Consider the following 111306-nt stretch of genomic DNA (forward strand, 5'->3'; position numbering starts at 1 on the left):
ACTCGAGCAGTGGAAAATATCTCTTGTTGAGCAGATGACTCTGACTGATTTCTTCCTCTGCCTCTACCTCTTCCCCTTTGGCCTGTAGAAATAGACCTCTCTGGCTGTGCAGATTCATCGACTACTCTAGGACAATCCCGAACAAAATGTCCGGTCTCCCCACATCTATAGCAAGCTCCAGAAATCATTCTACATATCCCAGAATGATTCTTTCCACAATATTGGCATTGTCTGTCTTGACTCTGGTTAAATCTCTCAGCTCCAGATCCTGCTGATTGAGTTTGTCTGCCTCTCATCGGATTTGATCCTCTAGTTGAGGATATCACTGACTCCGATCTAGCTTGAGGTCGAGAACCAGTATCTCTACCTCTTTTTGACGGTGCGGAACTCGAAGAAGCACCCGTTCTCTTAACTGTTTGAGTCCTTGAATTTTCAAATCTATCATTCTGAGCTCTTTCCAAAGCTTTGGCATGATTGACTACCTCTTGAAACGAGGATAGATTCAATACAATCAACATCTCCTTCAACCGAGGACGTAACCCCTCTACAAACCACTCACAAGCATCATTCTCAGTAGGAACAAGCTCGGCAGCAAAGCGACTCAACTTACTAAATTCACACTCGTACTCATATACAGTGTGATTCCATTGCTTCAGATTCATGAACTCTTGCTTCATTTGACGAACAAATTGATCTCCGATGTACTTATGTTTGAATTCTTCTAAAAACAATGACCAAGTTACTTGGGCGTTAGTCATCCTCAATGTAACATTGGTCCACCAGATCCTTGCTTATCCTCTTAACAAGGAAATTACTCTATCTAGCTTCTCAGCATCGGAACAATGAAGTCCCGTAAGCATGACCTTCACGTCATTAAGCCAAAGGTCCACAGTAACAGGACCTTCATCGGCTTCCCCTATAAACTCTGGAGCTCCTAATCCCTTTAACTCTTTCGTAACATTCATTTTTGGAGTTGAAGTAACAAGAGGTTGAAAACGCGTCAATACCACATCTAAAGTTCTAAAGAATACATCTTGATCATTCACATGCACTCCAGAGGGTGTCTGTTCTTCACTCTGCCTGGCCAGGGCAGGTGAATTACTACTTTCAGCGGGTATATCATCTCCCACTTCATTTCTTGAACTACCTTGTCCGGACATCTATAAAAATACAATCATATAGTTCTATTAGCACAACAGTATACTTACTATTTCATCAGATCAGAAGTTTTCACTATTTTGTTGGCATGTATACCTTATAAAACACTCAAGACTCCGGTTTATGCCGAGAATCGACTAAACCTGGCTCTGATGCCATTAAATATAACACCCCAACCCGTACCCGACCCGAATACGAGTCTGAGGTGTCACATTGACTTTTCAAACCTTTACACTTAAAGAAAAACCCCGGGGAATTTAAAACTTGTTTAAAACAAAATACTTTAATTTACATAAAAGAGACCACAAAATACAAACTTGATCAAGTACTCATAATTAACGACTTATTACATGCCAACACTCTATACACAACAAAATACATACTTTGTCGATTACTTCTGATATGATCTTCTAGTAATAATACTGTCCTTGCCACTTCTATTCTTGCTCTTCACGTTTCTTGGTACCTACGTGTAAATCACTTACACGTTAAGTCATAGACTTAGTGAGGCAATAAATAAACATGTAACAGTAAATTCATGAAAATGCATTCTTACCATTTGATCATGATATTTCAATATGCATGCATATACTTCCTATGACATATATAATCAAGTCATGCACACATGAAATTACCTTTTTGCATCACTTTCACTTTAATTTATATTTCAATTGTTGTTGTTGTTGCCCATGTATATTAATGAGAATAGAGGTATGTGAGTACATTGAGGTTGTGCACCAATGCTGTCACCACATCTCGTATAAATTCCCTCATGGGGCACCGAACATTTGTTCAGTATTCGTCCCGAAGGACTGCTATATATATCCCGTAGGACCACTACGTCCCGAAGGACTACAATACCCTCGACTCTTGGCATGCCAACTATACCTATAGCTCTCATATCATATACTATAGGCATTTATTATGAATATATTTCTCATCACTTGTTCTTTCTCTTCTGTCACATACCACATGTATGTGTAACCATATATTTCATATCATATCACATATTGCATATTCATATGTCATTTCATATATTCACATAGCTTATTTCATTTCACATTGGTCATATCTCATAGCATATATCACATATGCATATAATCATGTATATCATATCATTATGTTTATGCATATCATGTATTCATGTACATATAAGAATCACATATCAAATAACATTTTAGGAGTCACTTCTTACCATAGTAACTCCATCATTGGCTTATCGCAAGCCGATGTTCGTTCAATAATATAAGTACAATTAAAATTGCACTCACCTTAGCTTTGCTTTGATTCGATTATAATCCTTTGATTATTCCGGAACTTGTTTAGGCTCAATATCTACATAAATATATCATTTTAAAACAACTATCAGAAGCCTAAACTTTAAACTTGATGTTAATAACTTAAACCAGTTTAATGAATCAAATTCCATTTTTTCATTTAGGGGGGAATCGATACCCCCCAGGGAGAATCTGTTCCCGGGGAATCAATACCCCCAGGGGGAAATCTGTTCCCCCTGCACATACTGGAATTTTCGTCCAAGAGGGGGAATCGATTCCCTTCATAGGATATCGGTTCCCTCTACCCAGAAATTGTATTTTATCCCCGAAAATCATCAATTCTTCACTTAATTCTTCTATTTTAAACCCCTATTATGTCATTAAAATCATCTACCATTACTTAAACCAACTTATATCCATGAAATTCATCTATAACTTCAAAATCCTATCCTTCATATGTAATTCAAGAATCATACTCAAATTTCAGTATGTTCTAAATATCATTCTAACACTTCATATTCCTTAATTAGCATGATGACAAGTCAAATTTAACTTCAAATTCAACTTATCAACTCTTTTCCATGATTTCATATAAAAACTCATTTTCTTAAATCTCTTATAACTTTTTCATCTTTATGTTTTAGAACAAATTAAGCTTTCCTTAAGCTTAATTATCATCTAGTGATCATAACCCAACTTTTAAAAAAACAAATAACCAAGAAAATAGAAAACCCACATTTGCTGTGGCTTTCTCTCGTATGGAAGAACAAAGAGGAGAAGAAGAGATATTCTTCTTATCCCTTTCCCCCGTATATATCCTCAACATAATACAATTTAATCATTTAATGGTTAAATGACCATTTTGCCCTTTAATTCTTTTAATAATTACTAACAATCCTTCCAGATAAATCATTGAATTATCCAATTATTCTACTTTAATCACCAAATTCTGAAGTTTTACAATTTAGTCACTAACCCGTATTTTGGGATGTTACAAATATCTCCCCCTTAAGAAAATTCATCCTCGAATTTTCATTGTACAAAGAGATGGGGATATTGAATCTTCATGTCCTCTTCACGTTCCCACGTCGCTTCTTCCACCTTGTGATTTCTCCACAACACTTTGACTAATGGAATAGTCTTGTTCCTTAATTGCTTGACTTCGTGAGCCAATATTTGAACATGTTCTTTCTCATAAGTCAAATCTGATTGAACTTCGATATCTTCGGTAGTCACAATATGAGATGGATCGGATCGATATTTCCTAAGCATGGAGACATGAAAGACGTTGTGGATTTTCTCCATTTCAGGTGGCAAAGCCAATTGATATGCCACTGGTCCTACTCTCTTAACGATTTCATATGGTCCAATAAACCGAGGACTCAATTTTCCTTTACGTCCAAATCTCAATACTTTCTTCCACGGAGACACTTTAAAGAACACTTTATCTCCGATTTGAAACTCAATTTCTTTCCTTTTTAAATCAACATATGATTTCTGTCTATCAGCTGCAGCTTTCAGATTATTCTGAATGACTTGAACTTTCTCTTCCGTATCCTGAATCAACTCAGGACCAATAACTTCTCGATCCTTAAGTTCATACCAGTTCAAGGGTGTACGACATCTTCTTCCATATAAAGCTTCATATGGAGCCATTTTGATGCTTGAGTGATAACTATTGTTATACGTAAATTCAGCAAGTGGCAAATATTTTTCCCACGATCCTTAAATTTGATAACACAAGCTATTAACATATCCTCTAAAATTTGGATAGTTCGTTCAGACTGACCATCTGTCTGAGGATGAAACGCTGTGCTAAAATTCAGTCTTATGCCCAATGATCCATGTAAAGTCTTCCAAAATCGTGACGTGAATCTAGGATCCCGATCAGAAACTATGGAAACAGGTACACCATGTAACCGTATAATCTCTCTGATATACAACTCAACATATTTATCCATAGGGAAATTAGTTCGTACCGGAATAAAATGAGCTGACTTAGTCAACCTGTCTACAATCACCCATATTGAATCTCTTTTGTTCGGAGTTAAAGGCAACCCCGTCACAAAATCCATTGTTACATTCTCTCATTTCTATTGAGGAATTGAAATTGATTGTAACAGTCCCGACGGAACCTGATGCTCAGCCTTAACTTGCTGACAAATCAAACATTTTGATACAAATTCCGTAATGTCTTTCTTCATTCCCAGCCACCAATATCGACTCTTGAGGTCCATATACATTTTGTTTCCTCCTGGATGCATCGTCAATGGACTACAGTGAGCTTCCATTAATAAATCATTCTTTAATTCATTAACATCTGGAATCACTAGCCTCCCTTGATAATATAAGTTCCCATTAGTTTTCATCTCATAATTTGTACATTCTCCATTCTTTATTTGCTGCAACTTCTTTGAACACTTTTCATCTTTAGCTTGCAATTCTTTAACTCGATCTAACCATGATGGTTTGATAGTCAATTCCACACAAATTGCACCATCTCCACCTAATGATAGTTTAGCATCCATAGCTCGTAAGGCTGCAAACGTCTTTCGGCTTAAGGCATCCGCTACCACATTTGCCTTTCCGGGATAGAAATCAATCACAACATCATAATCCTTGAGAAATTCCACCCATCTTCTATGTCTTAAATTTAACTCTTTCTGAGTCATCAAGTACTTTAAACTTTTGTGATCCGTATACAAGTAGCATTTTTCACCATACAAGTAATGACACCAGATCTTTAAAGCAAAAACTACTGCACCATATCCAGATCGAGTGTCGGATAATTTTTCTCATGCGGTTTTAATTGTCTCGAAGCATAGGCCACCACCTTGCTTTCTTGCATTAATACGCACCCCAAGCCATTATGATACGCATCACTATACACTACAAAGTCCTTTCCAGACTCAGGTTGAACTAACACTGGAGCTTATGTCAAAATCTTCTTTAACTTTTCAAAACTCTCTTGACATTCTTGAGTCCAAACAAATTTTACTTCCTTTTTCAATAGTTTAGTTAGGGGTAATGCTATGATCGAAAAGTTTTTAACGAACCTTCGATAATAACCAGCTAACCCCAGAAAACTTCAAACTTCTGTCACATTCTTTGGAACTTCCCACTCCAGAATAGCTTTAATCTTTTGAGGATCCACTTGAACTCCTTCTGCAGAAATTACATGTCCAAGAAATGTCACTTCATTCAACCAGAATTCACATTTAGAGAATTTAGCATAAAGCTTCTTGTTTCGTAAATTCTGCAAGATAATCCTCAAATAAGAACTATGCTCTTCCTCTGACTTTGAATATATTAAAATATCATCAATGAAAACTACCACGAACTGATCCAAATAGGGTTGAAAAATTCTTTTCATTAGATCCATGAAAGCAGCTGGTGCATTCGTAACTCCAAATGGCATTACAATAAACTCATAGTGACCATATCTTGTTCTAAACGCCGTCTTTGGAACATCTTTCTCTTGAATCTTTAATTGATGATAACCCAAACGTAAATCAATTTTTGAGAACACTGAAGCTCTCTTTAATTGATCAAATAAATCGTCAATTCGGGGAGGTGGATACTTGTTCTTGATGGTCACTTTATTGAGTTGTCTGTAGTTAATACAGAGACGCATTGAACCGTCATTCTTCTTAACAAATAAAACTGGAGCTCCCCAAGGTGGTACACTTGGTATAATAAAACCTTTTTCCAATAATTCTTGTAATTGAATCTTTAATTCTTGTAATCTTTTGGAGCCATCCTGTATTTGCAATGGGCGCTGTTCCCGGCATTATCTCAATCTGAAATTCTACCTCTCTGTCCGGAGGTAAACCTGACAATTCTACAGGAAATACATCAGAGAACTCTCTAACGATAGGAATTTCTTCAATCTCTTTGTCTTTGGCTCTTCCATCCAATACACTAGCAATGAACCCTTGACATCCTTATAACAGTAACTTCTTTACCGTCATCACTGAGATCACATTTTCCAATGGATTCCACCTTTCACTAAACACCACGATTTCTATCTCTTATGGACTTCTCAACGTTACTCTTTTCAGTCTACAGTCGTCATTAGCATAATAATGATATAACCAATCCATTCCCAGTATCACTTCAAATTCTTCAAAAGGTAATTCCATCAAATTAGCAGGGAATTCAATTCCCTGAATTCGTATGGGACACCCTCGACTCACCATATTTACCCGAGCACTGTGTCCTAACGGATTCGTCACTATCACCTCATTGTTAGTAGCTTCTAATTGAATGTTCAATTCTCTCACTAACTTACTAGTAATGTATGAATATGTAGAACCCGTATCAATCAATACCATAACCCGTTTATCAAATAATAGAAAGGTACCTGTTATAATCTCTGGGTCATCCTGATCCTCATTGGTCCTGAGATTATAGACTCGAGCAATGGAAAGTATCTCTTTTTAAGCAGATGACTTTGACTGATTTCTTCCTCTGCCTCTACCTCTTCCCCTTTGGCCTATAGAAATAGACCTCTCTGGCTGTGCAGATTCATCGACTACTCTAGGACAATCCCGAACAAAATGTCCGGTCTCCCTACATCTATAGCAAGCTCCAGAAATCATTCTACATATCCCAGAATGATTCTTTCCACAATGTTGGCATTGTCTGTCTTGACTCTGGTTAAATCTCCCAGCTCCAGATCCTGCTGATTGAGTTTGTCTTCCTCTCATCGGATTTGATCCTCTAGCTGAGGATATCACTGACTCTGATCTAGCTTGAGGTCGAGAACCAGTATCTCTGCCTCTTTTTGACGGTGCAGAACTCGAAGAAGCACCCGTTCTCTTGACTTTTTGAGTCATTGAATTTTCAAATCTCTCATTCTGAGCTCTTTCCAAAGCTTTGGCATGATTGACTACCTCTTGAAACGAGGATAGATTCAATACAATCAATATCTCCTTCAACCGAGGACGTAACCCCTCTACGAACCACTCACAAGCATCATTCTCAGTAAGAACAAGCTCGGCAGCAAAGCGACTCAACTTACTAAATTCACACTCGTACTCATATACAGTGTGATTACATTGCTTCAGATTCATGAACTCTTGCTTCATTTGACGAACAAATTGATCTCCGATGTACTTATGTTTGAATTCTTCTAAAAACAATGACCAAGTTACTTGGGCGTTAGTCATCCTCAATGTAACATTGGTCCACCAGATCCTTGCTTGTCCTCTCAACAAGGAAATTACTCCATCTAGCTTCTCAGCATCGGAACAATGAAGTCCCGTAAGCATGACCTTCACGTCATTAAGCCAAAGGTCCGCAGTAACAGGACCTTCATCAGCTTCCCCTCTAAACTCTGGAGCTCCTAATCCCTTTAACTCTTTCGCAACATTCATTTTTAGAGTTGAAGTAACAGGAGGTTGAAAACGCGTCAATACCGCATCTAAAGTTCTAAAGAATACATCTTGATCATTCACATGCACTCCAGAGGGTGTCTGTTCTTCACTCTGCCTGGCCAGGGCAGGTGAATTACTACTTTCAGCGGGTATATCATCTCCCACTTCATTTCTTGAACTACCTTGTCCGGACATCTATAAAAATACAATCATATAGTTCTATTAGCACAACAATATACTTACTATTTCATCAGATCAGAAGTTTTCACTATTTTGTTGGTATGTATACCTTATAAAACACTCAAGACTCCGGTTTATGCCGAAAATCGACTAAACCTGGCTCTGATTCCATTGAATGTAACACCCCAACCCGTACCCGACCCGAATACGAGTCTGAGGTGTCACATTGACTTTTCAAACCTTTACACTTAAAGAAAAAACCCCGGGGAATTTAAAACTTGTTTAAAACAAAATAATTTAATTTACATAATAGAGACCACAAAATACAAACTTGATCAAAGTACTCATAATTAACGACTTATTACATGCCAACACTCTATACACAACAAAATACATACTTTGTCGATTACTTCTGATCTGATCTTCTAGTAATAATACTGTCCTTGCCACTTTTATTCTTGCTCTTCACGTTTCTTGGTACCTACGTGTAAATCACTTACACGCTAAGTCATAGACTTAGTGAGGCAATAAATAAACTTGTAACAGTAAATTCATGAAAATGCATTCTTACCATTTGATCATGATATTTCAATATGCATGAATATATTTCCTATGACATATATAATCAAGTCATGCACACATGAAACTTACCTTTTTGCATCACTTTCACTTTAATTTATATTTCAATTGTTGTTGTTGTTGCCCATGTATATTAATGAGAATAGAGGTATGTGGGTACATTGAGGTTGTGCACCAATGTTGTCACCACAGCTCGTATAAATTCCCTCATGGGGCATCGAACATTTGTTCAGTATTCATCCCGAAGGACTGCTATATATTTCCCGTAGGACCACTACGTCCCGAAGGACTACAATACCCTCGACTCTTGGCATGCCAACTATACCTATAGCTCTCATATCATATACTATGGGCATTTATTATGAATATATTTCTCATCACTTGTTCTTTCTCTTCTGTCACATACCACATGTATGTGTAACCATATATTTCATATCATATCACATATTGCATATTCATATGTCATTTCATATATTCACATAGCTTATTTCATTTCACATTGGTCATATCTCATAGCATATATCACATATGCATATAATCATGTATATCATATCATATATCTTATGTTTCATGCTCTTATGTTTATGCATATCATGTATTCATGTACATATAAGAATCACATATCAAATAACATTTTAGGAGTCACTTTTTACCATAGTAACTCCATCATTGGCTTATCGTAAGCCAATGTTCATTCAATAATATAAGTACAATTAAAATTGCACTCACCTTTGCTTTGCTTTGATTCGATTATAATCCTTTGATTATTCCGGAACTTGTTTAGGCTCAATATCTACATAAATATATCATTTCAAAACAACTATCAGAAGCCTAAACTTTAAACTTGATGTTAATAACTTAAACCAGTTTAATGAATCAAAATCCATTTTTTCATTTAGGGGGAATCGATACCCCCCAGGGGGAATATGTTCCCCCTGTACATACTGGAATTTTCATCTAAGAGGGGGAATCGATTCCCTTCATAGGGTATCGGTTCCCTCTACCCAGAAATTGTATTTTAATCCCGAAAATCATCAATTCTTCACTTAATTCTTCTATTTTAAACCCCTATATCATGTCATTAAACTCAACTACCATTACTTAAACCAACTTATATCCATGAAAATCATCTATAACTTCAAAATCTTATCCTTCATATGTAATTCAAGAATCATACTCAAATTTCAATATGTTCTAAATACCATTCTGACACTTCATATTCCTTAATTAGCATGATGACAAGTCAAATTTAACTTCAAATTCAACTTATCAACTCTTTTCCATGATTTCATATAAAAACTCGTTTTTTTAAATCTCTTATAACTTCTTCATCTTTTTGTTTTAGAACAAATTAAGCTTTCCTTAAGCTTAATTATCATCTAGTGATCATAACCCAACTTTTAAAACAACAAATAACCAAGAAAATAGAAAACTCACATTTGCTGTGGCTTTCTCTAGTATGGAAGAACAAAGAGGAGAAGAAGAGATATTCTTCTTATCCCTTTCCCCCGTATATATCCTCAACATAATACAATTTAATCATTTAATGATTAAATGACCATTTTGCCCTTTAATTCTTTTTATAATTACTAACAATCCTTCATATAAATCATTGAATTATCCAATTATTTTACTTTAATCACCAAATTCTGAAGTTTTACAATTTAGTCACTAACCCGTATTTTGGGATGTTACAAAAACAGTGATAATTCTCTCTTGATAAAAAAGAGAAAAAACTCTCAAGAAACCCTCTAAATTCTCTAGTATTGGGAGAAAGCTAGAATGATTTGGGATGGTTTTGAAGCTAAATGAGCTAGGGTATTTATAGTTGAAGCTTAAGGACTGATTTGTAAATACCCTAAATTACAATGACTAAAATTTAAGATTTTACCATTTTTTCAACAAAATTTGCACCTTTCGGTGTTCATTTTTTTAATTCATTTCCTTCTTTTGTTTTCTCATGCACTTTCGGTGCATGTACCTCAATTTTCAACAATCTCCCACTTGAAGATTTGATTTGAATAATCATATCTTCACACCATTCTTTATACCTTGTACCATCATGTTGCTTACATTTCTGACAGGCCACAAGAGGATCGACACCAAGTAAATTTATCAGCATTGATCGCCTTCGTCATGAAATTTGCTATATTTTCTTTGGTATGGATCTTCTGCATATCTACCGTCCCTTCTTACACATTTTCACGAATGAAATGGTACTGAACTCGTATGTATTTTTTCCTTGAATGAAATGTTGGATTCCTTTCTAAATGCAATGCGCTTTGACTGTCACAAAACAAAGAGACATACTTTTGATTGTGCCCAAGCTCCTCCAATAGCATCTTCAACCAAATTGCTTCTTTACTGGCTTGTGTAGCTGCTACATATTCTGCCTCTGTTGTGGATGTAGCCACAACTGACTATAATTTTGAAACTCATCTTACAGCTCCACCAGTAATTTTAAACACATATCCTGTAGTATATTTATTTTTATCCAAATCCCCTGCATAGTCAGAATCAACATACCCATTGATAAGTAAGTTTGATCCTCCGTAACATAATGCAACATTTAAGGTCTCTTTGATGTATCTCAGGATCCTATTTACTGTATTCCAATGCTCTTTGCCTGGATTCTCCATGTACCGACTAACCACTCACACTGCTTGTGCAATGTCTGGTCTTGTGCATATCATAGCAAACATTAAACTTCCCACTGCTGATGCATATGGTACTCGAGACATCTCCATCTTCTCTTCTTCACTGTTAGGACTCATACTGGAGGATATTTTGAAGTTAATAGGAAGAGAGGTAGAAATTGACTTACAATCTTGCATGCTGAATTGTGACAAGATCTTCTTCAAGCAATTCTTTTATGAAAGCCAAATCTTCCTATTACTTCTATCTCGGTGAATTTGCATCCCTAGAATCTTATTTGCTGATCCCAAGTCCTTCATTTCAAATTCCCTAAATAGTTATTTCTTCAATTCTTCAATATGATATTTGTTGGGTCCTGCAACCAACATGTCATCCACATACAACAACAATATAACAAAATCGTTATCACCAGGCCTCTTGAAATAGGCACAAGAGTCTGCATTAAGTATGTTGTATCCAAGGCACATAATGAAGGAATCAAATCTTTTATACCAACACATCGGTATATACTTTAGACTGTATAGAGATTTGTTCAACCTGCAAACCAAGTTCTTCTTTTCGTCTTCTTCAAAACCTTCAGGCTAGAGCATATAAATCTATTCTTCAAGATTTCCATGAAAAAAAGTTGTTTTAACATCTAGTTGCTCTAGATGTAAGTTCAATGTAACACATTGCCAAGACTACTCGAACCGTTGTTAGTCGAACCACATGAGAAAATATTTCATTGAAATCAATACCTTCTTTTTTAGCATATCCTTTTACCACCAGTCTTGCACGATACCTCTCCACTTGATCATCACCATTTCGCTTGATTTTGAAGACCCATTTGTTACCAATTAGCTTCCTTCCTTGTGGTAGTGGCACAAGGTCCCATGTATTAATTTTATAAAGGGCTTCAATTTCTTCTTGCATCGCCATCATCCACAGTGAAGCATCTGAGTTGTTTATTGCCTCCTGGTATGTTGATGGCTCACCGTCATTTGTTAAAATGCAGTATGCAATATTACCTTCTATAACATAATCTGAGTGCCAATTAGGATATTTTCTTACATGATCTGATTGACGAGTTATTGGAGCAGCTTTAGAACTCTCTAGTTCTTGTTCATCATGTGCTAGTTCTGCTTTAGAAGAATCTCCTTGTTCAAACTTCTTTTCCACATGTATCTGAGTAGTCTCTAACTTTTCAACGCTATCATCGTCTTCTTTTCTTTGTAGTTTATCTTCTACAAAGATAACATCCCTGCTAATGATCACTTTGCGGGCAGTGGGATCCCACAAGCGAAACCCCTTTACACCATCAACATACCCCAAAAATTTGCATTTCTTAGATTTTGGATCTAACTTTGAAATTTCTTGGGAGTTGTACATCACGTACACTATACTTTCAAATACATGGAGGTTTGAATAATCAGCTAGTTTACCAGTCCACATCTCTATTGGTGTCTTCAGCTCTATTGCAGTTGATGGAGCTCGATTCACCAAATAGCATGCGGTATTGACTGTTTCTGCCCAGAATGATTTTTCTAGGCCTGCATTCCTCAATATTGCTCTTGTTATTTCTAACAAGGTTATGTTCATCCGCTCTGCCACTCCATTTTGTTGATGAGTGTTCGCCACTGTGAACTGTCTTTTGATGCATTCTTTCCTGCAAAAGTCATCAAATTCTTCGCTTGTGTATTCTCCTCCATTATCTATTCTGAAACACTTGATCTTATTTCCAGAATCAAGTTCCACCCGCGCTTTGAAGTTTTTGAAAGTTGAAAACACGTCTGACTTCTTCTTAATAGGGTACACCCAACATCTCCTAGAGTAGTCATCAATAAATGAGACAAAGTATTTTTCTCCGCCTAGGGATGTAACTGGTGCTTGCCATACGTCAAAGTGAACCAATTCTAAAACACGTTTGCCTCTAGAATTTGACGTATTGAATTTCAACCGGTGCTGCTTACTTGTTATGCAATGTTCACACAAAAGAAGTGATATATTTGTTAAGCCTTGAAGTATCTTTTTCTCTACAAGGACTTTCATTCCTTGTTCTGACATGTGTCCAAGTTTCTGATGCCATAACATTGCAGAATCTGAACTACATGAGGCAACAGAGGCTTCAGCTTCTAGCAAAGTCTCTCCCTTTAGCATGTACAAGTTTGCTGCTATCTTTTCGCTTTTCAGCACCACAAGCACTTCATGGAACACCTTCATGATTCATTTCCATGTTTCAATCTTGTTTGCATTATTATCCAACAATCCGTAGGATAATAAATTTTTCTTCAGACCTTTAACGTGCCGCACATCTCGAACAATTTTAATTGTTCCATCATACATCTTCAATTTGATGGTTCTCACGCCAACGATCTCTAAGGCATGATCATTGTAACTATACACAGATCCTCATGAGATAGATTCATAATGATGGAACCATTCTCTTCTAGAGGTCATGTGATATGTTGCTCCCAAATCAATGAGTCATATATCTGCATATCTCTTTCTACCTTCCATGGTGGTTGATGCTTCACAACATAGAGCATCTCCATCATCTGAAGTGTTTGCGGTATTACCTTATGGATTGGATATTTTATTTAGACTCCAACAATCCTTCTTCAAGTGACCCTTCTTTCCATAGTTATAGCACTTTAAATTCTTCTTGCTTCTCGACTTTTATCTACAATGTTTGTGACTGCTGCTTTGGCCACGTTCTGTTGATTTTCCTCTCATCGTTGTCAACGTTTCTGCTTGTTGCAGATTTACTTGTATGTCTTCCTTATTCTTGCATCGATTTTCTTCTTGTAGAACAGCTGTTGCAACGTCATCGAAGACTAGACTGGTTACATTACTGTTTGTCAAGTTGATGATGAGCTGATCATACGAATCAGGTAGACTTTGAAGTAGAAGTTCAGCACGTTCTTGTTCTCCTATTGTACATCTTAAGGATGTAAGCTGAGAAAATAAAGTGTTCAGTGTGTTTAAGTGCTCTGTCACTTAAGTAGATTCTGGCATACAGAGAGTGTACAATTTCCTCTTAAATAAAATTTTATTGTGCAATGATGTGGCCTCGTACAATTTGGTGAGATGATCCCATATCTCCTTAGCTGTTTTCTTCTCCTCGATGGTTGACAATACTTCATCTGCTAATGCTAGATGAAAGTTTGCCATAACATTCCCGTCCATCTCGATCCATTTGTTGTAATCTGTGAAATCTACCGGCCTTTCACTAATAGCTGCTAGACAACCGTCTTTCCTCAGGATAACCTTCATCTTCAATTTCCACAATGAGAAATTTCTCCCATTGAATTTTTCAATATCAAATTTCGTTGCCATAGCTTCTATTACGGATAGCTCTCACTATTTCAGTATCGTGAATAGTTCTCTGGAACCTTCAAAGAATGGGTAATACCTTTTTACTTTCTTATATTGGAGGATCCACCTTTTGGTGGCAACCACAAAGACAATAAGCAGATATTACACACTCAAATCTGGCTCGGATACCAATTGTTGCGGAAGACGGCTATCAGATATAGCAAAATTGTAACTGATAATTTGAGAAAATAAAAATGAAGATAAAAGAGACACAAAATTTACATGGAAAATCCCTAAATAATATAGGGTAAAAACCACGGGCAACGGTAGAAAAATTTCACTATGAGAAAATAGGAATTACAACTTCTCTCGATCTACCAAGGAGAAAACAATGATAATTCTCTCTTGATAAAAAGGAGAAAACAACTCTCAAGAAACTCTCTAAGTTCTCTAGTAGTGGGAGAAAGCTAGAATGATTTGGGATGGTTTTGAAGCTAAATGAACTAGAGTATTTATAGTTGAAGCTTAAGGACTAATTTGTAAATACCTTAAATTACAATGACTAAAATTTAAGATTTTACCATTTTTTTCAACAAAATCTACACCGCCCTCTTTTTTTAATTCATTTCCTTATTTTGTTTTCTCATGCACTATCTGTGCACGTGCCTCAATTTTCAACAAGAATGACATGCTCATAACAATAAAGTTGTATATTAAAATTTAGATTAATTATTTATGACTCATTTGTGTGTTGTTTATTTATAAATTATAAATTCAATTATTAAATGTTCACATCACTAATATTTATAATATTTGAATTCTCGATCATAAGAAATAATAAATTCTTTACTACTAGATTAACTTGATTCGTGTATACTCATTATATAATATTAACTGTTTTTATTTTTGTAAAAAAAAACTATAAAAGAGGGAAATAAATTTGATTATTTGACCTTTTTGAATAATTAATTATCCCAAAAGATTGCTGAACTAATTACCGGAGAAATCTAAAATTTGATGTTTTAAATTATTTTGTATTTCAAAAAGCAATCATATATAATAAATTTCAGTAATACCCTTTGCCCTTCCCTTGCTAAATATATTGCTCCTTTGTCAGTTTGTCACACTCTTTTATATTAATATAATAATCCCACTTAGTTCTCTACCTTTGATCTTCCTTTCACTGTCCTTCCAAGGTACGCTACAGTCTACACTGCCCCCCTTCTTTTTTCTCTGTAAATAATTTCATTTTTTAAAGTTTCATGAAAGAACGTATGATCCTCGTTGCGTGGTTTATTTATTTGCTTTCGTTGTTTAATTTTTCCAGATCCAAACTAGCAATCGGAACTGGACACTAGATTATAAAAATCAATTGATAAAGTGATTTATTTTATTGTTTCTTTGCAGCGAAACCGAAAAATGGGGCAGATTCAATACTCAGAGAAGTACTTCGATGATACTTATGAGTACAGGTCGAACTTAATTTCATCTTGATTTTTGCTATGTTTAATCTTTCCTTCATTCTGTTTGAAGTTCCTGAATGTTGAGTTTTGTTTTGTTTTTTCCCCTTTTGTGGTGGTTTCTGTACAGGCATGTCGTTCTTCCTCCTGAAGTGGCCAAACTTCTTCCCAAGAATCGCCTCCTCTCTGAAGTATGTTTGTTTTGTTAGTTCTTTGCGCGTCTTTTTAAAGCATTCTTGTTTATCTTATTAAATTGGTTTTAATGGCTTCTTAATTTAAGAATTAATTTCTTGTCAGAAATAGTTTGCTTAGTTCGTCGTTCATTTATGAAATAGATTATTAATAACGATAATTTATGAGTTTTGAGTAGTGCTGTAAATGAGACCAGACAGATCGCTAGGGCGGTAAATGAGACGAGACAGATCGCGAGCTACTCGAGATTGACTCGGTCAAGGCTCGGTAAATACTCGGATCGAATGGACTCGACTTGAACTCGAGCTCGACTCGAATTCTTAACGAGCTGAAATGAGCTACTTGATACTCGACTCGAAAAGATCGTGAGCAGCTCGAAATAATATTAACATTTATGTGTTGATTCGTTTTTAAAAATACAATAAGACTTTCATGTATTTAAGGTTCAGGTTCGAGTTTGAGTTTGAGGATTCAATCCTGTTAAGTTTAAGAATTTTTTTTTATTTCGAGCTTTTTCGAGCTGCTTACGAGTTTCAGTTCAGGATTTCGAGTTCGAGTCGAGCTTAAAAATTTTAAGCTCGCGAGTTTTCGAGTCGAGTAGAGCTCGACTCGGCTCGTTTACACCCCTAGTTTTGAGTTTGTATGTGCATGATTTATGCCAATGTGAATAACTGCCTCGCAATGGAGCAACTCATCGCATTCACTAAGTTTTTTGTACCTATTTTCCATCTTATCTAAGTACTTGTTTCATGAACGTAAACTGTTGCCCTGAAGGCAGGGGCAAAGCCAGAAAACATTTTACTAGGGATCGATATTGAATTGTAAATTTTCTGGGGCAAAGCCAGTAAATCTTAACTTGTTTGTGACCATACTTGTTGAAATGCATAACTTCAGAGTTCTCGTCTTTCCAATTCTTGTTCTATTGGATATAGTATACTTCTGCCACTAGGTTTTTGAAGTATGAATTGGATGCTTGAACTACAAAGGCACACAAATTTGTGTTGTACTGGAGCATGAGTAGTTGACTTGTCCTGTCCATTGGCATGACTTTATATTTCTTGAATATATGAATCTTGTCTTATAGGACCAGATAGGTTTGTATCAATTGCCTTAGTTTTGAAGTATGATTCAATGAATAAACTAAGATTTTCAAGACATTATATATATGTATCTTGTTCACATGGGTCCATATTTCCTTTGTTTTGGGTCTAAAAGTATTGATGCTGTTTTGTCATCTGTTATAGTTGTTTTGGTTTTTCTAGGTTTGCATTAATTCTGATTTTGGTTCATTTTGCTCTGCCATTTTCATTTTGTAGAACGAATGGCGAGCTATTGGTGTACAGCAGAGTCGAGGTTGGGTCCATTATGCAATTCATCGCCCTGAACCACACATCATGCTCTTCAGGAGGCCTCTCAATTATCAGCAGCAACAGGAGAATCAGTCCCAGCAGAGCATTCTTGCTAAGTAATTATATAAGCATTTAGTATTCAAAAAATGGGTGAAAACCAAAAGTACTTTGTCAGTGTGTTTATTCCCTTCCTAAACAGTTTGAACAGTGAAGTGTTGTGGAATCACTGGATTGTTTTGTATTCTACTTTGGAGAATTCCAGGTCAGGCTTGGGTCTTGCTTTCTTTATCGACCTCCTAATGTCATTGGTACTCTGCTTCTTACTTTCTTGGCACGGATGAGTTTTATTTTCCTTGAATAAGGAATACTTTCTTAAAATATATTTTATAATTGTTTTACATTTCATATTTGAAGTTGGTAGTTGCTCTTCCAAATGATTTTGTTTTACAGCAGAATGAAGAACCCCAGTTTTTATCTATGATTCATCAACCTTGTGGTGAAGCTTGAAAGCTACAGCTGAGTCGGTTCTGATGTCCCATGATCCCATCTGTCCATGTTTCTTGCTCTTGGGCTTACATTGTCTGGTTAGTTGGTTGGATGAGGCTTATAAGTTTTGCTTGGTTCAACATAATTAAATTCTTCCAATAAGTTTTATATAAATATTTAATTTTTATGACTAGTACACTTTATTAACTTTTATTTATATATTTTATATTTTCCTATTCATTCTCCAAATAAGCTGGTTTTATTTAATCATAATAACAAGTTTAGATATTATTTGATAAAATGAAAAATTAAGTATTAAAAAAATCAAGTGTTGAATTTAAACTATACATTTATTTGATATTTGATAAAAATGTAAATATCTAATAGAATTATAATCTGTTAAACATAATTTTTTTAAAAAACACATAAAAAAAGAAATAAATAATAAAATAATAAATGTTGAAAGTATTTTATATTCGGGTAAAGTACATAAATGGTCTCCGATAATTGGTTATTATTTTATTGAGTCCATTGACTATTAAAATTTACAAAATGATCTATTGATTATAAGAATGTTTTTTTTAGTCAAATGACAATTAAAAGTTACAAAATGTTCACTCGACTGTTTAAAAGTTACAAAAGTTACAATATTATATTTTAATGATGTCTACTGGCATCGTCGTTGTTTTCAAGCACTGGCTTGACGACGTAATGTAAATGGAGATTCGATCCACAAAATACAACTAAAACGATTCTAAGAACATATTTTATAATAAACTGGTTAACAGATTAACGTTCATCTCAAATAACCGCCAATTTTTTAAAAGAAAAAGACGAGTTTAGAACATAGGAATAGTCGGGTAACCATTTTATAACTTTTAAGAATTACTCAATAAAGCAACTTCCTACAATCGGGGAATTATTTTATACATTTTAATAGTGAGATGACTCAACAAAGCAACATCTTATAGTCGAGGATCATTTGTGTACTTTACTTTTTAGAGAAAATAACCTCAGTGACCGAAAATGCCTTATAATATACAATTTTGACCAACTTTTTTTCGATTTGCCAAAATGACCAACAAAATCGCAATGCGATCTCTAAATTGCAACACGATCTCCAGTATCGCAAATCAGTTTCCAGATTCGCAACGCGATTTTGACTATCGCAACGCGAAAATACAAAATCGCAATGCAATTTTTCAAATTTACGTTAGTCAAAATTCGTTGCGATAGTCCAAGTCCGCGTTGCAATTTTCCAAATCGAAACGACTGGTGGTATTGCATTTGTTTATTAAGGATTTTCTCTAAAAAGATAGTATCCGCGCGGACGTGTCGAAGACACGTATTACCACGACCACGACCACGACCACGACCACGACCACGACCACGACCACGACACGACACGACACGACACGACACGACACGACACGACACGACACGACACGACCCGACCCGACCCGACCCGACCCGACCCGACCCGACCCGACCCGACCCGACCCGACCCGACCCGAGACGGGACGGCGGCGGCGGCGGTGCGCGAGAGTCCCCCTTGTTCTCTTCCACTCAACAAGAAAGTGGGAAATCCAAGCCTTAAATATCCATTCCCAATAGTGTTTCCAATACTATGTGGGATTGAGCATTGCAAACACTTGAGAATCTTTTACACTATCGCAACACATTCTTTATTGTTTCAAACTAAGATCTTACAAATGGCTTGGGAATCTTTTACACTATCGCAAACATTCTTTATTGTCAAACTCCACGTGAATTTGGAATAGTTAAAATGTAAACTTATTTTGGATTTTTCACTATCGCAACACTTTTTCACTATCGCAACAACACGTTTTTCAAACTCTCGCAACACATTTTAACTATCGCAACAACACATTTTAACTATCGTAACAACACATTTTTCAAACTCTCGCAACACATTTTAACTATCGCAACACATTTTAACTATCGCAACATATTTTTCAAAATCGCGTTGCGAATCTGGATATTCGCATTGCGAATTTGAAAACTGAGTTGAAAAATTAGAGTTCGCGTTGCGATTTTGTTGGTCATCTTGGCAAATCGAAAAAAATTGGTTAAAATCGTATATTATAAGGCATTTTCGGTCACTGAGGTTATTTTCTCTACTTTTTATATTAATTTATAAATAGATCTTTATCTATTTAATAACGACATGAACATTTTTTCCCTCTTACTTACTAGGTTTAGTGAAAATTTTTAATAAGATTATACAAATGTTTTTATCTGTGTATGATTTTCTTATATCAATCATACTATTACCTTTCAAAAAATAATAAGAGTCAAGTGAAAATCTAAATTAAATTTTAAGTGGAGATAATACATTTCGTAGATTAAATTAAATGGATTGAAAATCTGATCTAACTTAATCTATTCTATGACCACCTCTAATCGAGACAATAATGGGCTGAGTCGACTACTGTGTGATGCCGCCGTGCCGATGGATTTAGGAGTAATCAGTAATGAACGCAAACAATCGCGCGAAGGCCTTTTCTAAACATTTTCACTAAAATACACTACAATCAAAGACAAAAAAATCAAGCTTTGCTATAGGCTCAAATTTTCACAAAACATGCAACTACGTTTTTTTATTTCATCTAGTCTCTGACAAACGTTAATAATAAATCTTAACACTATAATTAAAAATATCATTTATTCATGATTATTCTAAATATATTGTATTATAAAATTTAGGAGCGGTTATATATAGTATTGATTGAACAAATATTCTAACAAGAGATTCATGAGATAAAATCTGTTCTTCATGGGACAGTGAGATAAATATAATTTTCAATTTGATTTCCTAAAAAATAAATATATCATATTATTTAACAATGAGAATTATTTAACTTTGAATGCAATTTGATTCATGCATATTGATGATACATCAAAAAAAAACGTAATGGAACATATCAATTAGATTGATTATACGATCGGGCCATGTTTATTGTTCGAAATATTGATGATACATATCCACAACAAAGACTAATTTACTGGGTTAAAGAGTCAACCCACACCTTTCCACGTAATGGAACTCGCGCGCCAGAGAAATAAAAATACAGTCGGAACTTTCGTTTTCCTTCCTCGCGGAATATCAAATTAAATCGCTCATTTCTTTATCTAATGCATTATGTAGGCCGAAGTCTCCGGGGCCCACGCTAACGCGCGAGTTTCATCTCCTTTTCCTCTTAAAGGGTAAAAACCGCGCAACAACTTTGGGCAGTCGCTTTTCTCTCCTTTAAAATAAACCCCCCCACGCTTCTCGGTCCTGCTTAGCATCTGAATCCAATTCAAACCAAGCCAACGCCGATTCCGTTGAGCTATGTCGACGCAGTCGGGGCAAGGAAATCTAAACAAATTGACACAGCAGCTGAACTTATCTAGTGCAGATCAGCAGTTGAGCTCTCAATCTCCAGCGCCTTACGTTGTAAATATGGACGCCAGTTCTGTGGCATCCGAGGAATGTTCCACTGAAAATTGGGGATTTAATTTGTCTACCGATTATATCCGCCAGTTGACTCTTTCCAAACTTTTTGACGACGACGACGCCGAGTTGATCCGGCTAGAATTTGGATCTATGGCGCAAACTAGAGGTATGAATCCGAATTGGGAATCATCTTCAACACCCACGCCGGCGCTGGAAGATGGAGAAGGTATTCCTAATGCTAACGTATTTCCACAGCGCTTCAATTCTCATCACAACTCTGAAGGAGACGTTGATGATGGTGCTCAGAGTTTCGAACCCGACCAGGATCTCACTGAAGAAGCTTCAAGGGTAACACCAATGGAAAATGTAGGAGCCATCTGGACAAAGCAGGGACACCATCTCAAGCTTGCATTGGAAAGAAGCGAAAGGCTAGCCAACGGATCATCCTCGGAAAAGAGCAAGAACTTGAAAGAATGCAGAAAAAAAGAGATGCGGATAAGAAGTATCGAGCGGACATTAGGGTAAATGAAATCTCTCTATTAAATATCTCCAATTTCCATACACAAGTACTAAACTTTTGTTTTCTTTTACTATTTACAAATGAAGAGGGAGTTAAACGAGCTTAGGAGGATGAAGCCTGAGTACGATAGAGTAATGGAAGTTGTTTCCAGATTTGAGGGGATTGATGAAATGGAGTGACAGATTAATCACATGAACTCTGAGTTACGTAGAATACAACAGAAAGAGGTGGATTATGATATATCTCGGCGTTTATTTGAAACCGAGATGAATCGATTAGAGCAAATGAAGTCAAAGTATGGGGGAATTGATGAAATGGAGTGTATGTTGGATAGATTCATGCGCATGGAAGCTGAGTCCCATAAACTAAATCAAATAAGATCAAAGTTGGGAATTGAGGAAACAGAATCCATAGTGCAAAAATTCAAGGAAATGGAGGAGGAGTTACGTAGATTCGACCAAATAAAGTCATTATTTGGCGGAATAGATGAAATTGAGGCCGGAGTCAATAGGCTAAAGAAAATGGAGTTAGAGTTGGAAAGGCATAAGCACATGGTGAACAAAAACCAACTTGAACCCTTTCATACATATACTGATGGTCCACAGGTATGTTTCTCTTCACTTGCATATATCCATCTCACACACATTCAATCTGTGTCATTATTCTACCACACATGTTTTAGAGGGAAAGCATGGTTCTTCTTTGACGCGTACTAGGGCTTAAACTTGTCTTCCGTTTTCATATTGGAAAACAAGTACGGCTTCTGAATTAATTTTGCATGCACTCCTATTTCGGTTGTCTGGATGTTTACTTCTTATATAAAACCTCCGAAATGCCATCTTACTGCTGCTACACTGCCAACAAACGCCTCCATATAACCTAAAAAAACCAAGTCATATACGATCAAAAAACGGGTTTCGTCAAAGGGAAACTAGAATATATATATATATATATATAGGAGAAGTGGGGCTGGGGACCATAATTTATTTATAGGCTAAATATATGTTGTATTGTTGTTTTTTATTACTATTATTGTTTTATTAGTTTTGTACTTAAAATTAAAAAAATGATTTATTATATGGTAAGAAAAAATTTTAAAATTCACACCTCATTCGTCTAAAAGTTTCTTATTTAGCAGCTTAAAAATATATGAGAAAGATCAAAATATTTGGAGCAACCAAAAACACATCCTGCGGTCAAATTTCAAAGTCGTCGTTCAATTTGTAATCACGTTCTCTATTCAATATGTATATTGTACTCGGATATTTTATGATCTAACATCATCTCCAACAAACATAAAATTCTCAACTGATAAAAATAAATAAATAAATAAACAAAAAACAAATACTAAATTTAGCATCTACTTATCACTCTCCTAGAAAAGCACTACAGATTGTTTTACTTTTACTTTTTATCACTTTTTTTTTGGATAATTACTTTTTATCACATTTTCAAGACAAAACCATGTAAACGTGTCAAATCACTTTGAATTCCCAAATTTTATACATCTTACTTCTTAGTTGAACTGTTCGCACGTAACAATATTAAATCGGAAGAATGGTCTTCTGCAAAAAGAATAAGTTTGATTAAAATACAAGTTAGATTTATCATTCAAGATGTAACAATGTTGAATTATTGAGGGTCCTAGGTAGTTAATAGGAAGTGTTCCCTCTTTAGATTTTGAGTTCAAATAATTGAGTCTATAGAGTGTCTAAGTATTATCAATAATTAAAAAAATTATAAATAAATAATACTTTGTAATCACCTTATATTATCAAAATCCTATGTAATAATATTGTGGTACACTTCCTATATTTATTATATTATTTTTGTTTTCTTTTAAACCATACAACTCTCTTGACTTGGCCTCCCATAAAATTTTGGTTGCATTTATCCGTTAATAGTTTGGAAAACGCAATATACAGGAAAGGCTCAGATCGCAGTTATTGGACTTGAATGGCGACTCTGACAATGTAAGGTTCATGCGTTACACCTCGTGGTTTTTCTTTTTTCTTTCTCTTGGATTCAACTAATTTGTTTTCTTTTCTGTCTTCCCCAACTTATATTAATGCTTCAGGTGTCATATCAGTGTGGGCTTAATCTAATTTCATTTGCCACTGAAAGCGGGGCCACACCTGACATGCAGTACCTGATATTCCTTTATATCAATTAGTCTATGACGTTTTTTCTTAAAAATCATCGGTAATTGATATATTTATCGATCTAACATCGATCAGATTATATTTCTCGATTTAACACTCGTAGCAGTAAAGTACGTCTATTGACTCGCGCTATACGCTGATTTGACACTACGTGGAGTATAGTGCGTCCCTGCTCCGCGTTATACATATTTATCCGACACATGGGGTCTAGCGCGATGCAGGGGTCGCGCTATAACTTTAATTACACGGTCGTTCACACCTCACACTTCTCTATAAATACCTCATTCTCAATCACTTTCATCACACCAAATTCTCTCAAATACTCTCTCGTTTAAGGTATATTTTATAATATTTTTAATATTATGTATTTAATTTATTTAAGTATTTTATTTTATTTAATATTTTACTAATATAAGTTTTTTTTGCAGATATATAATGGAAGGCGGTCTACTACGCTTAGATGGAAATCATATATCTCGACACTTTGCTGATACAGTAACATTTTAACGTTTTAATTTAATTTAATTTAATTTATTAGTAATAATTTGTTGATTTATTTAATGCATGATTATTAGATTAAGAATTAATTTTTGTAATTATTTATTTTTAGGAGAATGACCGTATATTAGATCATTTTATTAGTAATCTTAAGTTAGTGATACTTAGTCGTGTCTTACCGTATTTAGTAGAGGCTGGATTTGGTTACATAGGTAGATATCAGGGTCACTGTAAGATAGAACCAGACCTTATTTCTGCTATAGTAGATCGGTGGAGGCCGGAGACCCACACATTCCATCTTCCTTATGGAGAGTGCACGATCACGCTTGAGGATGTTTCTATGCACCTGGGGCTTCCGGTGGATGGAGATGTGATATCAGGGATAGCTTTCGGTTCTTGGACTACTTTGTGCCAGGAATATCTAGGACGTGTCCAGGAAAATTTTATCGGAGGTAGGATACCGTTAAATTGGTTAGATGCCAATTTTCGGGAGTTGAGCTCAGACGCCTCTGAGGATGAGGTTAAGATGTATGCACGGGCATTCATATTGCAGTTGATAGGAGGGTTGATGATGCCGGACAAATCGCGCAACCTAGTTCACTGCATGTGGTTGCGACATCTTAGCGACTTTCGTCTCGCCGAATCATTTAGTTTTCGCTCGGCAGTTTTGGCTTTGCTACAGGGAGATGTGTGGAGCCATTGACTATAGGCGTAATGCTATCGGCGGATGTCTCCTACTGCTGCAGTCTTGGGCATGGTATCGATTGCCTTTTTTGTGTCCCGTTCTGAAGAACTCATTCGTATTTCCACTACTTTTGAGGTAATTATAAAACTGATTTTGTATATTAATAATTTTATACAGCGTATAATAAATTTTTTTCCTTGAATAGGTGGTCTACTGATAGGAAAAATCATCAGGAGCTACCTGATGATTTAGAAAAAATTAGGGTGCTAATTGATTAGAAGGCTGGCACACAGGTATGAATTTTAATATTTAAAAATCGATTTTAGATTTTAGTTATATAATTAGATTATTATTTTGATAAAAAAATTATATATTATTTGTTTTAGTTTGAATGGGTGACATATTCTACTGATGATGTGAGGGCGGTGATCCCACCTGAGTTGAGGGGTCCATCAGATGTTTGGATGGCGACGGTCCCTCTGATCTGTTATGCGATCGTCGAGTGGCACTCCACTGATCGCGTGCTCCGATAGTTTGGTTGTTTTCAACCAATTCTGGATGCACCGTGCAATATGGACGAGTTGCATAGCACAGATAGATGCGGCAAGACAAATACAGATTGGTTGGTGAGGCATCATGCGTGGGTCGTGTTGTGGGAGGATCGACATCGGCGTCTTCCCCGTAGAGAGCCCATTTTTTATGACCTCTTGATGGTTGCTGAGGGTTATTACGAGTGGTTCAACAGTAACGGGAAACTGTTTCTGCTTCCCGAGGATGCACGAGGGCAGACCTTTCCGCGACGTCGACAGAGACGTGATCCGACACAGCACCATCGTCCCCTAACTCGTGGACGGAGAGCAGGTGCTTCCGGTTCATCTTCAGCTACACCAGCAGGACCTTCACAGCAGCCATCGCAGCCATATATAATGACGTCATCGCCTTTCCATTACTAGATGTCGCCGCCGCCTTCACCTGGTTTTATGACCCCGTCGCCGCCACCGTCACAGATGATCCCTCCTGGAGGCTATTATAGGTCTATGTTTGTAGATCAGATTTGGGGGGTTCAACCTCATTACCCATGGCCGTAGTACATACACCTCCTGTACAGTTTTCACACTCAGCGATGTCTGGGTTTTATGAGTTTTCCCAGTTTTCGCAGGCAGGTGGGATAGTCAGTCATACACCTCCAGAGTCCTTATTCTATGGAGGTGTTTCATCGTCATCAGCTCCTCATCAACCTAATGTACCTGCTCAGGACGACGACGACGACGATGATGGTGATGATGATGACAGCGAGGAGTCAAAACAAGTGATACGAATAAATCCTCCTCGAGACCGACAGTCACTGCCTTGTGGAACACATTCGCGTCGCAGGCATCGATAGATTTTGTTTTTTATTATATTTGTATTTACTTTATTTTTTTAAATTGTAATTTTTTATTATTTAATTTAATACTTAATTTATTTTGTTAAATTTGTTGGACTTTTTTTAATATATTTCAGTTTATTTTGTTTATTACAATTTAATATCGGTTATTGTAATTTGGTTATCATTTACCATTTAATACTTATTGTAAGTTTGTTGTATTTAAAATTATATTCAAATATCAAATTGTTATTAGTTTAATAAATTTAATTATTGTGTTCATTTTTTTAATCTTCATCATCGATTATCGAATGACATTAACTTGAAGTAAATGCAAATTAAAGTACAAGAATTATTATTTGATAAACAAATACATCATTTCCTCATCAATTGTTACTTAATGACAACAGAAGTGGATATGTTTTTCTAGTGTGTCTTGGGTTTTTACAATTCCCACATCTTCTGTCTTGTCTAGATCTTTCTCGAATATCCATATCGCAATGAATTCGATTGGATTTTGGACGACCACACTCCCTCAATAAACTCGGATTTGGTGCAATAGGAAGCCAATCTTGAACCTCATCAGGGTCTTTGTCATTACCTATAGGTGGAAACTCAAATTCGTATACCTTAAAAACTTCAGATAGTAGGTATATGGGATCCACAAAATGGTTATAGTCTTGACGTCTATGCGAGCAAGTTGCTATCACATGAGAGCATGGATACTTCAGAGCTTGAAAAACCCACAGTAGCACGTTCTGTCCCTTAGATTTACTCTTAACGACACAGCTTGAATCCCTTGAAGAGGTCGCGGTAACTCTGTGACACGAAACATTTCATGCCTTCTAGAGAAGCTTGTTACAGACATTCCATTTGATGCAACAATTTTTTTCTGTAGATCTGCAACTAATCTAGGGTGATAGACATGACCGTCTTGCATCCAGGTTTGAGCTTGTCCCTCGAGCTTTGCAAAAAAGCGCCCCCAAACAAAAATATGTAGTTTTTACCAAAGCCGCTACAGGTAAGTGACGTGCACCCTTTAAGGTTGAATTGATTGCCTCAGCCAAGTTGGTCGTCATGTGTTCATATCGATATCCACCATTATATGCGTTCATCCACATTTCTTTATCGATGACATTCTTCTACTACTTCCAACATGAATATTCCTCGAAATCTTCGTTATCAGCTCCTCAAGAGTTATGTTTCTCTTGAATGATATTTTAACATGCTCATTTGATACGAAAACAATGCCGGTTTCATCTTCTCGAATTTCACCATCATAATAAACAATAGCTGAAAGTCGCGTCATTCTTTGAGTTTAAAAGTGCGGCAATATTATATCTGCAAAAAAAATAACAAAAACAAATCTGATTAAATAAATTATATATGAACGAAAATATAACACAATAAATTTTTACACATCAACGTAAATAATTTAAATAATATAATTTTATATTATTACCTTCACCGTAAAACTATTTCGACGTATACTCTCGCTTTTCAATTTTACAAACATAAAAATTAATTGAAAATAATTAGTATAATATTTTTTCAAATAATCATAATAAATAATAAGTATAATAAAAAAATTTATAACAAAATTACCTTATAACGAAAAATCGCACGAACTTCTAAACTAAATATGAGAAGATTGTCAAAATTATTGAGTCGTTGACAGAATTATTGTATTAATTTATAAGTTGAGAGGAGAGATATGAGGAATATAACCGGGGGAGGAGGGTATATATAGCCATACAAGGCGCGATACCTGGACCGCGGTATATGTAATTATGGTATAGCACGGATCAAGGTCCGCGCTCAATATAATTGTGTAGATATAGCGCGGAGCAGGGGGCGCGCTATAGCCACGTGTAACCCAGTCAGCGTATAGCGCGGTACAGGGGGAGCGCTTTACTGCTATGGGTGTTAGATCGGGAAATATAATCTGACCGTGTTAGATCGATAAATATATCAATTACCGGTGATATTTCAGAAAAAACGCCTCTATCTCTACCTCTCATTTCTACTATGAAGAATTTTTATCTTTTTTTATGGTGAAGCAGTAATTTATCTGTAGTATTATCTTTACATTACCATCAATTCTACTTTATTCATAATATTTAACTATTAGTATATTTATTTATCTAATTTCAATATATTTTTATTTATCTTACAATTTAATCTACTTGAATATAAAATATTATGTTTAATTTTTATTTTATTAGATAAAAATTACAATAAAAAACATAAAATATATAATAAGAGAAAATAATATAACAAAAAAAAAGTAAAAAGAAAACCAAATATAATAAATAACAAAATATTAATAATAATAGTTCAACTACAGTATAATTTTATATATAGAACATCACTGTTATTTTTTTATATGAGAAAAAAGCGTCAGTGACCGAAAATGACTTATAATATACGATTTTAATCAACTTTTTTGTGATTTGCGAAAATGACCAACAAAATCGCAACGCGATATCAAAATCGCAACGCGATTTAGAAAATCGCAACGTTGAAAAGAAAATCGCAACGGTCAAAAGAAAATCGCAACGCGATATTCCAAGAATCGCAATGCGATTAAGAGAATCGCAACGCGATCTTCCAAGAATCGCAATGCGATTCAAAAAATCGCAACGCGATTCCAAGAATCGCAACGCGATTAAGAAAATCGCAATGCGATTCAGAAAATGAGTAAATTCTTTCAAAAGCTGTTGCATTTGTTTCTTTCTTAAGAATTTTCTCTAAAAAGATAGTATCCGCGCGGACGTGTCGAAGACACGTATTACCACGACCACGACCACGACCTGACCCGACCCGAGACGAGACGGCAGCGGCGGCGCGCGAGAGTCCCCCTTGTTCTCTTTCACTCAACAAGGAAATGGGAAATCCAAACCTTAAATACACTTCCCAATAGTGTTTCCAATACTATATGAGATTGAGCATTACTCAACACTTCAAAGAAAATATAGCAATTTTTGTAGTATTTTCCCACTTAATCCATCTAAAATATTAAAACATTTTATCAAGAGAATTAAAAGAGTTGTAGATATCTACATTTCAATTCAAACTTATACATATAGTTTTAATATGATAAAATGTTTTAATATTTTTAAATATGGATTAAGCGGGAAACATGCTACAAAAATTGCTATATTTTCTTTGAAGTGTTGAGTAATGCTCAATCCCACATAGTATTGGAAATACTATTGGGAAGTGTATTTAAGGCTTGGATTTCTTATTTCCTTGTTGAGTGAAAGAGAACAAGGGGGACTCTCGCGCGCCGCCGCCGCCGCCGTCTCGTCTCGGGTCGTGGTCGTGGTCGTGGTCGTGGTCGTGGTCGTGGTCGTGGTAATACGTGTCTTCGACACGTCCGCGCGGATACTATCTTTTTAGAGAAAATTCTTAAGAAAGAAACAAATGCAACAGCTTTTGAAAGAATTTACTCATTTTCTGAATCGCATTGCGATTCTTGGAATCGTATTGCGATTTTTTTTCTGAATCACGTTGCGATTTTCTTAATCGCGTTGCGATTCTTGGAATCGCGTTGCGATTTTCTTAATCGCGTTGCGATTCTTGGAAGATCGCGTTGCGATTCTTAGAATCGCGTTGCGATTTTCTGAATCGCGTTGCGATTTTTGGAAGATCGCGTTGCGATTTTATGAATCGCATTGCGATTCTTGGAAGATCGCGTTGCGATCTTCTTTTCAACGTTGCGCTTTTCTAAATCGCGTTGCGGTTTTGATATCGCGTTGCGGTTTTGTTGATCATTTTGGCAAATCAAAAAAAAGTTGATTAAAATCGTATATTATAAGACATTTTCGGTCACTGACGCTTTTTTCTCTTTTTTTTATTCTAACGTTGAAACTGGAGATAGACTAGAATTGAAATTCATCTCTGAATGGCTGAAGATGTCTAAACTCACTGATGAAAACGTTGCCAGCAACTTGGACACCAACAGCTTCAAAGACTTATTAGACGGTGCATGGGAAAACGTCAGCAAATACAAAATCCCATCATCTCTGGTCTCCACTGTTCATACGATCTTCCTTTTGCTTTGTGCTGCGATCAAAGAGATGGGTGATCTGACGCTTGACCAAGTTACAGAAGAGGTGCACGGAAGTTGAGAGACCCAATCATGGATGCTAAACGAAGTGAATTTGATGTCAATTTTGTCATGAAATATTTGAAGTTGCTTGTTCAAGGCTACTTTGGACTCAAAGCACGCAGGGATGACAATAGCTTGGAGAAGATTATTGAATGTTTAAAGGCCAATGAAGCTGCCTTGAGAACGGAGATTGAAAAGAAGTCAAAGGAGATAAAGGACATGGAAGACAAACAGAGGGAATTAACATCGGAGAAATGCAGGATTTGCCTGGACTCTGCTAACAAAATTTTGTGTAATACCGTCAGCATTTTTTAATTATTTCTGTAGGAGAAAAATATAACCCAAATTCAAAGAAAATCCAACACAAAGTAACCAAGGCAAATCCCAATTACAAGAAAAGAATGAAGAAACGAACATAAACAACTAATCGAACAGATATTTATATTTCAATTTAAGCTCTGAAAGTAGAGAAAATCCATCAACAAGAAAACATTAAATACTACTAATTTTACAAAGAAACCATACTTCCCGATCCTAAGAACTAGTAAACTTGGTGACAGCCTTAGTCCCTTCAGAAACAGCGTGCTTGGCCAACTCCCCCGGCAAAACCAACCTGACAGCCGTTTGAATCTCCCGAGATGTAATCGTCGGCTTCTTATTGTAACGAGCAAGCCTCGAAGATTCCTGAGCAAGCTTCTCGAAAATGTCATTGATGAAACTGTTCATAATCCCCATGGCCTTGCTCGAAATACCGATATCAGGGTGAACTTGCTTCAGAACCTTGAAGATGTAGATCTTGTAGGTTTCAACGCTCTTCTTGGATCGCTTCTTCTTCTTGTCGCCGGCTTCCTTGGGGAGTTTCTTCTCGGCTCTAGGCTTTTTCTCGGCCGGAGCCTTCTCAGCCTTTTTATCTTCTGCTGGCTTCTTCTCGGCGGGCTTCTTTTCTGCTTTTGGTGCCATTTCGGAATTTGATTCAAGATATATGATAATTCCAACAAAGAAAATACTAGAATAATTGGGGATCGAATGAGATTGATGAAGAAGTGGTATGTGAATTTAATATATATAGGGGAAAGAACGATATCTGATTGGAGGATCTTGATTTGCAAGGATCGTTGAGGTGTGAAGTAGGAACCGTTGGATTTAAGAGGATGGATTGGACGGAAAGGATTGGAATATTTCGTCGTCCAACTATTAAAATTTAAGCGGGGTTTTGTTTCATTTTCAACTTTTTTGCTGAATTGTAGCGTTTTCGCGGGTAAAGTGCTGATTGTTGAAATTTGAAAATGTGACAACCAATCGTGTTTCTCCACGTTACGATTGAAATTCAAGCCTCCCTTTTACTCACGTGATTATATTTTCCGACTCTACACAATTTTTAGACAAACCTAAACATACTTACGAAGTGTACCGCTCCGAGATAGATATGGAGAACGGATTCATAGTTAGAATCACGACTATTGTCGATCGAGGGTAAGGAAGTGTTGTTGCCATTTCTTATGAGTGTGTCGGAATTGTACTTAAGTTTTTTTTAGGATTTATTATTGGGATCGATCCAATTTAATTTTAAAAAATGTTGGGATTTAAAATAAAATAAATAAATATTTTCGGAATCGTCATCGATCTTTAGGTTAAGTAAGTTGAATACTTAAAAATACATTTTAAAAAAATAATTTTAAGAAAAAATAATTTTAAAAGATAAAAAAATGATCGGCGTTTAACCAGAAATTCATTTTGAAAAAATGGTTCGTGAGTCTATTACGTGTGAGGAAGGTTTAGTTCCCCACAACGCCCGAAATCGGTACCTAAGCGATTATACATCATCTAAAAATTGAAATTGACAAACTTTAATATACATTTAAATTGTGATCACTTTTAGAAAAATTAAAAGGAATATTATTTTGTACGAACAATCCTCGAGAATACATTTCTAGTCAAAAGGGGGTATTTTTATGGATTCCTTGTACAAAATTATATTACCCTAAATTTTAGATACAACAAATACATAAAATAGATAAAAACAAATTCATTTAAAAACATAAAATGTATTATTTTATTCGAGTAATTCTTAGAAACACACACCTTGTCAGTTAAGGGGACTTTTCATAAATTTCTCGTATAAAATAATATTTAAAAAATTTCAATTAGCAAAAAAAATTACGACTTCAATAGTAAAGAAACCAATAACACTATTCAGAATTAAAAATATAAAATTTAAGGATTGAACTGTAAAATAATTGAAAGTCCTAGCCATAAAAGAAAATAACACGCAAAAGAGGTACTAGAAAAGTAATTTAACCACTACTAAATTTCAGGACCAAAATGAAAAATGTTAAAATAGGGTACTCAAATTAAAATAAACATAAAAACAACATAACTAGTATAAAATGACTAAAACATAAACGGGGATAAACTTGAAGTTCATACCATAACAATTAAAACTTACATATATGGACTAAAATGAACAAATTACAAAGTATAAGGTTCACAGAGATGGTATTCCCACCACCCAAAAACACGAAACCCCTTTAAAACGACGTCTTATGAGGAGAGTATAAATACCCAGTAGCCGGCCAAAATGGCCTTTAACCCCCCATTTTCTCATTTACTTTCTCTCTCTAAAAGAGAGAACTCTCTCGCTTCTCTCTTCTTTTTCTCGCTAGGGTGAGGCTGACAGCCTCCGGTTACGGTCAATCGGAACTCTTCGTCGTCGCACACAGTGGCCGACGACCCCTAAGTTACCCAAAAAATGACTCTCGCCGTTTACTTAACCCAAAAATACACTCCACTCAACCTAAAGCCAACCTTAGCGTCCTAGATCTAAGGGAAACGAAGGGGTTACCTTTAGTTTTCGGTGGTTCCTCTTTTCTCTGGTGACGAGATGAGTGGCTTCGGGTGGTAAGTCCTCATTTTCTCTTTCTCGCTTATTTCTTTTTTCTTCGAAAAGGGCTCTTCCTTTTTTTATCTGTTACAGTATGGTTCCTTTTATAGGGACCTATGGTTATCCCTTCAGACCGGTTGGAGAGGAATAACCCTCTGAGTCACCAGGGCTATGGCTAACTAGGGGCAGCGTTGATTTTTAGAGATAAGGTTGGTTTGGGTCCGAAAACGATAGCGACGGTAGCTGGAATCTGAGGAGTTGGGAGTGTGTAACACACGCGCGGCAGGTGGACGGTCCAGATGGATTGGCGGTGTCGACTAGCTGCTGAGGGTTAAAAAACCCTAAATATAATACTTTATGGACTATTGGATCTAGATCAAATCCAACGGTTGAAAATGGAGGCAGATGTAGCTTTCAGTAGAAACCCTAGGCAGGTTTGGGTCAGTGACTTGGGACGGGTTGGAGGGCTGGTCCTAGGCCTAGATTTGTTGTAGTTGGGCTTGCTTAGGATGAAATGTAATTATTTAATAATAATAATAATAATAATATTGATATTATCGAGACGAAAACCACTGTCTACAGTTGCCCCTCTTTTCTTATTCTTGTGTCAATAAGAATAGGGCAAAGACGAAGAGACAATGAGTTTTTGCCCAGTCGACTTAATGCTTTGAAATCTGATGGGATCTGTGTCACTGTTTCTCCAGGGCAAATCATATCGACAAACGTTGACTCATTCCCCTGTTCTTCATGAAAACTTGAATCGAGGTTGATTTGTTTTACTACTCTTTAGGGGAGATCATACTCGAGAAGAATTTTTGATCCACTTTGCTACTCTTCAGGGAAAATTGAATCGAACTTGATTTGCTTCGCTGCTCTTCAGGAATACCAAATCTAAAAGATTGATTCCTCTTCGGGAGAAATTCAAGGAAGACAACACTGAAATATTGACTCCTCTACACGAGAAAGTCAAGAATAATAATACTGAGATATTGACTTCTCTTCACGAGGAAGTCGAGAATAACAAAGATTGACTTCTTTTCACGAGGAAGTCGAGAATAACAAGATTGACTCATCTTTGGAGGAGTCAGGAATAACAAAGATTGACTTCTCTTCACGAGGAAGTTAAGAATAAAAAATATTGACTTCTCTTCACGAGGAAGTCAAGAATAACAAAGATTGACTCATCTTCGCGAGGGAGTCAGGAATAACAAAGATTGACTCCTCTTCGCGAGGGAGTCAGGAATAACAAAGATTGACTTCTCTTCGCGAGGGAGTCATGAATAACAAAGATTGACTTCTCTTCACGAGGAAGTCATGAATAACAGAGATTGACTTCCTCGTGACAAAGACTAACTTCTCTTCACGAGGAAGTCAAGAATAACAGATTGAATCATTTTCGCGAGGGAGTCAGAATAACAAAGATTAACTCCTCTTCACGATGAGTCAGGAGTAACAAAGATTGACTTCTCTTCACGAGGAAGTCAAGAATAACAAAGATTGACTTCTCTTCACGAGGAAGTCGAGAATAACAAAGATTGACTCCTTTTTACGAGGGAGTCAGGAATAACAAAGATTAACTTCTCTTCACGAGGAAGTCAAGAATAACAAAGACTGACTTCTCTCACGAGGAAGTCATGAATAACAAATATTGACTTCTCTTCATGAGTAAGTTAAGAATAACAAAGATTGACTTCTCTTCACGAGGAAGTCAAGTTGAAGTTTCAAGGGAAATGATTTTTAATAAGACAAGATTGAGTTTCTTAGTAGACATGTTTTAAGAAAGCCACGATTGAAGTTTCTAGGGAAACCAACTTAAGAGAGACAAAAATTTCTCAAAATAAATTTTAACAGACATCCTCATGAGGGAGATCAACATTTACCATGTATGTATGAACTGATGTACGGTGCAATGACACAAATTCATATATGTATAAATACATATTTTTTTTTAATCCATGAGGGGACGGCTGCAAGAGCGATCTTCATTCTTTTCCTGATTAAGTTATCTTTACTTTTGTTTGCACCAGCGTGCTCTCTTGCAAGTCTTGAGTTGTGTCAATTTCTTCTTATCCCCAAAAAAAATTTGCCCTCGATAAGATGGCTTTATTCGCCGAACCTGTGTAGAAATTCAATAGAGCTCTCATTTTTGAAAGGAGAATCTACCATCTTTGGATACTATGTATATGACTATGCCAAACTAGGCAAATATCAATGGGAAAACATGGTCTATTCTAATTTGACTCTTGAAACACATCAAAGGGATGGTCTATCCTAATTCCTTTCACGTCTCACATCTAATCTGATCTTGAACAAGGCTATTTGTACCACATCATGTCGATACAACATCTCATCGTTCAATCTTAATTGGATCCACTAATTTATTATCGTTAAAATTTCATCACATTCTAAAGAAATATTCACTATTCCTCACTTTTAACCTTGGGGTTGTAAAAGACAACCTTCATCTTGGGTAAAAAATGGAAACACTATATGATCGCAGCATGATCAACACCATAGTTATTGGTTCGTAAAACATTCGACAACACATTCATCATTTCATGTGGCTTTTGTCTAGATTTTTCAACCAAGAGATCTTTGCATAGTGTTCAGAGCTTTTGTATAGCATTACAATGACACCAAAACTCAGTGGGAATATAAGTGAGACGCTTCGGCTCACCAACATTAATGCATGTGAAATCACCAGAATAATGCAACTGTGTGATGGACAAATGATCATATATGGTAAGCTCCATGTTTCTATTTCACCATTTTCATTCATCACACCCTTATGTCTCAATAAATGTCTGCTTAAATCATGATCTTGTATTCCGAATAATTATGGGCCTTCAAAAAAGAATGTCTCAACATTTATTATTTCTTGTCAATATGGGCCTATAAAATGCACAATCAATTTCCTAACCGAATAGCCTTATGCGGAGTGGAACATTCCATATACATATTAAGGTCATGTAGTTGGATTCTTATGGATTCTTTTTTTTTTTATTAAAAATCTCAATCGAATATGTTTTAAAATGTTATCAAAAAATAGAAAAATTTAATGAATTGTTTTTTTCAATAAGGTGTTACATAAGGTCGTAACTTTTTTTTCTGAATGGATAAAATACTTACAGAAAATCCTAAAAGCGAGAAATTTTTAGAAAAAAATATTGTGCAACAAATGCAGCTTGAACAATAAGCTTAAAAATACTGTAACAATTCAATTAAAATGAATTATTCAAAATAAAAAGAATGCTAATAACCCATTTGAAATGAGATAATATCATAATACAACCGCAAGAAATTTCGATATACCAGATTGTTTCAAAACGACCCGAACAAAGATAAAACAGACTGAGCATTTTCTAGGCGGGCGGCAATGGCAAGCGCTACGTCACAGCATCATCTGCCTCTCATGGTTTCACAGCTTTGGGGGAACCCAAAATGAAGCTACGAAAGTAGTAGACAGAAACAGGGTTTTCGTGGTTTTTGCCTAGAAGAAAGCAAAAAAAGACTCGAAAGGTAAAGCATATTGTTTCTTATCTAGTTGAATTTTTGTTTCTTTTTGTTCTTTTTATTTATAATTTGGTTGAGTGATTGTTGTTAATGATGGGTTTCAGATAATATTGAAGGAAGATGTGGAATACCTGGGGAAAAAAGGGCAGCTTTTGGACGTGAAAGCCGGGTATTTCAGGAATTATCTTTTAGCTATGGGAAAAGCCCAGATTATCACTTCTTCTTTGCTTAAGTAAATTTTAATCTCAATCTCTCTTCATTCTTTAATCTTTAATTTTATTTTCAATTTGTATTGCCTTTTCTTGCTTTTACAATAGTATTCAATTAAGAAATAGAAGGAAACCTACATTTGATATTTTGATTTGGGAGTAAAACTTATAAGCATACACGATTGGGGAAATAATTAGTGGTTTTTCTCCGCAGGGAAATGAAAATGGAGGAGGAAAGAATTGAAGCAGAGAAGCAACGGGTAATTTCAGTGACTTATGTTTTGAATTTTCGATGTTAGCAAATATTATTGTGGTCATTTATTCCTATTAGGCCACTGAACATCTGAGTGATTTGAAACTGAAAGAAAGATTGCTATGTCAAATTGAATCTTCCTTTATTGAAGTGAACCTTGTCTTAGCTTGTTTGTGTTTCTGTATATGTGTCTGTTCTGACAGTATGGAGTAATATTGGGAAGTTTTTTTTATGGTGTTGAGTGTTCAGTTTGAACGAACACTTGCTTCATTTGCTCCAAACTGGTATTCAATGAAGAAATTATGCTAATGTCTTTTCCGCATGGTGTTTTATGGCCGTTTCCTAGCTTGCTGTTTGTGGTTTTACCAGGGTAATATGTTATATCCATGCCTGTGAACTCATAGTCTTGTTATGATCTTGTTTTACTCCAGGTTAAAGAAGAAGCACAAACAACTTGATATTCGAAACTGTTGGAGTTTTTAAGGTGAAGCGAAAAGGTGGAAAAGGAAAGCAAATTTTTGGAAGGTGTGTAGGATCATGAAAGCATTCATATTTTAGTTTTTATCTTATCATATTTGACTCTGACATTCACTTGTTTTTGTCAGTGTTACTGCACAAGATCTTGTAGACATTATCAAGGCACAACTTCATAGGTACCAACCGTAAAATCTTTGTGGGATTTAATTGTTAACAAGCAGCATAACTCTGCAATTTATTCACAAAATGAATTTGCATGATTGCATCAAATAAGAATTCAAGCTTTTTGCCTTAGTTTATGTATAGCCCCTCTGTCGTTCTTAATGAAATATGCATCTGCAGTTACAGTGAACAAATGAAGCTGACAGATTGATGCTTATATTAGTTTGATTCTGTTAACAGTTATGCAATCATGAATCATTTGCTTTTTGTTAGTGAACTGATATTCTGTAAGTATTGGTATCACCCCTCTAGTAATGATGTTAAATTTGGTTTCTATATGTTTTTAGCTGGATGAATAGCCTTCCAAATATGGACTCCCATATCCAACGGATATTGCTATTTAAATTTGGATTGATATTTAAAGAATTGCAGATGTCCGATCAGCCTTCATCTTTAGCCATGGTTGCTTAATTTTTCAACTACTTTCGTGTTGGATCTGTAGGGATGCGGACAAGAGAATTATTTCCAGATATCAGGGAAACAGGAGAATATATTGCAGAGCTGAAGCTCCACCCTGAAGTTACTGCCCGGGTCAGAGTTATTGGTTGTGCCAATTGAAGACAAGTTCTTCTCTGAAAATGGGCATGCGGCTTTGGTGGCCATTTTCATCAGTCTAGTTATGTGAGCATCTGAATCTGATCATAACATTAATTGTAAACGTAGTAGTCTTTTCTTGAAGCTAGTCAGTGAAAATCATTCTTGACCTTGGTTTCTTACAAAATTTTGCTATTGGTAGCTTTCCCGGACAAGTAACTTAGACCGAGACTTGAAGGATATTAATTTTTGTTCCCAAATGTTGAAAGCTATGTTACTCTGATTTTGAAATATTCTACAAATTCATGAAAAAGAAAATAAAACTCTGAAAGAATTAAAACATTCCTGTGTCAAGTATATATCTGTATAGTAGTGGAGCATAGAAAGAGAAGGCACTTCTCTTCTCGACACCATGTCTGGATCAGTTAAGCACTCATATGATAATGTCTGATCCATGATACCAAATGCAGTCAAAAGTTTCACAACCTTCAATTTTTCTGATTCCAGGAGGTACAGGATCCGGGGATACTTCAAAATGGTGCCTGTTAAAGTGTGTGGCAACCTGTGATTATTTTTTTGGGGAGGGGTTGAACATGTATTACATTTATTTGTATTTCCATTTCATTATTGTCTTTAGAACGTACTGAGACATTGAAATAATTCATATAGATTGCTTAATTTTATTTCAAAAAACTATTCTCTATGGCTCTATATTGTTCTAACATGGGATAGTATTTCCGTTTACCATCCGTATTTGAACTGCATGAGAAAATATCTGGGATTCGTATTTGAACTTTCTGGACACAAAAAAGTAAAAGATGTTGCTGCCCAGGATCGAACTGGAGACCTTCAGTGTGTAAGACTGACGTGATAACCACTACACCACAGCAACTTTCTGTTTCCATGATTTATCAAAGTTACATATTTAAAGCTTTAATATATGTTGCAGTCTCAAATTTACTAAAGGGGAGGGGGACCTGATCATATGGACCAAAAATTTTAAGTTTCTCGTGGAATGTATTGAAATACTTGGTCCTTGATAAACCAAAATTTTAACTCCAAACAATTTAATTACATGCCTTCATCCGCATGCATGATAAAACTACAAGTAGATGATTGATATTCCATTCACACATACTTTTCATTTGGTAACTACCATAACCATTCTAGAAACCTAACTTAACCAAAACAAATCAGGTAGGCAACATCTCACCAAAAGAGAAACACTAACCTCACCACCTAGTTGTTTGGATTATTTTGCTAACCGGTGGAAAATATTGTTACTAATTTATTCGTGTCCTTTTAGCATCAAGCTTATGTAAATCGAGTCGTTGTTTTCGACTCAAAAATCTATTTCTTGAAAGTTGAGTGAGCAAGAGGATTGCTAGAAGTTTGTATTGTGTATAATTTATTTATTTAATCCATATACTTTAATTTGGTCAATTTTAATCACTATACACTTATTCAAATTTTAGAATTTTTGTTCTCACTCAAATAGTAAATGTAGTCTAGCTAAATTTCAAGTATAGAAATGTTTTAAAAAATAAAATTAAAATACAATGACTAAATTCAGTAGAAAACTTTAACCTTTCTTGAGGGTTATTATTACTAAAAAAGCACACCAAAACATATTCTATAATATTATTGGCTTATATGGTTGTCAAAGTTAGCAAAAACCTTGAAGCTTTGGTCACTTTCATGATAACATGACCCTAAAAAAACAAGAGAGAAGCACAAAAGCTGAAAGCCAAGAGATTTGGATAGCCGTCCAGCGGTGAAGTTAAAGGCCACGCTGTATTTTAAGAGATGTATAACATCATCTACGGTCCACAAGTCACTTTGTTGGACAATACTCTAAAAAAATACCCTTTATGTGATGTGTGTGGTGTAGATATACAATATTCTATTGCCGTAGGTCATGGGCTACTGTTAGTCGGTTCCAATGGGATGCGAAAACCCTTTTTTAGTAGTTTAGGTTTCAAATTTTGAGTGCTATTTAGAAATACTTGGCTGATAATAATCAGTGGTTAATAATTATTGATGTAATAATGACATTTTCTCCACACACAAAAAAAAAAAAACTGATTTAGGTAATAAGTTTGAGGCCTTTGTTTATTATATTTTATATGTAAAATAATTTGATGAGAATAATTGGGAGCTGGTTATATATACGACAAGGCAGCAACATGTGTAGATGTCAAAGATGATGATCTTGACATCTGTTTCTCTTTTATATTTGGACATGATCTCACGCAAAGTGTCCACATGATTTGCTTACCAACATTTACTCTCTTTTTTTTTTTAACAATTTCTACTAAAGGTAGAGGAAGGAGATTTTTTATTTTAACATTTACCTAAACGTGCACTTAACAAACTCCATTTATACACCAAGTGAAGTGAGTAAATTCATTAAGGCCATGCTTCATATTACGAGAATTCATTTGATTAAATAATGAGTAAATGGACTAATGTCAATTCAGTTAAGTGACTTGCAAACTAAGGGATATTGTAGGTAGTTAATTAGGTGTGTGGTACTTCATTTTCATTTGCTTTTTTAACACTTTTTTTCTAATTATTATTTTTACTGATAATCAATGAACCCTTCATATTTTCAACAATAATGATAAATATATTAATAGAAAAAATATAAATGGGATCTAGCTTAACCTGCAGAAACTTTAAAGCAGGAGGAAAAAATATAGAATAATGAAGGATAATAAATGTAGTGATCCATAAGTTGGGCAGTTAACAACTGATCAGCTTTTTCATCCATTTATTCTCTGTCATTTGATGAAACAGACTGTGGCATGTTGTGTGTGAGAGAGAGCGACTGTGAGAGTGAAGGAAAGAATATATTTTAAAGAGTATTTTTAGCTTTATTAATCGAACTCAAAGGAAAGATAACCTAATCCACGACTTTAGGTTGTGGTGCTGCTGCTGCCAAAAGATAATGAATAATCCGAATTTTAATTTGTATTCTATTTTCAGAATTTGAGATAAAAGAAAATTAAAGGAAATTGGTCCATCAAATAAATATGCTTCCATCACTCACTTTTCGTGAATGGAAGGCAACCATGAACACTAACCACTTACTAGCTCAAAGTACTCAGCTTCAACAAGTAGATCATCAAAATTAAGAACTTAAAAAAATTATTAAAGAAGTCAAAGAATACAGTTGATAATTGCAGATAGTATTGAATTGAAATAATACTAATTATATTGATTCATGATTTCTTCTTTTGTTCTTTTTTTTTTTGGGGGGGGGGGGTTAGTAATGACAATCTACCAAAGCTGGTGTGGAGAAAACAATAGCTTGTTTGGGTGCTCCGAATTGGAACTTGGATTCCCTGGGATCATCTTCTGGTGCAGGGAGATTAAGATCCAATGATAGAATACTTCTAGGCTTGATTCCATCGCCACTGTTGGACTCAATTGGACTGCTAGTAGAATCAACACTCACGGCAGCTTGATTGCTTGCTGTAGCAGCTGCGGCCGCCGCCCTGTGCCGTCTCATGTGGCCTCCAAGAGCTTGACCCGACGAGAATTCAGAGCCACAGATTGAACACTCGTGAATCTTATTACCCTTGTTCGCATAGCAATTAGCCTTTTTGCTGTTGTTGCTTACTTGTGAAGCAAAAACTGCAGGATTTCTCTGTTGAATTGATCAGTGTCTTCAACAGTCTGATCTTTGACTGCCGAAACAAGTGGTTTATTCTCATCCGCCATGCCTCCCTTGGGCTTCTTGTGGTCGCCCTATGCCCTCCTAGTGCTTGGAACGATGGGAATGATCGGTTACAGGTTACACTCGTACGCATAAGCTCCAGCCTTGCTTGTCATCGCAGTAACCATCTCGAATTTCTCATCAATATTCTTCCTTTTCGGACCATCACTTTGTGCTAACATGATCAAGCAATTAGCCATGTCTTCTTCTTCTTCAGTGCTCATAAATCTCACCGGAAGTAACCGGAGACGATATTGAATTGTATTCCTCCGCCACTCCACCACCAGCATCACCGCCACAAGCACTCGAGGAACTAGAAGTGACGGTGATACCAAAGAGGGACGATGACCTTTGCGCTTGGTACGTTGGCTTTGATGACCAAGGCTTGATGATCAAATTCCTGATCTTGAGCTTGCATATCCACCCCTCCCTCAAAGATAAAGAAAAGGAAATCGAAATAAGGCAGGTGACCTAACAAAGTAACAGTCTAGGAGTTACAGAAAACAAATGAATGAAGCAAAGATGGAGAGAGTAGTGGGAGTTTATTAGCGAACAGGTGATAAGAGTAGTTGGTATTGAAAACTTTTCTAGTATTAAGAGAGCCACCCCGTGAATAGTTACCATCACCATATGTTTTAGTTTCCAACTTTCAAAGCTGTTATTACCAGTAGGATGAAAAGCCTTATTTTCACTTTTTATTTTTTAGAGCATTCATCATTAATAAACCCATAATAAAAATTAATTAATTCCCACTTCTTTTATTCCTTAATTCAGTGATTTTTTAATTATAAATTTCATTTTAATAAATAAGTATATTTAAAATTAGGGATGAAAGATAAGTGTAGGTAAAGATTAGAGTTGAGAATTAGGCGTATACAGGGTGCTGAAAAAAGTGGCAAAAGCTTGAGTTAGCGTCAACAACGATTTAAAGATATTATATTATGAGATAAATTTATTAAATTTAACTGAAAAAATATTTTAAATAAAAATATTAAAAATATATTTAAATAAATATGATAATTTAAATTTTGAGAGAATAATTTTTCCTGCCCGTCCCTGTTGTTATCCCTGATTAATACACAGTTGAATTCAGTTGGTGTTAACTTTCTCGCAGACAGTTTGGCAGCCGAGCTAATATATATATGCCCTAATAATTAAAAATAAATAAATAAGCCATTAAAATCAAATTGGGGAATTGCAATTTAAGAGCATAGCAAGCTACCCTCATTTCTCATGGAAAGCTCGCGGGAAAAGGCTGCAACTAGGGTTACCCAATCCAACAAGAAAAGAAAGGGAGACAACTCATCAACTGTCAAACCCTAAAGGTTGCATATTTGGATATGGTGATGTCAAGTGGGCTTTTGTTGAACAGAGGATGCTTACTTCATAAACCATAAAAGGCATGTCAACATGGCTTCTGTGACTATTTTTATTAACTCCTGAATAATTACATATTTTTCGCCCACCACATGTATAATATAATTAAAACAATTTCCTCCCACCACCTTTCATTATAAATTTAATACAGTTTGCTTAAATTTTAACTTATAGATCTAAGATACCACGGTCTATTAATAGATAGTGATGACCTTTAATTAATTCGGGTTTAGGGTTTAATTTACACTCAAAAAGTTAGTGCGATATCTAATTATATCCAAATTAAATATTAAAAATTTCCTGAAAAAAGTTAAAACATTCTCTTTTAAAAAAACTGATAAAATCAAAAACCCCAAATGAGTGTAAGTTGGGAGTAACGCCAAATTAAAACCCTAAACATGAATTAACGATGTTAGGAAGAAAAAAAGTGTAAGTGCAAAATTAGTAATGTCGCGTGTCTTCTGTTTGGGTCACGTTTGCTGTTCTTAGACGAATGCCTAATCCTCGTGCTTCTCGCCCAACAAAATTAATTTGCTTTAATTTGTCTTCATTATCATTTTTGTATCCCAACCCTAATTTGAGGGCCTTTGGGTGCGGATCAATTCTTCAGATAGATTCATTGTACAGTATTTCACTTTAAGTATTATACCCACAATTTTTATCATTCTTTTTTTAAGAAATATGAATTTTATTAGTTTTTTTTTGGAAATTGATAAAGTTAAAATTCATTTAAAGCAATGAAAGGGGGAAAAACAATTTTCCATAAAACTTTATTTATAAAATAAAAAACATAATTCAACAGAGATTCACTGTCCTAACACACAATAAAACAAAGTCATCTGCCCCTAATCATTTAGAAGTTTGTTAATTTTTTCATTATCTCTCAAGTCTTATTTAATTAATTTACATGAGAAAAAAAAATATATACATTGATAACCGTCTTGCTATCAAAATAATTCATGGCTTCTTAATAAATAAAAATGAAAATGTAATATAGAGAAGCAGAGTCAATCCACAGGGACTGTGGTGTTTTTGATTTAATAAAACTCTTTCTTGATTTTAGAAAAAGATAGAATTCCAGATGAAGCTGAAAAGATATATTAAAATAAAATAAAAAATATATATAATAAATATTATAGTAATAAATAGAAAGAGGGATTTTTTTAAAGTTGTGGTTAAAATAAAAAATAAGAATTAAATAAAAGAAAAAAAATAATAATTAAATAAACAAATTAAAGAGATTAAGATAAAGAGAAAGTTATTGTGAAAGCAGCCTCAGACTTCAGCTTCGCCTCAAATTCCTCGGATCATCGAAACAAATTTTTACTTCAAGATTCACGTAAGCTTACAAGAACAATTCTTCGCTGCCAACTCGGATTGTATCGTTTCAACAACAACTGATTCCGATCTCAGTTTCCTCTTAGCAAACAATTTGTTAAGTGTGTTCTCGGGAAGTTGAATATGCTTCAATAAAAACTTCTTCAAACATTAACCATAAACAATATCCGGACCAATGTCGAAATAGTTTTGATTTGAAAAGTAAGCTTCAGAAAACATAGAGAAAATCCGAAGCGATTTAAGTACCTTACAATTCTCATGTTTGGAATTGAGCCTTCGCTTTAGTCTTCGGCTTGAAAGAAAATTAGCTAAGCATAACCAAAGTCATACTTAGCATAATAGAAAAGTATGCGAAAAATAGAGAGAAAACTATAGAGAAAAGAAGATTATTCTCAAGTGAGAGAGATATGTTTCTAAGCTCACCCTTAGAGGGTATTTATAGCCTTCAAAATCCTAAAAACAAGCTAAAACATCTTAAATCCTAATTAAAACACTTAAAACTATTTAAACTAAAATACCTAAAAAAATAATAATATAATATTCTAAATCTTAATTAAAATACTAAAACCTATTTAAACTAAAATACAAAGATAAAATATAATGTTTAAAATATTATCCTAAATTTGAGTTTAATTCAAATCCGAATTCCAACTAACTTTGATTCTGAAAATAAAAATCTGCAGAATTATGTCTTTTTTGTGCAATTTTCATAATCTTACGTCTTGTACATAAAATAAATTAAAATGAACAAATAAATCACAAAATCAATAATTAAAGTAATTTAAAAAAAAAGTATTAACTAAATTAAACACTTATCATAGATCTTAGTTACTGTGTATTTATAACTTTTTTTATAAATAAACTCACTTCCGCACACCCGCATAAAACAAAATTAAGTGTAAACAGGGGTTTCAGGGTCAGCCACTTTAAATAGAAAATTATGCGAAAAATAGAGAGAAAACTATAGAGAAAAAGAAGATTTTATTCTCAAGTGAGAGAGATATGTTTCTAAGCTCACCCTTAGAGGGTATTTATAGCCTTCAAAATCCTAAAAACAAGCTAAAACATCTTAAATCCTAATTAAAACACTTAAAACTATTTAAACTAAAATACCTAAAAAAATAATAATATAATATTCTAAATCTTAATTAAAATACTAAAACCTATTAACTAAAATACAAAGATAAAATATAATGTTTAAAATATTATCCTAAATTTGAGTTTAATTCAAATCCGAATTCCAACTAACTTTGATTCTGAAAATAAAAATCTGCAGAATTATGTCTTTTTTGTGCAATTTTCATAATCTTACGTCTTGTACATAAAATAAATTAAAATGAACAAATAAATCACAAAAATCAATAATTAAAGAGTAATTTAAAAATAAAGTATTAACTAAATTAAACACTTATCATAGATCTTAGTTACTGTGTATTTATAACTTTTTTTATAAATAAACTCACTTCCGCACACCCGCATAAAACAAAATTAAGTGTAAACAGGGGTTTCAGGGTCAGACACTTTAAATAGTTAAATTGGGAGTTCAGTTCTCTTAATATTTTTAAATTAAAAAAATAGAATTATATTGTAACACTTTTTAATTAGTGTTGGGTTAAAGATGATAACCGTATTTTTTACTTTTTAGCATTAAAAGCATGGATATGGCTCATGCTAGTTTATAGGAAAGAAAAGGATGCCAGGTCTAAAAGGGGATATTTTTATTATTTATAATTTAAAAACTCTTCAATTTGACTTGTGCTAGCTAGAATAGATCTAACTTGTGATTGGATTTAAACTAATTTTGATTAATTTTCTGTTATTTCAACAAATTAACTTGATATTTCATTTCACTAATTTGTTTGCGTTGCTTTGATCTGTTTAAACTAGGCTCTAAAGCATTCTCGAATTTATTTTTTGCCTGAGTTAGTGTACTTATTGTGCAAAGCAACTTGTTTTTTTTTCCTCATCATCATTTATTAGTTTTTTATTTTTATATATAGTGAAGTGATGAAGTCAGATCCAACTAAGGCTATGGATGGCAAAAAAACAAAATCGAAAATCGAATTAAACGGGGATAGGGAAAAATTATTTATGCTAAACGGGGACGGGGATGGAGAAAAATCGTTTATATTAAACGGGAACGGGGACAAGTTTAGTAATTCCCGCCCCGATTACCTGATTACCCGGCCCGATACCCAGCCCTATAAATATTAAAAATAATTATTATATATATAATATTAATAAATTTAATTTAAATTAATATATATATATATATGTATCCAGCCTGATACCCGTTTAAATAACCGTTTATGCTAAACGGAATATCCGTTTCCCTGCGATTTTTTCCGATTACCCGATGAGTATCCCCTTTTAAATCCCCACAATTTTTTAAACATATACGGGTTTTTAAAACAAGAACGGGACGGAGGGATCAATACCCGCCCGAACTCAGCCCGTTACCATCCCTAACTAAGGCGGGAGATATAAGGATTTAGCTCGGCTGATTCAATACATAAAATATTATATTCATTTGTCAAGTCATCTTTTTCATAATTTATTAGTAAAAGCCAATAAAAGCCACTTGTATGGTAGTTTTGTTACTAAAGTTTAATATAAAGTTAAGAAAAAACGTTATTGAAAATATTAATATTTTTTAATATTTTCGGTAAAATATTATTTAAAATGTTATTTTTTTATATCGAAAATATTAATTTCGCTGCCTAAAATGAATATTTTCGATATTAATATTTCCGTTAGAAAAAATAACATTTTAGGTATCGCTAGATATTAATATTTTCAGTAGAAAAAATAACATTTTATGTAACACTCTACCGAAAATATTAAAAATTATTAACATTTCCGATAATGTATTTCTTAACTTATATTAGGCTACCTTTCTTTAAAAATCATAGGTGCAAGTATAAAAAGGCTAATTAATAAACATTAATAAATAAAGAATAAATCCAAGAGATATTGGTACACCGAGTTTACAAGCAAAAATAAAGCAAAAAGTTAAAAGAAAAGTTTAAATTGCATGCGAAATAACTCAAAAAGAATTGTGACATAATCTTCAACTCTTTTACGGAGAGTCCGGAACTTAGTTAAAACAGTATTTTAATAATTAAAGTTTAATTCTTAATATGTATAATTTTAAACTTTAAATTAAGATTAGAAAAAGAAAAAGAAAAAAATGATGATTTGGTAGGTTAATGGTAGTTGAGGGATGACTTAGTAGCAGATATGATGCTTTTGAGAAGTCATAACTACTGGGTGAAGAAGGAAGAGAAAAAAATAAGGGCAGCGGTAGCTATCAAATCAAAGTCCTTTACACTAAATGACTTTATGCCAACTCCATCCCTTAGATTAGGCTTCACACTTCTACTACTACTACTACTTTACACTCTTGTTCTTACTTGGAGCTCACATTGCCTTGTGATTTAAGCCTTAAATCTCCTCATTAAAGTTAACCCAACCATCTTTAACTCATTCGTATTAATTGCTGCTACCCACTTCAAATAAAATGTCACACCCTGAAGTTGAGGCAAAATTTGAGGACCAAGTTGTAAGATTCCCAAGAATTATGTTGATTTCGTTCTTCTGCAGTCGGGGTAAGTGTTTCAACCTTTTTCTTTTGGTTCCAATGAATTTGGCTTGCTTTTTAACGTTGATATGACTTGGTATTGATGTTTTAGAGATCTTCCAACCCCTGTTTCCGTCGCATGTGTCGCCACGCGCTGACAATTCGTGTGGGGCTCCTTACCGATACATGAGTTTTTTGGAACCAGTCCAGCCAGACTGAACTTGATCGAGTTGAGTCAACTCACTGAGCCAACTCGTTGAGTCAACCCTGTTGAATAACTCAAAAAGAGTCAACTTAATGACTTTGACTACCGATGACTTTGACCAAAGTTGAATTTGACTTTGACCGACTTTGAGATCGACCAAAAGTCATATTTTTGAAAAGTCATATTTTACGTTTTTCGACGTCCTGAGTCCGTTTTTAGGAATGTTTCACAAAATTCGAACCTGATAAGCTGTTTTTCACTGATTAACCTCCCGATTCAATCCGCTTTCACAATTAAGTTCCATTTTTTATGCAATTTCTGTTGATATGTATTTGAGATATTATTGGACATTGAATTCAAGTTTGAGAGTGATCGAATAGAGTGTGAATGTTTAACTGGTGTAGCTTGAGAATAGAGGTAATCTTTACTACCCTATGCATGCTTTACGATACATGTTGGTATTGCTAAGTGCATGGATGATATTTGTCTCATATATAGTTATTATTTCTAAACTAGATTCGAATGCGGTAAAAAAGTAATTGAATAAACTTTGATGGCACGTATAAGAATTAGAAGATTTATAAGGAACAATTCCAAGTTCCGTGATTAACCAGTGAAGCGTTTACCTGATAACCCTTAAAATTTGATTACTCTTGTTAAAAATTAAAACACCAAAATACCTAGATGAAAAATAAAATTACCCTTGAGGTAAAAATAACCAAAATTGACCCTGATTAAGAAATACCCTGAGAATTCGTATCTAATCCGATAAATTACTGAATTAATTGTTAAGTTCCTATTTTGTTCGGAAGACTTATGATAAACAGTTCGTAACCTCTGAGAAGGCACTAGATCTAGAATTTCTGATTTATGAGCATACACCCGAAGACTAACTTATCAAAAGTACTCTTATTGTCAGAATTGTTTGAAGTGACTTAATAATGACAAGTTTGAACTAAATGGAAAGACTGAACGGAAAGAAAGGATTGAAGCACCCTTGAACTGTAAAAGACCAAAATCCCTGAAGTGTGAAATAACCTAAAATACCCCAAGCCTTGGAATGATTGAATACCCTTAAGCTCAGCATGATAAGTCTACCTCGAATACCAAATGATCTAAATACCCTCATGACTTGGATTAAGTAAATGCCTTTAGATAACTTCTGAAGATAATGGTGAAACTTTAAATGTTGTGACGCCCTTGAGGTTTATAAGTATGACCAAGTAGGTTGATCATTCCTAATACTATTACAATACAGAAAGTAAATAAATACCTCTTAAATACATGTTTGTCTCCTCATGATCCTCCAAAGATGGTTGAAGGTTATTAGTTCATTCTGCTGTGCAACGAGTTTTAAGAAATGAATATTCGTGAAGTTTCTCTACCTACATATTGATAAGTGTTGTCTTTGATGAGAATTATACAGTGCGATTGGAATTGAAAACCTGTTAAATGCTTGAAATCTGGAATTATGTAAATCGTTGTATACCCTTATTAAATTGATTTATCAAACTTCTCAAGAATTAAATGACTAAAATGCCCTTTTAAGCCTGATTGATGGATCACTTAGAAATGTCTAATCCTAAATAAAAATTGATGCAATAATTCATGAATACCTTGTTGATATATATGAATACTATGATCTTGATAAATCACTTCCTAATGACTGATGAATTCGTTATCTATCAAACCTTTTTTTATGGTGACCTCGTTTATGAATTCAATCAGTTTGCAGAAGTTTCATGTTTTCCCCGCTTGATAATTGTCAAGTACCTCCGAAAAATAACTATATCCTTTAGTGTGTTCCCTATGTGCTATATGATTATTTTATCTGTCCTGAATATGATTTACCGAAGTTACTGATTTGTTGAATCTTTTAACTGTTCGATATTATGATTTATTGAAGTATTGATTTATTGTTTATGACAATGGTTAGTTACATGTTTTCACTATAAATCGTTCTTGATTTATGGATATGGAATCTACTATTTACTATATGAACCAATTATTGGGATATTGTCTAGGTAGGATTTTGGAGTATGGAGGTTCATTCTGATCAAGCTGGTAATTCTTTACGGACCTAAGGTGACCTTGGTAAGCTTTGAGGCCCAAGGATTTTCTTGGTTAGGCCCTAAGGTACTTCCTTAGGTAGACTCTTAGGCCCTAAGGTATTCCCTTGGGCAGGCTCTCAAGCCCCAAGATATTCCCTTAGGTTGGCACCTATGCCCAATGGGCCTAAGGTAAGTCCTTATGGATGTAGTTATGAGGTATTTTGTTTAGGGTTTAGTGTTTAGAGTTTAGGATTTAGGGTGTGTTCCAACAAAGAGAAATGTGTACAGATCTTTTAAAAACATTAATAGTTTAAAACATATTTTAAAACCATAATAATAGCCTCCAACCAAACATCGAACCCATTGGCACACATTTTTAAACATATTTTAACTGTGGTTTTAAATATGTTTTAAACTACTAATGTTTTTAAAAGATCTGTACACATTTCTCTGTTTTGTTGGAACACACTAGACTTCCCACTTCAATATTTTGAATCTGTCTCTCTAAATACTTCCTTCAGACTATAGATTCATGTTTGTAACTAAAGACTTAGCTAATGGAATCTAAATTCACCGCTAGAATCTATTGATGTTTGTCCCGCTAAGGAAGTTACGCTTTACCATATACCTGATGACCTATTGCATTCTTCTGGTAGTTTTGTATTACTGAGCTTTCCAAAGCTCACTCTGTTACTTACGATTTCAAGTTTAAAGGAAATGTCATTGTGCTTTTATCGACATCAGTAAAAGAGTTCCTCCGACGTTGCTTGCGGAGTACACTGCATGTAATTAGGGAGTATGTAGGTTGAATTTTATTCTATTATATATATATATATATATATATATATATATATATATATATACGTGTGTGTGTGTATGTGTGTGTGATTTTTCGAACTTGTATTTTATCTATAAATTATTTTATAGATTTAAAGGATTACAAAAATTAAATTTCCCAGATTTTCAATAAGGGTCGCTCTGGTGACCCTAATATGACACCCCGGATCGGATCACCCGTATCGGTCTGAGGATGTTACATTTAGTGGTATCAAGCTTAGGTTGAGTCGTGTCTTCTTGGTAGATCGGTCGATCGATTGTTATAGGATGTTTGATCAGTACATGTCCCTAATTTATAACCGTATCCTCTTATCCGAAACTTTGATGCCAAGTTATCCTTCTTTAATAAGTGTACTCGTGTATTCTGATTGTTAAGGTTCGATCTTTGAGGGAAAGAATGTCATTAACATTCGCTCAGGTTCTGGAAGTCGCCTCACGAGTATTGAACAAGTTATTTGTTCGAAATTATGATCCTACACCAATCTAAATTTGAGTTTTGGTTATCTCTAAATGTTCTGAGCTGATAAGCTCGTGACTAAACTTTATAAATAAATTTTTGAGATTAAGATCTGCTACCCAAGTAGATTGAAGAACAAGGTATTTGGTCCAAGTTTAGACAAGGTGTTTTCCCTCAAAAAGTTTTGTACTGATGTACTGGATTGAAGAATTATTTTTTGGAATCATTCTTGTTCCAATTTACGAGTTTGAAACCCAAAATATAAGTGATGACCTAAACCCATTTGTGTATTTTACCCTAAAATTTTATGCTTCATTTATATTTTAGATTGTTTATTACGCTGATGCAAAAATAGTAGAACGATTGTCTCTGAGTCAGGATCTCAACGCCAAGATTATTAAAACTTTAAGAAACATAAATTATCGTTTCAATATTCTATCGCTAAAGAGTGTTAAGCTCTTAGCTTTGGGATCATGTTCGATAAGCCTCATGTATTGAAGAAAATATAATTGGCATGCTAACAGTTATGGAACACCTTGTTGATGATGAACAAGTATCAGTAACAGTTACAGGCTATACATATAGGATAATAAGGTTTTACGAACTCAAATCCTTGGTTCAGAAGAGCCCCACTGACCCATAACTTCAGGCTTGGCAAGTTCACCGACTGCTCACAGTCTCTGACCTGCAATTTTGTATAACAAGACCAGCTTATGAGTTTGTAAAATTTGCAAAGTAAAACTCCAATATCTATTCACACCCGAATCGAATAGCTTACATTTAGAGTAAACGTTAGCACAAAACAATCGGAGGCAATGGCCAAATTGGAGTTCTGACTTTGAAGTTAGTGAGGGACTCGAGGGTTTTGTAAAGTGATATTGCAACACCTTCACCTTTGTTGCATATCAATCTAACGTAAAACCCTCTTTCTTCACTTGAAACATATTCACTGCATTGACGTTGTGTGAAAACCATTATCTTATTGTAAGAAAATGAGCCTGTAAATAACGTCTCGATTATTAAAAACAAAGGGATTGTTTTTGTTTATCTTTACGATGTTACCTGCATTATCTTCTTGCAAATTGGACTGTTGTTGGATCTTGTAACTTGAATCTTAACAGGGTTATCAACCAATTCTTGGTACCTTTCGGACCCTGCCAATGTTGCTTCGAGTCCAGCTATCTCCGCTTTTAGGTTTTACGAACTCAAATCCTTGGTCAGAAGAGCCCCACTGACCCATAACTTCAGGCTTGGCAAGTTCACCGACTGCTCACAGTCTCTGACCTGCAATTTTGTATAATAAGACGCTTATGAGTTTGTAAAATTGCAAAGTAAAACTCCAATATCTATTCACACCCGAATCGAATAGCTTACATTTAGAGTAACGTTAGCACAAAACAATCGGAGGCAATGGCCAAATTGGAGTTCTGAACTTTGAAGTTAGTGAGGGACTCAAGGGTCTTGTAAAGTGATATTGCAACACCTTCACCTTTGTTGAATATCAATCTAACGTAAAACCCTCTTTCTTCCACTTGAACATATCAACTGCATTAACGTTGTGTGAAAACCATATTTATTGTAGGAAAATGAGCCTGTAAATAACGTCTCGATTATTAAAAACAAAGGGATGTTTTTTGTTTATCTTACGACGTTACCTGCATTATCTTCTTGCAAATTGGACTGTTGTGGATCTTGTAACTTGAATCTTAACAGGGTTATCAACCGATTCTTGGTACCTTCGGACCCTGCCAATGTTGCTTCGAGTCCAGCTATCTCCGCTTTTAGCTTCTTAGCCTGCGTTTGAAGGTCTTGCACATACAGTACAGCATCTCCAATAATGGAAGCCTTATCCATCTGCAGTAATCAAATGAAATTAATGCCTTATCCATCGCATCTCAAAATAATAAAAAGCCTTGACACGTACCTTTGTTATGTTAGGAACCAGGGAACGCAATGCATAGAGCTTCTCCTTCATCCGACCCCTCCTCCGCCGCTCTTATATCAAAGTTCTCGACCGATCAACCTTTTCCTTTATTTGTTGTCGTAGTTAGTGGTTGTCCCGGAAGACTGCTCCTCATCGTTATCCTCCACACCATCTTTCATCCTTCTCCAAAAAACTTGCAATGGATCGAAAACAGAGTTAGGATTCGGGACAATGGTGCTTGAAGCATCAAACCTAAAGCATCCCCAGGTGTCGAACTAATCTGCTTATCATCACAAAAACGCCTTCGATAAGATCATAATCATATCCGCCGATGGCATCCTCAGTTCTCCAAGTATTAGATCGATGAACTGATCGAAATTCGGATCATCGACGAAATCATACAGTTCAAATTGGTTTGAGAACTGCTGAGGGTATTTCTTGATGCATCCATTGGTTCCTTTTGCACTGCCTGATCGTGAGAGGTGTAGCTCTATATATCTATAAAGTTTTAAATTAAAATATGGACCTCCTTCACGTCATTTCATTGTGTGAAAGGAATCGATTGAAGAATCTGAAGCCGCCAGCCATTTTAATTCATTATTTCATATACTACTAGTAACATAGCGACATCAGCCAATTAATATAATATTCAATCCCATTAAACAAACACTATATTCAACTGGAGTTGAGTTTTTATGATTGACGTTGTCTTGGGTAGGATGACTTGCTACTTAGAGGAAGATGGATCTGAAATCTGGTTTATCCAGTTCCTGGAAAAACTTTATTCAAAGGTGAGGGATGAGTTTATCAGTTTGGTGAATCAACTCATGAATGAAAAGTTCCTGCTATTAAATGACCAAATTTATATTTGCTTACCATTTCTCCAAACTTACCCCTTTTAAATGATAATTAAATGAATCAAATTATATGTAACGATATCCAGAGTTATCTCAGATATTTTCAAGGTTTAAATTTTTTTTAAAAATAAATTCTCATAAAATGAAAATATATTTTATTACTTTTAAAAAATATTATATTAATAAACAATAAAAAATAATTAAATTTTGTGAAACATATATTTTTTTTTTGTTAATAAAACTTCTTAAATACAACTAATAGAAATTAAATAAAAGAATTTGAATGTGAGTATAATATATGAAGCTTGATTTGAAAAATAAATAAAAAATAAGAATGTTGCATTATTTTATTGTTAGACTGAGATTGCATAAAATTAAGAGTTAAAGAATATTTGATAAATTGAAGAACACAAAATTGAAAAAACAAACAAACATATGGTTAAATTTAATTCAAAATTGAATGGATTAATGAGAGTGGTGAAAGAATAGATGTGAAATTGAAAACTTTATGAAGTTGAATAAAATTAGGGACTCTATATTATAAAAGTAAAAAATGGAGGCCTAAATTATAAAGATCGAAAGTGAGGCGGTAAACAATAATTAGGGTGCTTACTCTTATAGTCGGCTCTACAAACCCATGCTATCGAAATTTTCAGGTAAGAAATGTAAATCAATTTACAAAGGTTAATCCTACATGGGATAGGAAAAGAAATGATAATAATTGTATATTATTTTCTTGCCCCTTCTTTGTTGAATATTGGTGAATATATATCTTGTACGCGCATCGTCAACCTGTTTGTGGTTCAAACTATTTTTTTTTAATAAATTCAAATGACTTTTTGAAAGGTTTAGATAAATGAAAAAAAAAACCCTTCTATATGCATGTGAACATTTCATTATTTGTTACTAAAATTACGAGTGCCCGTTGACTGCTGATTTTCAGTCGTTGTGAGGTTAAGTATTGTTATTGATTGGCTGTCAATTAGTTGATTGGCACTGATTAGAGACAATCCCTTATCATAATTAATGAGATGTTTTATCTCATTAATTAGATGTTTTCTGGTCGTTTTAGTTCTCTCTCTCAGCCTATAAATAAAGAACATTTATACTCATTTCAAGTTATCTAAAAATAATTTTCTCTGTCACGAATCAAGTGATCTTTATAATAAAATAATAATTATTATTTTTTGAGGACTTAAGTTCGAGCACAATAGATGACAGTGGTATCAAGTGATCTTTATAATAAAGAATTGTTATTATTTTTTGAGGACTTAAGTTCGAGCACAATAGATGACAGGGGTATGAGCGTTCAATGTCGAGAGTTTAAGAGTTATCTTTGAATAGATATTATCTTATAATTACCCTAGATTAATAAAAAAAATAGTTGTCTCTACAATGTTTTCTCTAAAGATCTTAATATATATATTTTTCTTCGAAAGTTCAAGAAGAACAATCCCACCATTTTCCACTTTGTTGAAGTATGCTGCAGTTTGGTTCATGTGCTTGATTGTTCTAGATGCAAGGGTAACAAATGTCTGTTAAGCTGCCAGTTAGTTAAGTTGTTTGTTAGGTTGAGTGTCTGTTATAATAGGCAGTTAGTATAGTTAGTGTTCTTGATAACTAGCGTACAATCTTGTTGGTTATATAAGCATTGTAAGGGAAGTTAAAAGGAAGAAAATGCATTGCTTTTACACATTTCTTTGAGTGAAAAATCGAGCCTTCAGTATTTCTCAATATGGTATCAGAGCCATCACGTCCTAGGGTGCGTTTTCGCTATTTGATCGTTCGATGGATCAAAGTCATTCTTCCACAGCCACATCAATGGAGTTCTCATCCAGAAACACCAAAGGGTTCACCAACAAGAGAGTGAACGTAGTTCTCGATGAAACCAATTTCCTGTTTTGGAAGCAACAAGTGCTTCTCACCGTTAGAAGCCACCGTCTCGAACGAATGCTGAATGGCACAATGCTGTCACCTCCAGAAACGATTGTTGGTGAAGAAGGAACTGCAGCTGTGAATGAAGAATATGAAGAATTCTTGGCTCAAGACAGTGCGTTGGCTTCTTGGCTACTGTCAACTGTCAGTTCTCACTTGCTTCCTCAGTTTGTTGGTGCAGAAACGTCTGCTCAGGTATGGAGCAAAGTCTTGTAATTTTTTGCTAATCGTTCTGCTACTGCCATCATGAGTTTACACTACAAGCTTCAATCTCTCAAGAAAGGAGGAGATAGCATGCGAACTTACCTCACTAAGGTAAAGGAGGTTATTGATGCGCTGAACTCATGTGATAGTCCTGTGCCAGTAGCTGAACATATTGCAAGCATTCTCAAAGGGCTCACAAGGGAATATCAACCCTTCATAGCAGTTATATCTGCTATGCGCGATACATTGTCCGTTGACAGCATTTGCACAATGCTTGTTGATGCCGAGACTCAACTAGAATGATTTGATTGTCAATCTGATTCTCTGCCTATCAGTGCAAATCTTGCACAAGGTAAGGCTGCAACCGAGTCTCACAAGAACCATGAAAGGCAACAGTTTCGGTCTAACAATTCATCTTACACGCGTGGGAGATCCCGTGGCAGAGGAAGAGCTCGGCCTAAAGTCCAGTGCCAGCTGTACGGCAAGAATGGACATCTTGTTAGTCAATGCTGGCACAGGTTTGATGAAGACTTCTTAGGCTTAACGATTGATGATCACAACTCTGGGCTTGAGACTTCAAAGGCCTATTATACTGCAAGTGAGAACAATGAAAGCACGTGCATGTATTGCAATCATAGTGGCACACGTCAGGATGACAACAGAAGTGCTGGGAAAGGTCAAGCACATGTAATGTCCGCTGGCCAAGATCAGTGGGTAATTGATTCTGGTGCAACGCACCATGTCACTTCCAATGCATCCTCAATCGCACATCACTCAAACACTACCAATCCTGGTAAGTTGGTGGTAGGAAATGGTGAATTTCTACCTGTTCATTTGGTCGGTAAGGCTAGTTTGCCTACGCTATCTCGAACTCTATCGTTAAGCAACATCCTACACGTTCCTTCAATAACAAAAAATCTACTTTCTGTCTCTAAGCTTGCTAGGGATAACTCGCATTTGCCTCGCCGCAACCTTCTCGCGTACGAAATATATATCGAGATCAATATGCTTGGTGTGAGCATGATATACCGGGTTCGTGCTCATCGCCACGGCACTGGTGTTGTCGCACCATATGACAGGCTCTTCTCTCAGAGATATTCCAAGCTCAGTAAGCAATGCTTCAATCCAAACTACATCTGTTGCTGTGTCAGCAACGCTTTTGTATTCTGCTTCCATTGTGGAGCGTGATACAGATTTATGCTTCTTTGAACTCCAGGCAACCAAATTGTTTCCAATAAACACGCTGTGGCCAGACACCGACCTTCTATCATCAAGGTTTCCACCCCAGTCCGCATCTGCGAAGGCAGCTACCTTAACACTAGCTCCAGCAGCTGTGAATACTAGCCCATAGTTAACTGTACCAACTAGATAACGTAGGATTCTTTTAACTGCAGCCATATGTGATTATTGTGGGGAGTGCATGAACTGAGCAACTTTGTTTACACAGAACGAGATGTCAGGTCTGGTATGGCACACATACAACAACCCTCCAACGATGTTGCGATAATAACGAGCATCAGCGACAGGATCTCCATCATCACAGCGCAACTTGGTGGCTGCTACCATAGGTGTTGGTGTTGCAGTTGCTTTCAACATGTTTGCTTTGTCAAGGAGCTCCATGATGAATTTCTTCTGTGATAGTGCTAAATATTCACTAGTTCGTTTGACCTCGATCCCTAAGAAAAATGAGAGTTGTCCTAAGTCCTTTAGTGAGAATTCGTTGCTTAGCAGCCGAACTGTCTCATCCACCTCAGCACTCGAGTGTCCCGTGATGATGATATCGTCAACATATACAAGCAAGTATATGTAGTGCAACCCTTCCTTCTTGTTATAATAGGCAGTTAGTATAGTTAGTGTTCTTGATAACTAGCGTACAATCTTGTTGGTTATATAAGCATTGTAAGGGAAGTTAAAAGGAAGAAAATGCATTGCTTTTACACATTTCTTTGAGTGAAAAATCGAGCCTTCAGTATTTCTCAATACACTTCAGTCTTTGGGTGTATAATTTTTGAAGGAATGTATTAGCCTCATAAACAACGTCCATTTTCTAGAATTACTCTAATCTAGATAATTTTACTTTTAAAACACTAATTTCATCTATGATGTGATCAACGTTGAATATTTTTTTAATTAATGCTTAATTTAAAAAAGTGCCCTAAGTATACCCTAAGTTAATTTTATGTGCTTAAAGATTTTTTTCGTTAAAAATAGATGTCTCACGTTTTCTTCATTACATTTTAGGTGTCTAAATCATAACAACTATTAAATTCGATCGTTTCTAGCACCTGTGAGACATATAAAATTTTAATTTTTTTTATTTTAAAAACTATTTAAAATTTTATTTAAAAAAAACTCCCCAAATCCCAAAAACAATCCTAATTTCAATCAATTTACCACTGTCGATCGCCACTAACCGGTCAAAATTCCGATGGCGCATGATCATCTGAACACTCAATGATCGAACCCCCATGCTTCAAGCGACGATTGCAACGACTAAGTGATTCTAGAAAAGGGTGACGATTCCTTCCGTCGTGCATTGGAATTCAGTTAGATGAAGTGGACGACAATAATGAGCGACAACCAAGACAACATCGACGACGATCAATGTGAGTAAAGGAGTTTGAAATTATGATTTTTAGAGTTTTGTTTTTCATTCTTTTTTGAGATTTAATAAATTTTAGGTTTTTATAAAAAAATATTTTTTATTTTTTAATTTTAAAATAAATTTTTTAAATTTTTATAAGCCTGACACATATCAAATTATGGTCAAATTTAATGACCGCTACAATCTAGGCCTCTAATAGTGTAACATCCAAAGACGTGCGCATAATTTTATATTAAAGGGATGAACTTCTAAACTTTTAGAAAGGGAACCATATAAAATTTCAGGGGTGAAAATATATTTTTAATAAAAAATACATAAAATTTTTAAATATATAATAAATTTAAATTTTTTGTAGACGACTGCCCACAGTCCCCTCGATTCATCCATGCTAGCGTAAAAAATATAAGATATTTTTAATGAAATATTATTAAAATACTTAAAATTAATTTAAAACATAGTTTGAGCGATTATTTTTAGGATAATCGTTTAAATAATACTAACATTTGGATTTTATAATATTACTTCCATGTTGCCAACATTCCATACTCCATAAATTTTACTTTTTTTCTTTGAACTTGCGGGGCAGGGCATCTATCTCAATGCTGCAGTATTCACATTTTGAGGTGACATTTAGGTTTGTTTAATAAAAACATCAGTTTATTAACATTTCGTGCGTATGGATGGAATCAAACAGAGGTTTTAAAGATATTAAATAATCTTCAAATGCAAACATTTACTGGATATATCCACCGGAGAAACAACAAAACCACATTATTATTATTATTTTAATCTTTTTTATTTTTTGAGGTGGGCTCTTTGCTTGCATCTCAGCCGACAACATAATGTCTAATCTTTCGCTCAAAGCACGCTTAATCGAACCGATCATTTAATTTATACTAATTGAGTAATACCATCGTTATCTGTACCTAATATTAAAGTAAAATAATTAGAGCTAAAATATGTAGATAATCATTAATTTATTCCTTTTTTTAAGTTCAAAATCGAATAATTATACATGCAATGCATTATTATATTAATAAATAGTATGCTCAAATTTTTAAATTTTATAATCTAATCTAATTTTTTTATTTTAATTATTCTTTATATTAAAAATTAATTTTATATTTTTTTGTGTATTCATTCGTGTTACAAATTAATTATTCTTGAAATTTTATTTCTGACTATTTTTTTATAATTGATTAACACTATTCCGATTTAATTTAAACAGAATTATTAACTTCAAAATAAATAATTACTCATATTAACATAAAATATTATATTTAGATCATTAATTTAATTCTTCATAGTAAATGAATTATTTTAATAATATAAATAAAAGAATTACAATTTAAAACGTTCTAATTTAAACTTAATTTTTTACTAATTAATTAAGTAAATTTAAAAAAAAAACAGAAAAACTCTTAAGTGAGGACTGAGGAATTGGGTGGTGCTACACGTGGGGGAACGTGCCCCTGTATGACCTCGAGGTGTTCGTTGGTTGCAACAACAATAAATTAATGAAACTACATTTGTTCTCCACGGCCTTACCTAACGTCTTAAATTAAATGTCTTTTATATTTTAACTAATTTTCCTTTTCATGTCATACACAAAATTATTAACTAAAAGATATTAAATAATATTTTTAAATATAATTATAATATTTTATTTTTTATAAAAATAATTTTTAATAATTCAAGTGAAGTAACGTTTGTCAAAATTTTAAAAATTATTGTTTGAGTACCTATATATTATATGTGATTTAATATATAATAATTTTTATTTAATATAAAATAATCACATCACATAAAATTTTTAATCTACTTACATCATATAATTGTTATTGTTCTTTGAGGTCCTGAGTTCTAGCACCATGAATATCAAATAATTGAGAGTTATCTTTAAACTAATATTGTTTTGTATTTAGCACAATTTAATCATGAAAAATAATTATAGGTCTCATTTTATTTTGTATGCATTTAAGAATTAATTTTAAAAAAATATATGCATATTCCTCCGAAGAAATACATATCTTGCATTTCTTAAAATAAATTAAAAACTTTAAATTATAGATATTATCTTTTAAAAATATTTTTTAATAATTCAATTGAGGTACTATTTGTTAAATTTTACTTGAATACCCTGTTATATTATTATATTATATATGATGGTTAATATTCAGCTTTCAGGCTAGGGTTGGCAATGGATCAGAGATGGGTCGGGTGGAGCTTCATCCGCCCTATCACCCGCGGTCCAAATCTCTATCCACACCATCCATCAACCACAAAAAATTTCATCCATATATGCTCCATCCATCATCCGCGGGTGGAGTGGATGAGAAATAGATGATACTATGAACAAAACATATTTTTACATCCTAAGTTCAAATTCTTCCAACATTCATAGAAACCAAACATTGATACTCAAACATTCATAGAAACCTAAACATGAGAAATAAATTTTCATCAAATTCAAACAAAAACAAAATAGAACACAGTTTATATAGTCTTGTGCATTATGTTTGTGATACATTTTTCAGGTGAATAGATGCATCATGTATAGTCTTGTACACCAAATATAATCTTCAAATCTTCATCAACAAATTATCACTTCTCAAAAATCCTCTCCATCCTAATATTAATAGGGATAAACCAATATTAAAAAATTAGACATATTTTCAATGGGATAAAAGTTGGAATTAAGAGAATAAGAATATTTACAATCATCCGTTTGTTTTTTAAATATATATATATATATATATGGATGGATATATTAATGGGTGGATGGATGCTGCGGGTGATGGGTCAAAAAAATTTCATCCATATCCGACCCAACCCATCACCTGATCCATCCAACACCCGCCAATCATCCGTTTCACAACGGATTTTCATCCATTTATTCGGGACGGGTGGGTGGATAATCCACTCACCCATGGATAATTGCCAGCCCTATTTCAGGCAATATACATTGGTTTGGCTGTGGCCTGTGGGACTTGGAACACAACTAAATTGGGCCCTTTTTACAATGATACGGTTGGCATGGACAATAAGGGTTAGCTTGGGCTTGATATTTGTCTTAAATCTGTTGATTTTATGATGGAATCCACTAATTTGGCCATAAATTTAATATACACTTATTAAATCTGATTTAATTTTACATAAAAAGTTTAGGTTAAGAGTTGCTCCCCAGTTCAAGGTATGGGTATACCTAAGACCCAATTAGGATTTATATATTGTTCATCAAGAGTACCGATGGTAGAATTCAAACTTAACCTTAACATTTCAACCATTCAAACTTAACCTTAGAATTTCAACCATTTGTGCCAATACTTATTAAATTTGAATATTAAACTAACAAGTAACACATACTTAGAAAAATTACCTTATAATACAATGAAAATAGTTAATGATTTATACAAAAACAAACAATTAAATAATTTGTTCTCAATGTATATTAAATTATTTTATATTTTAGTAACTGTAAATTAAATTTAATATATAAGCGTAATTTTAATGCATGAGATAATTATGTGCTAAAATATTCAATTAAAATAATTATTAATCTAATTGAAATTCTGGTTGAAAGTTTTAGGATTATTATAATTAGAAATTAGAACAATTCAATAAAAGAATTTTTTTAATAGTTTAGGGTCATTATAAGGTAATATATGTTTATAATATTTTTTTAGTTATTGACAACGCATGTACTCCCTACTATGATACGTGCATGGTTGCCTGAACTCAAGATATAAAGAGAATAACATTTCATTTTATCATCGATAAAATAATAATAATAATAATTTATCAATGTTGCCATGTCTGTGGAACCTGAATCAAAGATGGCACGCAAAAATGTAATTATAGTGAAAAAGGATAAGCATGTTGATTGTTCCTGGAATTGCTTTGTTCATTCATCCATGGTTGAGATTTACAGATTGATCAAAGAATGATTCTCGATTTTATGAATCAGATAAAAAAAATGAAGGCCGCGTCCAGAAGTGGGGTTTTAGAAAGGTCTTTGATGATGAAAAGCACATCCATATCCATGCTGCTCAACATGTGAAAAACCTTTAATTCACTTCCTTTTGCTTATAATTTGATACATATTTCTCATTTCCATTTGCATATCGAGTTGTCAGATTTCTGATAGGGTCGATCAATTCCGACCATATACTCTAGGATGACGGATAAGATGATACTTAATGTTTCATATATTTTTCCTCACAACACTCTGACGACAAAAGAAAGCATACTATTTGATGATGATCTTTTCAAAAACCTTTTTGATTTGTTCATCAGAAATAAATTTGCCAAATCAATAAAAAAATTTAAAAAAGAAATATAATACTAATAGTGCAAAAATATTATTGAAGAGTGACTAAAACTCCGTATAACTGATGATAAACCAATCATAAAATAAATTTATGTCTATAAGAAACTAATCTTGTATATCCTCGTTGAAAGAATGAAGATATCCAAGGATATCTAAGACTAATTTTTCATAGGCGTTAATTTGTTTCTAGGAATGGATGTAGAATTTTATGTTAGAAGATGACAAAATTATAAAATTTTAAGTAGACGAGAACTTATAAAATTTTAGGATGACGAAAACATATTTCCAATAGAAAATAAAAAAAAATCTAAATATATAAAAATTTAAAATTTTTAGTGGGCAACCGCCCCTCTATGTCCATTCGTACTTGTTTCATGGTTGGCTTGTGAACAATCATCTAAAATTTCAGTCATTTTCCAATGATATATTTCTTAACTCTTGCATTGTCAGTACCATATTTCGCGTTGACATCATTTGGATGAAAATAATAACTTTTTTTTTATAGGCGTGTGATAAGAATACATTGTCTAAAAGAAGAATAAAAAAATCTTAACATTTCTTTTGGTTTAACCTCAATTACACGTTTACAATTAAAATATTAAATAATATTTTAAATTATTAATTTCCTTTAATCAGTTAAAATTAAAAAGATATTGTAATCACCATTTTTTCAGATTATTATTATTATTATTATTATTATATTATTATTATAAATTAATTACAGAACCTAGGCCCAACATTCAAACCCAAAACCAAATCAACCTAACAACTCGGGCCCAAAACCAAACAAACCCAAACCCTAATCAAACCTAACCTTAACCTTAAAAAAATCTTCAGCTGTCGCCGTTGTCAGAGTGGAGATTCCAGCTTCCGCCGCCGCCGCCTTTCATCCAAGAAGCCTGCCACCTTCACTGTTCCACATTATCACCTCAGCAACATAACAAAAGGAAAAGTCAGAACAAATCCAACATAAACCCCAAAAATTCAGAGCATTTAAGGAGCAAAATCATCACAACAGTGACCCAGCAAATAGATTAGGTTTCTGTTGTAATTTTTTATTTGGCTCTGTAAGGATTTCGAGTATATAAACCCAAAAAAACATGTAAAAGAAAATTTTTCCACTATTTCGAGAAAAATAAAAAAACCATAAAAGTTTCAAGGAATTTTTTAGTTTTCGAATACAAAATAATAATAATACCTATTTACATTAAAGAGAACAGAGAGAAGATATCGAGTGGTTACCGACGAGTGGAGTTTAACTGGGGTCGTTTCGTCTTCTTAGTCGCCGAAGCCGAGGGGTTTTCCCTAGATCTACGTACGGTGATAGGAGGGGTTCTAGATCGATCCAAGTCCGAATTTGTACTCAGGGTGTGAAGAGGCTTCGAAAGGTGGTTGCATCTTATCTTTTCATCGACGGCGAGCGGCGGTTGCCGGCGATCAGTGGCGGCTCTCACGGTGGAACTCTCCACCGACTTCTAGAGAGGTGAAGAGAGAAGGGAGAGAATTCGCGTGAAGATAGAGAGTGAAGATAAAAAAAAGAGAAAACAGAGAGGAAATGGGTATATATAACCTAGACCAAACGACGTAGTTTGGGCTCCTGTATGCGCGTATTGACCATAAGTGTCTAATCTCTTCCACAATCCTCGACTTTTTCTTCGTTTATAATTTGATCACTAATTTTAGGATTAATTTCTTATTTATTTAGAATGTTTTTCCTTATTTTAATATTTTTTCATTTTATGTTCTTATATTAACTTTTGGTTTATTTCTTTTTAGGTCCCTTTACATTTCCCGTATTTTACAAAATAGTCACATGTTCGTCCTGTTTTATTATTCTGTTTAAATGCATGTACTTAGGTTGTAAATTTAGATTTATATGATTAATTAATTATGTTGGTTGAAATTTATGGGTTATTCATGTTAAGATCCCCCTAATTTGGGAGTGAATTTGTAGTTTGGTCACTAATTTCCTCCTTTTTTATTATTTTGAATTGGGCATATTAATTTCATTTTCTTTTGTTTTAGTCACTTATTTACATTTTTTTATTTCAATATTAGGCATGTCTTTTTGTTTGATTTCTATTTAGTTACTAGTATGCTTTTATGTTTGTTTTAAATTAGCTATTTTTTATTTTTATTTTTATTTTATTTTGGTCCTGATTGTTGAAATACAAATGTTAAACATTTAATATGACCTTGTGGTAACCCGCCCTAGGGAATGATTCTCGATATTAATGGTTTGAGTAGCAATTAAAATTTAATCTCTAACTTATAATTTTATTCGTTTAATTTATTTTCTGTTATTTATATTTTTGTTCTTTAAATTTCAGTTATTTTAATTTGTGCATTTACTTTTCAGTATTTATGTTACATTCCTTTAAATTTCAGCTTTTAATTTTCTGTATTGATTTTATTTAATCCTAATATTCTGATTTCTTACATTGTGATCCTTTTGCTTTAGGCTTTGATTTCAACTTTGTATTTTTAATTTATTGCAATTTAGTCCATTTACTTGGTAACTATTTTTAATTGTTATCTTTAGTTTTAATTTCTCTAATTTAGTCCTATAATTTTAGATTTTAATTATTAAACCCTTTTGATTTAGATTTTTAATATTTTAATCTCAACCTAGATTATTTTTATTTTAAGTTTAGTCCTTAAATTAAGAGAATTCTTAATTTGGTCATCGCTTTTTCTCGAGATTCCAATTTAATTCCTCGAATTAAATAGGTTATTAATTAGAGCTTTAATATTAACATAATTAAATAGGTTAAATAGAGCCTCCACTTTTAGTTAGATTTCAAACTAGTCTTTTAATTTAGGGAATAATTCGAGGTGGCCCTCGTTCAAATGCTCGAGGAACCATCTCGGTTATTCGATTCAATAATTGATTAAAATCAAATAGGATTAATATTAGAGCCTATATTTTAGGTTTGAGCTTCTAGGTTCCTTTAATTTCATAATTTCACACCTTAACCTAGAAAAAAACCTTAATCTATCCTTAATTTAATTAGGATTAATAAAAATTTATTTGATTGCATTTTATTTTAAAATCTAAAGCAATGTTCACTTATTAGGGAATTAACGGTATATCTCCCGCAAGTATGCTCAAGGGGCGACTACTAGTGATTCTCGAAATAGGTCGACATCCTTTTCAAATACCGCATCATGATTTTTAAAATCGAGGTAATAAACGGTCATTAGGCACAATAGTTGATCTCCCGCCTTTATGCTAGGGGGCGAATGCTATCGGTCTTAATAAACGGATACCCTTTTCAACTTTGCATCCGTAATGATTTTCAAATTAAATAAAGATTAAACTCAAAATTTCCGATTTTAAATATAAGGTAATTAACTAGGTACCAATTTTTTCGCGCTTGTGGGGTGTTAATCTTTCCCCACGCGTAACTGATTCCCGAATTTGATTTCTGGATTTTCGCATACCTTAAAACTAGGTATTTTGATAAAAATAAAATGTTTTATTAAAATCACCCAGTTTTCATGGTGTCACAATCTCACCTTATATGATTGTGGTGACTTCTCACATTTCGAAAATTCCTTTTAAAGAGAAAATCCCCTAGTCGGTATAGGTCTTTCTCCACCCGGGCAAAAAATGGTGTCGATAGATATATATTAGAAATAAATTTAGTAATATTATAAAAAAGTTAAACGTAATATTATAAAAAAAAGTTGAACGAAGAGTCTCTAAAAAGATAAATGTATAATACATATTTTCACACAAATCATCAGAAATATACACACACACTGAACAAACGACACATACTATATATGTGGACTAAGTTATGATCTTAACCACACCATTCAATATTAGAAATTAAGTAAAACACTATATTAAATTTTATCAAAACAAATACTTAACCAATGTGAAATATATTACATTTGTATTACTCACAGTCGTCGTACATTTACAGTTGTTAACTTTGTCAATTACCGATGTGATTATCCTTATTTGCTCGGTTTAACAGAACTCAGCTAGGTTGTCTGTTCCCGGAGGAGCTAGTGTTGCATGCAGCACTGGTTACCGATGCCGCCTGCCGCCTGGAACAGTACTAATATCCACAAAGAAATCAAGCAAGCAGGCACCTCCTCCAGGCATGCAGCTCTATTTGGCCTTTTGCTAAAAATAAACACCCCGTTATTTTTCATGCATATTACTATTTCCAAAAAACTCAAAATTTATATATCAAAATTTATATATAGATATTGTTTTTTCACTGGGATGGTGGCTTTGAAAAATTTCAGTGATAATTAAAAGAAGTTTTTTGTGGAAGTGGGAAGGGGATGACTCAAGCTAGGAATTGAAATCATTGGGTTTGTGTTTTTTACACCCGAAAGAAATCAGTGGTCTTGGGTTGGGAGTTGGGACCAAGCTGAATCGACAAGGTTTGGAATTGGACCCTCTAATCCCTAAAGCTGAACAGGCTGAGTAAGCAAAGCAATTAACCCTGGAAACTAGTTGAACAGTAATAAAGCAACAGTAAGACCAACTACTGTCGGCCCACGTGGCTAACAAGAAATAGATGGATGGTTGGTTGTGCTGTTCTATATGTAATGGGATAAAGAGGAAGTAAGATAGTGCCCAACACCAGGTTGAAAATAACTTTCGTAGAAGACCTTCAAATTATGAAATGTCTTCCATGAGACTCGATCCCACAACCTCAAGTTAAAAACCTTGTGTTCCACCGACTGAACTGGATGATCATTTCTACAAGAAATAGATAGATGAATCTGAAAATTCACAACTATAAATACGTGGCAGTTGATGAACTTCAATACACAGATACGTGTTGTCTTCCCTTATTGACACACCCACTTGCATTGCATGTTTCATCTCCGGCAAAAATCGTCCTCTTCTTCTCAATTATAGTTTCCTCTTTATCCTTTGTTTTCCTCAAGGTATTTGGAAGTGATAATTATTGAAAGAAAATGTGTGGGATTTTAGCAGTTTTGGGTTGTTCTGATGATTCTCTGACTAGAAGGGCTCGAGTGCTGGAGCTTTCCCGCAGGCAAATAGTCCTTTTTCTTACCCACTTTTCTTTGTTCTGTTCTTTTAGCCTATTTCGACGTTTGTGACTTTGAAAAGCTTGAATAATCATTTGCCAAATAGGTTTAAATTGTGACCAGTTTTTGTTCTTTGCTTGCAAAGACCGGAAAAAATAAAACAGGGTTACTACTTTAAATAGATCCTCTCCTAACACCTTTGAAAAAAAGAAAATACACGGGACTGAATGATTTGGATAAACTAGTAGTGGTAAGATATTAAATAATATGAAGAGAAATAATGAGCTGAAATAGCTATAATTGGATGGTTTATGTTTGAACAGACTGAAGCACCGTGGTCCTGACTGGAGTGGGCTCTACCAACACGGTGACTGCTATTCAGCCCATCAACGCCTTGCCATCGTTGATCCTGATTCCGGTGACCAACCTCTCTTTAACGAAGACAAGAGTGTTGCAGTCACTGTAAGCCTCTCTTTTGTCTTAGTACTCGTCCATTTTTGCATTATCACTCTTAACTTTTTCAAACATTAAAGGGTTAATTATGTGTTGTAAATGGCCCATTATATGTTTAAAACTAGGTGAACGGAGAGATTTACAACCATGAAGAACTGAGGAAGAAGTTGGTAAACCACACGTTCAGGACTGGCAGTGATTGTGATGTTATTGCCCATCTGGTACCAAAAAATTTAGGGCTACAGCTGATTTTGGGTCTAAATTTTTAGTTTGTTTTGTGAATTCCTGCTCTAATCAATGTAAAATCGTTGCTTAAAATTTTTCTACATTATAGTATGAGGATTATGGGGAAGACTTTGTGGACATGTTGGATGGAATCTTCTCATTTGTGCTGCTATATGCCTGTGACAACAGCTTCATTGTTGCTCGTGATGCTATTGGCGTCACTTCCCTCTACATTGGCTGGGGACTTGATGGTATCATATCTTGCTTTCTCGATTTTAATTAACTATATATATTGCCTTTATTTGTAGTTGTCTGTCATTTTGCTGTTTTGACTCTCCAATACATATATTTATCGTGAATGACTACCCACGATGTTTGAGATTCATTCTGCCAAGTAATTTCCCCTAATGTGTGTATACAGGTGCGGTTTGGATATCGTCAGAATTGAAAGCATTCAATGATGATTGTGAACATTTTGAGATCTTTCCTCCTGGTCACTTGCACAAGAGCAAATCAAGAGGATTTAGGAGGTGGTACAACCCACCTTGGTTTTCCGAGTCCATTCCATCGGTTAAATATGATCCGCTTTTCCTCAGGCATGCATTTGAGAATGCAAGTTTGATGAATTGCAGCCTAGCAAACATTCAGCACTTGTTATTTTAAACGAAGTAATAGTTTATTTTTCTTTCCTTTTCTGTAATATTTATCTTGAGGGCTATTTCTAATATATTTGTATGCTGTGATCAAAAGGTTGATGAGTGATTTCCCTTTTGGAGTTTTATTATCCGGAGGCCTTGATTCATCATTGATTGCTTCTGTTACCACTCGGTACTTAGCAGGTACCAGCGCTGAAAAAAACTGGGGAGATCAGCTCCATTCTTTCTGTATTGGCCTAGAGGTAAGTCCGATAGTATAAGATGAAACCTTGAAGGATAGCTTTAAACAATTCAATCGTCTTAGAATTTGTTTATTGTATTTTATGCAGGGTTCGCCTGATTTGAAGGCTGCAAGGGAGGTTGCAGACTATTTGGGCACTGTCCATCACGAGTTTCACTTCACTGTTCAAGTACCGACTGAAGTTTTAGTAATACTTTTGATTCAAGCCCTGGGATATAAATTTTGCTAATTTTTGCCCTAATGCGGTAGGATGGAATTGATGTGATCGAAGATGTTATCTACCACATAGAAACCTATGATGTGACCACAATCAGGGCAAGCACCCCTATGTTTCTGTTGTCACGGAAGATCAAGTCACTAGGAGTGAAGGTGCTTATTTCTGTTGAAGGATCCGACGAGATATTTGGTGGATATTTGTACTTCCACAAGGCACCTAATAAGGATGAATTCCACCGTGAGCCTTGCCGCAAGGTAATTGATCATCTTACGTGGCAGTTGCCGCTTCATATACCACCACCAGAATAGGAATACAAGGCTATAACGTAATTGAGTCTTTGATTGATACATGTGTGCAGATCAAGGCTCTTCATCAGTATGATTGCCTGAGGGCTAACAAAGCAACATCAGCATGGGAATTGGAAGCTCGAGTACCCTTCTTAGACAAAGAATTTCTCAATGTTGCCATGTCTATCGACCCTGAATCAAAGATGGTATGTAAACATGTATTTTTCTTGTAAAAACAAGAAGTGTATTGTTCCTGGAATTACTTGGCTTATTCATCCATGGTCTAGATTTACAGACTGATTAAGAATGGTTCCCTCTATTATGAACCAGATAAAAAAGGAGGAAGGACGTATCGAGAAATGGGTTCTTAGAAAGGCCTTTGACGATGAAGAGCGACCTTATCTGCCAAAGGTATTATAAATATCGTTTTGTTTTCTTTGGTATTGGTTAATTTTAGAGTTTGACTAATCTAACAAGTCATATTTGATGTTCTGAAGCACATCCTCTATAGGCAGAAAGAACAATTCAGCGATGGTGTTGGTTATAGTTGGATTGATGGTCTCAAAGCACATGCTGCCGAACATGTAAAAACCTTCCTAATTAGCACCATTTTGCTTATAATTTGATAATTTATTTGGTTATAGTTAGAATTTGATCAATTTCGACCATGTACTTTCAGGTGACTGATAAGATGATGCTTAATGCTTCTTTCATATTTCCTTACAACACACCAACAACAAAAGAAGCATACTACTACAGGACGATTTTTGAGAGGTTCTTCCCTCAGGTGATTTCTGAAGTGATCATACATTTACGCCATTTAAATTTGCCAATAACATCGATTACTGAAGTGGTCGTCCTTATTTGTTCGGTTCAACAGAACTCGGCTAGATTGACTGTCCCTGGAGGAGCTAGTGTGGCATGCAGCACTGCTAAAGCTGTTGAGTGGGATGTTGCCTGGAAGAACAACCTTGATCCTTCAGGGAGGGCTGCCCTGGGAGTCCATCTATCACCTCACAACGTATAGACTCCTCATAGCAACATACCTTCCAAGGTTATCGATAGTATACCACGAATGATGGATGTTCCAGGGGTAGGATATTAACAATATTACGACCCAGATGAATTGGTTGTATTGGTGGATTGGTCTCCATACGTGGAGAGTGGAAGCGGCCTTGAGAAATCCTAATCCTGGTAATGAGAGAATAACTGAAAAACGAAGGTAAAATTCAGGATTCCCATTTACATAGTTTTATATTTTTAGAATGTAATGGTATCTTAATAAATTCCTTTATGGATATATAGGCTATGTTTGCAATCAGTAAAATATTTTATGATGGTTAGGATCATATTTTCTCGTCATCTTATGATGGAACGTGTGCAATCAAATATTTTTCTATTGAAGTGATCATGGATGAAAGAATGTTCACCTACTAGTGACCAGACTGTAATTCCCAATTAGCTCGGACATGAACCTTGAATTATCCGACAAGGAACATGAAACATGTCTCTGCTAGTTTAATGTAGCATTAACAAGTCTAGATGATATTAATAATGGACTAGAATCTAGTCTGGCTAAGGAAATATACACGCATGTTAAGTTTCTTGTGGAAAGGGGGATGGTTCAAGCTTGGAACCAAAATCAGTGGTCTTGGGTTGGGACTAAGTTGAGTAACAAGACCTTTAACTTCCAGAAATGCCAACCTAATAAAATTTAGAAGAAAAAAAAAACCAACTCTCTATTTATTTATAAAACCACAAATGATTATAACCTGCAAATATGCAAGGAACTCAAGCAAAATATATATGTGAATATTATGTAGTCGCAAATAGTATTTAAGAATAGGGTTTACATTTAAGTTGTCCAAGCCGCTAATTAACTGTTGATTATTTCATGAAGAAATTTCTCAAAAATGTAAGACCTTTGTCAGGAAGTAATGGATGGTTTTTCCAAAGGCTTTTGTTTAAAATCATTGTGACATAAAGGGAGCCAAAAAAATCAGGCGCAATTCCCGTGGGTTTTATCAAATAAGAATCAAGTTTTGGTCGTCTCCAAACTTCATCAAATTTCAAAAAGAAAAAATAATTTGAGTAAGGATATTTGATCGATTAATTAAATTGTTTATCTTTATTACCTCATATTTTTTTAAATTATTGGTTATAAAACTATTAAGATTAAATTTAGAAACATACTTCCTTAATTTATGGGTTATAAATATACTAGGATTAGATTTACAAATTGTAAAAAAGAAACAAAATTAATTTAATTAAGTAAAAAATTAATATGGAAAAAAATGATTTTTTAGGTTTTCATGACTCGTCAATTAACCAACAAGCAAGGAATTACTAGAAGAAATCAAGTACAACAAAATAAGAGCTAGCGTACATAATTGATAACAGGTTCTTATTATATTAAAGCGGTGCATTAAGCTTGAATCTGTCGAGACCAACTTTATAACCTAGAGTCTTGGTGTCGTTTTGCACTTGTTCCTGGAAATCGGTGTAAGTAAAAGGTTTGTATTTGGAGCTGCGGATGACGCTGCATTTTGCTGGGAACACAAAGTAGCATATTGAGACCCGTTCCTCTTGCTTGTTCACCCTCACTCTGTGCTTCACACTCATGTATTGGTCATCGCTTATAGCCTATATATATATATATGCCACGAAAACATTCATTAATAAACAAGAAAAGGGTCAAATGAACTTCATAGATTTATATAAACAGGACTGAGTATTGATTTTATAGACGATAACCTGCATCATGTCGCCAATATGGACTAGAAGGGTGCCTGAAATTGGGCTAACCAGGAGCCATTTATTGTCCTTGAGAATTTCGAGTCCCCCAACTTGGTCTTGGTTCACAATGGAAAGCACTGAGCTATCGGTGTGTTCCATCATGCCGCAAGCCTCATCAGTCACGGACCTTGGTGGGTATCGGTAAAGACGTACGAATCCAGTGGATTCATCTAAGCTAGACTCGGATTGTTTAGGACACAGATTCAGACTCTTCACCATTGCTTCAAACAAGGCTGTTGCAATTCTCGAAAGGTGTCTTCCATATTCTTCTAGAGAATGCCTAGAGCAATACATTATCATGAGAGAAGTTGACCATGAAGGGAGAGACATTTCCAATTATCCAGAAAAAGCAGTAAGCAAAACATTAGAATGAGAATAACAATTAATTGAAGTCCCCACCTCTTCACTAATCTCCCCCTTTAGGATATTCTGCCACATTGGTTACTTTTGTATATATTTTGAATAATGCAAATTGGGTAGTTGATATATATATATATATATATATATATATATATATATATATATATATATATATATATATATGTTTCGACATTGATGAAATGAACTAAAATTGGGACAGAACTCGTACCGTGATTAGCATTCTACCACTAATTTCAGAAAACAAACAAACAGTGCTCGTGATAAGTTAGCCATAGAAATATGGGTGTCACACTTTGGGGTTCTTGGTAAATATTTGTTACAAAGAGGAAAGGATAAGAACTTTATAATTGAATTCATTTGATTTATGTTCTATAATTCTCCCAATTCCTAGTTTCAGAAATGGGGTATGGAAAATTAAAGGAAAGAAAAGGAGGTGATTGATGGGTCTATAATTGGTTTTGGATACTGCAAGGCAGGGGTCCAAAAGTTACTGACGCTGACCTTGCAGTCTTCTTTTCTCGCAAAAAAATCTGGGACAGTCCAATCAGCTGGTCATTTCATTGGGGGGTATGATTGCCCACCCAGAAGAGATACAAATCTGAAGAAACGCCCCCCGAAACAGTAAACAAGAAGCAAAAATACCTGAAATCTTCAAGCCTAGGATCCTCAGACTGAAACTGCGGGAGTTGACTGAGCGGAACATTTATGCCTTCCAGCCAATTGATATTCAAGGCACCCCTCAGGGCAGCTCCGGATGGGGTTAAGACAGGAGTGCCCCAAAAGTAGAAGAAAGGGTTAGTCAGTAGGGCTTGCTTGGACTCGAAGGGTAGAGCAAACAACATCTTCACGTACTCCTCCAGTTTGCTCAAAAGGCTGGGAGGAATCCCATGGTTAACCAAACGAAAAAGACCCCATTCTTTACAAGCTTGGCCTAGCTTTTCTAGGCTAAGGCACTGGAGATCCACCACGGGAATAGAAACTGATAATGAAGATGAATCTTCCATGGAGTGGTTGTTGAGTTGAGGTAGCAGGGGAGCAGGAGAACCGTTGAGATGGTGAAAGTCTGGAGGGTAGGATTCAAGGTTGCTCATTTTAAGCGTATCTTTGTTTATTTCATGTGTAATTTAACAGCGGCCAATGGTGAGGAGGAGAGGGTGTGAGATGCATCTGTTTTGTCTTCTTGGAAACATTAATTTATTCGAGGTACGTGCGTAGGGGCCGTTTCGATTTTTCATGAAACGTGTCCTTCCTGTCTAATAAAAAATCATTTATGAAATTGTGGACCCTAATTTATTTTGAATAAAAAATATTTTTTATTCAAAATTTATTCGATAGTTTCCCAATTCCTAATTATTTTGAATTTTTCTTTTTTAAGAAAAAAGCCTCTCCATCAAACATGGTAATGGCCGAGTCGTTTCTCCTTCTCCATCTTGGTCCGAGAGTAGGAGATTCAAATTTTCGAACTAATTAGGTTAATCGATCGAATTGAATTAATTTGGTTAATTCGGTCGGTCATCGAATTAGTTCGGTCGGTTAACGGTTAAGAAAATTTTTAAAATTCGGTTAACAGTTAATTCAGTTCGAAATCGGTTAATTAACCGAAATATTTTTTATTATTTTTTCACCCCATATGCTGCTCCTCACTTCCTGCTACTCGGTTACCAATTATTTTATGCCTTGATTTGTGTAAGGTATAGACACAAGCATGGGCAGGTGGAGCACGCGTTTAACATCATAGAACTTGCAGCCATTTCTTGAATGTATAATTCATTAATCTAAACTTTCTGATCTTCTCACATGCATAGTAGATATATTTGCCTATAATTTCCCTAATGCATCCAAAAGATCAAATAGTGAATGATAGTAGTTCTTAGCATTTCTCAGAAGTAAGAAAGATAAAAGATACAATGCTACAAACATTTCCAACTAACAACATAGTGAACCTTCCTCACCAACCTTGCCACTGCATTAGCCCAATCTCGATCGCCACCCAGGTTTATGCCATCTCCGATCACAACTTTCTTGCCTTCATCATCCACTTCATGTTCAAGAGGCTTGTGCATTAAGTCATGCACAAAGGAGCTAACTATCTTCCTGATTGTAGCATCAGAAAAATCAAGTATTTCACCTAGCAATACTGCAATAGTAGCTGTCGAGTTGCAGTTAGCACAACCTTCATGCACCATTTATTTTGTAGAATTTCAAATTTGTTGGTTTGTTTGAACTAAATTTATAGATACAAGTATATTATTTTAATATAATGTTTGAATCAAATTAATTAGATATTGTAAACTGTTTTTTTAATTAAAAAAAATATTAAATTCAAAAATTCTAAAAAAATTCGGTTAATTCGAAAATTAACTGAATTAACCGAAATTTATTCGGTTCGATTAATATTTTCGAAAAAAAGTTCGGTTCGGTTAAAGGTTAAAGAAAAAAAAAGTTTGATTGATTCAGTTAATGGTAGTTCGGTCGATTCGGCCACTGAATTAACCGAATGAACAACCCTACTCGAGAGATGGGAAAATGGGTTAACGGAAAAGGTTGTCCTTATTAAGTTTGACTAACGAAATGTAGATTAATATACGGTTAAGAAACGGCGTAACTGTAAATTTAATAAGATAATTAACAAATTCGGTAAAGCGCTACTGAAAAATGTTGACAAACTCATAATGTTGTAGGTGAAAAACATAAAAAATTATTAAAAAATTTGGTAATATGTAAACTTTAGTTATCGGTGTGTATCGATACATATATAATTATTCATACTTAGTTTACTGTGAAAAACATTAATTTAGGAATACATTTAGAGTGATTTTTAATATACTAATTTAGTAATTATAAACGTCTAATTGCTTATTTTTATGTTACGGTATATATTATTATTAAATTAAAAATAATAAACATAGATATTACATATTTATTGTTACATTTAGCTAAAATTGTTAAATTTAAATTCTAAATAATATTTTATAAAAAAATATAAATAATAAAATAATTTTTTGTATAACTGAAATTATTAAATTAATATTGTAGGTGGAAAACATGAAAACTATTAAAAAAATTTAAAACAAAAATTGCATAGCTTCTGTATACATACTTACTCTAGAAGTATGAATATTGTTTCAACAGTAAGTTATGTCCAACTATTGTCCTGAAAATATATTTCTACCTATATTGTATGTATTAATACTTATATTTAAAACTTAATCGGTTAAAATAAAATAGGCGCTACCTATTATATTAAACTACCTACTGATTTGTTTGAAGGTTACTAATAATGTAAACGTTAAAACATAATAGGTGCTAATTACGTTAAAATATCTATCGGTTTGTTTAAAGGTTACTAATAATGTAAACGGTAAAATAAAATAGGCACTACCTATTACGTTAAACTACCTACCGGTTTGTTTAAAGGTTACTAATAATGTAAACAGTAAAATAAAATAGGCGCTACCTATTGTTGAAAACATTTCGATGTTTCGATAAAACAAATTAAATTAAAAGAATTTTAATTTTGAAAATGATTTTTCTAAGTATATTCGATATATTAAATCGAATATCAAAATAGTACTCAAAGTATTTCAAAGTTCATTTTAAATCCTTACTCAAGTGTAAAATTAAGTTTTAATCTTAAAATAATTTCAAAACGATTTTACAAAATATTTTGAACCATTTCAAAGCCAAAAATTCCAGATTGCTCAGAGGGAACCAATTCCCCCCTGAATGGTTTGGCTCCGAGAATTTCAGTATGCTCGGAGGGAACCGATTCCCTCAGGGGTACCGATTCCCCCCACTGTTCAACGGTTGAAATATTTGAATTTTACACTTAGGGAACCGATTCCCCATGAGGGGTACCGATTCCCCCCACGCTCCAAGCAGAAATATTAATTATTTTCACACTTAAACGGCTCCAATAACTTCATTAATGATCCCCAACGTTCAGAAGTAATTCAAGGTGTATTTAAGCAAGCTTAGAAGCCATTGATCAATAACAAGAAACATCAAACAACTAGAATCAAGAGAGAATCAAAGAGAAAACATCAAACCTCAAGTTTGAGCATTTCAAGCCAATTTTTCATTCAATATTCATTTTGCTTTCAAGAACACTTATTGTGCTCGATTGTATTATTCTTGAGTGTTCTTTTCTTTATTCTATAATTGTGCAAACAATCTACCTTGTGATGATTTCCTTGTAAGTTTACAAATTTGTATTGTTCTCTTTGGGAGAGAGTGTTCTCAAGAATTTGGGGTATAAATCTTGAGGGTTTGTAAGGTTACTCTTTGTCCTCAAAAGAAAGACATATTAGTGAATTTGTGGAAAATCCTTAGTGTGGATAACTAAGGTAGTGGACGTAGACTTTGGTTGAGAAAGTCGAACCACTCTAAATCGCTGTGCAATTACTTTCAATTTTCTGCAAAAGCTTCCACCAAAATTTTAATTGCCAATTCACCCCCTCTTGGCCATATTCGTCGATCGATTAACTCAACAATTGGCATCAGAGCCTAACTCATTTGAAGGTTTAATCGCCTCTTGAGTTTGATTCGGGAAGAGTTATATCGATAATCAAAGTCATCAATGGCCTCCGCTTCAAACTTCGACTCCGGTCTCGATTCGATGCCCGTCAACAAGCCTCATTTCTTTAATGGGGCTAACTATGCCTATTGGAAAAATAGGATGATGTACTTCATTCAAGCAAGTGACATGGGAGCATGGAATGTCGTAGAAGAAGGATACATCAAGCCTCTCACTCATCCAAGATTGTGGAGTGAATGAGAGACAAAAATATTCCAGCTCAACTCCAAAGCCATCCATATCATATTTTTTGGCTCTTGGACCAGATGAATACGGAAGAGTTTCATCTTGTACAACCGCCAAAGAAATATGGGACAAACTTCAAGTCACTCATGAAGGTACCGATGAGGTAAAGAAATTTAAAATTAGTATTCTAACGCATAACTATGAAAATTTCAGAATGAAACCAAATGAAGATATCAAAGCTATGAGGGATAGATTCTCAATGATTGTAATGGTCTCAAATCATATGGAGAGATCATTTCAAATGAAAAGCTTGTGAGGAAGTTAGTTTACTCTCTTCCAAAATTATGACAATCAAAGAAGACGTCAATCATCGAGTCTAAGGACCTAACGTCCTTAACTCTTGAAGAACTAATCGGTTACCTCCTCACTCATAGAATGATGCTTGAAGATGAGGTGGATCTCGATAAGATTGATGAGACACCAAAGGAGAATGAGAAGAAGAAAAACATTGGAGTTGCTCTCAAATCCACAAAAGATGAGAGTGATTCTAATGAAGATGACGATGATGAGGAAATAACATTGTTTGTCAAATGGTTCAGAAAAATGATGAGACCTTACCAAGGAAGAAAATTCAAACGAAGTGAAGGCCTCAAAAATAAACCAAAAGAAAAGGACTCGATCATTTGCTATGAATGCAAAAAACTGGGGTATGTCAAATATGATTGCCCACAATTGAAGAGAAAGGGTCAATCAAATAATAAGCACAAGGCTCATGTGGCTACATGGAGCGATGAAGAAGGTTCCGATGAAGAGGAACAAGAAGTAGCAAACTTGTGCTTGATGACATTTGGGGAAGATTCTATGGTAATCTCTAACTCATCTGATTTTGATTATTTATCCTATGATGAGTTATTAAAGGAATATAATGGGTTGGCTTCAGATTATGAGAAATTGTTTTTAAAATATAAAAATGATGTTTCAAAATTGAAAAATGAAAATGAACTCATATCCAAAACCAACAACGATCTTGAAAGTAAAATCAAAGATTTGCAAATCAAACTAGAAGAGTTTGAAAAGAAAATTTTGGATTTGCAAAATTTACTTTCAAAGGTCAATGATGATCATAAAAAGAAAATTGAAGATCTTAAAGCTTCTTTTGATAAAGTTGGAACAAAACGTTTTGAAAATGGAGAAAATTCAAAATCCAATTTTGTTAGAAAAAGTTTTAAAAACTACAATCATAGAGGTCCCCGAAAAACCTTTAATGGAAAAATCATTAGAAGTATATGGGTTCCCAAAGAACTCATTACTACTAAAAATAAGGATATCCTACATCAATGGATACTTAAGGGGACAAGGATTTTGGAAACTAATGAATATGTACCCAAAAGAATTTGGGTACCAAAAATTAGAAATTAATCTATGTTTCTAGGAAAAGGAGCATTGCTACAAGGCACGAGAAACAAATTCAAATTTATGGTACCTTGATAGTGGATGCTCGAGACACATGACCGGAGATAAAAGCTTGTTCATAGAGCTTAACGCCAAAAATGGAGGAGAAGTGACTTTTGGTGATAATTCAAAAGGTCACATTGAAGGTATAGGTATAATAGGTAATACCTCTTCCACACAAATTAAAAATGTGTTATATGTGAATGGATTAAAGCATAATCTCTTGAGTATTAGTCAATTATGTGATAAGGGATTCAATGTCATATTTGAAACTAATGGTTGTAAAGTCATTAACATTGCATTTAATAAGATTATACTTGTTGGTCATAGAATATGAAACATATACATGGTGCATTTAGACTCTATAGAAATGACTAATTTATGCCTAGTTGCAAAGGATGAGCATGATAGTTGGTTATGGCATAGGAGACTAGGACATGCTAGCATGAGTGTTTTGCAACGGTTAGTTCAAGGAAAATTGGTTCGAGGGCTGCCTAAACTAAAATTTGATAATGATAAAATCTGTGATGCTTGTGCTAAAGGAAAACAAAAGCGAGTTTCTTTTAAATCCATTAATGATGTGTCAACTAGTAGAGTATTACAATTGATCCATATAGATCTTTTTGGGCCAACTAGGACTACTAGCTTGGGTGGAAAACAATATGCATTTTTCTTGGTAGATGACTATTCTAGATATACTTGGGTTCTATTCTTAAGTACTAAAGATGAAGCATTAGAAAATTTCATCACATTTTCAAAAGTAATCCAAAACAAAAAAGGTTACTCTATCACTAGTGTTAGAAGTGATCATGGCACTGAATTTGAAAATCTTGGATTTAATAAGTTTTTTAATTCTAATGGTATTAGCCATAATTTTTCAGCACCTAGAACCCCTCAACAAAATGGATTTGTTGAGAGGAAAAATCGAACTTTAGAAGAAATGGCTAGAACCATGCTTTGTGAAAATAATTTGCCAAAATATTTTTGGGCGGAAGCCACAAATATCGCTTGTTATGTTGCAAATCGAGTAATGATTAGGCCAATTTTAAAGAAAACTCCATATGAAATTTTCAAAAATAAAAAGCCTAACATTAGCTATTTTCATCCTTTTGGATGTAAATGTTTTGTTTTAAACAATGGTAAAGAAAACCTTGGCAAATTTGATGCTAAAAGTGATGAAGGAATTTTTCTGGGTTATTCCTTAAATTCTAAAGCTTATCGAGTATTTAATAAAAGAACTTTAGTTGTAGAAGAGTCTATACATGTTGTTTTCGATGATAATCTCCTTCCGAGGAAGGATTCTTGTGTGAATGATGATGTAGGCATTATAAATGACATTAGACATGACATTGAATAACCATCATCAAAGGAAGAAATAAAAGATGAGGAAGCTCATGATCCTTTTAAGAATCCAACCATTGAAGAAAGGGAAGTATCTTATCCAAGAGAGTACAACTATGACGAGAATGGTGAGATTATAGGTGATCCATCCAAAGGGGTAACAACTCGATCTTCTCTTAGAAATATTTGTAATTATGTTGCATTTATTTCATGCATAGAGCCTAAGAATATTAAAGAAGCATTAAATGATGAACATTGGATTATGGCTATGCAAGAAGAATTAAATCAATTTGAGAGAAGTAAAGTATGAACATTAGTTGAAAGGCCTAGTAATAAATCTATTGTAGGTACTAGATGGGTATTTAGGAATAAGCTTGATGAGAGTGGTAATATAGTGAGAAACAAGGCTAGACTTGTTGCTCAAGGGTATACTCAAGAAGAGGGCATAAACTATGATGAAACATACGCTCCCGTAGCTAGGATGAAAACAATTAGAATGTTATTAGCATTTGTATGTTTTCATGAATTTAAACTATATCAAATGGATGTTAAAAGTGTATTTTTAAATGGTTTTATAAAAGAAGAAGTGTATGTGGAACAACCTCCAGGTTTTGAAGGTTCAAAATTTCTGGATCGTGTTCTTAAATTGACAAAAGCACTTTATGGTTTAAAAGAAGCTCCTAGAGCTTGGTATGAAAGATTGTCAATTTTTTTAATTGAAAAGGGTTTTTCAAAAGGGAAGGTTGACACTACATTGCTTTTAAAGCATAAAGGTAAAGATTTATTAGTAGTTCAAATCTATGTTGATGATATAATTTTTGGTTCTACTAATGATGTTCTTTGCCAAGAATTTTCTAAGCTAATGCAAAGCGAATTCGAAATAAGCATGATGGGGGAGCTCTCATTTTTCTTGGGACTCCAAATCAAGCAAATAAAAGATGGCATCTTCATCAATCAAGCTAAGTACGTCAAAGATATGCTCAAGAAGTTTGGACTGGAAAATGGAAAACCTCATGACACTCCAATGAGCTCTTAACAAAGCTTGACTTAGATGAATGAGGTAAATGTGTAGATGTTAATTATATAGGTCAATGATTGGATCTATACTTTATCTAACTACAAGTAGACCGGACCTTATGTTTAGTGTTTACTTATGTGCTAGATTTCAATCATGCCCTAAGGAATCACATTTACTAGTTGTTTAGAGAATCTTTAGATACCTTAAGGACACTCCTAGTTTAGGACTTTGGTATCCTAGAGACTCTAGCTTTAACTTGCATGCCTTTTCTGATGCGGATTATGGAGGATGCAAATTAGATAGGAAAAGCACCTTCGGTACTTGCCAATTCCTTGGAAATATGTTGATTTCTTGGTTTCCAAAGAAACAAAATTGTGTTGCATTATCTACCACTGAAGCCGAATACATTTCAGTTGGTAGTTGTTGTGCACAAGTTTTATGGATGAAACAACAACTTTTTGATTATGGAATTGAAGTAGGTATCATTCCTATCAAGTGTGACAATACTAGTGCTATTTGTCTCACTAAAAATCCCATCCAACACTCTAGAACTAAGCACATTGAAATAATACATCACTTCATTAGAGATCATGTCACTAAGGAAGATGTAGTTCTAGAATTTGTTGATACTTTGCATAAATTAGCGGATATCTTTACAAAACCTTTAGACAAGGAACGTTTTTGGACACTTAGGAGAGAATTAGGTTTAACTGACCTATCTTCACTTAGTGTTTAAAATAATTTTAGCACATTTAAGACTAAATGAAAAATGCTTCTAACAGTAATTTCTGATTACATTCATTGCTATTAGTTAGGGGGAGTTTATGATTCTTGATGAAAAATTAACTTTATGTTCAAATGTAGTTTAAGGATTAATTTGATTGATTGAACATAATTAATTTTTGATATATGAGTTGCCAATACCACTAGAGAAGATTAATTTAGCATTTTGAGTGTTTAAAATACAGATTTTTGAATTATAGGGCAGAGGGAATCGATACCCCCTTAGGGTTCTGGTTATATCACGCCCAGAACTCTTTCTTTGCCTCAAACTCTTTTCTCTCCTTCATCACACTGTTCCCCTCTCTACTCTCTCCCTATCTCTATTTTTGCCTCAAATCAACGTTTCTTATCGGAATTCTTCAAATATCATCTTCTAAACCTGCTAGCATCATTAAAATCGTGCAAACAATATTAAAATCGTGCAAACAACATCAAAATCCACTCAATCTCATCTTTCAAGGTAAATTTTTCTAAACTCTCTATTTCATTGATTTTGAACATATGACTAGTTTCAATTAGTTCTAAATAGAAATAGTGATCGGGCATTGCTTATTAGTGTTTAGAAACTAAATTTTTACAAACTAATTTCATCAAAAACACAAGATTTTTTCCAATTTTTTTGAAATTTTCGAAATAAAAAAAATATTATTATGTTTTGATTGAATTATGTTGTTGTTATGAAAACTATACATATATTGATTTTCAAAATCTCATTTTTCAATAAGTTTTTCAAAAACTTTGCCCATTAGGATTAGTTTAAGAGAACCTTGAAATATTGAGAACTCAATTGAGTTTTGGGATTGATTGAATTGCATACATGTGTTTTCTAAATTGCATGTTATCCATTCTATTCTGATTTCCTAAACCATGTCCAATCTTAAACGTGCTAGGTCATCATCTAGTCGCTCAAACCGTCAATCCAACCCACCTCCAAATCCTCCTCTTATTCCTGAAATTCCTATTCCAAATCCCGTTGATCCTAATATGACTATCCAAAACTCGTGCTTCAATCATCCTGGTCCTAGAAATCATCGTTTTTAGTATTATCAATATTTTGACTCTTACAAAATTAGAGAAGAACGTATCCCTTCTCGTCAAGCTATGATAGATATCGATTTTAGATATCTTCCTCTTTTACAAGAGTAGAAATTTGATAAACTTTGTGACCTTGAACCTATAGTTTACCATCAACCTGTTCGCATATTCTATTCTAATGCCGTTTGTATTAAAAACCGAGCTCAAACCAAAACCATAGTAGTTCGTTCCTATCTCCTAGGACAATTCATCCATCTTGACTCGGCTTACATAGCTAATGAATTAGGATTAGATGATGATGGTATATCAAATGAAAAACAGTTTTTAGGTTCTCGTTATAAAAGAAGGATAATGTGAGTGTCTTAGATCTTCATGATCGTTTTCTTTATCTAATGATTTCTTGGTGGTTTTGACCATCCGGAGGTCGTTAGTCTACTCTTCATGCTTTAGATCTTTGGTGGTTACACTATTTCCAAAACAATATTAAAATAAACCTACCTCGGATTATTTTTGCTGAAATTGTTGAAACCGTAAATCTTGTTCCTAATAAGAAACTCTGTTCATCTCTAGTTTACGATTGCATTCTGAGTAATCTATTTTCTAAAGCCGGACTTAGGGTAGGTCTAGATGTCGTCTTTCCTCTTAAGAAACAAATTAATATTTTTTCCTTAACGAGAGCGGGATGGATAAAGAATAAGGACACCGGTGAATGGGTTCGATCTTCTGAAAATACTCCAGGAGCTAGCTCTTCTCAAGCTCCACCAGAAAGCTGACGACGATCCCGAGCTTGAACAATTAATGCAAGATATTGACGAAGCCGACAATGAGCCTGAACAACAAGAGGAACAAGCTCAGTAAGAAGATCACGTGCCTTCATATTTTTAATCATTTATGGAGACATTTGATTTCCGTTATGCATCCTTGGATTCTCGCTTCACTTCCATAGAATCTCACTTCTCGACTATGGAAGCTCAACATTTGGAAATTCTCAAGGAGATGCGTGCAAACAATGAAGCAACCAACGCTCGTATTAATGAACTCACTCATGAAATGGCAGCGATGCGAGCTCATTTCCCTCATCCCGATCCTCCTACGGATGCTTGAACTTGGATAATTGCATTATTATTAAAACATTTTGAATGCTTTTGGATTGTTTATTTTTGGTTGTTCGAACTTATGTTTAATATATTTGATTTGGATTTCGTGTTTATTTTGCATCTTTAGATATATATGACCAATTATACATTACATGTGTATGAATATTGACTAAAACTAATGGCTAACCTCTCTTTTGATTGTGTTCTTAGCAGTTTAAGTTATATATATATATATAATCAATTGGCTAAATAATTTCAAAACCTTATTTAAAAATTTTTACAAGTCTTTTTGATTTAACAAAAAGGGGGAGATAAAAGTGTTTTTGTAGAGGAGTAGTGTTAAAGTAAGGGGGAGTAGTATTTTTCAAAATCAAAATTCATTTTGAAATTAGAAAATCTTAAAATGTTTTGTTATATCAAAAAGGGGAGATTGTTGAAAACATTTTGATGTTTCGATTAACAAATTAAATTAAAAGAATTTTAATTTTGAAAATGATTTTTCTAAGCATATTCGATATATTAAATAGAATATCAAAATATTACTCAAAGTATTTCAAAGTTCATTTTAAATCCTTACTCAAGTGTAAAATTAAGTTTTAATCTTAAAATAATTTCAAAACGATTTTACAAAATATTTCGAACCATTTCAAAGCCAAAAATTCAGATTGCTCAGAGGGAACCGATTCCCCCCAAGGGGGTACCGATTCCCCCTGAATGGTTTGGCTCCGAGAATTCTAGTATGCTCGGAGGGAACCGATTTCCCCCAGGGGTATCGATTTCCCCCACAGTTAAACAGTCAAAATATTTGAATTTTACACTTAGGGAACCGATTCCCCATGAGGGGTACCGATTCCCCCCACGCTCCAAGCAGAAATATTAATTATTTTTACACTTAAACGGCTCCAATAACTTCATTAATGATCCCCAACGTTCAGAAGTAATTCAAGGTGTATTTAAGCAAGCTTAGAAGCCATTGATCAATAACAAGAAACATCAAGCAACTAGAATCAAGAGAGAATCAAAGAGAAAGCATCAAACCTCAAGTTTGAGCATTTCAAGCCAATTTTTCATTCAATATTCATTTTGCTTTCAAGAACACTTATTGTGCTCAATTTTATTATTCTTGAGTGTTCTTTTCTTTATTCTATAATTGTGCAAACAATCTACCTTGTGAGGATTTCCTTGTAAGTTTGAAAATTTGTATTGTTCTCTTTGGGAGAGAGTGTTCTCAAGAATTTGGATATAATTTTGAGGGTTTGTAAGGTTACTCTTTGTCCTCAAAAGAAAGACAAATTAGTGAATTTATTGAAAATCCTTAGTGTGGATAGCTAAGGTAGTGGACGTAGACTTTGGTTGAGAAAGTCGAACCACTCTAAATCGCTGTGCAATTACTTTCAATTTTCTGCAAAAGCTTCCACCAAAATTTTAATTGTCAATTCACCCCCCTTTTGGCCATATTCGTCCATCGATTAACTCAACACCTATTACTTTAAACTAGCTACTGGTTTGTTTAAAGGTTAATAATAATGTAAACGGTAAAATAAAATAGGTGTTATCTATTATGTTAAATATGATCTTCCTATTACGTTAAATAAGCTCTACTTATAGTGTTAAACTAGCTATCGGTTTGTTTAAAGGTTAATAATAATGTAAACGGTAAAATATATACAATTTGATCGTTTGAAATAATTTTTTAAAATTCGAAAGTATGGATACTTACTCTAAAAGTATGGATACTCTAAAGTTTGATAATAATGTATCCATACTTACTCTAAAAGTATGGATATTGTTTCGACAGTAATGTAAACGGTAAAATATATACAACTTAATAGTTTGAAATATTTTTTTTAAAATTCGAAAGTATGGATATTTACTCTAAAAGTATGAATACTTTAAAATTTAATAATAATGTATCTATACTTACTCTAAAAGTATGAATATTGTTTCGACAGTAATTTTAAACGGTAAAATATATACAAGTTAACCATTTGAAATCTTTTTTTTTTTAAATTCGAAAGTATGGATACTTACTCTAAAAGTATGGATACTCTAAAGGTTAATAATAATGTATTCATACTTACTCCAAAAGTATGAATAATGTTTCGACAGTAAGTTATGTCCAACTATTGTTCTGAAAATAAAATAGACGCTACCTATTATGTTAAATAAGTGTTACCTATTACGTTAAACTAGCTACCGATTTGTTTAAAGGTTAATAATAATGTAAAAGGCTCATAATGTACACGGTAATGTATTGTTAATATTGAAAAAAATCAAGTAATTAACCTATTTTGTTATCGTCGGCTTTCTAAGGCCCCATCAACTTTAAACATGCGCTATCTATTACATTAAATAAGTATTACTTGTTATGTTATTATGGTTAATAATGTTTCCAGTAATTAACCTATTTTGTTATCGTCGAATTTATAATGCTCCATCAGCTTTAAAAATGCACTACTTATTACGTTACATAAGCGCTACCTGTTATGTTATTATGGTTGATAATGTTTCCAATAATTAATCGGTTATGTTAAAGTCCATATCTTTTTGGCGCATTTTACATACGATGATAATATTTTTCGGTTATTATCATTATTATTACCAACACAAATAACATTTTTTGGTGAAAACATATAACATTTCTGGCAGCACTTTTAATCGATCACCTTTTTAACCAGTCACATCATTTTTTAGCCGTATATTAATATGTTTCACAACAAAACCTCCCTGATTATTTTGAATTTTTCTTTTTAAGAAAAAAGCCTCTCCATTAAGCATGGTAATGGCTGAGCTGTTTCTCCATCCTGGTCCCGAGAGATGGGAAAATGGGTAAACGGAAAAGGCTGCCCCTATTTGGTTGTCGAGTTGCCAAATTTACAAATTTTACACATCAAGGGTATATGTTGCAGTAGACAAACAAGGATGGAAAAAGTTGGAACGAACAAACCATGAAAACAGTTAATATTCTTACCAAATCAAATACAAACAAGGAATGTTGAAAATGGTGATGGACATTGCTTCCTTTTTTATGGTTATCATCCATGTCAATTCGAACTCCTTATATATGCCATTTTCTTCTTGGAACTTCGTCGTTTATATACACACAAGTCATATTAATCCTTCCTCACTTGTTACACATTTTCGACCTCTACACTTTGTTGTGAAAATCATATAATTTATTAGTTTTTGTAAGTACATAAATAAGATTTATGAGTTTAGGGCTGAATATCTTTTTAGGGTGGATATTGACCGTACATGTAACATATATGTTATATAATTATTTAATTTCTAACATAAAGTTTAAGGACGTGGAATGTTATTTTTTGTATTTTATAAGATGTTATTCATGTTTTAATTCCTCAATATTTAATTTTATCTAAATTTATCGAAGTTAGAAATTATTACAATGACTGGGTATATTTTGCCTAAGGGTTTAAAAAATTATGATAAAAGCCCAGCTCAGTCACGGCGTTTTGGGCATAAAAACTGACGACATGTCATTGAATCGATATAACTCAAAGCTCATCAGACTTTCCCATTATTTGTTAGAATGGACTACCGGCCTGCAACTTGGAGCCCAGCTTAGTTCGATTCAAGCGTTAAGCTTCAAGTTTGTGCTACTGATTAAAAAAACCCGATGGTAATTTTTTCTTTAATAATTAGAAGGCCATAGGACGTTAATGGAATAAATTAACTACGTATAAAAGCCGGACCATGGAGGTCGCGAGAGAAGTGAAGGGTTATCTCCGGGAGTTCCGAGAAAATACGTAAAGAACCATCATCATTCACGGAGAGTTTAGTAAGAGAGTCAACAGCATCATATTAAAATAGAGATTGATTTCCTTATGGAAAGAATGACCTTTGGCGATTAACAATAAATGATAAATGGGTAGTAATGAATGTTAAAAAGCAGCAGGCAGCGTATCTCCATCTCCAATGGAAGAACATCCCAACCCACATCTAGCTTGCCTGAAGAACTTGCAGGCTACTTTACAAGGAATCTTGATCAAGAAGAGAGACTATTGGCGTGGCCAATGAGTATACTATCAACTGATGACCATTTTCCGTGTGCACCTCAGTTTTCCTGCTTACTAAAATCCAATTGCTGCAATCGAGGCACTTTCAACTCTTGTGATACGTACTTCTCATTGTTACAAAAGAGCCGTGACGAGCTCCAAAAGCAGCTCGTTATAGCAGCTGTTATCTAACTTTTTAAAAAATAATTCACAGGCATATTTGAGATAGTGATAATTGTTCTTAGAATATAATTAAAATTTTTAAAATATTTTTAAAACAAAAATTAAACTAATGTTGGTCATTGCCATGAATGTGCTATTATCAGAATTATTAGCTTATGGGGGAATTTACATTTACACTATCTTGAATGTTTGTTCAGCCTGGAAGAATTTCGAAACAAACGGATCCCATTTTCATTACTTAAACCAAATATTAGCTAGTGCGGAAGGGTTCTCTCTGTCTGTGGCATTGCTTAATTGCAGGCTGCCATGCATGGGAGACCAATGCAGATCATGTGATGCTCTATTTTGCCTAATGTTCCAACACAGTTGGTTGCCTCTCGCCTGGCTGACTTAAGAACATAGCTTTTGATACAGTGAATCGGTCTCGTTACAGTTGAAGCTTTTGACTTAAGAATATAGATAATCATTGGTCTAGTAGAATGAAACATTGGACTGTTGAGTAAATTTCGTGATTCGAACTCTGATGTTGTTTCAAAAGATTAATCGTTCAAAAGATTATATACTAATAATTAATTCAAAAATGAAATTTAGAATATAATTGAAAAAAAACAAACACTTTCACTTGTTTCATCATTAAAATATCGATGTTTCATATGATATATGATAATATGTCATTATATCGTAGATAAAATAAAACTCAGTTGATTTCTTAGAAACTTAATTGGTTAATCATTAGAAATATAAAAGTAGGAGCTTTTCTTCTTCTTTTATTTGAAAAAAATGACCTCAAATATTAAAGAGTGTCCAATCACATCTTAATATTCAAAAATAAAATTTCAGGTTGAAACCCACGAGAAAAAATAGATTAATAGAAACATCAAATATGGCAACAGATTTCGGTCGGGGGATGGCAGTGCATTACCCTCTGGTTTGAAACCAATGTTGGCAGTTCTTAGCTAATGTCCAAAGGCGATGTTTTGAAAAGGAGACTTTAAAGACGAGCAATGTCAGCATCTTAGGCTCCAAACCCCAAAGAATTTCCACAGTGGCTGGACTTGTCTTTCCCTCTGACTCATTGTCTCACTCTCACTTACCCAAATTTCTCCTTCCTAGGCATCCCTTCTAACTCCAAACATTGATTAATGTTTCTAAATAACATGTTTTGCTTTGCTATTTTTATGCACTTTGCAAGCTGCCGATCAAGTGATCTTATGTCTTCGTTTTTGAGCCCATTGATGCAAAAGACAACAAAATCGCCGGAACAATAATGGACTTTTGTCATTCGGCCATGCAAGAGCAACCATTTTATTAAAAATTTTAAATTATTATATATTTTAATTTTTTGTATTTATTAATAATAATATAATTGTATCCTTTAAAATTTTATAAATTGAACTTTCTTTGATATAAAATCTATGTCGGTGTCATATGAAGCAAAGCTATTCTTGATATTGTAGATCAACTGAGTTTCAAATGCCAAATCCCGCCTTCCTACTTTCCCTTTTGCCCCACCCGCACTCACCTCACATTCAAATTTTGCTCCTTTTTGAGGGCCCTTTTGATTTTATTTCCTTTTTGTAGAGTTGTGAAAAGCTAAAGTTACTCGAACAAAAACCCATAATTCGTTCTGTGTTGTGTTCTTTTTCTCCTTTCAATCTTCTCTTTCCCTAGTTGTTCACTTCACTTTTAAACAACATGAAGTTGTTATCTTCGTCTCCTTCCATTTCTTCTTCTTCTTCAACTGCTTCTTTTGATCCAAAACTGTGCACTCCGAAAAGTGCAACCACTGGTTGCCTTTCAGGGATCTTACGTAGAATTCTTTGCTCCAGGACTCTCCCCACGCACCCTTCTGATCACAGTCACACTACTGAGGAGGCTAATTCAGTAGCTAGTTTGAACAAACAAGAACAGTTGGATGATGCTTCTTCCAAGGTCACTCCAGGGATTGTTGCGAGGCTAATGGGGTTGGATTCCTTGCCTGAAACAAGCTTGCTTCAGTCACAATTACATCCGAATTCGATTACGAGAAGCAGGTCGATGAATTCAGCGGGTTACAAGCAAGACAGTGATTCAATCCATGGGAAGCATAGACGAGTGAACTCCACATTGTCTTTCAGAGATATTCCTACATACTTTGAGCTGGAAAATGAAGAGTTTTTTGTTCTCAGCTTTGAGAAGAGAAGTGAAAGGAAAGAACAGAGATCCAAGGAAGGGACAAGCAAAGGAGGCAGTGGAGAATTGAAGCAAAGGAAAGAAAACAAGGAAAATCGAGGCGGGAAAGTTCCTGAGAAAAAGATAAAAGAAGACGATGAACAAGCTAGCCAAAGGGTTTTGGATGTGCTGTATGAGGAAAAGATGAACAGAAGAATCGTTGAGATGCCTAACCAGGAAATGGCCAAATGCAGGGAAGCCAACGATTTGTGCTTGGAGAAGAAAGTACCAGTGCCTGATGGAATGAAACTGAAGAAGAAAAAGAAGAAAATACATCACCCTGGGACTCCAAATGTAGAGCCTGAATGCAGCTCAGAAGATTCAAGCCCGGTTTCTGTTCTGGTTTTTGATCAATTCATCAAAGATCACGATGTTCCTACATCAGGTTGGTCCTACTCGATTCTGTATACCTATACATGTATTTGATTCTGTTCGTGTTCCTTTGTTAAACTGAATTTGTATTGCTTGTAACAGAGGAAGATTCAAAAGCAGCACAAGGATTAAACCCAAGAAGGAAATTATCACCAGACCTGGAAAATTTTGAATGCAAGCCTCCTTGTAATGATGGTAATTTGATGGAAGATGGTGGATGGGAAAACAAAATTGAAGTGAAAAATTTGGAGTCAGTGAGAAAAGATTGCCACGGTGATAGAAACTTGCAAGGTTGGGATGCAATTTGCAGGGTGATTGAAGCAGAGGTAACCAAATCAAGTTGGTTATGCTCCAAGTCCAACAATGAAGAACTAGAAGATATTACTGCAGACTTTGGATCAAAAATTTTAGACCAATTGTTTGATGAGCTTGTCATTCAATTTTCCCTCGTGGAATCTGAAGTCTGAACCTGTGAAAGTACAGTAGTGATAATGTAAAGTCTTACAACTGCAAAATTTTATGGTCAAAGATATACAGCATGCTTAGTACCTATTTTCAAAGCTTTCTGTGAAGTCTTGCTTCAGTTTCTCAACTAAACGTAGTTCGAATCTAAATTCCTTGACATGAAATACGTGACTGACAGCAAAATAAAACCCATTAGAAATTTGCTGGAAGAAATTGTGCATGACAATTAATACTATTAATTAAGAAGTTGGTCAAAATCCTTGAACTAGACTTTGAGAACGGATAAAGTAATAGTACTTATTAGTAACCAGCAATTTAATTACAAATTAATCAATGCGATTAAGAAATGCACACCATGATTAAATAATCGCATTGCAGCCAGAGGCGGCCGCAGGAGTCAAGGATTGACCTGTTCTGTAGTGGAATCTGATATATAATATTAACAATACATCCTTTTATAATGCGGTTTCAGGATCTGCAAGAAACCTTGCGTTTTTCTTTGAAATAAGAAACGAATTATCTTAATGGATTTTTTTATAAAATCTAAATTTCAAATCCGAATATCTATAACCCATTTGTTCGAAATAGCTGTTGTTCATACTCCTAGGCTTGTAGTACCCGTTCCACGACCAAGATTACCCAATACACAAGTAGGAGTGCCTTCTTTTTTGTTAGTACACAAACAATTACACCCACTTTGGATCATGTAATATGCTAACCCACTTCTTGAATGCCAAAAAGTAAGATTTCACATTTCAAAAAGTCTGATAGCTGAATGACATTGTAAAGATAGAATTATTACAGTGGGGGAATCAGAACAAAATATCCATTTATTATGTTGGTAAAGAACTGGAACTCTTCAAGTTAATGGTATTTTAATAAAGCAGAAGCTGGATGACATCAGTTTTTTGGTTCTGCATTATGATTCAACACTATCAAAACATGGAACAGGACAAGCAAGTTTTAGCAGAAAAATAGATATAGTAATTGAATAATGCTTTAGATTTTTTGGTACATAAAATGTGAACAAGAACAAGCTCCCCACCATCTTAGAATATACTTGAATAAAGGATCAGTGCACTTGCTTCCATTTGCAGATTGAAATGAATGTAACCCTGAAACTTGTCTAGTTCAGGAGTTGAACCCTGGCCTAACTCTACCCTTCGGCTTCGGGGACGAAATACAGACCCATACCAAGAAGCGAACCAATTTTTTGTGACTAAAAAGAATAGCAGATAATTATTCTTGAGAACCTAAGAGCAGTTACCTTTTGTTCTCTGCTCACCTTGTATTCTCTCCTGCTCCATTTCATTCCAATTATAAACGCTGAATATTGATAAAAATTCAAGAAATATGAAAGGTTAACTTGGGAGATAAGGTTAACTTAGGCCACCATCTGTTTCTGCTCCATGTACAACTGCTCCATCCAGGCAGGGAGCATTTCAGTACCTCCGTTGTTATGATGACACTGCTGCTCGTCGTCAAAACTTAATTGCCCGGCAGGAGGGTCCACTACCAAAGACTGCACCCAAGACACATCAGGAGTTGAGGATATAGAGCGCGCTGCGTTTCCCAATTTTCTGTCATTGCTTCGGAAACCGAAGGAAGCGGATTTTCTTAGTTTATTTAGCTCTCCTCCTTGTATGCCCCAGTCCAGTATGCCATCGGGGGAGCCCCAATCTGATAGGTTCGAGGGCATTGCACTTACTGAAGAAGCCGGTGAAGAAAACCCTGAACGACAATTTACAGCAGTGCACTCGACAAAGCTCTGGCTCCGCTTTGCAAAGGCAGCTGACCTTGAACTTAAAACTGCACCCGCAGATGGATCAATCCCAAAGAATGGAGATGCCCTCACAGGAGAGGATGGTAGATTTGTAGGGTAGCTTGCGCAGAGCTGTTGGTTAATATTCTGGCGCGCATAAACTCCAGTGGGAGATTGCAGCTGAGATGCTGCAGCATCAAGGGATCCAAAAATATCTTCAAGGTTAGTCGGCTTCACCCCTCCAAACCTGTTCAGTTCACCAGTTCTATCACCAGAGGCAGAAAATGTTGTAGAATTGCTCCAGCACGTTGGGGAGGAAAGGCCAGACATCTCATCAATTACCTGCTGCTGCTGGAGGTGACGATGACTTTCCATCCCCAACAGTTCCATGTCGAAATCCATATACCGAGCACTAATTGCAGTTCTCAGCCTACTACCAGGAAGCTGCAAGGTAGGAGGCATGATGTTGGACTGATTTGGCCACATCGATCCTCCCATAAGAGAAGAGGTACCAGTAGGGGTCAAGGGTGGAGTTGGTGTTGGAGGTATCATAACAGATGGGGAGCCGAGTGCAAGTGGGCTCATGGGACGCATGTCTAAGGAGGAACCAGTTACCGAGTATGATCTCGGGGAAGGCACTCCTGAACCTGTTGAAGCATACAAGGGACGAAGCTCTTCAGGCTTGTGAGCAAAGAAACAGACCCTCCTGGTACAGTTAGTCTCATCCTTGCATAAACGAGTTCGATATTGGGCAGGATGAAGCCAGCACTCGAAAATACCATGAGCATACTCGCAGTTATCACCTTGCCTACAGGATCCCTTCCGAAATTCAGGGCAAGGGACACAGCTATAGTGATATTTCCTAGGATCACGCCTCCTCGCATTCTCCCCGGGATGAATAAAGGGGCATTCGGTCCAATCATGGGAGTACGCCCTCGAACAAGGTTTGACCTTGAAGGTATACATCCTAAACTCATCTGTGCCGTATATCCCGTTCTTAATGTCCGGAAGAGTAATATCAACGGGATACTCTTTCTTCTCAGTCCCATCTTTCGAAGCCCGGGGCATAGTATTCTCCTGCTCCTCTATCCCTCCCATTTCATTTCCTAACTGAGCAGGCAAGCTGTCCATCTCACCAACACTACCACTTCCTTTAAACAAAGACTCCAGCATCTTCTTCCTCAAGCCGAAAGCCGAGTTACAAAACGAAGCAATCAAATCACGTGGCCGGTTTCCGTTAGCATCGAGAGAATCAGTATCAGCAGAAGCATCAAGCAAGGTCTTGACAACCTCAGTTGAATCAAAGGAACCACCAGCAGCAGTACAGTGGAGAGCCGTGGCCCCATCCGAACCACATACCCTGTTAACATCAACACGTCCACTTTCAATGATATAATTCACCACATCCTTGCTCCCAAACAAGGAAGCAATCAAAAGAGGTGTCCTTTCTTCAAACCCCATCTTCTTAGAACCCAACCGCCTTCCGTACCACAAGCTTGGCTCATCAATATCACGACCCTCTTCTTCAACAGCAGTTTTAAAGGCGATCAAATCATTTGAAGCCGACAACTCCAGCAAAACCGATAACTTTTGAGGAACCCCATCTTCTTCACGAGATTCGCCCTCCATGATTAAACCACTTTGAGTTGGCTTCCTCTTTGGACCACTGCACATGGAAATTCCTCTTCTTCTCTGCAAAACCGAAAATTGACTTAAAAACAAGACAGAGAGAAAGAGAAAGAAGGCCGAAATCCCCCAGTCACAGTTTATGAAATCAACCAAAGACATCATAAATTTTTCCTAAAAGCAATCAACTTTTATATATAAGGATCTGATCATCAAACACCACAACCATCAACTACATAACAAAAGAACTTATCCGAGAATTAAAAAAAATCAAGACAAAGTTAAAAAAAAAAAACATAAAGCCAGTTACAAACACTTGATCAAAAATTAACGCACATATAAAAACACTCCAGTATAATCTCCAAACATGGTGTACTAACACACGAAAAACCAATAAAAACACTTCAAAGTTCATTCTTTATCACATGTTTTCTCACCAAGAAAACAGAGCGAGCATGAACATAAAGGCAAACAAAGAGAGATGGAGAAAAACATACCTTGAAACACAATTTTGAGAACAGGAACGAAACCCAGAATGCCTCTTTAAGGAACAAGAGGAAAAAAAAGCACCTCTGTGTTTTTAACTTGAAGGTTCAAACCGGGTTTAAAAAAGAGAAAAAGGGTGAGAGAAAGCGAGAAATTAAATAATAATAAAAAAGACAGAATTTTATTTTCATCTCAACCTTAAACTACATAATAAATTCAAAAAATTAATTAAAAATGAGATATAATAATCTTTAACAACCTTATGGAACTAAAGTTTTCAAAATTTAGACATTTCTTCATTTCTTAAATAGTTTAAAAAAATTCTTATAATAATATTAGTAAAAAATAACGAGCCTCGTCCCTCTAAATTCAAATCCAAATGCACATGAAATTGGAAATTAAACTCAAATTTCCTCTTTTTCTTATTATATCTTTGAGGGTAATGTTTACCTGAGGAGGGGTCCACGGAGGGAGCGCTCACTTGTTTGGATTTTTTATTTTTAGTGTGGAAACGGCCACCCAATTTTGAAGAATCCAAATTCGTCACGATTTCCGCATTCTTTTGGCCCAAATATATGACGTGGACTTACCTGCACCGTCAGCAAGGTTATTTTAAAGTCCTACTCGAAAGTGGTTTCTGATAAATTTAACCGACTGTGACTTTCTTAATTAACTGGCGAATGGGTTCCAGGGACGGAAGGCGTACGGCGTGGATCTTACTTGTCTGTCAACATGTGGGCTGTGACAAAATTATTTGATACAGTTTTAAGGTGCAAAATTAGGAAAATATAGTTAAAAGAAAAAAAATGAGTTATGTACATTAAATAATTTTTTTAATAATTATAGGTTAAGTGAGATTAATATTGTAGTTGAAAAAAATGGTGTGTATTAGAACTGATTAGGGTTTATTTGGGGATATAAGATATATTTTACAATGGCTCCAAAATTGCCGTGCAGTCATGATAACATACATATCCTAAAAGTCATTATTTTTTTAGACGAGTGTTTTCTCGACTGATTTAGCCCAATAAAGATAACGAATTTTTTATTTAATTCATTAGAGTAAGTTAAAATTTATTTTAGGATCTACGGTATTTTTTATAGTATTATTGGAAATCGTCACGTTAATATGAAGAGTTTAAATAAAAATATTTTTTTATTCGAATTCGTCACGTCGATATGATGAGTTTAAATAAAAATATTTTTTTATTCGAACTCGTCACGCTGAGGTGACGAGTTTGAATAGAATATAATGTTTTATTAAAATCTATCGAGGTAAAATTTTAGAATAATTTTTTTTTATTAGAACTCGTAACCTCGGCGTGACGAGTTCCGTGTCACTGTAGAAAAGATTATATATCCTAAAATAAATATTGACTTGCCCTTATGAGCTAAATAAAAAACTCATATACCTTACTGGGCTAATTTTGCCGTGCTTTCCCACCCTCAATTTTGGGCTGAAATAAAAAAAATTGAAAACTTTGCAGCCATAATGAGAAAAAAATGAAAAAACTGGGGCTGAAATGTAAAAATATTATTGCATTTTTTGTGCAAAAAGAAAATATATATATATATATATATGTATTGTACTTGTCAAAAATATATATTTGCACAAGCATGAGTTAAGTGACAACGCACGGGTATGGACCGTGCATTCAATCTGAATAAATCTATATTTAAAATATTATATTTAAACACTTAAAAAATATCTAAATAATAACTAAAATTGTTAATTTTGAGTCAATTACAAGTCCTAAACTTTGGTAAGACTCGTGTCAGTATAACAATTAAATGAATTTTGGATATTGTGAACATATAGTTTTCAACATGCAACAATCAACAGAGAAATCTACGTATCCAAATTTTTTTTTGTGCATATTGACATGGGTCAAACAAAATAATCATATTTTAATTTGATTCATAAATATTTTAACTAAAAATCAAGAAAATTAGATTTTATTAAGTACCTAATAAGAATACATGTATAATACAATCTTATTAAATGAAAATATAAAACAATTTTCATGGTTCAAGCTCCATTTTTGGAGATAAAGTCTTTAATTTTAAATTTCAAATATCAATAATTGAAGAGTCTCTGTAGGGGTAATCAGATGGAATCCAAGGGCTCTGGTTTTTTAGGAGGAATTTGACTAGTAAATATGAAATGAATAAGTAGAGCCAAGGGAGAAAATTTCATGGAGTGCTGCAATTAAAGGACACCCTACCTCTATCACCAATATTGTATATATAATAATAATTTAAAAGGCTACGAAGAATGGATGTCCCATTTAATATAGTAGGGCAAAGTGGAAAATGCCTTTATCATTTAAGGAGTGAGTGCATTGATATCAATTTTTGAAAATTTTAGGGTCCTTTTTTGTCCTGTTTATATTTTTTGCTTTTTTTCTCTACAGAAAATGGTTCTCATTTTTAATTTTTCGGAAACTGAAAAATATATTTCATTAATAAAAATGAAAACTTGAATTCAAAAATAAAAATATATTGATATCTAATTTTTAAAATAAAAAAATAAATAGTTATTAAATAATTAAATTAATCTATAATTATTAAATAAATTTAACATGTGAGTTATGCAAATATAAAACAATAAAGTTGATAAAAAAATTCATAACACAAAATCTTTCTTTTATGGTATAACCATCGTCTCTGATTTATTAATCGACTAATCCGAATTAGGTACCGTATGGGTGAGTGCGACCCTCCCAACCCTATTTACACAAAAAAATATTTTAGTTTATATTGAAAATATAATGTTTATGCATATTGGAAATTAATTAAATTTTAAATAAATAAACAAGAAATATTGTTGTATGCAAGAGCACACAAAAGTGTCATTAAAATAAATAAAAAATATGTTTTATGAGGAAAATAAAAAACATGTCTAGTGGTAATTGAGTCTATCAAACTTTGGGGAGAAGAACTAGTGCAGATACAAAACGTTTTTTACACTCAATGTGACCCTTAAACCGAGAAAAAAATCGATCTAACTCTTTGACCAATAGAATCAAACATTGACAGTTATGACACTTACATGACAATATGCAATATTTATGTTACAGTTCACGATATTATTATAGACTTATAGTAGTACACTATAGACGATTATGTAATAGATGAGCTTAATTGCTTAATTTAACTAAATTTAAGGGCATAATTGATATTTTAGAAAGCTTGAGGACTTATTTAATATTTTAAGAAAAATAATAAATTATTTAATTTTAAAATATAAAATACAAATAAAATTATTAAAATAATCAATACATTAAATAAAAAAATATTTAAAAAAATTAGTTTAAGGACCACATTAAGTGCAAAAAAAGTTCATTGACCATATTAATTTTTTGCAAAAATTTGAGGGTTTCTCATTAAATTAAAAAATTGTTAAAAGGACTTGAACTCATGTAAGCTAAGTTAAAAATTTATGTCCCATATTTTTATTTTCTAAAATTTCAAAATAATTTTAAGAAAACAGTGAAAACATCCATTTTTTATGTTTTCATATTTTTCATTTATTTTTATCTTTATTTTTTAGAAATCATTTTTTAATTTTATAACCGAACATGTTTTCTTTAATGTTTTCTATTTTCTAAAAAAAATAAAATTGAATAGTCTATACTTTTTAAAAAATTATCATTAAATTTCACAATTGCTTTTATATTGATTAGTAATCTTCAAACATACAGTCAAATTCCGCCACTGAATGTAAGAGTTGTTTATTAGTGACGACATCCTTGAAAGATGGATGATGATTGGAATTTGTTTGGGCTCTTTAAATTATTTTGTATTTTATATTTCTTCAATGAATTTGTTATAGAAAGAAGCTTAATGAATTTGTATTATAATTTCGAATGAATTTGTTATGAAAGGACGTTGCAGTTTCCATTTTCCAGCACCAAAAAAGCCAAAAGCAATCCAAGGAAAAGGTAAAGTCAGAATTGGCCTACAAAAGAAAAGAAAAAAACTGGCAATGTATTATAGAGGGAGGAGTGGACCACCGCCCATCCCCTCTGCCATATTTTATTTCCTGTAGAAGACTATGCCTTGTGGAAAAGATGATGTTGTAATTTTTAATTATTAGACTAAGCGGCTAATTGAGCGACTTTGTTGCTTCCGGTCATCATCACATCAAAAAGTAGGCTTTTTGTTTATTCATCTACATTTTATGAACTAAACTTGTGTCTTTTTTTCTCTCATTTCATCATTGTTAATTCGAGCCCACAATAACAAGCAAGCATGATATAAGATGCATTGGGCTGGAAAATAATTGGAGCTTTAACTTAAGGCAGGCACAGCCTTTGGACAAGGTGAACGTTATACATTCTTCGGCTTCGATTTTATACAACACAAAAATAGAATGCTCGACATACATACTACAAGGCTTCTAGATAAACTTGGAAGCTACATCATGCATTTAATTACATGGTCAAAAAGAGAAAGATCAGTTCATATTAATTTTTGCAGGCAAACGTATTCCAGGAGCTTCTTCCTTCACAAAATCACCTTCACATGCAACCAGTTTCACAATAGATTGAGGAGTGAGATTGTACTGTTGCCCAACCTCAGCCAAGCTTCCTCCAACCACTTTTGAAACCCAATCTTCTAAAGCTCCCTTCTTGTCTGAAAACCAGGCAGCAGCAAGTATTTGCGCCATTACTTCTTCATTAATCTCCACCGCAATCTCGGTTCCAACCGTCTTTTGACATATGGAGCTAATTTCCTCCAAAATTTTATTGGCAAGTCCATCGAAATCGAATGGCTTGAAATGTATCTTCTTATACACTTGGCTAAAGAATTCTTCCAACCAACTTTCTGAGCTTTCAGACAGTGACTCACTTCTTGACTGCCCTAAACCAGTGTCGTCATCATCTGCCTCCTCCACAGGAAAATTTAAGTCCAGATAAGATCTAGGCACTTTATGTTCCCGTTCTTCTGCGTCTGCTTTTTCTACCTCGAATAATTCAGCAGTGTAGATCACCTTTCTCTTATTGGCAGATATAGAAGTGGAAGCTTCTTTTATTGTTTTAACCCTGACGCCTGTATCGTTGCTTTTGTATGCATCATCAGAAACAGAGCCAACGAGGATCTGCATTTGCCAGTTTTTGGCTCCAAGTACTCTTTCCTCGGGGAATTTCATGTCTTTCTTCTCACATATAACGTTTCTATGACCTTTTGTGATGGCTAATGTTGTTATAAGAACCATATTGTTGATGCTTATTTCTCTTCCACACGAATCCAGAAATTTACCGGTTCTAATAGCCATGTCCAAACTATGTTGAACACCATAATCAGCCTTGTCAACATTCTCAAAGAAGACAACAGAATGGGGTTTCTTTCTTAGCTCCTCGGCAATCAAGTCCGACATTGTTTTCCCTCTAGACATCACATCATAACCATTCAACTCTCTGCATTCAAAGATTGTGTTTGAATGGCCAACTTTGTGTTGCGAGCTCAAATCCACAGAAACTAAGCATTCCTGGCTGCCAAATAGTACCTCAGCAAGGGCTGAAGCAATTCTTTTTTTTCCGACTCTGTCTGGCCCAAGGAAAGTAAGCCAATTATCCCCTTTACAATTCATGCCACGAGAACTTTGATTCCTATGCCTTAATTGGGATACAGCTTGGCTGACAGAATTGACAGCTTCATCTTGCCAGCCAACTTTTTCAGCAAGAGCTTTCCTAATGGACTTGTAATCTCCCAGATCAAACTGCTCTCCTGTTTTAGGACCGGAGCATGACAAAGATTGGTCAAACTGATATGAAGTAGTCTCACTATTTGCATCAAATTCAGCAGACACAAAACCTGAGAAGTGCTGAAGATGTTCTTTGTGATTTAGCCATTTAGTGGCATTTGATTCCTGATTGATTGATGCATATATTGATCCCAACTTTAAATCTGTGGTTACCAGAGGAACAAATGAAGATGGTGTGAGTCCAGAACAAGAGCTCAGACTTTGCTGAGGGTGATGGAACCAGGGCACACCGTTGTCAGTTTGCTGAGCTAAGCTTGGGACATCCACATGTAATCCGGAGTGAAAATTCATATTCCTACCTTCCAAAGTACATGATATTGATGCAGTACTTTTTGGTAGAAAAGATTTTTGCATGTGAACTTGTCTGCAGGGACTTTGATTGGGAAATAGACTTTCATTGATAGACGGGTCATCGCCACTTCTTTGCTTCTTGTCTGGAACACGAGATATGTAGGGGTTAAAACCAATTTGGGGAACGTCGGAGTGTGGTGGAGACATTGGCAAATATCATTCCATTTTTCCTGCAACCCCAAAACGTTAGCACTCAACATGGATTCACCAGCATTGGTCTGCACTGAAAAATGACACATTCTTAAAATACAATTATAATTTTATCAATGAAATACAACATATGACCAATGCTAACTGCAAACTCACTTTTGCCGCATCCTCTCCTCTTGTATCAACAGCTGCCATCGGTAACCAAGAAGGCAAGTTCCCTGAATACTGATCAGCCGCTGAAACTGTCGACCCTGCCTTCAGAACCGCATCAACTTCTTGTTCATACTTCTCATTGCAAAGGTTACATCGAGGAACAGATTGGTTTCTTCCACTTAAAGGACTCCTCAAATCTGATGGTGTAGGAAATAAGCCACCAAATGGAACAAATGACCTCAACAAGCTGTAAGAATATCATGAGCGTGGAACTGTGAGATCCAATAAGGGGAAAACTGCTAAAAGATCAAGTGCACAGGCAGTATATTGACACCTATGTTTTTTCCACTTCGGATAAATGAGAATTTCATTCATCCAATACGAAGCAGAACATAAATACAGTTTCTCCATTTCTTCAACTGATACCTGAAACTCCACGTTAAAAGCCCATAAAACATCCACCTGATACTTTGAATCTAATTGGCTCAAATATTTATTTTTGATAGCCTTTCTCTTAAAAGGTGCTACTACTTTATTAGTATTGCAAAAGACAAGAACATGAGACATTAAACCCTTTCTAACAGGTAGAAGTACATTACAATTATTTTATTGAATGCATGTACTCACGGGAATCACAAGAATATCACATGGGTAAAAGCAGCTGACAGGATAAGTTTTTTAATAACAAAAACATAGTCTCAAATCCATGTAAAAGACACTCGAAGCAAAATAAAATACCCACCTGGATTTGGGATAATCCCCGTGGAAATAACTCTTGGAAGAAGTAATAGGCAACAACTGCAAATCCCAATCTTTTTCTATATTGGGGAACTTATCAGAAAACTTGGTATATATTTCAACACTATCTACAGCTCCAATCAACCATAGTGTCCTTCTATAAACTTTCATTAAACCAGTTAATTTCAGAACCAAAGAACTAAAAAAATCACCTAAGACCTCATCTAAAATCAACCCTTTTAAGTCCCCAAAATGTAAAACCACTCCCCGTCCAGAACCATTACCCTTCTCCAAGATAGCTTCCACTTCTTTCAACTTTAACTCCGATTTTTCCTCATTTCCATCGTTAACAAACTCATGAATCTCCTTTTCAATCGATATCAAAATTAATCCAGCCAGATCACCATCCAAGATGCCAGATTTCCCCTTTTTTAAACTCTCTGTAAATGCCCTCAAAGCTTCCATAGCACAAACCCCAACAAGCAATGGACTTTTCCCGCTCTTTTTAGCCATGACTTCACTGATTCTCTTACAATTCTCATCAACCCCATCTTGCCCGGGTAACAGCAAGTTATACCCGACCCGACGAGAAACTGAATCTGCTAAGTTACAGAGAAATATAGGCGGGCAATGGGCACGCGAAAACCGAGAAGAAACTTGAGTTAGCGGAGGGCGAACTATTGCTAACTTTATGTCACAGCTACGAAACCCCGCTTCCCCGAAAACTCGACTAACAATCGGATCATCGAGAATCGATAAAATTAAGTATTTAAGCTCAACCTTCAGCGTTTGGGAGAGACCGGTGGCGTTATTATTATTGCTACTATGTAACTGTTGTAAACGGTAACTTTCTGGATTCCGCCGTTGACTGGCTTGCGACCTTTTGATTGCCGCCATCAGTGAGTTGGAGATCGGAGGGTCCTCGGCAGACTTCGATGAAAGTAAACGGTCGAGCGAAACTCCGACGCAAAGCTCCAACGCGCGGAACTGAAGTCGGGACGGGTACGCGCTGCTACGTGCTCGTGTACATGCGTCTCGGAGAGTGGATGAAGGTAAGGAAAGCAGCGCCGACACCGCATGGAGTGATGTCGTTTGTGCATGGCTCCTTCGACGAGCTACGTCCACGGCCTCGTCTAAAGAACGTGCCGCTTCTTCCGTCAAGAATTGCCGAGCTGCGTTTACCGACGTCGGCATCGCCGGCCAGCAAAAAGAAACTACACGAAGATAGAAAAATAATAGTTTAAAAAACCCCTAAACCAGACCCCATATCGAATGCAAAGACTAAAAAACAAATGAAATTTACACGTGAAAAAATTAGGCAATAAACTACGAGTCACTGCTTTGCTAATATCAAAATTAATGAAAACGAACTAAAGTAAATATAAACCGAGATTTTAATTTCCTACATAAATAAGACAATATTCAAAAGCTTTAAAAAATAATACCTTTATTGAAGGGTTCAAAGGGTCCTCACATGCCCAGCTAAAAAAACTATATTAAAAAGAAGAAGACATGGGGTTAGTGGTAGAAACACAAAACAAAAATATCTTTGATAATATCAGAAATGGAGTCCTTTTCCAAAAACGCAAGAGAATTTTCTCCGAATCAGAAGGAAATAGTGTAGAGAGGGGGAGACCTCAGGTTTTAATTCGAGTTGTTTTAGTGAGAGGCGGAAGAAAAGGGATGAGATGCCGCTGGAAACAGCGACGGCTATAGAAAAATGGATGGGATAATGAACGATTCCGGGATTTTAGCAGACGATTGAAGGAAAAAAAAAGGAGAAAATAAAAACAAGGATGAAAGAGGGTGAATAGGAAAGAAAGGGGTGAGTTAAGGAGAGAAGCCGATGAAGATGGAGGGCAACAAAAGGGTATAAATGATTACTCCTATTTCATTTGGACTTTAAACAAGTTTTAGACTTTGTAGCTAATGAACATTCATTTTTTACATAGCAACAACCAATAATTATTGTGTGTCCATAAGTCAGATTTGTAATTAACCCGATATATCTTTTGCAGAGAGTGTTTACTTCAAAAACTTTTTGAAATAATTAATGGCGGAAGCGTGGAACTTAGAATGAAGGAAGAGAAGAAGAGAAACGAAAGAAAGCGCTTTTGTTGGTTTAGTGTGTTTTTTGTGGGGTGAGAGTGAGTGGGGTCATGTCAGCGGAAATGGAACAGACAGATGGTGAGCATAGATTCTTCATCGCTCAAGAGAAATATATTCCGGTGAATTTCCTAAAAAAATACATTTATAATCATTTATTCTATGTCAGATATCATTTAGATTTTATTTTTGATTTAACATTCTATGCAAGAAGGTGCAGTCCTTGTACCGTAAGGGTAAGGTGTGGCTTTACACCGCGTCTTATGCTGACATGACAACACGTTGGATAAAATACGGTGTAGGAGTCACGTCTTCTGCCACATAGGTGTATAGCGTGGTGCATGAGCCACGCCTTTATTTTGATTCTGACACGCGTCAAAAAGGCGCGGTGCAAGTGTCACGCCTTTACTTTAATTTCAAACCGTTCACACCTCTTTCTCACCTCTATAAATATCTTTATTCTCAATAATTTTCATCACACCAAATCCTCTCAACTTCTCTCAAATCCTCTCAACTTAAGGTATATTTTATTTTATTTTACATTTTATTAATATTTTATTTAATTATTTAATTATTTTAATATTTTTTTACAGTTATAAAATGAAAGGTGTCATGCTTCGTTTGGATGAAAATCATATATTGAGTCATTATGTTGATACACTAACATTTTTACATCTTAATTTAATTTAAATTATTAGTAATAATTTATTTATTTAATGCGTGATTATTAATTTATAAATTAATTTTTGTAATTATTATTATTTTAGGAGAGCGACTGTATATTATATCCTTTTATTAGGAGCCTTAAGTTAGCGATATCTACCCGTGTCTGGCCGTATTTAGTCGAGGTTGGATTCGGTCGCATAGCTAGATATGAAGGTCATTGTCAGATATAACCAAACCTTATTTCTGTATTAGTGGAGCGGTGGAGGCCGGAGACCCACACATTCCATATTTCGTGCGAAGAGTGCACGATTACACTTGAGGATGTTTCTATGTACTTGGGGCTTCCGGTGGAGGGAGATGTGATTTTAGGGATGGTGCACGATAATTGGACTACTTTGTACCAGGATTATCTAGGAGGTGTTCCACGAAATTTTAACGGTGGTCGGATACCGTTAAATTGGTTAGATGTCAATTTTTGAAATTTGAGTGAGGATGCCTCAGAGGATCAAGTTAAAATGTATGCACATGCATGCGTATTGTAGCTGATAGGAGGGTTGTTGATGCCGGATAAATCGTGCAACCAAGTTCACTATATGTGGTTGCGACATCTTGGCGACTTTCATCTGGCCGGATCACTGAGTTGGGGCTCGGCAGTTTTGGCATTATGTATAGGGGGATGTGTCGAGCGACTGACTGCATGAAGAATGCTATCGACATATGTCTCCTTCTGCTGCAGTCTTGGGCATGGTATCGCTTGCCCTTTTTATGTCCAGTTGTGAAGAACCCGTTCATATTTCAACTACTATTGAGGTAATTACAAAACTGATTTCGTATATTAATCATTTTATCCAGTGTATAATAAAAAAATTCCTTGAATAGGTGGTCTATTGACAGAAAAAATCATCGGGATCCACCTGATGAATTAGAAATAATCAGACTGCTAATCGATCAGAATGTTGGCACGGAGGTATGCATTTTAATGTTTTAAAATCGATTTTGTATTTTAGTTATATAATTAGATTATTATTTTGATAAGAATTATATATATTTGTTTTAGTTTAAATGAGTTCCATATTCTAATGATGATGTGAGGATGTGCATCCCACCTGAGTTGAGGGGCCCATAAGAATTATATATTATTTTGATAAAAATTATATATATGTTTTAGTTATATAATTAGTATAATATTTTTTTCAAATAATCATATATAGTTATAAAAAAAATATTATAACAAAATTACCTTATAACGAAAGATCAAACGAACTTCTAAATCAAATATAAGATGATTGACGGGTGTTATTTACTGATTGAGAGGATTGTTGTATTAGTTTTTCGGTTGAGAGGAAGTTGTGAGAGAGTTTACGGGGGAGAGGGGGTACTTATAGCCGAGAGGAGATAGTGTAATTATACAAGGCGCGGCCTATTCACCGCGCCTTGCATAATTGTCTCAGTTAAAGCAAAGGGTCAGAATTAAAGCAAAGGCGTGGCCCATGCACCGCACTATACTCCTACGTGGCAGAAAGTGCGGCCCCTGAATCACGCCTTACCCAGTGTTTTGTCATGTCAGCATAAGATGCGGTGCAGAGGCCGCGCCTTACCACACGTGGCGTCACATCAACGTAAGACGCAGTACAATGGTCGCCCTTCCTGCAAAGGGTGTTAGATCGAGAAATAAACTCTAAACGGTGTCTGACAGGGAATAAATGATTAAAAGGGTGATATTTTGGGAAATTCGCCATATATTCTCACCGTTACTTTTTTCCATTTTTTCATTTAGTTACTCGTATAAACAATCTTGGTTCTCCCTCAAATAATAATAACAATATTAGTGTTCTTTTTGTTGATATTCATCGTATTTTAAAGATTAAAAATTGTAATTTTTTTTAAAATGTCGATAAAAGAATATATGAGACCTTTGTATTTCTTAAAAAATGATTTTTTAATAATTTTTGTACTTAATGTGACCTTTAAACTTATAAAAAATTTAACGTGACTATTTAACTAACGATTTTCGTCGTTGATTGTTACGATGTTGATGTGATATTTTACGATACTGACGTGGCAGTTTATAGTATTGATTTGACAAACCATATTGGTTGGTGACGTTGTTGATGATGTGTGAGATTGACTAAATTGATTTCTTTGATTGAGTTCGACGGCCAAATTGAATTTTGTTGAAAACATTTTGATGTTTCGATATAACAAACTAAGTATAAATGAATTTTAAGATTTTACAAAGAATTTTATAAGTATATTCGATTCAATTAATCGAATATCAAATTATTACTCCAAGTCTTTCAAGATCAATTTCAAACCTTACTAAATGTGTAAAATTGTGTTTTATACTTAATATATATTTTTGAAATAATTTTCACAAAGTATTTTGAACTAAATTCAAGCCTAAAATCAATATTTCAAAGGGATGCACTGATGCACCGATGCACCAATCCATGCATCGATGCACCAATCCATGCATCGATGCACCAATGAATAAATTGAACATCGAATGCAGTTTATGCATCAATGCACTCTCCATGCATCGATGCACTCAGGTTTTAATGAAAACATCGAATGCATTTGATGCATCGATGCACAATCCATGCATCGGTGCACTCTTAGTGCACCGATGCACTAAGGGTCCAACGGTCAAAATGTTTGAATTTTAAACTTGATGCACCGATGCACCTTGTGTATGCATCGATGCACTGACGGTCCTAACTTATTTTATTAATTGTTTTCACACTTAAACGGCTCTATTGACTCCACTAATCATCCCCAACGTTCAAAAATCAATTGAAGGAGTATTTAAACAAGCTTAAAATCCATTGATCAATAACAAGAAACAACAAGAATCAAGAATTAAGAGAGAATCAAATATAAAGCATCAAACCTCAAGTTTGAGCATTTCAAGCCAATTTTTCATTCAATATTCATTTTGCTTTCAAGAACACTACTTGTACTCAATGTATTCATTTTTTAGTGTTATTTTCTTTATTCTAGAATTGTGCAAACAATCTACCTTGTGAGGATTTCCTTGTAAGTTTGCAAATTTGTAATATTCTCTTTGAGAAAAAGTGTTCTCAAGAATTGGGGTATATTCTTGAGGGAGTTGTAAGGTTATCTCTTTAGCCTCAAAAGAAATAACAAATTAGTGAATTTGTTGGAAAATCCTCAGTGTGGATAGCTAAGGTAGTGGACGTAGACTTTGGTTGAGAAAATCGAACCACTCTAAATCGTTTTACAATTACTTTCAATTTTCTGCAAAAACTTCTATCAAAATTTTAATTGCCAATTTACCCCCTCTTGGCCAATTCCATCAATCGATTAACTCAATAATTGGTATCAGAGCTACACTCATTTGAAGGTTTAATTGCCTTTTGATTCGATTCGGGAAGAGTTACATCGATAATCAAGTCATCAATGGCCTCTACTTCAAACTTCGACTCCGGTCTCGATTCGATGCCTGTCAACAAGCCTCATTTCTTCAATTAAGCTAACTATGCCTATTGGAAGAATATGATGATGCATTTCATTCAAGCAAGTGACATGGGAGCATAGAATGTTGTAGAAGACGGATATATCAAGCCTCTCACTCATCCAAGATTGTGGAGTGAATGAGAGACAAGAATGTTCCAGCTCAACTCCAAAGCCATCCATATCATATTTTATGCTCTTGGACCAGATGAATATGGAAGAGTTTCATCTTGTACAACCGCAAAAGAAATATGGTATAAACTACAAGTCACTCATGAAACACCGATGAGGTAAAAGAATCTAAAATTAGTCTTCTAACATATAGCTATGAAAATTTCAGGATAAAACCAAATGAAGATATCAAAGCTATGACGGATAGATTTTCAACGATTGTCAATGGTCTCAAATCATATGGATATATCATTTCAAACAAGAAGCTTGTAAAGAAGTTAGTTTACTTACTTCCAAAATCGTGGCAATCGAAGAAGCCGACAATCATCGAGGCTAAAAACCTAAAGTGCTTAACTCTTGAAGAGTTAATCGGTTCCTTTCTCACTCATGAAATGATGCTTAAAGATGAGGTGGACCTCGATAAGATTGACGAGACACCAAAGGAGAAGGAGAAGAAGAAAAACATTGGAGTTGCTCTCAAATCCAAAAATGAGAGTGATTCGGATGAAGATGACGA

The 111306-nt window shown here is 34.6% G+C and overlaps 7 protein-coding genes, 1 non-coding gene and 4 pseudogenes across 9 annotated transcripts; 5 read left to right on the forward strand and 7 right to left on the reverse strand.

Annotated features, from left to right (window-relative positions):
• Nucleotides 1-15650: 15650 nt before the first annotated feature.
• Nucleotides 15651-17662, forward strand: LOC120210153 (cyclin-dependent kinases regulatory subunit 1-like). The gene is made up of 4 exons (XM_039208949.1): nt 15651-15717; nt 15929-15993; nt 16112-16172; nt 17490-17662. The coding sequence occupies exons 2-4, from the start codon at nt 15941-15943 to the stop codon at nt 17640-17642; spliced, it is 267 nt and encodes an 88-aa protein (XP_039064880.1). The 5' UTR covers nt 15651-15717; nt 15929-15940; the 3' UTR covers nt 17643-17662.
• Nucleotides 17663-21283: 3621 nt separating this feature from the next.
• LOC120210163 lies at nt 21284-24423 on the forward strand. 2 transcript variants are annotated; one of them, XR_005524478.1, is made up of 4 exons: nt 21284-21989; nt 22075-22593; nt 23914-23961; nt 24066-24423. XR_005524478.1 is itself a non-coding variant. In XM_039208958.1 (2 exons), the coding sequence occupies exons 1-2, from the start codon at nt 21364-21366 to the stop codon at nt 22082-22084; spliced, it is 636 nt and encodes a 211-aa protein (XP_039064889.1). In that variant the 5' UTR covers nt 21284-21363; the 3' UTR covers nt 22085-22664. The 2 variants fall into 2 exon arrangements, 1 of the variants encoding a protein (XP_039064889.1); XM_039208958.1 differs by lacking the exons at nt 23914-23961; nt 24066-24423 and having other exon boundaries at nt 22075-22664.
• Nucleotides 24424-31279: 6856 nt separating this feature from the next.
• LOC120212112 (histone H2B-like) lies at nt 31280-31860 on the reverse strand. The gene has a single exon (XM_039210533.1). The coding sequence runs from the start codon at nt 31771-31773 to the stop codon at nt 31348-31350; it is 426 nt and encodes a 141-aa protein (XP_039066464.1). The 5' UTR covers nt 31774-31860; the 3' UTR covers nt 31280-31347.
• A 5210-nt stretch (nt 31861-37070) lies between these two features.
• LOC120210675 lies at nt 37071-39567 on the forward strand (annotated as a pseudogene).
• A 154-nt stretch (nt 39568-39721) lies between these two features.
• TRNAV-UAC lies at nt 39722-39794 on the reverse strand. Its single transcript has one exon. It is a non-coding gene; the product is annotated as a tRNA-Val (tRNA).
• A 2373-nt stretch (nt 39795-42167) lies between these two features.
• LOC120210175 lies at nt 42168-43160 on the reverse strand (annotated as a pseudogene).
• Nucleotides 43161-53024: 9864 nt separating this feature from the next.
• Nucleotides 53025-55888, reverse strand: LOC120210683 (annotated as a pseudogene).
• A 13369-nt stretch (nt 55889-69257) lies between these two features.
• On the forward strand, nt 69258-72451 carry LOC120210186 (asparagine synthetase [glutamine-hydrolyzing] 1-like). The gene is made up of 13 exons (XM_039208973.1): nt 69258-69350; nt 69669-69807; nt 69924-70019; nt 70133-70274; nt 70445-70639; nt 70737-70921; nt 71009-71089; nt 71170-71391; nt 71496-71630; nt 71755-71835; nt 71922-72008; nt 72104-72211; nt 72305-72451. Exons 1-13 carry the CDS (start codon nt 69271-69273, stop codon nt 72449-72451), a joined length of 1698 nt encoding a protein of 565 aa, XP_039064904.1. The 5' UTR covers nt 69258-69270.
• Nucleotides 72452-73766: 1315 nt separating this feature from the next.
• On the reverse strand, nt 73767-75754 carry LOC120212123 (gibberellin 2-beta-dioxygenase 8-like). Its single transcript, XM_039210543.1, has 3 exons — nt 75244-75754; nt 74179-74500; nt 73767-74067 (listed from the first exon to the last, which is right to left on the reverse strand). Exons 1-3 carry the CDS (start codon nt 75690-75692, stop codon nt 73837-73839), a joined length of 1002 nt encoding a protein of 333 aa, XP_039066474.1. The 5' UTR covers nt 75693-75754; the 3' UTR covers nt 73767-73836.
• A 16172-nt stretch (nt 75755-91926) lies between these two features.
• Nucleotides 91927-93338, forward strand: LOC120210693. Its single transcript, XM_039209397.1, has 2 exons — nt 91927-92884; nt 92974-93338. The coding sequence occupies exons 1-2, from the start codon at nt 91984-91986 to the stop codon at nt 93336-93338; spliced, it is 1266 nt and encodes a 421-aa protein (XP_039065328.1). The 5' UTR covers nt 91927-91983.
• Nucleotides 93339-94299: 961 nt separating this feature from the next.
• LOC120212133 (zinc finger CCCH domain-containing protein 66-like) lies at nt 94300-97313 on the reverse strand. Its single transcript, XM_039210550.1, has 2 exons — nt 97223-97313; nt 94300-96792 (listed from the first exon to the last, which is right to left on the reverse strand). The coding sequence occupies exon 2, from the start codon at nt 96770-96772 to the stop codon at nt 94721-94723; it is 2052 nt and encodes a 683-aa protein (XP_039066481.1). The 5' UTR covers nt 96773-96792; nt 97223-97313; the 3' UTR covers nt 94300-94720.
• A 4313-nt stretch (nt 97314-101626) lies between these two features.
• Nucleotides 101627-106209, reverse strand: LOC120212141 (annotated as a pseudogene).
• Nucleotides 106210-111306: the final 5097 nt, after the last annotated feature.

This window comes from Hibiscus syriacus, unplaced genomic scaffold (assembly GCF_006381635.1).
Source record: "Hibiscus syriacus cultivar Baekdansim isolate YM2019G1 unplaced genomic scaffold, ASM638163v2 tig00000715_pilon, whole genome shotgun sequence".
Taxonomy (NCBI): domain Eukaryota; kingdom Viridiplantae; phylum Streptophyta; class Magnoliopsida; order Malvales; family Malvaceae; genus Hibiscus; species Hibiscus syriacus.

Coding starts and splice junctions, on each gene's coding strand:
- LOC120210153 (XM_039208949.1), top strand. CDS start 15,941: ATGGGGCAGATTCAATACTCAGAGAAGTACTTCGATGATACTTATGAG. Junction 15,994..16,111: donor GATGATACTTATGAGTACAG/GTCGAACTTAAT, acceptor GTTTCTGTACAG/GCATGTCGTTCTTCCTCCTG. Junction 16,173..17,489: donor AGAATCGCCTCCTCTCTGAA/GTATGTTTGTTT, acceptor TTCATTTTGTAG/AACGAATGGCGAGCTATTGG.
- LOC120210163 (XM_039208958.1), top strand. CDS start 21,364: ATGTCGACGCAGTCGGGGCAAGGAAATCTAAACAAATTGACACAGCAG.
- LOC120210186 (XM_039208973.1), top strand. CDS start 69,271: ATGTGTGGGATTTTAGCAGTTTTGGGTTGTTCTGATGATTCTCTGACT. Junction 70,275..70,444: donor CATTGGCTGGGGACTTGATG/GTATCATATCTT, acceptor GTGTGTATACAG/GTGCGGTTTGGATATCGTCA. Junction 71,392..71,495: donor ACCGTGAGCCTTGCCGCAAG/GTAATTGATCAT, acceptor ACATGTGTGCAG/ATCAAGGCTCTTCATCAGTA.
- LOC120210693 (XM_039209397.1), top strand. CDS start 91,984: ATGAAGTTGTTATCTTCGTCTCCTTCCATTTCTTCTTCTTCTTCAACT. Junction 92,885..92,973: donor TCACGATGTTCCTACATCAG/GTTGGTCCTACT, acceptor TGCTTGTAACAG/AGGAAGATTCAAAAGCAGCA.
- LOC120212112 (XM_039210533.1), bottom strand. CDS start 31,773: ATGGCACCAAAAGCAGAAAAGAAGCCCGCCGAGAAGAAGCCAGCAGAA.
- LOC120212123 (XM_039210543.1), bottom strand. CDS start 75,692: ATGAGCAACCTTGAATCCTACCCTCCAGACTTTCACCATCTCAACGGT. Junction 74,501..75,243: donor CCTAGGCTTGAAGATTTCAG/GTATTTTTGCTT, acceptor GTATTGCTCTAG/GCATTCTCTAGAAGAATATG. Junction 74,068..74,178: donor ATATTGGCGACATGATGCAG/GTTATCGTCTAT, acceptor ATATATATATAG/GCTATAAGCGATGACCAATA.
- LOC120212133 (XM_039210550.1), bottom strand. CDS start 96,772: ATGTGCAGTGGTCCAAAGAGGAAGCCAACTCAAAGTGGTTTAATCATG.